We start from the raw sequence: 144,179 nt of genomic DNA on the forward strand, positions 1-144,179 counted from the left end.
GCTGTTAAGGAGGTGTTTTGACAACAAAACAGAGCAGCTATGATTAGCTTGATAAAAGGGACGGCTATTGATGGTATGTATGTCTAGGATCTAGTTACAAAATGGGCTTTTAACAACATTCTCTCATGAATTCAGGCTGTGAGAGGCCAACGTTCCTCAAGCCTTGCTGGGGGAGGGGGTTGGTTGGTGTTGTTGCTATTGCTTGAGTAACTCTTTATATGTATGAAAAATGAGACATTAATAACCCTGACTAGAGCCAACCATTGTGTGTGGAGTCATTGTGTAAGCTTCCTTACTTATGCAGCCAATGGTTTTGAATCTTGTCACTGAAAGCAACACTCAAACTATGCCAAAGCTGAGTGACAGTCTTGGCTGGCTGGTTTTCAGGTTCCAAGGTGGGCTTTAGACTGAGGACCTCAGACCTCTCTTGCATCTCCTCCCAGAACTCATCATTGAATCTAAGCATTTGACGCTGACTTAACAGTGTGTGAAACTATTGCACAGCCTCACCCTTGAGGCAACCCTGATAGACCATTAACAATAGGAATACAAATGTGGAAACAAATGATAAATGGTTTTTGGGTGTAGCTTTGGCCTGCTATCTTTGTTCAGGAGAAGATTGTTGCTGCTAAATAAAGAGGTGGAAAGGCAGTCTCCGCCCCGGGTAGCATCTGGTGAGAATGAATCTATCATATTGGAAAGAAACTGTAGCACATCTGCTTTTTCAAAACAACAAATACCTTCTAGGACAAAGAACTGAAGTACATGGGTGTGCAACTTTCCTCGCTCTGCACATTCTTTCCCTCCCAGGCAGAGGCGTAACTATAGGGGGGGCAGGGGGGGCACGTGCCCCGGGCGCCATCTTTTCTGGTCACGTGGGGGGCGCCGCCATGACCAATTTTTAAAAAATATTTTTTTTGTTAATACAAATGTTTCCTGCTCAGTGCAGCAGCGCTGCAGCAGTCAAGGGAGCGCGTCGGTGCCCCCTTCCCCACGAGCGGTCCCTTCCGTGCCGCCTGCGCCCCCCCCCATTGCTTTGCTGGCGCCTGGCGACCAGTCAGTAGCCTGACTTGGCGGCGGCGGCTGGCGCTTGTGAGGAAAAACCTAAGTATAATGTAGTATGTTGGGGGAGTGGGGGGGGCACAATGGGGGGGGGCGCCATTTCAGTGCTTGCCCCGGGCGCCGTTTTTCCTAGTTACGCCTCTGCTCCCAGGGAAAGAGTCCTCCTTACTGGCAATCAGATCCTCAAAGTGTGGTGTGAGTAAATTCCTCACTATGGTGAAGAAGCGCCATGCAGGAGGCAAGCTCCTTTTGCATCCCAGAGATCAATGGAAGAGTTAAGCAGAGGCCTAAGCACTGTGGTAGAGCACCTGCTTTGCATCCCAACGGCCCAAGGTTCAAGCTCTGGCATCTCTGGGTGGTGGAAACCATGCTACCATTGATGGTGGCTTTACTAGCCTTTTGGTCTACAATGTCATGTAGTGACTCATATCAGTTTGTGATCAATTACTTTTCCTCTCAAAAGCACTGCTGCCCATCCCTGCCCTATATTTAGGCATTTTGTCTTAAATGGATTGTCTGTTTCTGTTTGAAGTATTCATTTTACATTCCCATAGAAGACACTGCTTTCCTTTTAATCCGTCCAGGTAAACTCTTACCTTGGGAAAACAAACATCTGTATATTAATTGGTCCATCTGTATATTAATTATTTTATTTTTCTGATTGCTTAGAACAGGCAATTCAATGTTTAAAAATGTACCAAAAATTGGAGAGAATGGGGGGTTCTGACCATTTAATTAGAGAAAGTGGATCACAATAATCTGTCCATCAACATGCTTTACACAAAGGGCACTTCTATCATTGGTACCCCCACCCCACAGCTTACTGCTGAAGATCTTTAATACCACTAGATGGCGCATTTACAAAGAAAACTAATCTCTCCTAGGTGTCAGAACAAATGCTGAAGTTATCTGCCTACCTGGAGTTTTTTTGTTTGTTTTTAAATGCCAAGTTTACTTAGGTCATACGATGCAGGGGTAGTGCCCTGCCCCAAGCAGTCTGGAAACATATGATGCCTTAGCGGCATATAAAAAGGCTGCTGTTTCTTGTAACCTCAAATACTCCCCGGGAAAAAGAATAAATTAAATTGTGGCGTAGTTACCCCGATGGGGTGAGCATAGACGTTTCCTCTATCACAGAAGGCGCACAGGTGGCTCTTGCCGTGCTCCCCTTTCCCCACCAAACGAGGTCGCTCCTCTAGAGAAGACGGGGTGGCGGGTGGGGTGGGTGGGAGGACGACCTGCCATTTCATAAGAGTGTTGTGGAATGTGGATTTCTACAGTAGTAAACAGCTAGGATTGCCCCCGGGGGATACAGCATCGTGCTCAGGCGTTTTGTCAGAGTGGAATTAAAAGTATTTGCAAATTGCTTTTCAACTCATAACTCTGTCAAACGTGCTAAGTTATATTTGGGATCACCTGTTTATGTGGGATTATATCTCACACACACACAGACACACACACACGTTGCTCCATTTCCAGCAGCACCACCACACCCCTGTTATGATCATTTTAGGAACCCTCCCTTGTGTGAGTGATAAGGGATAATAATAAAACATCACCATAACAGTGTTAAGTCCCACTGTTAGGATCACACAAAAGCCCTCTGTAACAATGCAGGCTTGTGGAGCTTACACGTGGGGCGTGCGCAGGGGCTGGTGAGGAGATGGGCTCGCGGGAGGGAATCTGCCTCTCAGGCATAGTCCCAGGGGGCAGGAAATCAAGAAGGCGATTACTGTGTGGGGCTTGGCACAGGCTGCAAGGCCGCTTGGGCTAACAAGCGGGGTTAAAGAGAGTCAATCGCAAAGAGGATCAAGAGGAGAGAGTTGCATGCCTGCTGGAGGGTTCGGACTGCGGGGGGGGGGCGTCCTCACTCTTCACTTTCTCCCAATTGGGAAGCGCAGAGGCGGGGATTTGACACCCCCCCCCCAAAAAAACCCCAACCCTGTGATACCCGATCTGTGGCAGTCCTCCGGCCTCTGCCTCAAAGACTGCGCCCCCCCCCCGCCCCAGCAGGTACCCGCTTGAGGGTTGGGTGAGCAGCCAGATCTTCCCCCGCCCCCGCGCGCCTCCCCCCCCCTTCTTTTTTGTCCTGAACTAAATCAATCAAAAAGAAGTGGAAGAAGGCAAGCCAGGCATATAGGCAAAAGTGGTGAGGCAACAATGGGCTTTTTCTTCGGGGGCTGCTGTCTGAGAGTCTAGCCTCGCCGTCAATAGCGGCAGATAGGATCTAAATTGTCCGGGGCTCGAGGCTTTCGCTAGCGGTGCTGAACAAAACAGAGATCTATTTCCTAGGCAGCCCCTTGCTGCTGCTGCTGCGGCTGCTGCCCCCACCCTCTTCTCCCCTTGCCCTTTAGCTGAGAGATGCTACTGCTGAGATAGGACTCCTCTCTGGGATCGCTGGCTCGTCCCAATGAGGAAATCGAGGAAACACAATAATTGGGGAGCGGGGAAATCAAACAGGAGAAAGGACAGCAGCATCTGAGGCTGACGGCAACCCCCGGAAAGCACATGATGTGATGTGTGTGTGTGTGTCCTGTGTGCGTGAGACAGGGACACAACAAAGCACACGCGAAACAGGAAAGTTCAGCTCCTCTCTCCCTCCCTGACAGGGCGCGAAACAATCGATCAGCAATTGGGACAGTTAAAAAAAAAAAAAAAAAAGGAGGCACGCCAACCTGAACTGGCAGAGAGAAAAAACAGGATAAAGGGAAGCGGAGCGTCAGAATCAGGAGGAGATAAACCAGAGTAGAGCCTACAAGGCAGCTGGGGAGTCAGGACTGCCAGTGTGGGTCTCTGTAAAAATATCTTCCCAAGCCTACGATGTGGGGATTGATCAGAAATTGATCCTGTGCGTTGGACTGCCATTCAAACCGCTGGAGCTCTGCAAGTCCTTCTTTTTCACAGAAGCACACTTCCAGCAGCTTCTGGCTGGAGGGGTTTCTTTTTCTTTTTCAAGCAGGTGATGTCTTTGTGATCCTTTATTCCACTTCCACCGCCGTATCTCTCCCCCCCCGCCCCAAACACTACAATCATACACTTCTTTTCCTTCCCACCCTCACCCCCGGCTGGACGACTCCCTCCTTTGGAGAAGGAGAACACGCCCAAGTAAGCTGAAGAAGGGAGAAAAGAGATAGATACTCGTCACATTGAACCTGAGGGGAAATCCTCCAGAGCGGCAGCGCGCCGCGAGAGGGAGAGATTATTGGAGCCTATACATTCCCCAGCGCTCTCAAAAGTATTACGTGTGACAGGCATACCAATCCGGAATTGAGAGGGAGTGAAGAGAGAGAGAGACCCAGTGGAAGGCTATGGTGATTGTCTCTTGGGATTTACAAACACACACCGCTCGCTCCGGGTGGCTCGGATCGCAGGAGGGCTGATCTGTTTTGTCTGCACTACTTTGACCTGTCGTTGCACTGTCTGAGGCACCGAGAAATTCGCCAGCGCACAAAGCGTGTGGGAAAGGGATTATTTATTTATTATTTGTATTCTTCTTCTTCTTCTTTTAAAAAGGGGGGGGCATAATTTTGCATGTTGATCTGAAACCCAGAAGCAAACGAGGAATATGAACAGGAAAACTAGGCGCTGGATATTCCACATCTTTCTGAGTCTAGGGATTGTCTATATCAAAATTGGGTAAGTCACCTCTCTCTCTCTCTCCCCCTCCCCCCGCTCTTTAAACAAACAGGCTGTGCCTAACCTGTCCAGACTTGTTAGTATTCAACTTGGGGGAAGTCTGAAAGAGTTTCTTTCTTTCTTTCTTTCTTTCTTTCTTCTTTCTTTCTTTCTTTCTTTCTTTCTTTCAGCATATGATTTCTGTCGCTCTTGTTGCCGTGGCCGGCCTTCCCAATTCCATGCTAAGCCTGTGGCTCTGGGGAAAGTCGCAAGCCCTTTTGCTGTGTGATGCGGAGGAGGCATGACCTGCATGGCAATGGGCTGCGGGGAGAGTTGTGCCACTTGCGGCTGGACCTCTTAGACCCGCTGAAATCAAATCAGGGGCTCTGCTTTCTATTGTGCGCGCGGGCAATATGGAGCGCTTAAATGAGCTCCAGCGAGGTAGGGAGAGAGCTTCCACCTGCTGCCACCACCCTCCCCTCCCTATATCAGGGGCTGGGTTGATCCTCCGCGTAATCCCGGCAGGGCCTGGGTTGATCCTCCGCATAATCCCAAATGTTTGGGATTTGTCTCTGTTACTTGGGGTCGGAAGCACTCTGCACATGCTCGGAGGCACCACATCTCCACAAGTCCCAACAACTGAGTTGCGGCGCTGCAAAGAAGTTCCTCTAGGGCTAAGCTCATGAATTTGAACAGAGACACCCCGAGCGCCTAAACTGGCTGAATCAAGAGGGCGTTCATCGCATCGCATCTCCTGGCATTGCGGCGCACCTGAAGCCGGCCACCTCGTGGGTCGTTCAGCTGGAATCCGAAGACTATATCAGAAGTAGGAAATAATTCCCGCTTGGGTCATTCAGCCCTTGTGCAGTCCCAGCCCTCGGTCACTCCGGCGGGAGTGGGACAAAGGGTCTGGAACACAGCACTTTCCACCGCTGGGGCGGAAGGGCCGCGAAGCGGATCCCGCGCAAACAGCGGCAGCTAAGCTCCTTGACCTGTAAGCAGGCCCCGCCAATTTCAAAGGGACTCCTTTCCCAACTCAGGATGCTAGGGATGCGCGCACAGTCTCAGTCGGCGCATTCAGCACCGCGATGTGACTGAAACTGACCAAGGAGGTTGTACGAAAAGCCGTTCCTAGACCGAACGGATCTGCCCTGGGAAGCTAGTAGTCGCCCCTTTCGGCTGCTCAGGTAGAGGAGGCCCGTCCTGTTGGGATCCTGGTGGGTGTGCGCCTGCGCCCGCGCGCGTGCTTATGTGGGCAGTGAATGGGTGTGCGCGGCCCGCAGATACACATAGGTGTGTTCCAGTACCCATACTCAGCCGCTCAAGTCCCACAGGGGAACATTGCGAGGCATCCCGGAGGGGAAGGAAGGTTGTCACCCGCATGTGCTAAAAGGGAGCCTTTTTACAGATCCGCGGTTCAAATGTGATGGGAGCAGGATTCTGAGCAAAACTGCTGTGCGTGTTTAGGGCAGGTGGCAAATCGCTGCGTGCTCTAAGGTCTGCGTCAGGAAGTGGGGGCCGGCTCGGGCAAAAGCCCACGTGTGCGCCTCCTCCTTATCTCTGTTTTAGTGATCGGCACGCTCTTAGACCAAGGGGGGGGGGGAGCGGTGAGTGATGCAGTGGAGCCCGTCGCTCCCTTCATTCAGCGTGGCTGGCGATCTCCCAGCCTGAGCCCCGCAAGGCTCCCCGAGGGACTGCTGGGGCGGGCAGACAAGTCGAACAGCGTTGGGCTTGTCTTGGCCACAGGCTGGTTGACTACAAAATGATGTTTTTGGTTCTGCTCGAGTATGTGCCGCAACCTGCCAGTTGACTTTAGCAAACAGCACCCAGGAGGGAACGCTACGTGAATGCCTGAGAGGGGAACGGGCTGTGCAGACTTGGGTTCAGCACCCTCTGCCTCCTGATTGTGTGTATGCAGCGTGTGTGGTGGGGGGGGCGTGCGCATGTCAGCGAGCTGCAAGGTCCTCGGCTTGGAGAAAAGTTACACGATACCGAACAAGCGTCTGTCAAATCTTGAGGGCAGATCAGAGGCTTGGAGGACTTAAAACGCTCCCTGTACTTTGAACTGGGGGTGGAGGGAGATAAGCTGCCACTTCCAGCTCATCCAGAAGTGCGTTGAACTCAGAACCGCCTTAAAGGATAGAGGGAGACCGATGCGGCGCTTTTGTTCTTTCCGGAGATGACCGTGTTGGTCTCATCATCAATAACGACTCTGTCTTCTCCTTCTAGGGGTTTTTCCTCCGTGGTGGCTCTGGGGGCCAGCATCATCTGTAACAAGATCCCGGGCTTAGCTCCTAGACAGAGGGCGATCTGTCAGAGCAGACCCGATGCCATCATCGTGATCGGAGAAGGGTCCCAGATGGGAATCAACGAGTGTCAATTTCAGTTTCGCAATGGGCGGTGGAACTGCTCGGCTTTGGGCGAAAGGACGGTCTTTGGCAAAGAGCTGAAAGTGGGTATGTTACCTCTTCTTGCTTATAGCTGGTGTGGCATATTGCCAGGTGGAACTTCAAGTTCACCAAAGAGTTCCCCAAAGAAGAGAGGCGAATAGGCAAGGAATGCGATGGCGTCTGAGTTCGCTTCAATAAAGACAGCCAGACCCACTCCCCTCTATTTTATATTCAATTATCGCTCCTTTGGGAACATCGAAAGTAACAGAGGCCCCTGCTACTCGATATATATACAGTGGTGTAGTGCTGAAGGGAGTAGCAGGATCGCAGCCCTTGGCTTTCTAAATGGAAATAATGTGATGCTCTTGCTGTTCCAATCATTTATCACCATGCTTCCTGTCTTCATGGGAACATAGGAAGCTTCCTTATACTGAGTCAGATCCTTGGTCCAGCTAGCTCAGTATTGGCTAGGCTACACTGACTGACAGCAGCTCGCCATGGTTTCAGGCAGGAGTCTTTCCCAGACCTACTTGGAGATGCCACCAGGGATCGAACCTGGGACCGTCAGCATGCAAGTCCTATGGTGGACTAGTGTCAGGACATCCTAAAACAAATAACAGGGAATACCCACTGAAATATGGGTATTCCATATTTCAGATGGAAGTTTTGGGCAGTATAAAAATAAATGCATGCATGCATGCATGCTCTGGTCCATTGGCCTTTTGGAAATCCAATGCATTCCATGATCATTTGGAAGGAATCAGAGCATTTCATTGGGTATTCCCTGTCTTTCATTCTAGTACATTCCTTTAAGTCTACATGATCCATGACTTCTTGTAGCAGAATCCCTTGAATTATTGCATCTATCTAAATGAGGGGGGTGGCAATTGGCATGGGTGTGACCATGGAGCGTGGCTGTTTGGGTGGCTCAGTGGCTATTGGGCTGTCATGGAAAGTGCCTGCACTTCTGCATTTGTGACTACATCACTGGGTATAGAGGTGATACTCCACTCATACTGTTCAATATTTGTTTAATCACCAGCTGTCCAAGGCACAGCTGTTTCTCTACAGCACTGCTAGTGTAAATGTCCTTTTAAAATTTCCTTTTGAAATCAATGCTTTCTAAGGGGCTTTCTAAGTAAGCATGTCCTATACGCAGTTACAAGGGAGTAAGTCCCCATGAACTCAGTGGGACTTAGTAAACATGTTTAGGCTCATACTGTTGGAGCATTGCACACACCACACTAAAAACTGGCAGTGAGCCTCTTCCATGCTGTTTTGTGCAGCATGGGAATACTGTGGAAAAGAAACATTGAAAACAAACAAACAAACAAACAAACCTGAATACAGATTCTGATCAGGGTAGGTTTTTACAACCCCTATTTTACACAAAAATAGACCATTTATGGGGATGGGGAGATTAAGAGAGGCCTATATGCAAAAACTCTGTAAGAAAGTTCTTTCACAAGACAATCAAGAGTCTTTCACCTACTGTTTGTGCAAAAGTTGATTAAACATTGAGGAGAGCCATTCTAAATAAAATGCTCCTTCTAGTCGATGTAAGATAAATCCTGTTATGCTCAAAATCAAGAGGGACAAAGTGTGGTGAGAAGTGGATTTACTTGCTACTACCTATTTTGGATTAATTAGCATATTGTACAACGGTGTGATATTTAGTACATGAGATAAGAAAAGATTTACACATCTGAAAGGTTCAATTAGGTTCTTAATTATCCCACTGTGGGGAGCTTATAAGTGAATGTCTCATTCATTCGGATAGGATTCTATTCTTTCTTGGTAAAGTTGGTTGGTGTGTCCTGGTGACCCCTGTGGTTGTCTTTGGTAGAATACAGGAGGGGTTTGGTGCGGGAGGAAATGGCTTGCCTAGCAAGCATGAGGTTGCTGGTTCGAATCCCCACTGTGAAACACCTATATCGGGCAGCAGTGATATAGGAAGATGTTGAAAGGCATCATCTCATATTGCGCAGGAAATGGCAATGGTAAACCCCTCCTGTATTCTACCAAAGAAAAACCACAGGGGGGGCTCTGTGGTTGCTAAGAGTGGACACCGACTTGAGGCCACACTTTACCTTTTACCATTGCCATCCCCCTCACAGTATGAGATCATGCCTTTCAGCATCTTCCTATATTGGTGTTGCCCGATATAGGTGTTTCCCATGTAGCAAGCATGATTTTCCCTCTTTGCTAAGTAGGGTCCACCCTGGTTTTCATTTGAATGGGAAAATACATGTGAGCACTCTAAGATATTGCCCTTAGGAGGTGGGGCCACTCTGGGAAAAGCACTGGCATGCTTGAATGCAGAAGGTTCCAAATTCCCTCCCTGGCATCTCCAAAACAGGGCTGAGAAAGACTCTTGCCTGCAACCTTGGAGAAGCCACTGCCAGTCTGGGAAGACAGTACTGAACTAGATGGACTAACGATCTGATTTGGTAGAAGGCAGCTTCCTATATTCCGTGTTCCTGCCTGATAAGTTTTTGGAATTGTCATTGGAATTGATGGTATCTTTTGCCTTGTGACAAAGCACTTTGTGTAGTATGGCACTGATTCCTAAACCATGTCAGCAGTCTGGGCCCACCAATGGGCTGTAAGACGTGTGTGTGTGTGTGTGTGTGTGTGTGTGTGTGTGTGTGATATGTGTACAGGATGCCAGAAAGGATTTGAGCTTCAGTGTAGCACAAGGGATTATGGGAGCTTCAATTTCAAATTTGGAGGAACATCAGGACGATGTCATAATCAGACAAAATAGCAGATTGGAAGTAATAGTTTGTGGCATAAAGATGACGGAGTCATTATGCTTGTTTTTCATCAATGCATATCAATAATATGACATTATTAATTATTTACTTGTATCGATTTCCTGCAATTTTGGTCTGTTTACTCAGTGTCAAAGGTTGTTCCAGAGATTGCACTGATTTTGGCACATCAGTGTGAACTATAGAAGCAATTACCGTATTTTATGGACTATAAGACTCACTTTTTTCCTCGAAAAATATCCGCCAAAATTCAGGAGCGTCTTATATGTTTTAACAGTTTAATATGTTAAAACTCTGAAAAACTGGATTAAAATTAAGGTGCGTCTTATAGTCCGTAGCGTCTTATAGTCCGTAAAATACGGTAAGAGGATTTCATTTTAGGCATTAGATGTGATTTATCTGGATATTTTTTTTTATTATAACATAAGACACAGTTGAACTCAGATATCTGCCATAAAGTCAATGGGCAACATCCAGACTGGTTAGTCATGACTAACTATTGTTTAAATCAATGAAACAAGTTACTCATGAACTTGCCCATTCATTTCAGCTTAGTCTGAATATTACACAATGACCACAGTCCAACATAGAGCCCTTAAAACCATTGACTACATTGAAAGTGTCACATGATTTTTGAGTTACATTGATTTGACATGCTGTCATTTCATTTATGGTTACAGTTTATATACTCAAAAGAAGCACTAGTAATTTACTTATAAAATACAAAGGTAGATACATACTATGGTGCTTCCTTGGGCTCATTATGTTTGGAACAATGTAGTCTTAAAATCAAATACCCAAACATCACAATCTTCCACAGCACTTGCATTACAAGACAGATAGATAGACAGACAGATAGACAGACAGAAAACATTAACATAACTAATATGTTATTTTTTGTGCTTGTATAACAAAGCTCCCTTGGGAGTACATCAGAGGTAAGGAGTCACTTGTTAGTAGCTGTATTGTTTTCTTTCCAGATGTGCAAAAATGTATTAACCTTACCCACCATGGTTTCAGTCATTTTTTCCTCTAATGTCAGGAGGGTATATGCCTAATGAAACTGACTAGAAATCGCTTTAACAATCAAGCAACAGGTATTGAATTTCATCTTCTCTGTAGTCCTTGCTATTTGGGCAAAGAAGCCCATTTTATAGTGGTGACTTTCTCATGTTTAGCATGGGGAAAGAAATTGTCCCTATTTAGGCCCAGCCCAGCATTTCCCCAGTGGCTGTTGGTGGTGTCTACCTGGGTTTCTTTTTAGAGACTGTGGTCCTTTTTGGGACAGGGAACCATCTTATTCCTTTTTCTATGTAAATCGCTTTGAGAACTTCTCTGTTTGTTTGTTTGAAAAGCGGTATAATACACAAGAACAACAACATTTAGCCATCTCTCAGTTGTAACAGTTGATTTAAGCTGTGAATGTGAATTCATGATGGCTTCTTTCTGAATGAAATGAAATGCTAATCTGCATTCATTGCACAGGTTCAAGTACCGTATTTCTGCCTATATTTTTTGTAATTTCCAAACACAGAGAGACATTTGGGCAGGCATGTGACAATATGGTACTTTTAATTCACAATCAACACTCTCATGTATAACACCATGAATTCCACTTTGAGAACTGGAATGCATGCATCTGACTCCAGACCAGAAGATTGTTGGAAGAGAGCCAGCCAAAGTTCAAAGGCTCTTGAGAGAAGGAGCACGGAGAGACTCTGGGTGTAGCCTAAGGGTCATGCAGTGAGAAGGCAATACAAAGAAGCAGGAGTGCCCAAGGCAGTGGCACATCATCTGGGCAAGTCTCTTTGATTTGTTGGGAGTGGTTACTGGGCCCATTTAAGTCTTAATCCACCAGCGCTTAGTGGTTATGAATCAAAGTCAGTCAATGGTCTAAATTATGGACTGAAGGCTGTCAAGAGCAGTTTCTTGAACATAGCACTGATGATGTTTGGAAGCTTGTTCATGTTGGCAGGTTTAAAATGAAATATTTTTATTTATTCCTTCCTAAATATAGTCAAATCAGCAATGAAAGGTTGGACTCTTTCTGCTCCTCAGGCGCCATCTTTCCAGCTATGTATCTATCAATAGTGACATACAATCTAAAGGAGGGTCTTTGCGTGGAGTGGCTGTCACCTCTGTCTCTATGGACCTGCTGCAGCCATCCATTCATGGTTTCAGTAGACATTATTTCAAAGTGTTAACCCCATGGAGGGATGTCATTGCCCCCCTGTGTGTTGGAAGGGAACCAGTTAAAGTTCAAAGACTGTTGGGAAAAGAAGCACTGGCAGAGCCCTGCAGTAGCCAAAGAGGCAACAGGGTGAGAAGACTAAGCAAAGAGACAGAAGAGTCCCAGGCAATGTGTGTGCACTTAGTAACTGTAATTAGGAATAATTAAAGGAGCCTATACATTGTATCAGCAGCATGCCAAAGGCACAAATCCCTTTACTTCGAAAAGGGGTTGCTTGAAAGAAAAGTGTGTCCTATGTTGACAATATTGCTACAGAGGAGGTATACAAAAAAGAAAATCACCACCACAAAGGCTCTTAAAATGCATGACTCTTTATACTGGGTTGTAAACCGCCCAGAGATGCAAGTTTTGGGTGGTATAAAATATGTTAATAAATAAATAAAAATAAAATAACTTTTGAATGCTTTTGGACTTTGTGGAATCTTGCCCTCCTAATACATCTCCCCCCACCCTGCACATGGAAATCTGAAATGGTGATGTGGTGGAAGGGTTGCTCTGTGACATTATTTTAGCCCATATCTTAGCCCATTATTTTAGCACAGATACACACAGATAATGTATTGTGCCTTACCCCTGCCCACATTTAATTCTTAAATTGCAGACCTATTAAGGTGAAGGTAAAGTGTTCTGTTGAGTCAGTTTTGACTCCTGGCGATCACAGAGCCCTGTGGTTGTCTTTGGTAGAATAGAGGAGGGGTTTACCGTTGCCTCCTCCCACACAGTATGAGATTATGCCTTTCAGCATCTTACTATATCACTGCTGCCTGATATAGGTGTTTCCATACATACTTGCAAGGATTCAAACGGGTAACTTCTGGCTTGATAATCAAGTCATTTCCCCCCTACACCAGTCGGTGGCTGCAGACCTATTACAGGTTACTTAATTAGCTTTGTCATTCTCATCTGTTCCCAATTAATGTTTTTCTCTCAGTGGTTTCATTTAGGTGGGGAAACAACTTGATTAGCAAGCCAGAGGTTATTTATTTATTTAATACATTTTTATACTGCCCAAAACGTAAGTTCTCTGGGTTGCCGGTTTGAATCCCTGCTGGTATGTTTCCCAGACTATGGGAAACACCTATATTGGGCAGCAATGATACAGGTAGATGCTAAAAGGCATCATCTCATACTGCATGGGATGAGGCAATGGTAAACCCCTCCTGTATTCTACCAGAGATAACCACCGGGCTCTGTGGTCGCCAGGAATCGACACCAACTCAACGGCACACTTTACCTTTAGAATACAAATACTACGTTAGTCTCCTCTGGCCTTTAGGAATGATGTCTTATGTAGTACACACAACTGTCCATATCAGTAGCTGTGTGGCCCAGTAAAGTGGTAGACAGCACAGCCTCTGAATGCTTACTTGGAATGAAATCACACTGTCTTGAACAGAGCTCATTTCCAAGAAGGGATAGGATTGCAGCCTCAGGATTGCATAGGATTGCAGCCTCAGACACAGACAAGCAATAGCACTTGTGTACTTGGGCTTTTCCAATAACCCCCTTTTGACTGGTTTTCAATGCTGAACTATTCTCTTTAAAAAACAAAAACAAAAAACGGCCAGGAGAGTTTCGGAAGGGGTTTGGTAGTTCAGAAGGCATGCTAACAAGAAAGTGGCTGGGAAAACTACTCTGTATATGGATCTGTCAAGCCTATGGAATCATCTTGTTTGGAAGCCCATGTAAATTTGATGTGAACACTGTGGTTTGAGTGAAATTGTATCTGGACAAAATGAAAGCAATGCACTGGATACATCCTCTGGTTTGGAAGGATAAGATTCAATGGGGTTGGAAACAAAAATATTTGTAAAATATTTGGAGAAAGTCTTCATTTCTTATTGTTTACATACTTATTTCTTTTAGCCCACTGTCACCTTTGGCCCAACGGGTTTGGCAGGTTTTTGAAATAATACATAAACTTGCAAAACCTGATTACAAAAGGCAAAGCTGAGATGGGCATGTATGCTATGCACACCATAAGAAATATTCCTCTTCTGAACACCTCAGACTTCCTGGGGAAAACAAACAATCTCAGTCAAGTTGTTCATTGAGTTTAAGATCTTCTAGTAATCACTCAAGTCAGAATCCCAGGATGCTCTTGGGATCATGGAAGATCACAGTGGTGTCAGGATCATATTTAATTGGTGGGAGCTTTTTAAGGAGACATTTCTCCCATGTCAGGGTAGCCCCAAAGTGGCCAGAACTATTTGTCAACTTTCTTTTTTGGACTGGTAGCCTTGGTCTCCAGGAACTGGTAGACCTAGCCACTGGCTCGAAGGCGGGTGGGGGGGGGGAGGTGCTCGCATGTGGGGCTGGGCAAAAACCAAATGGATTGCCTTTCCTCAAGGACATACCTCTTTTTCACAGAAGTGAGGACATATCCAGGGGAAATGAGGATGCCCTCTCAGTACATGCATGGAAGTCTTCACCTTACCCTACCTAAAGGGGCAAAATAATTTGTGCCTATTCTGCTGTCAGGTGGGATGGGTGGGAGCACCAGTGAGTAGTGCCTACATTACTCTATTGAGCACAAAACAAAATCCTCTCTTGATTTCAACCAGTAGCTCTCTAGATAGCTTGGAGCCTGCCTACTGTGGGAAGCCACATTCCTCTTATGGCCCATCTTGATCTTAGCAGGTTAGGTCTGGAAAAGATTCTGCATGCATAGGAATGTACCACATCCAGAGACATTCTGGGGATGTCAGGATTTCTCTTTCTTGAGGAATCACATGCTTAACCCTCCAGTGGAATGTTAAAGTACTGAACTTTGGCTGCATCATGCCCTGTGCTGGGAAATCTTTTCCCCTGGAGATTCAGCAAACTCCTATTCGGAATCTCTTCCAAAAGCAATATAAAGCATTTAAATCTGGGCAGGCATTTCACCAAGGAGTTGAGGCATAGAGGGTATTGAGCCAGGAATCCTGACAGCAGGGTTCAGGTGTCTTGCTCCTTGTGCCACCAGAGAATCTCCCAGGCAGGTGGCCATCAGTCTGTTACAGTGGAGCACCAACCATCTCATGGCTAGAGCCAGCTCTTTGGAGCAGGTGACTCTGGGGAACTAATGGGCTCCATAGAACAGTTTTCCAGGCTTGGTTCCTCAGTCTGAGCAATATCATTTTACAGAACAGTGTCAGGACTGAGCCATTGGCAATGGCCATGAGGTGATGCAAGGCTAGAAGCCAGAATTGGGAGAGCCAGGCAACCAATTGGGGCTCAGAGATCAAAACCAGTAGTCACAGATCCGGAACGTGTCTAAGGTCAAGCCGAGCAAGCAGTCAGGAGTCAGGGAGAAGCCGGGAACTGGAGGTCAGGAACATGCCAGAGGTCAATCCAAGCAGGCAAAAAAGGGAAGAACAAACATACCAGCAGCAAGGAGACCTTGAAACTGAGGCAAGGTCTGCTTTAAGCTTCTTCCTCTCTGCAGGGACGTCAATAACAGGCCTCATAGGGAGAAGCCAGAATAGGGCCCGGAGACCTCAAAACTGCTGCAGGATAGCAAGCCACCACAAGGGGCAGTATGGAGCGGAGTCTCAGCTCCAGGGAACTCTGTCAAACAGCACAGGCTTGCTCTGCCTTGCCTTGCCTTGCCTTGCCTCACCCCGCTTCATTGTTTCTTACTCAGTATTCAACCCCAGCCTGGCCCTGATGACAAGGTCTTCTGCCTCTGCCCGTGTTAATCTTCAGCTGCCCCATCTGGCACCTAACTCTGTCTGCTGTCTCTAGTCCCTTTAACTCATCTGCTCTGTGGTTGCCCGCTCACTTCCCCCAGATGCAGCCTTGCCAAGGCCTGACAGGTGGCATTAGGTAGCAAACTTCTTTAAGTAGCTTTGCCTATTCCTCAGCTCTGAAGTGGACAATCTACATTGATACGATGCAGCATGCCTTTTGACATCATCAGCCCTCTTTGCATCTTCAGATGGGCCAGATTCAGTGCCCAGTGAGGTAAACAGAAAGCCCTAATATTGCAAACTGAATGGCCATGAAGGAGATGACAGCACACAAGCAACATGGGAATATTAGTAGAAACATTCCCAGTCTTCCTGCACAGGTCCCATTGTAGTGCATGGGAGTTATACATGAGCACTGGGTGTTTTGAAGCACCCATTTGCTTCAGTATGGCTTCGTATTTGTAACTCCCAGTGGGGAAGTTAGCAAAATCTCTCCTGGATGGTCAATAACTTCTTTATATTAAGGCACAGATTTTGAAACTTGTCATTTCCCCTGTGTGAGCAGTTGCTGAATAACCTTAGTTTCTCTAGCTCCGACCTTATCAGTGCTCCAAAATGCCACTTAATTCTGATTTTAAAAATAAATAAAAAAATCTGTGAACATTACCTAATGTGCACAGATTGATTTTATTTTTCTTAGATGAGCTGTCTTCGGAAGCTACGGGAAACCAGCGGTCTACCACTCCAATCTGCAATAAAGCCATTATGCTACAAATCTGACAAGCACGATCGTCAGTGGTTTTCAATGTGACCCTAACGTGGCTCTGCTATGTCTGTGCTGAAATCAGGACACAACCTAAAAATGACTTCACTCCAACATATCATTGTAATATCACGGCTCCGTGATATGACGGCAGCGTTTGTGTGTAGGTATCCTAATCACTCGGAAGGATATTTTGCTCTTGGTTTGTGAGGATTCATTTACACAACCTGTATGCTAGTGGAAGCTGTGTGTGCATATCCTCCAGGGTAGGTCACCTTGAATACTAATGATACTTGAATGCTAAGCATATTTCCTTGAAAGTAAGTTCCATTGCTTTCAGTGAGATCAGCGTTGAACAGCAGAGAGAGCAAGAGAGTGAGAGACCGAGAGGAAACAAAAAAGTACACAGGAAGCTTCCACCTACTGAGTCAGATCTTTGGTCTATCTGGCCCAGTACTGTCGGCACTGACTGGCAAGATCTCTACTGGGAGATGCCAGGAACTGAACTGGGACCTTCTGCAGGCATTGCTGGTTCTCTGCCACCTAAAATGTCCCTTCTCCCATAAGACTAGAATTTGGGCTCTCTTAATGAAGTTAAAATTGTTATGGTGTTGTCCAATAGCTTCCAAGGCTTTTTAAAAGGACTCGGTGAATTAGTGAAGGATAGGTTTATTAACAGTCATTATACTGCAGGGATGGATTATCCAGAGAACCCTAGCCAGATGCTGGCAACCAAGAGAATGGAATGGCCATCACCTTTATATCCTGTCCTGCTTGTGAGCCTCCAGAAGCATCTGGCTGACTGTTTTTGGACATAGAATGCCAGATTAAATGGGCACTGGTCTGATTCAGGAAGGCTGAATTTGATCTGTGAATGCTTAAAAATTAGTCTTCCAGGTCACCTCATTCCTAGGGCTTGGAATGGCTCCCAATATATAGCACATACATGAAAATCAAGTGAAACCAAACCATGCTAAAGCCACAATTATAAGCTTAGCTATAGGATCAAAGCAGCTGCTGCCTTATGGCAATAATCAAGAAGGTATTACTAGGAGACCCACAAATTCACCATGGGACATAAAGGATGATGGGAATCTCTAATGTATTCAGCGCACAGATAATGTATTCAGGGCACAGATATTTAAAGTTGCACCTTAAATTATGTCTAGAAGACAATTGGGTATAGTACACAGGTGCACTCTGGTGTCATTTGCTTTTGGGGACCCAACCCCTTCCAATGGAGTGTGTTCAGAATCTCAATCATGCTGGACATAATGTAATGATCCTGTAGACCACAATAATGTTCCTTAGTGATTCAAATCCCGTTTAACTGAAGTACTTGAGGTTAAACTGCTATCAGTAAGCTTAAGCTGGCTTTTTTTTGTGTGTGGATGTATCAATGTTCATTTCCTCGAAATGAGATAGCTCTTGTGATATGCAGTCATGATCATCACCAAATGTTGAATATATAATTCACACCATTTTAATTTGTTTTAAAAAGTAATATATTCATCATTTATTATAATGCTAATGATCCATTGTTAACAATGGGTTGTGAGTTGGTGAAGCTACACCACCTGGTGACAACTAAGGATCTGGCCCAATTAACTAAAAGTGATTTTGATGATATTATATATCTTGACATTTACACAGTAAAATCCTTTCAGAAGATCACTTGATGATGACTCTGTTACAATTTGAATAGACCTGAGAAAATAATTTTATTAGAACTTTTGACCAATGGTATGGTCGAATGAGTCATTTATTAAGAAAAACATAATTGTGCTTGTCACTTGTCAAAGCAGGATCAGATACCACTTCAGGATGATTCACCAAGCTGGCTTACCTACTAAAAGCCAATTGATTAGAGTGGGAGTCACTCTCTCCAGTCTAGAAAGTCCTTTCTCAGCCCTGTTCCTGGTGATGCCACGAATTGAACCCGAAACCTTCTATATGCAAATCATGTACTCTAGCACTGAACTAAGGGGCCATCCCCACCACATGAAACCGTCTAATACCGAATCATATCCTTACTCCATCTGCTTTAGTATTTTGGCTACATGACCCTGTCTCCAGGGTTTCAGATAGGATTGTCCCCCAGGTTTACTTGGTGAGACCAGATACTGATCCTGAGACTTGTGGGGCTGCCAGTGAGCTGCAGCCCCAGTCCCATAAATGCTCCCTGTTAGGCTCCCTGGGCACTCCTACTGATGCGGAAAGGCAGGATCTAAGTACATAAACATGGGATCCCCTGGCTGGCATCTTTCTGACAGCATTGCCATCAAAGTGCTAGGCTGAAAGCTCTTCCTATAACCACTGGAAGAAATGCCTTTGGATAGTTTCAGAGGATGCTAGAAGAACCCAACAGCTCTGGATCGCTCAAAGGCAGCTATTATTCCTTTTAACAGGAACAGTAGACTTTTGACCCACGTTGAGGTGTGATTGTGGAAGTTGGATGCTTCAGACATGAGACTGGGTTGTAACATACATGAATCTGTCTGATGTGAACTGAAACACTAATGAGAAGAAGCAGCATAGAACGGAGGTTAGGGTAGCAGAGAAGGAACCTTAGTGGCTCAGGTAGTTTGGACAGGAATTAATGAGGCTGTTCTCATGTGCAGCCTAAACCAGGCTAGGGGAGCCCAGCCTTGGTTAGGCTGCATGTGAAAACCATCAGGATCAGGCCCAATAGCTTTTCAGCCCAGCTGTTAGCTGAGGTTAAGGGAGCGAGCGCTTCCTTAATGTTGGCTTGTTACTTGTGTGTGAGCCGGGCTGCTTCCAGCCCAGCTTCACACAGTGACAGGTGCCTAGAACACCCATTTCCTGGAGGAATCCCCCAAAGCACTGCATCCAGTGCATTGTAGGATTCTTAGAGGCCAGGACGTGTCATCCCAGCCTCCGGAGCTCCGTGATATGGCACATGGTGTGGATAGTCTGCACTCCCAGAAACAACTAGAGCCTGTCTGCGGGGGTGGGGGTGGGGGGGTGAGTATAACCAGCCCTCCTGCCCTCCCACCGCCTGGTCGTGTGAACGGCCTCAATGTCTCCCAGTTCTGTGCTCGCACCACATGTCATGACCTCTTTTCAGAAGCAAACACTGAATCTTATTCATTGGAACAAATTCTTGATGAATTATATCCTCTATGAGTTTGTACAAGATGAAACAATCTTGGAAGGCCAAATGAAACAGAATTAGAGCATATGTATACTGCAGAGTGGCTGGATAGTTATTTTCTCACTCAGGAAACCCTAGAAACTGTTGCTCTGTGTAGCTGGGCTGAGGAGAGGATTTCTAACACAGCATTGCACCATATCACACTTTCTGGGATTCTCTGGGGGAAATGCAGGACAATTAAAGTGGAATGTTGTTGTTGTTACTACTACTACTATTATTATTACTATTGTTATCTTTTTAAACAACAGTAATAGATATATGATATAGTTATATATATATATATATATATATATATATATATATATATATATATACATATACATATATATATATATATATATATATATATATATATATATATAAAGCTTTATTATCATGCTAGTTGTCTGACTTGGATTTCTGATTGGATTATATCCCCTTATGGCTGCTTTGCCGATATGGAGAACTCTGGCCTTTCCATAGGTCTATATAACCTTTTATGGATAGCTGGAAAGAGAAAAGATCCGGAGATACAACAACACACAATTATAAAAAGTCTTTTATATGTTTGGGATAAATATAAAAAAAGAATATACCCACGGCTATCTCCTTTGGCGTCGATCTTGAATGTTGTTGTTTTTTTTAGGAAGAAATGTCCGCTAAATATAAGTTTTGGAGAGAAAATTCATATACCTTACAGAGTTTAACTCAGGATAAGTCCAAAGTGAAATCTATCCAAATGTTATCTGAACAGTCGGCCCAGCAACCGCCATGGTTTCAATATATTCAGATCAGTTTGATAGTGTGGAAAGAGTTACAAATACAAGGAGGGAAACTTAGAGAATTAACTGACTTTGAAAACTTAATTAGCCAGAGAAAGGACCATATGCTGGGTTTGATATACAAGTTATTGAAAGATGAGACAGAATCTGAACAGATTAAAGAATTATGATAAAATAGATACAGAACATTAATAGAATGATAGATATTTCAGATTGGGAACATCAATGGGAAAAGAATATTAAATTTACTTTATGTAATAATTTAAGGGAAAACTGGTACAAGATGTTTTTCAGGTGGTGTATAACTACTTTGGTCATTAATAAGATTGATAATAGTTTTCCGAAGGAATGCTGGAAATGTGATCAACAAGTGGAGACATTTTACCATATGTGGTGGACTTGTAACATGTCAGCATCATCAGAAGAGGGCATAACCTCCCTAAATGCCTGCCTGGAGTCAGTGATGGGCTCGATGAGGGATAACAAACTGAGACTGAATCCAGATAAGACAAAGGTATTCATTGTGTGGGGTCGAAACCTGAGAGACAATTTTGATCTGCCTGTCTGGATGGTGTCACACTTCCCCGGAAGGAAAAGGTATGCAGTCTTGGGGTGCTTCTGGATCCAAGCCTCTCCCTGGTATCCCAGGTTGAGGCAGTGGCCAGAAGGGACTTCTATCAGCTTTGGCTGATACGTCAGCTGCTTCTGTTTCTTGTAGACCTCAAAACAGTGGTACATCTGCTGGTAACCTCCAGACTGGATTACTGCAATGCGCTCTATGTGGGGCTGCCCTTCTATGTAGTCCAGAAACTACAGTTGGTTCAGAATGTGGCAGCCAGGCTGGTCTCTGGGTCATCTAGGAGAGACCATATTACTCCTGTATTGAAGGAGTTACACTGGCTGCCGATATGTTTCTGAGCAAAATACAAGGTGTTAGTTATAACCTATAAAGCCCTAAACAGCTTGGGCCCTCCACATCAGACACTGAAGTAATTGTGAAGATGGTGTCTAAGTCAGCCCTAAAACAAGTGATTTTCCCAAGGAGTCTGATGGGAATGTGGGCAAAATATAAAAAATGGTTGGAGTGTAAAACACCATTATGGGTATCCCTGAAACACTCGTCATTTAAATTTTTTAATTTACAGCCCTTCTCTTCAAAACATAACAAATCCCTATAGATACCCCATTCAGATTGCATATTTGTCTCTTTACATGCCAAAGCCTCAATCAGGAATACCCATAATGGTGTTTTACACTCCAACCATTTTTTATATTTTGCCCACATTCCCATCAGACTCCTTGGGAAAATCTCTTGTTTTGAACCCCACCACCCACTGAGATCTGCTGGAGAGGTCGTCTGCCTTTGCCACCAGCTCGTCTGGTGGCTACTCAGGGAAGGGCCTTCACTGTTGCTTCCCCGAGGCTTTGGAATGCGTTCCCTAGTGAAATAAGAGCTTCCCCATCTCTGACAGCTTTTAAAAAGTCTTTAAAAATGCATCTGCTCACCCAGGGTTTTAATTAATATTGTTTTAATGGTTTTAATTCTGTTCTAAAATATTGTTTTAAAAATCTGTAATTGTTGTAATCTTTTGAACTTTTTGTTTTTGTTTTAACTAATGTTTTACTTTTTCTGTTTTTATTTTGTTGTAAACCACCCAGAGACATAAGTTTTGGGTGGTATAAAATATGTTAAATAAAATAAATAAATAAATATTGATACTATTATTATTGATACTATTAATGATACCATTCTGATGTAATACTGTAGACTCCAGAATACTCACAGTTTCACTACACTGCAAACATATATCCATTACTGTTGTTTAAAAAGATAACAATAGTAATAATAATAGTAGTAGTAGTAACAACAACAACATTCCACTTTAATTGTCCTGCATTTCCCCCAGAGAATCCCAGAAAGTGTGATATGGTGCAATGCTGTGTTAGAAATCCTCTCCTCAGCCCAGCTACACAGAGCAACAGTTTCTAGGGTTTCCTGAGTGAGAAAATAACTATCCAGCCACTCTGCAGTATACATATGCTCTAATTCTGTTTCATTTGGCCTTCCAAGATTGTTTCATCTTGTACAAACTCATAGAGGATATAATTCATCAAGAATTTGTTCCAATGAATAAGATTCAGTGTTTGCTTCTGAAAAGAGGTCATGACATGTGGTGCGAGCACAGAACTGGGAGACATTGAGGCCGTTCACACGACCAGGCGGTGGGAGGGCAGGAGGGCTGGTTATACTCACCCCCCCACCCCCACCCCCGCAGACATGCGCTAGTTGTTTCTGGGAGTGCAGACTATCCACACCATGTGCCATATCACGGAGCTCCGGAGGCTGGGATGTCTGACTGTGTAAGTAAGTAAACAAACAAACAAACAAACAAACAATAATAATATGATATCTATAATAATAACAGCAACAACATTGATAATAAAATTCAGCCATCCCAGGTCCTTGGGAAGGACTCGATGTCTGGATAAAACAAACCAGTCAATAACACCTGTCTGACTGTGTAAACAACAATAAAAATAATAGATAGTGTAATGCATATTGCATTTGGTCTTGTGACTGCATTATTGTGGAGGAACTTCCAAAGGTATAAAGGGAAATTAGTCTCTCAGTGAATACTATTAATATTTATCTCATTGGGCTCTAAACTGCCTTCTGAGTCTTTCATATCTTTGTCAGAGAACATGGTAGATAATTAGAATTTTAATATTCAGTCCCACTGTAGTTTCTATGGCTAGGTCTTATAGTAAACATTTTTAATTACAAAACGCAAGGTATTAGTCATGAAGGAAATCAATCTACTTGTCAGTATCTAATTTGCAGAAGTGAAGTAGGTTAACAAAAATCAAAGTACTCAAATGGGAGCAATCTCCTCTTAGCAACTTCCATTGTTTGCTATTGACCATAGGATGGGATGGGAACCTGGCCCTACCAGTTACTGAGCTGTTAATTAAAAGGAGAGATATTCTGTCCCCAAAGTCCACTTGTGCTAATTTTCTGGTAATGAGTGGGACTACTGAGTAGATTCATATTACTGCTTGTTCTTGTCAACGATGGCCTTTTGCTGTTGTCTGTCAGTGAAGATCCATATGGAAATGGGTTTAAATTGAAATGGGTTTCTCATGCATTCATCTTATTATGTGCGGTATTATTGTTATATGTATGTCCTATATTTCTTTAGCTGAACACTAGATGGTTTAAGGTTGGTCTAGAAATTGAACAAACAAACATACAAACAAACATATGGGATATCTAGGCAATCTGTTGTCCATGCATTGAACAGATCCAGACCTCGTTAATTTTTATACTTACTTCCAAGGAGCCCAGAGTGATGTACATGGTTATACTTATTCCTACAACAACCCTGTAAGATAGATTAGGCTGAATGAAAAATGACTGGCAGAGTCACCCAGTCAGCTTCATGACTGAACTCATGTATCTAGTTCCATGTATCTTCAGATGATCTGCTGCCCTCAGTAACATTCCTGGCTAAGACAAACTATCAATATCACCTAGGAAGTGACCTAGGAGTGACCTATGAGGAGCCCAACATGCCTCTAATCTATCACAAGACTAGGCTCCATCTGACACTGTACTGCAAAGTGACTACAAAATGTTGACATGTGGTGGGAATGTATGGACCCTCTCTTAATATCCTCTCCCAGAGATATGTATCCTCTCACAGCTCTTACATGGATCCTGGCTTGGCAGTAGTACATGTGAAAAGGGACAGCTCTTAGCGGACAACCAGTTGGACATGAACCAGACGTGTGATGCAGCTTCTAAAAAAGTGAATGAAATCCTTGGTTGCATTAAGTAAAGCAGAGGGTTCATATCATGAGAAGTAAGTGTTTCGCTCTATTGTTGGGTCAGACCTCACTTGGATTACCATGTCCAATCCTGGGCCCTACATTTTAAAAGGACATTGATAAACTGGAATGGATTTAGAAGAGGGCAACAAAGATGGTAAGGGGTCTGGAAGCCATCCTGTGAGAAACTGTTGACAAAGCTGGGTATGTTTAGCCTGGAAAAGAGAAGAGTGAGCAGTTACTATAATGTATACACATTATGCACAGGAAGGTAACCCTTCCATGAGGTGAGATGAGGCAGCTGCTTGAGGAAGCAGATTACTGGGGTGCCAGCAAGGTGCAAAGATGCCCTTCTGAGCCCTACTTTTAAAAAGAAAGAAAGAAAGAGGAGGAAGGTGTGCCCAAGGTGGGTGAGGGGTGGCATTTGGTGTCCTGCCTCGAGTGAACAGAGGTCTTAAGCCACCACTCAAGGACTCAGCACATGCAACCTAATGTCTGAATAGGGCCAGAGGGAAAGTGGCAATCTTGTCTGAATTCACTCTTCCAAAGTTATAGGACTTAGGTAAGTGGACCACTCATGTGTCCAATGATTCACCGGGTTAGTAACCTCTCCTCTGGCCCTGAGTCAGTGAAGTTTTGGCTCTTCAGGCAATGACTGATAATTTTGCTTTTGATTTAGTAGGGTTATCATGCATGTAAATAATCTGTGTACATGACATGTTGTAACTGTAAAAACATAGGCACAGAGGGTGTGTTTTGGTGTGTGTGTGTTTTTGTTTGGCAGCCAGGAAAGTGTTCTTGCAAAACAGAAGCCAGGTTGGAAATCTGGCACCAAGTATCTACAAACCAGCATGATTCTCTCTGCCAAAGAGTCAATCTTTCTAGGCAGTGACTGTCATAGTCAGATAAAAACATTGCCCTGAGGTCACTTCTGCAGGAATTCTCATCACAAGGCTTTCATACCTGCCTTCAAATGTATCTTGTGAGTACATGTTTTAGAGAAACAAAAAGATTACATTACAGTATGTTAGAGGGTTCGGATAGCTAACACCTGCTGAAAGTTCTACTTGTAGCTTTCTCTAAATGAAAATGAAACCACATAAAATATATTCTTACACAATGCCATAGAACAGTTGAGGGGTTTGGAAGTTATTTCCCAGAATGGAAAAGAATGGTGATGGCGAATGAAATAATGCATGTTTACTATGCATGTTAGGGGAATGTTGAATGGAGATTGTGTGTGTGTGTGTGTGTGTGTGTGTGTGTGTGTGTGTGTGTGTACAAGTGTAAGTATTTGGCCTACAGTCAAGCACAGTGCTAGGTGCACTTAAACTCAGTGAAATGAATTAACTTAAATGTGCCTCACTCTCTATTGGATGGTGGCCAATATCTTTGGGATTGTACCTTTAAAAAAATATTATTATTATTATTATTATTATTTACATTTTATATCCCACTCTTCCTCCAAGGAGCCCAGAGGGGTGTTTAAGTTTCTCCTCACAACAACCCTGTGAAGTAGGTTAGGCTGAGAGAGAAGTGACTGTCCCAGGGTCACCCAGCTAGTATCATGGCTGAATGGGGATTTGAACTCGGGTCTCTCTGGTTCTAGTCCAGCACTCTTACCACTACACCACGCTTGCATTTTCTCTCAGATGTTGCCTTGTTCCTCTTTCTGTAAAACAATAAAATAGGCAAAATTAATGTATACATTCAAATTAATAAAGCTGGATTAATAGTATTGCATTGTTAACATTGTTAAATGGCAACATGCTACTTGTAGAGTTATTCGAACAACAATTTTTCAGTTTGGTTTCATAAGCCACAGACTAGCCTCCTCCTTCTAAGAACATCAGCAAAATGTGGTGGGTACTCTGTACCTTAAAGGATTTGGCTGTTTATCAGAGCAATCAGCATTATAGTGTATATAACATTCACCACCATTTTTCACTACACAGGCTTTGCTTAATGGTCATGTCTGTACTGGATGATGGAATGGAGGGGGGTGGCTCCAGATAATCAGGGAGAAGAAGATGGGTTCTCTTCTCCAATTTGCTGTCTATGAATTATGACTTCTATAGAGATGTGAAATAATGCAGCTTATGGCACATAATTGGCAAGCTCTGCTGTATTTTCCATCTTTATATTTTCACAATCAACATATAATTCAGCACATGCCACTGCAGATAACTCCCTCTCTGACCTCTTGGGTTTAAACAGCAGAAAATACAACACAAGTTTTCCAGTGAAATAGATACAAATTTATCTTTTTTTATTTTCCAGAATACCTAATTTATGATACAGCTGGTATGGTGGTAAAAAAAGGGTTGAAAAGCACAATGTCCTGATAGGAGTTGTGGCACACACCCCTTTCCCTCAGTTTCTCTTTGTAAATATACAAGGCACAATTGAGGATTAAAACTTGATCCTATTCATGTTTACTCAGAAGTAAGCCTTGGATTTCAATGAAACCTATCCCATCTTAACAGAAGTCAGTGAGACTTACTTCCAAGGACACAGAGATACAGATAGGTTATAACTCTCATTTTCAACCTGACACTAAATATTGTTATGGTGGTGCTTAGAAACTTTCTGAAAATAGCAGAAACTGTGTTTGCAAAAAGATGATGGATTCTTTGAAAGCTTTCTCCCCCCCCCCACCACGCAATACCTTTATAATGTTTCCAAAACAAGTTGTTTATGCGGGCAAAGTTTAGCATGTTTTCTGAGGTAGCATGTATCACTGGTTTTACAGGATGTTAAAAACAACATGTATGGCTCCTGGTCTGAATGGGTGATGACACTTCTCTTCATTTGGCTACTGATCCCAGCTAACTTTAGGTGAAGATAGTGCAGTTTGGGATCGTTTCTCCATTTGTTGTTGCACATATAAAGAGCCTGGACTTGAGACAAAGAGATCCTTTGATGCCAAAAGTTACAAATAGTTGATCTGAAGTACCTTTACTTGATGGTTGGCATAATTTCTAAGCAGCTTATAAAAGGGATACAGGAAGGAGACACTGCCAGGACAAATGACAGTTGATTTTGGACTATAATTTATTTGACTTTTGGAATGACTCCTCCTCCTTCTCCTTCTCCTTCTCCTTCTCCTCCTCCTCCTCCTCCTCCTCCTCCTCCTCCTCCGGGAAGTCAGAGGTGTTTGGGCATCTGAGACAAGGTGCCAATGCTGGCAGCCCCATCTTGTCACTCTGTGCCCCTTTCAAAGCCTGAAGGAGTGGAGTCTGGACTCCACCATAATTTAAAGCAGTGTGGGCTGAGAAAAAGGGGCTCTTGACGGCTTCCCCTCCACTGACACTGCTATAGGGGTTGGTTCCACTCTTCTTTTTTTAGGAGGAGGAGGAGGACGAAGATGACAATGACAAGAGTGGTGCCGGAGGAGCCAGCAGCAGTAGTGGCAGCAGGCAGGCAGCATCTGCCAGCCAGCATGGTGTAGTGGTTAGAGTGCTGGACTAGGACCGGGGAGACCCAAGTTCAAATCGCCATTCAGCCATAAAACTAGCTGGGTGACTCTGGGCCAGTCACTCCTCTCTCAGCCTAACCTACTTCATAGGGTTGTTGTGAAAGAGAAATTCAAGTATGTAGTACACTGCTCCGGGCTCCTTGGAGGAAGAGCAGGATATAAATGTAATAACAACAACAAGAATAGTGCAATTCTGGTGGAAACTGTGGGACAATCCAATAGATTATAATAAAAAAGCAGGCTGGGTGAAAGAGGTCAAAAAATGTAACCAACAAATGCAAGATCTAATAATAATAGCAGAATTAATAAGTGAAAGAGCAAAGAAAATTAAAAATTGGACTGCACCAGGTGACGATGAACTGCATGGCTTTTGGCTTAAACACCTAACAAGCCTTCATAAACAACTATCAAAACAGTTCAATCACATTTTGCAAGGAGGTGATATTGAACAATGGCTAACAACTGGGAAAACTCATCTCATCATGAAAGACCCAGCAAAAGGTGCAGTTCCAAGTAATTATAGACCTATAACCTGCCTGCCAACCATGTTCAAATTATTAACTGGAATAATAGCAGATGAAGTGATGCAACACTTATTAACTAATAATCAGCTTCCATTTGAACAGAAAGGAAATTGCCCGAACACCAGAGGCACAAAAGACCAGCTGCTGATTGACAAAATGATTTTAGAAAACTGCAAGAGAAGAAAAACAAATATAAGTGTTGCATGGAATCGACTACAGGAAGGCCTTCGACTCATTGCCTCACACATGGATACTAAAATGTTTAGAAACAACTGGTGTCAGCAAAAACATTCAGATATTTATTTTAAAAGCAATGAGCATGTGGAGTACACAGTTAACAATCAATGGCGAGACACTTGGACAGGTTAGCATTAGAAGAGGCATTTTCCAAGGGGACACACTATCCCCTCTGTTGTTTGTAATCGCCATGACTCCACTTTCACAAATACCAAACAAAACATCTAAAACAGATACCAAACATCTAAAACAGCAAGTAAAATCAACCATCTGCTGTACATGGACGATCTGAAGTTGTATGGAAAGTCCCAGTCAGAAATCGAATCACTGCTAAACACTGTCCGTATATTCAGTAGCGATATAGCAATGGAGTTTGGACTAGACAAGTGGTCTTCATTAATAATGAACAGGGGGTAAATAAGAAAAACAGAAGGAATAGAACTGCCCAATGGAAGCAACATCAAGAACTTGGAAGAGAAAGAACATTACAAATACTTGGGCATTCTCCAGGCTGATAATATTGCACACACTGAAGTTAAGAGAAAAATTGGAAGTGAATACATCAGGACAGTTAGAAAAATCCTCAAGTCCAAACTCAATGGTGGGAACACCATACAAGCCATAAACACCTGGGCTTTACCTGTTATCAGATACACTGCAGGAATAATAGACTGGAGCCAGGCAGAGCTAGAGACACTAGATCATAAGACCAGGAAAATCATGATCATCAATCATGCTCTGAACCTCCGCAGTGATGTAGATAGGCTATACCTCCCTCACAGCTCAGGCGGAAGAGGAATGCTGCAAGTCCATCAAACAGTAGAGGAGGAGAAAAGAGGCCTTGAAGAATATATCAAGGACAGTGAAGAAGATGCACTTAAAATGGTCAATAACAAGAAACTATTAAACACCAATGAAACAAAGCAAGCCTACAAGAAAGAACAAGTCAAGAACTGAGCAGAAAAATTGGAAAATAAGCCACTGCATGGTCAATATTTGCCCAATATAAGTGGAAAATCAGACATCACCAAGACCTGGCAATGGCTTAAGAATGGCAACTTGAAGAGAGAAACTGAGGGTTTAATACTGGCTGCACAAGAACAGGCACTAAGAACAAATGCAATAAGAGCAAAAGTAGAAAAGTCAACAACAAACAGCAAGTGCCGCCAGTGCTTCTTTGTAAAGAAGCAGATGAAACAGTGGACCACCTAATCAGCTGTTGTAAAAAGATCGTACAGGCTGACTACAAACAAAGGCATGACAAAGTAGCAGGGATGATACACTGGAACATCTGCAAAAAATACAAGCTACCTGTAGCCAAAAATGGGTGGGACCATAAAATTGAAAAAGTTGTAGAAAATGAAGATGTAAAAATATTATGGGACTTCTGACTACAAACAGACAAACATCTGCCACACAGTACATCAGATATCACTGTAGTTGAGAAGAAAGAAAAACAAGTCAAAATAATCGACATAGCAATACCAGGGTATAGCAGAATAGAAGAAAAAGAAATAGAAAAAATCACCAAATACAAAGATCTACAAATTGAAATTGAAAGGCTGTGGCAGAAAAAGACCAAAATCATCCCAGTGGTAATTGGCGCCCTGGGTGCAGTTCCCAAAGACCTTGAAGAGCACCTCAACACCATAGGGACCACAGAAATCACCATCAGCCAATTACAAAAAGCAACTTTACTGGGAACAGTCTATATTCTGCGACGATATCTATAATAATAACAGCAACAACATTGACAATAAAATTTAGCCATCCCAGGTCCTTGGGAAGGACTTGATGTCTGGATAAAACAAACCAGTCAATAACACCTTTCTGACGTTGTACATACATACATACATAATCTGTGTCGAGCATGCCCCACCATGGTGGGGATAGGGAAAGGAGGCACTGCCCAGCAGGGAAGTGGGAAGGGAGGCACAACATAATGCCCTCCCGCTGACCAAATGAAATACCTGCCTCACACCTCATGAAAGGGCTGCCCTCCTTGGGTGCATTACTCCACTAACTCATGGTTTACACTGTGATTTTGATCATCTGTCTCTACTTGTCTGCACTCAATTGATGGGCCTCCTAAATCAAATTCTGTGTCTTAATCCTGCTCTTCCTTCTAGGTTGCCAAGTCCTCAGCTGATAACAGTTCCTAAGATTTGAAATGCTGCAAGGTGCCAAGACAAGATGCCACCACTGGTACTCCCACCGTTTTTCTCCACTACTTGTCTCACTCCTGACCATAGCAGGTGAAAGAAGATGATGGGCAAGGGGATCAGTAGAGGAATAGGGTGGGGAGTCCAGTGGTTCCATCCAGTGCTGGCCATTTCAAGGCATTGCCACCACACTTGGATGCCCATCTGGCAACTACCAAGTCTTGAACCCCTTCAGAGAACAAACAATTGTCCAGTGTCCACAAATCAGGTTTTCATACTCTATTTGTGGCAGGTACAGTACCTATATTCTTACTGATTATTATAACCACTGGAACTGACAAAATCGTTAGCTACTAAATGCAATTTTCCCATTACTGAGTTGCTTTCTCTGACACATGTCAATGCAGCATAGGATGCACCTCTTGTAAAAGAGGAGCCAATGCTCCTTGGAAGGCCCTTTCATTTCCCTTGCAATCCTGTAAGCCCAATGTAAGCATTTTAAACATCCTCAACCCTTGCTCAGACAGGTGCTGGACGCCTCACCCCCTCTTGCAAGAACCGCAGTTTACCTGTAGGCTATTCATTATTCTTACTCAGCTTCCTGGTCTGTGTTCTTCAAGGATTCTTTTCCTTTGCATTGTACAGATGTACATTAAAATGCATGTGCAAGAATTAGTGAGGATTTGTCAAATCATTTCAAATTGCCTTTCAAATAACTATGTTAATAGTTTGGGATTGTTTCTTTGGTTTCATCGGGATTCCCCCACCCCCCTGCAAAGATTTCTGACCGTTTGTAAAGGTGTACTGCAGAATAGTGGGGCTGATCATGGGAAATGTCCAAAATGGCAATTTGTTGCAATACCTTCCCCTTCCTACTCCCTGAAAACTTTCTTTGCTTCACAGCCTTGGCCTCCTGCTATTTTGGTTTTCTGGTCCTTACCTACCATCTTTATGATGTTTAAATGTACATCTGTACAATGCAAAGGAATCTGTACAATGCAAAGGAAAAGGAACATCATCATTAAATGATGTTTAAATGTACATGCATTTTAATGTACATCTGTACAATGCAAAGGAAAACAATCCTTGAAGAAAAGAGCCCCTGGTGGTGCAGTGGTAAAACTGCCGCCCTGTAACCAGAAGGTTACAATTTCGATCCTGCCCAGGGGCTCAAGGTTGACTCAGCCTTCCATCCTTCCGAGGTCGGTAAAATGAGTACCCAGAATGTTGGGGGCAATATGCTAAATCATTGTAAACCGCTTAGAGAGCTCCGGCTATAGAGCGGTATATAACTGTAAGTGCTATTGCTATTGTTATTGCTATTGCTATGTTTCAGTATTTTATCTTTAAGCTGCCTTGGGCTTTCCAGAACACTTTAAGTGTTCTGGAAAATGCAGTGAATCAGAAAGCTAGTTCTTAGAGGAATGTTTGTTTCTTATGTACTAAATTGCCAAATTTCAGGATAAAATTTACTTGTGCATTTTTGCCCCCTCCCATATCATATTTCTATATCAACAATGCAACTTTGAATAAATACATAGACATTTATAACAGAGCACAGTGGCTGACATCCTAACTAAAGCTGTGCATTTTTAGCCAAAAAAGTCATGTGTGCTGCAAGAGCATCCCCAGTTCTAAAGCTTCTCTCTTGGGAACTGTGGTAGGATGAGAGGACTTTAACCCTATGCCCCATGGCCCTGAACTGTTTCCTGCACGTTATTTACCAAGAGAGGGAAATTCCCATTGGCCAACCAGACCTTGGCAAATAGCGCATATGGGCAACCCAATCCTGATGGGGACTGTGGTGGGAAGGCAGGGTTAATGTACCCATGGTGCAGCTCTACCTGCCATTTAACTTTGAAAAACCCAAGCCAGTCGTGTGTAGTTCATCCCTAGAAAAGTCTCTCAATTGCCATCTCTACAGCTAATCAAACAAATCTTTTGGGTATAGGCTTGCTTAGGTATAAGCAGTGAGGGTCAACTAAGAGGTGTTCCTGGCTTCTGATTCTGGGACTCCTGTCCCCTTGAAGTTCAGGGAAGGCATGAGCACAAACGTGTTTAAGAAGTGTTTGGTAAGCATAGATTAAACAGCAGATCTTTCAGCCATATTCTAAAGCATACTGCTAATTCCAATTTAGTATCAAATCTGTAAATTATGCATGGCATACTATGGGGAATAAATGTATACTAATATTAACATTCCTTAATAAAGTAACCATTTAACAATTTTTTTATTTTTTATTTTTACATTTATATCCCGCACTTCCTTCAAGGAGCCCAGAGTGGTATACATGCTTATGTTTATCCTCACAACAACCCTGTGAGGTCGGTTAGGCTGAGAGAGACGTGACTGTCCCAGAGTCACCCAGTGAGTTTCATGGCTGAATGGGGATTTGAACTCAGGTCTCCCCGGTTCTGTTCCAGTGCTCTAACCACTAAACCACACTGGCTCTCACCACAATGGCAATCTCTTGCCATTCTCCATGTAATTTTCCCTCCCACTTGTTTTTTCTTTCCTTCAGCTCTGTCTTCCCTCTGCACACACAGTAGTCTGGATTGCAGTTCTTACTTCAGGGCAAAACAAGTTTTCAAGAGTAAAAATTAATCTGCGGGATACAACAAAGTCTTAAAATAACCCACTTAGAAAGCCAAATTACAAGTACCAATGCCAGACTATTTTCTACTTCATTTACATTCTAAAAAGAACAAACACTATCATGATATAGATCATGAGTCATCAGTGAAAACCACTGTGTTTATAAATTAAATGAGGCAAGAGTATGAGGTCTCATCAATATGGCATCAAGCTTTTTATAACTCTGGAGATTGCAACTTGCATTGGATCATTTTGCTCTCTGCCCTTTGTCCTTCAGTACTGGAGAGATCAAAAGCTGTTTTCATTAAAGGAGGCTTCTGGTATGATTTTTGTTTTGATATACCATCCAACACAATCAGACGTAATTCTGATTTCAAGGAGGGACAGTTTTGACCAAGAGATCCTGAGATTTCTTTGTAGTTTTTCTGCTGTGTAGATTTTTTAAAAACTGTGTGTGTTGCTGACTTGTTGAAGCCTGCCATCACCCACAAGACAAGCCAGCCTTCTACAGTAAGGATTGTTATAGGAAGAAGCTCAAGCAACTAGGCCAGGGAGCTGGGGAAGGTGAAAAAACATAACCAGGTGTAAGGTTGAAAGGGAACCCCAACTGGCAACAGGATCATTCACTATCAGGATGAGAGTATGCTCACTGGTAATGTGGTTTGAACTAAGATATAGACAGGGCATGCCATAGAAGGAATTTGGTGCTGGTGGTGGTGGGAACTCTGGCTTTTCCTAGCATCTCTTACAGCTTTTAAAAAGGCAATCAAGACGCATTTGTTCACCTAGGCTTTTAATTAAACATTGTTTTAACTGTGTTTTAATTTGTTTTAATAGTTTTATCATTTTAAATTTTAATGTGTTAATCTTTTTATTGGTTTTTATTGTCTTGTAAACTGACCAGAGAACTCGCGTTTTGGGTGGTATTAAAATGTGATAAATAAATAAATAAAAAATATGCTCATTTTAACAATAGAGAGGAATTTAATATACATGGTAGACATTTTTATAAAAGGCAGATTTCATAGTACTTACAAGACATGGAAAGAAATCCTGACTATGCATGAGAATTATCTGGAAATTGAGCAATGTGTAAAAGGGGCTTGAGAATCATATCATTGGCCAGATATGTGTGCTTAAATGGAAGATTCGATACTATCATGTTCCAAATATCAAAGCTTCAGAAATAAAACACAAGAACCTATGTTTCTTAATGAAATTCCAAAAAAGACCTTGGTGGAAACTGGGAAAAGATTTAATAATTCCCTCTAAATTCAGATATATTTTTCTGATTTATTACTGTTCAGCATATTGAGACATGTTTGCTTGAGGACATCACAAGTAAGTTAATAATAAAACTCTGCAAATCTATATTTGTGAAGTATGATATACCAGAACAGATTGAGAGTGACAATGCTCCACAGTTTTGCTCAAGAGATGTCAGAATATTTTTAAAAGAATGGAACTTTGTTCACATTATATAAAATCCATTATTTCCTCAGTCCAATGGCATGGCAGAAAGAGGGATTAACACATTAAAGAAGATTGTAAAGAAATCTGATCTAGTTAACCCAGACCTGTGTTTTGTCCTGTTGAATTACATAACCTCACTTATAGGAGATACAGTGGCACTCACAGTTTAAGTTTAAGTTTTATCTTAGCACCATACTTACAACCTCAGATGGTAAGGGTAAACATTCACGTAAATCTAACAAGGAGACAAGAGAAACAGAAATATTGTTACAGCAAAGGTGCAAAGTTACAATCTGTCAAAATGGAAGTGGCTAAGCAACATATGACATCAGGATCAGATTGTTGGTTGGGACAAACAGTGCAACTGGTTAATACTAGTAACAACAATAAATATACACTTTACAACTACAAAAACCTCCAAGATGTTTGTATAACAAAAGGAATGAGGAGGAACAAGGAACATGAGAGACCCCTGCTAATTGTGCTAGAGGCACATTGTAAAGTGGCAGTTCTCATTCTGTTTAGCAGGGGAAGAGCAGTTGTCACTTTCCAACACCAGTACAACCTCCCTCCAGTGGTCATTGTCTACCTTACTCTTATTTTTGGATTGTGAGCCTTTTTGGGACAGGGAAGCATCTGATTTCTTTTTCTATGTAAACTGCTTTGTGAACATTCTGTTGTTGTTGTTTGTTTGTTGTTGGAAAGTGGTATATCAATAGTGGCTGTCATGATTCATAACCTACTGCCTCCATAAGGATCCTCTGTGGGACTCTTGGGGACTTCAGAGGAAGCTCCAACACTGCCCTGAGGCAGTGATTGTAGAAGCTGCGTCTCCACAGGTTTTCCCATTTGGTCCAATGGGGAAACATGCAGAAATGCAGCTTTCACAATTGCTGCCTCAGGGCAGCATCGGAATTACCTTTGAAATCCACAAGGGCCCCACACTAAGAGATGGTAGGCTACACATTATGTCAGCCAATAATAATATGGTAATCATGATAATATCTCCACAGGAGGAACAGCGGAGATCTGCATGATACAAAAAATAGTTAGCAAGGCTGGCATCAGCACAAGGCACCCTTGGGGAATTGCAAAGGGATGGTACTTCGGGGGTCCTGTTGCTGGAATTGACTGGGGCAGCTTAGTCAGCAAGTGACACCCATGGGCTGGAAACAGGGATTCCCAGATGTTGTTGACTACAACTCCCAGAATCCCCAGCTGCAATGGCTTTTGCTAGGAGATTATGGGAGTTGCAGTCAACAACATCTGAGAATCCCTGTTAGAGGGAACACTGGTCTAGAACAACTATTTTGGAGGAGCAAAGGGGTGGCAAATAACATTATTTGGGGACCAAAGATTTTGCTGTAAATTAGGTTATTATTATTATCATTATTGTTGTTGTTGTTGTTGTTGTTGTTGTTATTTAAGATTGCTAACTACCCAGAGACTTGCATGTGGGGTGGTATAGAAATGTGCCAGATAGATAGATAGATAGATAGATAGATAGATAGATAGATAGATAATTGAAAAAATGTGCCAAATAAGTAAGTAAGCTTATTTACGTTATTAATGACGTTTGCTTGACATTGTTACACTCACGGGCGGGAGGGGAGGAGGACACTTCAGTGGGCACCTTGCTGGGGCCCGTCTGCTCAGACCTGGAGCAGACCCCAATCTTAAGCCAGTGATGGTTAAACACAGACATGCCTAGATCAGATATAGACAAGCTAATTTCAAGACAGAAGAAATGAAAGTGTTGCTGAAGGAAGTGCTAGGAAGTGCCAATATCGCAGGTTTTTAGTCATTGAAATGCCTGTGATAAGCTCAGGTCAGAATTATAGGAACACATATTTAGATACACAGAGTAATGCTCTCTCTCTCTCTCTCTCTCTCTCTCTCTCACACACACACACACACACACACACACACACACACACACACACACATATGATGAAAGTAGGAACTCAGGTATTCCATTGTGGCTTCATGCAGCGAGGCACTACTAGAGAACACCTGTAAAATGCGGAAACCTGGGGCAGCATTTTGACTCCAGTAATTATAGTAATAGCTGCACAGTGTTAAGTACAGGTTGTTAGTTCCTCATTTCAGCCTCCTCAGCAGCATTGTGTTAGTTTGCAGCAGGCAAGATAAGTTGTACCTATGGTGAATAATGCACTAAGGTATTCTGTTGTGGAAGTGGCCATGAAGCCTCTGGCAGCAGTTGGCTAACTTGTGACACAGAGGGGTGAGATAGACTAGAAGTTTCTCTGTTTGCCATTGACTGAGCTGTTCTAAACCTAAAGAAAGGCAGGGGAGGCAGAGTGCCCTAGGCAAACAGTGATGGACAAGGCAGTAATCTAGAAAAGAAGGAGGTAAGGGCTTTGGAAGCCAGCAGCAGGAGGAAGCCAGGAAACCAAGGAGCCTAAACAGTGGAACAATGTGGAGAAGACCAGAAGGAGTGGCCTAGAGAGAGAAAGAAAAACTGGCCAGAGAATGGGCAGAGAAGACAGCAACACGTGGCCAGGAGTCTCAGGGGTGAGGCTGTTCACAGATTTATTTGGAATCACCAGCTCTTTGTTAGGGCACAGCCTCTAGTTTACTTTAAAGGAGTACATGAGGCATTCTCAGTAGTTACTCAATGGTTTAGAATACTTATTCTATGGTTAATCTGGTGGAATTGTTTAGCTAGGATTACAAAGAATTTGTCCTTAGAAATCAATCTCAGTGCTATTAAATATTTGTCAATGGTGGCTTGATGTTTGACAATATTTGATATTTGACTATTGAAGCTGTTTAACTTTTCAGTATTTAATTTGATAGGTGGCATTCTATGTTTAATAGCAAATAGCACTGCTTGTCATATGCAGGAATTTCCATTCATTTCAAACCAGTCTGTGAACACATTCTACTGTTTGGCAATTTGCTCTGAACGTGTAAATAGAAGTTACTCTTGACATTATCTCTGGCACTATCAAAAGAATTTCATTTCCCTCTGACTACAGTTTAGTTTCTGGAACTGTTTTCTACAGTTCCACAACAAAACTTGGAGATAGAAACATACAGAGTCATATGTTACAGTTTTGCCCTAGATGCAATGTTTATTGGGTGATATCGCAAGGTCAAATACAAGATCTGGGAGACATGGGATCTAACATAATTATGTCAGTGTTTTGTAGTATGCTGTATTTTATAAAGGATTCAGAAATACTTTTGCATTGATCGTCAGATTCTTTCCTAAATAGTACTTCATCATTGCAGCCAATAGAATTTGGCCATGTACAGGTGAAACTCGGAAAATTAGAATATTGTGCAAAAGTCCATTAATTTCAGTAATGCAAATTAAAAGGTGAAACTGATATATGAGACAGATGCATTACATGCAAAGCGAGATAAGTCAAGCCTTAATTTGTTATAATTGTGATGATCATGGCGTACAGCTCATGAAAACCCCAAATCCACAATCCCAGAAAATTAGAATATTACATGGAACCAAGAAGACAAGGATTGTAGAATAGAACAATATCGGACCTCTGAAAAGTATACAGTGTACTGTGCTTGATTGGCCAGCAAACTCGCCTGACCTGACCCCATAGAGAATCTATAGGGCATTGCCAAGAGAAGGATGAGAGACATGAGACCAAACAATGCAGAATTGCTGAAGGCCGCTAATGAAGCATCCTGGTCTTCCATAATACCTCATCAGTGCCACAGGCTGATAGCATCCATGCCACGCCGCATTGAGGCAGTAATTGCTGCAAAAGGGGCCCAAACCAAGTACTGAATACATATGCATGCTTATACTTTTCAGAGGTCTGATATTGTTCTATTCTTCAATCCTTGTCTTCTTGGTTCCATGTAATATTCTAATTTTCTGAGATTGTGGATTTGGGGTTTTCATGAGCTGTACACCATGATCATCACAATTATAACAAATTAAGGCTTGACTTATCTCGCTTTGCATGTAATGCGTCTGTCTCATATATCAGTTTCACCTTTTAATTTGCATTACTGAAATTAATGGACTTTTGCACGATATTCTAATTTTCCGAGTTTCACCTGTAAATGTACTAAAACTAAAAAGTGATTGGTCAGTTCACTTCTAAGATATTAATAGATCTAACCCAAAGTTTCATCATTTGATGCCACCATTTTGTAGTGTTTGGAGATAGTTTAGAGAGCACAATGGAAGTGCAATTCTTTTCTCGGCAGCTGGTAGTTAGCTGAGAAGGTGGCTTAATCTTTTGTAGTGGCATGTGGAAAGAACAGAAGATAATGAACAGAATTCACTAAATAACAAATGTTGACTTTTGTCTTTGGTGCTGACTATCAATGTGAAGGTCTTAGCCCATGCAAATAGTAAGATCTTCACCTTCTCTTAAATCATATTTTACAAAGTCTGTGAGACATCCTGCTTTATGCCAATACAGCATTTCTTACATTTAGTTCAATGCTGTTTTGATCATTTTAATTTAAATCATATCTATCATAAAGGAATTCCTTAGAAAGTGCAATATTACTAGACTATTTATAAACACTGAAAGCATAAGATTATGTGCACATGTAGTGCTATCTAAACATTAAAAAAGAGAGAATATATAGGTCTTTATACACATCCTGCAGCTAAGTGACCATGGAAGTATCTATTAACTGATTTTGTTGATGTCATCTTTGTGTCCATTATGCTTCTAGCTATTTGTGGTGAATGATAAAGGAAGTATTATTTTTAAGTAGAAGAACCCACTAGATGGTGAGCATTAGTATATAGATTGCATCTGAAGAGTGATACATACTGCTGATAATAAAGTGCCTGATACTTTCTCTTCTGTTTGTTGTTTCTTACAGTATCAGAAATGTGCTTATCCTACAAATCATGAAGCACAACTCCTGCTAAGTAACTAATCAAAGGCACCTTATAAAGTGGTGGCTTTCTTATATTTATTTCAGGGAAAGCAACTGTTCCAGTTCAAATGCTGGTGACTCCTTTGTGTTCCTTTTTAGATTGTGAACCCCATCTGGGACCAGGAACCATCTTCTTATTCCTTTTGCTTTATAAACTGTTTTGTGAATGTTTTTTTTCCTCCATGAAAAGTGGTGTTATAATAATAACAGCAACCACTTTCACCACCGCCGCCGGCGGTTTGGGATAGTCTAGTGAAGTAGCTATGAGCATTTCAGAGTTTGAAAATAATGTTTTAATTTAAACTTTCTTTTCTCTCTTTCTCTCGCCATTTCACCATAGCTGTTTTAGTCCTTAATGATTGTAATAGTTAGCATTAGTCCTAATAAGAGTGTTATTAGAAATGTAGAAGTTTTCCCTCCTCTTTTTCTGTATGCCTTTGAGTGGGGAATACCGCTTACTCACCCATAAGGGCCATGGAGCAGAAATCACCACATGTAAGAGGATGCACTAATCTCCATATCTTGGTTGCATGTAATTAACATGATTTTGTGCCCAGTTGTCTTATTGCTTTAAGTTTAGACTTACTCCCCGGTTTTCTCCTCGAAAGTGTTGTTTTCCAGCCCTAGTTTCCTAGGCCCGCTGTGCTTTCTTCCCAATGCCGCCTTTCTTGCCCTCCATTTCACTACTCCTGCTTTGTCTGCCTCTCCTAAGTTTTTCAGTTTCTCTGCCCCCTCTAGGATCAAAGCAGCTAGCCACTGGCATCCAGAGAATTCTGCATGCTCTCATTTAGGACATTAGGACAAATTAGCCAATCACTGCAGAGGCTTCGTATTTACCACCACCAAATCCTTTAGCATAGTCGATAGGCTGCACAGCTAATCCAGCAGCAAGCCAGTTTACAATCCCCTCATCATTTATGCTTCCCTTTGGATTATTTTCACAGAAATAATTCACATGCAAATTATCCTAGATCTGGCCCAGTGCATATCCTTGTGGCAGAGACTTTATTCGCAGCACAAATACCTGACAAACGGCATCAGGATCATGGCTAAGTATTAATGCTCTCTTTGGATTTCTGTGGGATGAATTTCATCAGTCTGCCCACTATTAATCCGTCATGCTGAATATTTCCTGAGTACATGTAGCACAACACTGACTTGTGTGGCCAAGAGTTGGCCTGATCTGCAGTTGTTTGCTGAGTTTTTTAAAAAAACAACATGTTGAAATAAAGGTTGCCGTTTGATATAGCAGCTTTGCCTGCATCTTTGAGCATTGACTACATTAATTCATGTTTGGTATGATAACTCTATGTTTATGGATATGATAAAATGCACTGTCTTCACTACAGCATGTGTATTGATTATTTTTTGGAGTGCCTGAACATCAGCAAAAGATCAGCACATTGAAATATCGAGAAATGCTTATGCCTGCATATTTACAGCATGTCTAATAATAACTTTGCAGCATTTCCACTGCATGGACTTGCACGTTTTTCTTCCTTCCCACAGTTGTGTCCTTTACTGAGAAATGTGTCTTGATTTCAGGTAGCAGAGAAGCAGCATTCACCTATGCCATCATTGCCGCTGGAGTGGCGCATGCAATCACTGCTGCCTGCACCCAGGGAAACCTGAGCGACTGTGGCTGTGACAAAGAAAAACAGGGACAGTACCACAAAGATGAAGGCTGGAAATGGGGAGGTTGCTCTGCAGACATCCGTTATGGAATCGGATTCGCCAAAGTGTTTGTGGACGCGAGGGAGATTAAACAGAATGCAAGGACACTCATGAACTTGCACAACAACGAAGCAGGGCGAAAGGTAGGCACGTTTGCTCATCACTTCATAAGGCCACCCCAAGTCTATAGTAACATGGCTGTGCCTCTGCTTTGAAGCTCAGGTCCCTTTCATGAGTATGTGCTTTTACATATCAATGGGACTATACTTCTGTCAAATATTTGTTCCAAAGTGACACTTCCCAGTAACAGAACAGGACATGAAAGAAAGCAAATAGAGCACAGTCAAATTGTATTTGAGATCAAAAATACAAGCTTGTATTTCTCTCCTAAAGAAGATATCAAGCAAGGGAACACAGCAAACAAATAACACATAAATAAATAAACCACCCAGAAAACAAGAGGGGAAGGAGAAACTAAGTTTGTTAGGGCTGGTGATTTTCTAGGGTTTGATTTCTGGTTGGGTGGAAGTGTTTGTGTCTTTGACAGAAGAGTAACCTGAGTAGGGGATTCACTCCAGGTGAGTGCCTCAGCCTATGGGAGGGGTCACATTCCTGAGCAGAGTCAGTTTGCTTGCTGGTCTTGAATACAATGGTGAAGGCCTGAGAGGTTAGCGAATAGGGATAGCAAACAGGGCATTGGAGTTTTGCAGGAGTTTAGTGGAAAGTGTGCGGGGGATCCTGAAAAGAGTCCCCTTGATCACAAGGAGCCCAGTGGGAAGAGAAGGTAAGTACTACTCCCTCCTTCATATTCTTGATAAAGGAAATTTGAACAATTAAATAGCACCAATACAGCTAAGACCAAACTTTCTAACAGGGGCGTAACAAGGCTGGCATGGGCCCAGAGACAAAAATTTAAAATGGGCCCCTCGTTGATACACACACACACACTTCGCATGTGACTTGCCTCTGGGGGGCCCCTCGAGGCGTGGGGCCCCCCAGGCAGCCGCCTCCCTTTGCCTAATAGTAGTTACGCCCCTGCTTTCTAATAAACTATCTTTGAATACTGTAAACAGCCAACAAAACCAGTTATGAAGATAGAAAGCCAGCAGGAGAGGGGGCACTTCCCAGTGTATTGCACAGAGTGTCACATGTATGACTATTTGCTCCATGGGCAGAAGTCATGGGTGTGTGCTTGGTGCAAGGAGCTCCTGGAACTCAGGGAACAAGTTTCTTCCCTCGTGACCAAGATGGTACATCTGGAGAAGCTCAGAGAGACAGAGAGACATGTGGACGAGATCTTCAGGGATGTGGTTGAGGCATCCCAGCCAAGGCTGAAAGCTCCTCTGCTGTCAGGAGCTATCAGCCTTGCAGAATGAAGGTCTCGGAGAAGGAGGACATGCTCACAAAGAAGGGATCCCTTCCATGGATGATGAGCCCATATTCTCTTGCACAGGGGGTACTCCTCTGCAGGGCCGGATTAAGCTAGTGTGGGGCCTGTAGCATATGTTATGAAGGGGCCCCAAATTTAAAAAAAAATGCACAAAAATATTAAAACATAAATTATTTACTTGCATAGTAAAGTAATTCAATTTTTTAATTTGCCTAGTGCCCCCCCCACCAACCACCCCATGCCTCCACTCAGCTGAGCCAGCCAGTTAACAAACTTTACAACACACACACACACACACACACACACACACACACACACACACACACACACTTTTGTGACTCCTGACCGTGGGTTCTCCTTTGGAGTTATTTTCACAAAGAGAAAGGGGGTGGGGAACACAACTCTGAATGTTTAAATTAAAAGGTTCTCAGGAATTCTGTACTTTGAGAAATCTGAACCTATTAGCAATTTTGGCACACAGCAGTGGATGTTTGATTCCAATGTGTGCAGAACATATTGGATCCCAGCAGCCATCACATTAAAAGGGTCATTTGACAATATTAGGAATATATGTTTAACCTCTTGTGCAAGCCTGACAGGAAAGCAGATGTATATTTAAAATAGTTGATGTATTGCAAATGAATGTGATTATGATGAGGTGCATTAGCAACTTCCATGAAAACAGAAGTATCCAAAAGACAATCTTTTGGCAGGAGGCACAGCCTCTTTCAATCTAAATTACACTAACATGCTTAATATTAAAAGGAGGAAATGCACAAATTATTCAGTGCAACCCTAAGCATGTTTACTCAGAAGTAAGTCCCACTGAACTCAATGAGCCTTACTCTCTAGTAAGTGTGTTTAGGTTTGCAGCCTCCGTTTATCTTTGGACAATTTCAATGGGCATCCCAATGTAAAGCTAATGAAGTTGGCAACGCAGCAGTAGTTATTTCAGTTCTAGAGGAGAGGAAAGGAGCTCACCTTAAATTTGGCAGTTCCTTGAAAAGCAATGATCACAAATTCCCTCCCAACAGCACTAGATACTAAAGGAGGATATAAGTGACCTTACTCAACAAGACCGTGATATAAGTTCCCCTCAATTGATCCACTAAACTTTGAGACTCTCTTGCCGTGCATCTGAGTTACTTCCGGCTTTCTTTTTCCTCTTAAAGGTACACGTTCTCATTGTTTATCTTTACCCTCTCCCAGTCAGTCGGAAAATGCTGGCAACATTCAACTAGCATCTTCTTTAGCTTCCTTTCTTCTGCCCGGCATTAATAGTTAGTTGTTTTTTAATCTAAACTGCTTTTATTTCTTTTACTCTCTGTGTGTATGTTTTTTAAAACTTTTACAGTTTAAACAAATAAAGACCAACTCCCTGGCGATTAAGTTATCTTTGAGACCCCTTTGCAAGCTATCTGTTCCTATTGTTGTTCTTACTGTTCCCTCCTTAACATAATAGATAACCCAATCAACACCATGGTGCCAGGAAGACCTTGCTTAAATGCCCTTTAAGCAAGGCGAGAGAATGGGCAGCAGCAGGCAATGAGGAGAGTCAGCAGAGAGCACCAAACAGAGAGCAAAAGAAGGGGCAGACGTTCAAGCCAGGCATGCGGGGCCCTAGAAAACGAGGGGCCCGTAGCAAATGCTACATTTGCTACTATGTTAATCCGGCCCTGCTCCTCTGGAGGGTGGGGGCTTGCTTGTAGTGGGTGATTCAATCATTAGAGGTATAGAGAGATGGGTTTGTGACCTGTGTGTTGACTGCACAGTGACTTGCCTGCCTGCTGCAAAGTTTACGGACATCACACAGCATCTGTATAGGCTGTTAGGCAGTGCTGGGGAGGAGACAGCTGTTGTGGTGCACGTGCACATGGAGAAATGTAGTTGGGAGGTCCTGGAGGTGAAATTTAGGCTGATAGGTAGTATATTGAAATCCAGGACCCCCAAGGTAGCATTCTCAGAAATGCTACCTGTTCCATGCACAGGTACAGTGAGACAGGCAGAGCTGAGGCGTCTCAATGCGTGGATGAGACATTGGTGCCGGAAGGAGGGGTTTAGATTTGTTAGGCACTGGGGTACATTTTGGGGCAAGCAAGGCCTGTACAAAAGGGATGGGCTGCACGTGAACCAAGATGGAACCAGACTGCTTGTGCTTAAAATCAAAAAGGTTGCAAAGCAGCTTTTAAAATGATGCCTGGAGAATAGCCGACAGGAGCTGAACAGTAACTGGTTCGGCAAAAGCCACCCATGAAGGTGCGAGAGATTCAGATAAAACAGAAAGGGATAGAGCAGAACCACATAAAGAGCAGACAGAAGGATGTGCTAGCTCTCAAAGAGCCAAAAGAAAGATAGCATACATCAGGTGCTTATATGCCAATGTCAGAAGCCCCCAAGCCAAGATGGGTGAGCTGGAGTGCTTGGTGGCTAACACAGAAATAGATATAGTAGGCATAACAGAAACATGGTGGAACAGTGAGAACCAGTGGGACACTGTTATCCCTGGATATAAACTCTATAGAAAGGACAGGGAGGGGTGCCTTGGAGGTGGAGTAGCACTGTATGTTAAAGAAGGGATAGAATCTAACAAGCTAGAAAACCTAAGTGGACTGGAGTCCTCCACAGAAACCCTGTGGATGACAATACAAGGCCGGAAAGGAAATGCGCTACTGGGGACGTGCTATCGCCCTCTGGATCAAAACGCTGACAGTGACTGGGAGTTGCAGAAGGAAATTGGGGAGGCGTCAAGGAGAGGCAGGGCAGTAATAATGGATGATTTCAATTAACCACACATAGACTGGGTAAATTAACAGTCAGTTAATGACAAAGAGGTCAAATTTCTTGATATGTTGAGTGATTGTGCCCCAGAACAGTTGGTCTTGGAACCAGCCAGAGAAAAGGTGGCCTTGGATTTAATCCTGAGTGGCACCCAGGACCTGGTGCATGATGTCAGTATCATGGACCCCTTAGGGAAGAGTGACCATAGTGCAATCAAATTCAGCATACATGGGAGAGAATCACCAAGGAAGTCAAGCACAGACACTTTGAATTTCAGAAGAGGAAACTTCTCTAGAATGAGGAGTATGATGAAAAGAAAACTGAAGTTGAAAACTAGGAGAGTCACTTCTCTCCAGAACGCAAGGAAGCCATAAAGGAGAAGAAATCTTCCTTCTGAAATTGGAAGGCCTGCCCATATGAAGAGAACAGAAAGAATCACAAACTCTGGCCAAAGAAATGCAAGGTGACAATAAGGGAGGCAAAAAGAGAGTTTGAGGAACATTTAGCTAAAAGCTTCAAAGGGAATAACAAAAACTTCTTTAAATACATCAGAAGCAGGAAACCTGTCAGGGAGGCGGTTGGACCATTAGACAATGAGGGAGTGAAAGAGATTATTAAGAGATTATTATAGAGGTTGCAGATAAGCTAAATGGGTTCTTTGCATCTGTCTTCACGGCAGAGGATACTGAGCACATACCTGTTCCTAAACAAGGCTTTTTGGGGATGGAGACTAAAGAACCGAGTCAGACAGAAGTGACAAGAGATGATGTTCTGAACTGTCTGGAAAAATTGAAAGAACTCAAATGTTAAATAGCCAACTTCCTTGCAAAAATATATAACTTATCTTTGCAATCAGGCTCTGTACCAGAGGACTGGAAAGTAGCAAATGTAACATTGATTTTCAAAAAGGGATCCAGGGGTGATCTGGGAAATTACAGGCTGGTTAGCTTAATATCTGTTCCAGGCAAATTGATGGAAATTGATCCTTCCATCCTACAATGGAAGGATAAAATTGTTAAGCACATAGAAGAACAGGCCCTGCTGGGAAAGAACCAGCATGGCTTCTGCAAAGGGAAATCTTGCCTCACAAACCTTTTGGAGTTCTTTGAGAGTGTCAGCAAGTATGTGGAAAAAAGTGATCCAGTTGACCTAGTATACCTGGACTTCCAAAAAGCTTTTGACAAAGTTCCTCATCAAAGACTCTTGAGAAAACTTAGCAGTCATGGGATAAGGGGACAAGTGCCTGTGTGGATTGCTAACTGGTTGAAAGACAGGAAACAGAGGGTAGGTATAAATGGAGAGCTTTCACAATGGAGGGAAGTAAGAAGTGGGGTCCCCCAGGATCTGTATTGGAACTGGTCCTTTTTGATTTGTTCATACATGATCTAAAAGTTGGGGTAAGCAGCGATGTGGCCAGATTTTCAGATGATACCAAACTCTTCTGGGTAGTGAAATCCAAAACGGATTGTGAGCAGCTCCAAAAGGATCTCTCCAAACTGGGTGAGTGGGTGACAAAATGGCAAATGTGGTTCAGTGTTGGCAAGTGTAAAGTGATGCACTTTGGGATGAAAAACTGCAATTTCAAGTATACGCTGATAGGATCTGGGCTGTTGGTGACTGAGCAGGAGAGGGATCTTGGGGTCATGGTGGACAGCTCATTAAAAGTGCCAACTCAATGTGCGGCTGTTGTTGGAAAAGGCCAGTTCCATGCTAGGGATCATTAGGAAGGAGACTGAAAATAAAACGGCTAATATTATAATGCCATTATACAAAACTATGGTGTGGCCACACCTGGAGTACTGCATACAATTCTGGTTACCACATATAAAGAAGGACATTGTAGAACTGGAAAACGTGCAGCCGAGGGCAACCAAGATGATCAAGGGCCTAGAGGACAGAGGAGAGCTGGTCTTGTGGTAGCAAGCATGACTTGTCCCCATAGCTAAGCAGGGTCTGCCCTGGTTGCATCTGAATGGGAGACTTGATGTGTGAGCACTGCAAGATATTCCCCTCAGGGGATGGAGCAGCTCTGGGAAGAGCAGAAGGTTTCAAGTTCCTTCCCTGGCTTCTCCAAGATAGGGCTGAGAGAGATTCCTGCCTGCAACCTTGGAGAAGCTGCTGCCAGTCTGTGAAGATAGACCAATGGTCTGACTCAGTATATGGCAGTTTCCTATGTTCCTAGAGCACCTTCCTTATGAGGCAAGGCTACAACACCCGGGGCTTTTTAGTTTGGAAGAAAGATGACTGCAGGGAGACATGATAGAGGTCTATAAAATCATGCATGGTGTGGGGAAAGTGGATAGAGAGATGTTTTCCTCCCTCTCACCTAACTCTAGAACTAGGTGTCATCCCATGAAATTGATTGCCAGGAAATCTAGGACCAACAAAGGGAAGTAGCTTTTCACACAATGCACAATCAACTTGTGGAATACTTTGCCACAATATATGGTGACAGTCAACAACCTGGATAGCTTTAAGAGGATTTTGGATAATTTCATGGACGAGAGATCTATCTACGGCTACTAGAAGGAGGGCTATAGGTCACCTCAGGCTTCAGGATGCCTCTGAGTACCAGTTGCAGGGGAGTAACAGCAGAAGAGAGGGCATGCCCTCAACTCATGCCTGTAGGCTCCTAGTGGCATCTGGTAGGCCACTGTGTGAAACAGGATGTTGGACTAGATGGGCCTTGGGTCTGATCAGGAAGGGCTGTTCTTATGTTCTTAAACATTTCCTGGTTTATGTGTAGCTCAGTGATCAGACTTGCTTCTGGTTTGCATGTGAACAACTGATACTTCACATGAAAAGAATAGATTTCCTCTTTTCTTTACAGGACACATGTTGTTAGAGGGAGTTAACCTGGAGGCTGATTTAAACTACATTGCAAAGCAACGCCCCCATCTCATAGGAAGCACTTGTAGCAGTCTTAACATTACAAGGAGAGTGTAGTTGATTCCCATATACTTGTAGTCTGATTACATGGTCCCTTTCTTAAAGTTTAGCCACGCTTCTCCTATTTTGCCTGCTCCTGGAGAGGGGTTGGACAGCACTCTGTAGGAAGTTGTTTCAACAGTTGTTTCCTGGATTCAGAACTTACCAGAGCAGTTTGACCTGTGTCAACTTACACAATGAGGCGATTCTCACGATCGCCAAAAAGCGGGCTAAGGTACCCGACAGGTGACCCCGGTGTCCTCAAAGTGGGAAACCTGCTTACGGAGCCCTCCCATTAGACAACGTTAGCGGGGTGAGCACTCTGCTAACCCTGTCTATTTGCTCGTGTATTGCTGCGGCACGGCTCCGCGGTGCGCCAATATATGAGGAGACCCCCTGCCAGGAGGCTGAAACCAGCCTCCTGGCCCTGGGGTCTCTCTAGGATGCCCCGTGCACTCACGCAGGGCATCCTGGAATTTCCAGGGGCTGCACGGCCCCCGATCCCTGCAGCCCCCGCTGGCTCCGTGACAGAGCTGGCAGTCGTGTGGGCAGCCGATCCGGCAGTCATGTGGGCAGCTGATCCAGCCGCCCAGGGCTTCCTGCCTGATAATCTGCGGGGAGAGCGGGCTAAGCCCGTTCTCCCCACAGACCTCACTTGCCTCATAGCATGGCAGTCAAACTGCTTTAAAATTATCAGACTTTCTTTGCCCCAAGTAAAGTAGCAAAGGGCAAATTTCCCTAATCAGGGTTGGAATAGGACTTTAAAAAACAAACCAACCTGCTGCAACTACCAGGAGGAGGAGAGAGCGAGAGCGTGCGTAAATTCTTCTCCAGCTCTGATTAAAAATCTGAGCTGGAGAAGAACATTTGGCCTGTAATGTTTATCTCCCATTGTACCTGCCATATTCTATTTTTGAGCTGTTCTTGGATAGCTTTTGGTGGCATCGCTAGCCACAAGTCTTTGATGCGGTATCCTTAAAGAACAAGATGAATACTTTTGCTAGCCATTGTGATGCAATACGCTTTCAAGGAGGGCTTTTACATGTAAGTAAGTAAATAAGAAGGTTGCTTTGGTGCATTGGGGTTGAAAGTTGTGTGTGTGTGTGTGTTTCATTCAGCAATATTATTAGGGTGTCCTGAGAAATAGAATGCTCCAGGTTAACTTGACATTTCACCAGGATGGTACTCCAAAATACTTCACTTTGTCAGATGACCACCTAGGTGGAAATAAGTGCCAGTCTTTCCAGCATCAGTTTGGGCTATGATGCGGTAAATGTTGCAGCCTATTGGCATTAGCATTCAGTAAAGAACTATACTGATAATAGATATAGTTGCTTAGCAGGGTTCGAATACTGCAGCTTTGATATATCTGAAGAAGCAATTTCCCCCCTTTTTTTTAGTTTCAGGAAAATCTGCACCCTTTTTGGCTCTTTGTCTCACTTTTTTGCTTACAGTATTTTGCTAGCGTTTTCTTTCTTTGGTCTTCATCTTGGAGTGATTCAAAACTGAACACAGGAGGCGTGCAATGGAAGTAGCTTTAAAACACCAATGTCTCTGATGTGGTGACAAGAACTTAACTTCCAACAGCAACACTTCAAACAAAGCACCTGGGCAATGGGAAAACATACTTTTAATCCCAGAGTTATTGCAGATGAAATGACACATCTTATTTTTCTCAGCCCATATTCCCTGGTCTGGCATTTGTATACAGAGAAGATCTCTCTAACAGCTGGTTCTAAATGCAAAATAGTAGTGTCTTGTGAGCATCTCTTGTGGTTTGGCTTAAAGATTATTTTTAATCATTGCTATCTTGCTCCTAAACATTGAATCAGAAACCCAACTTTAGAGTATTTGCGGTATTAGAAGTATTTGAAGTATTAGAGTACTAGAGTATTTGAAGAACATTTGAAATGTTCTTCAGTTTCCTTCAACAGTGGCTCCTAGGCCCTCCAGGAAGGAACTATTTCTAGTAAGAAATTTATTAATTAATTATAGTTTTATCCTGCTTTCCCTCCAAGGAGTCCAGACCAGTGTAATGATTATGTTTATCCTCAAAACAACCCTATGAAGTAGGTTAGGCTGAGAGGTAAGAAACTAACCCAGTCACCCAATGAGTTTAATTGATGAGTGGGGATTTGAACTCAGGTCTCCCTGATCCTAGTCCAACACTAGGACTGGGGAGACCTGATCCTACACCACACTGACTCTCATATGATTTGAGGGAATATAATGCATGAACAGTGAACATCAATGTCAAGCCCTTAGTTCATTTTTCAGACCTTCATTTCTCAGCACTTTTTTTTAATTCCTTGAGTTGAACCAATTACAGATTGTATTCATTTACTGGTCTCACTTGTATCTGTGTCCATGAAGGAGATTAGGGCACAGGGTAATTCCCTTTTTTACCTCAAAGAAAGTTACCATGTTGATTTTGGTTGTGAGCCACACTGAGACTCCCATTGGGGAACAGAAAGATGGGATATACTTTTTTCATAAATAAAACAAACGTGTGAGATAGGTTCGGCTGGGAATGTGTAAGGCTGTTCTCATAAGCAGCCAAACCCAGTCTTAGGCAGACAAGCCTGGGTTTGGCTGCCCATGAGAACCTCCGGGATCCACGTGGATCCCAGCAGTGCTGCTGTGCCAAACCCAGGGCCGAAGCCGGCATGCCCTTAAGCTGGCTCCCTGGATCGTGTGTTATAGTCGGCTACTTGTAGCTCGTGCTCACACATATAGGCGCCTAGAGCGCAGCGCCCATCCCCTGTGGGAATCCCCAGTACACTGTGCTTGCTGCATGGTGCACTGTGGGATAATGAGTCCTGGCCTCAGAGCGATCCGCCCTGCTCTGCACTACAAAGAGCAGCTGGGACCATTTGAGAGTGTGGAGAGCACTCTCACCAATCTCAGAATGCTCGTCTGGGCAGAGGAGTATCTAGGAAAAATAGGGCCTAGGGCAAGCACTGAAATGGCGCCCCCTGTCCAAACATCTGACACCCATCTTTCAGATAACTTTACCTTAATGTCAGCTGAAAAATACAAGTCAAGCTTGTTAATCTTTTAATATTTCAAAAGCAATTTAGCAGTGGACTTAGCCAGATCAAAAAATGCTGGAAAACTACAAATTTCAGTATGCTGGGGCTCATGAAATACCCAAATACTATGTGGAGGTGTACTTGGAAAAACTAAATAGAAGTGCCTGTCTAATTCTCTGCTATGCAGTGTAGCATCATGAATACATAAGTTTTAAAAATAAATGGAGAATTTGACTTTTCCCAGATACTCTGAAAATAATTAAATGATATGCAGAGTAAACGGTGTCACTGTTTGGAATATATTCTAGTATTTCAGAAAGACAGTTAAAATGAGAGAAAGAGCAATAAACTCCCAGTGGGCCTTAATACTAAGGATTTCACATTGATTCAAAGACAAACTCACCATTAATAGCCATATTATTAAGACATCACATTTAACTCACTTATCACAAGAAGCAAAGTAAGAGCAAATGGATACAATCTTAGCTCATAAACTTCAGCTCAGTATTCACAAGCCCTGATTCTCTGTTCATAGTGCCAACCTGAATATGTGTACAGTGACTTATATTAATTTTTTTTTAAAAAAAAAATTACCTGTAGCCCCTTTGGGGGACTTCCTAAAGGCTGTGGGCGGTCTGCAAAGTTTCCCACTGGCCTCTAGGGCCTCACAGGCACCATTTGAGCATGTGCAGTGGTCATTTTTTAAAATATATTTTTTTTAAAAAAAATGGCTGCTGAAAACAAAATGGCTGCTGTGCATGCTCAAATGGCCTCTATGAGGCCTGGCATGCCCTAGGGCCTCACAGAGGCCATTTTAGCATGCTCAGTGGCCATTTTGTTTTTGGTGGCCATTTCTTTAAAAAAAAATAATTTTAAGAAATTGCGCCCCTTTCAAGTGGCACCCGGGGCACTTGCCCTGCCTGCCCTACCCTAGATACGCCCCTGTGTCTGGGGGAAAGGCAAGTTTTCCAAAGCCTTTCCCCTGCCTGCTTGCCTGGTAGGTCGTGTGAATGACCCCTGTGATTTGCACAAGGCACATCTAGGTAGGTCATTCCACCTGCTCCGTGGGGGGATGAGAACTCACTCAGCAGATTATCTATTCCTCCTTACTTTCCCTAAACATAGATGAGCCTTCTCAAGGGCCTGTATGAATGCCTTCCCTTTGGAACTTTTGGCTGGCAGATATAGTAGAATTCCAATTGAGCAGAGATATTTTACATAATCTGCCAGGTCGATTGGGCGAATTCTACATCAGATATTTGCTAATAGACATGAATTCATCTATTACACACACAGTTGCAAAATTCTGTTCTGCAATATGACTTTGCATTCCCATTTCATGGCTGCTTCCAGTGTACAGTTATGTTATTAATATGGCTATGTTTAAAATTTTATGTTGTTTTAGATGTTGTGATATTGGTCAAAGACTGACTGACTGACTTGCACAAGGCTACTGAATGAGCTTCATGACTGAGCAGGGATTTGAGTCAGAGTCTGCTTAGTCTCAGGCTGGCTTGCTGTATGCCATACCAGACTGTCTTTCCCCTCCTCAGCACCATATTTTCTCTATTCTCTGATAACATATTTTTTTGAAATTCTTGTTGACATTATCAAAAAGTTAATTCAGAGAGATAATGTATAAGGAGTAGCCCAGGAAAAAATGGAAAGAGTCTTGATAGCCTTTGCTCTATTTTTCATTGGCAGCAATACACATCCACAATTTGGGGCAACTGCATGTTCAGCCCTATTGGCCAGTTCACATTTCTGCTTACCAATTGGCAACCTTTGGACAATTCTATGTGGAATTCTTTTGGCACACGGACTGCTGTGCCAATGATGCAGCAAAATATGTGATGAACTGGTTTCAGCTGAGATTTTTGCTACAAGGTGGCTGATTGAAATGCACCCTGTGGTTGAGAAATACTCAGGAACTGGCTTTTAGCAAGTCCAGCTTGCTTTCTATAAAGCCCTTGGTTATGTTAGAGCAAACAAAAATAAAGAGCTGAAACCTTTCAAGGAACATTTTTTATTCTGAGTGGAAAGCAAACTGTTGAATTGTGCTTCTCGCTCCCATTTGCTTGTGACATTGAAATTCACTGAATGGCATTTTGCATCAGCATTACATCATATTAAATATAATGCCACATTATGAGTCATTGTTATAAATCATGACATAGGCTGCATTAGAAGGCTCCTGCAACCAAGGGCGCATCAAGGTGGATTTTTATTTGATGTTTCCCTTCACAGGGGGACATAGGTATGCTGACTTAGTAATCCTATCATGTCCCACATTGGTAGCACTTTGCTTTTCCTTCAGCACTTGAGTTGAAATCGGCTTTTGTGATATAAAGCAGTTGCGAGCAAATCTAACAAAGTCTTCTGTAGCTACCGGTGATGAGGTCATGGCTTTACAAAACAAATACACTGAAATATCTCCTGATTCTAAAAAGAGATGGAAAATGTAAGATCAATGGAGGTATCTGGAATTTCAAAACTGTTGTGTGGTGATGAGAATGAAGGAAGCCCATTCCCATTTCATGGCTGCTTCTCTTTTGCTATTTTTGCTAGTGAAGAAATGAATCTCAGAAATAAGATTTATTTCACCATAAGCGCTTATTTCTGGGAGCATCCCTTCTTCCATGAGATCCCTCCAGAATAATAACTACCTACATACAGTTGATTAAGGCCTTCAGATTCAATCAGAGCATGATTTGTGGTCTATCTATGCTGGGGAGGATACACTGCTCTAGTCTGTTTGCCTCTGGACAGTAGCATAGCCAAGGGAGCGGGGGCCTGTGTTGCCCCCCCCGGGGGCCCTGCAGGTTTTTGTTTGTTGGTGTGTGTATAGTGCGCCATTGACATCCCTGGCATGTGATATCATATGCAAGGGGGTATGTCCAGAACCCAGAAGGGCCACTTAGCCAGGTAGCGCTTTGTTGCAGGGTGCCACCAGTATCTTTCCTTTCTCTCCCTCGCCCTTTGTGTGTGACTCTCCGGAACGAATTCCCCAGCCATGCTCGTGGCTGGATGCCTGATTTGTTCATTTTCTTCCCTTGCTCCAAGTGAGGGAGGGAACAGACAAAACATGTGCTGTTGGCAACCAACACAACTGGGAAACACGGGCTGGCTGGGTGGGGTGTGTCAGGCAGCCCTCAGGCGCTGGGTGGCTTGGATTCTTTGAACCTATCCACACGATTGTAGCGCTCTTATAGCTATACTTATGTGACTGGACTTCTTGGTAGCTGCAGAAGAAATCAATGATGAGGAAAAAAAGGATGCTGAAAATAGTCCTAAAGATTAGGTCAGACAGTCAAATAATTTCCAAATGGTTCTACAAGTGGAGCAATTCTGCTCCAGTTTCCACTCCTAGAACTCTAAATACCTGTGTGGGCTTCAAGTGAGGAAGGAATGGAACTACTTTTGGCCTACACAGGACACCTATTGCTTCTGTACCCTAGAACAGACACACAAGACATATGCAGTAGTGTAGCTGCAAATTCAGAAGTGCAGGTGCTCTCCACGACAGCCCCCATAGCCACATCCACACCAATGGCCAACCCTCCACACTTAGATAGATGCAGTAATTTGGGGGGTTCTTTACAAGACGTCTAGAATAGTTTCCTGATCTTACAGAACTTGAACTTTATGTAGTTATTCACTCAGAAGATCAGTCTGGATTGTCAACCACAAGGGCTGGCGGATATTCCTTATAACAAGACAGGAAGAATGGTAATAAAATCAATTGTAGTCTGATAATTCAGTTACATAGCAAACTGTTGGAATAGCAAGAGCAACGTATTATTTCCATTTAGAAAGCAAAGGGTTTTGTTTCCCTGCTGAGACCTTGCAGGAAAAAAGGACCAAGAGTGTGTCCCTGCCCATCCCTTCAGCACCAGGCCTCTGTACACACGTGGAGATGAAAGAAAGGCCACAACTTTATTAATAATTGATCTACCATGTAACACCTTTCTTATCTGCAAGTGTCCCAGAGTGAATTAAGATTGTTTAAGGCGAGGCTTTAAGGAACTATTGGTTTCTGCTGTCTCCCTGTTTAGGATGACAACACTCTGGTTTAAAGTAAAGGTCCGGCTCAAGTGCTGTCCTTAGTTTTTCCTTGCCCTCATAGGTTAAAAGAGGGAACTCTGGAATTTTTAATCCCTCCCCTCCACAAGCCGCTACATGTGGCAGATTAGTGAGACATCCTGGCTCCAATGTATTTCCAGCCCCAAGTTCCCTCTGGCTAGTGAGTAAGAGTCCAATTTCTGACAATGCAGAGTAGGCCGGGGTGGCGGGGAGGGAGGGGAAGAGCTGCTCCCACAGTCAGTCTGGAAGTTGGTTGGTTGGTTGTGCCATCGAGTCGATTTTGACTCCTGGCAACCACAGAGCCATGTAGTTTCTTGGTAGAATACAGGAGAGGTTTACCATTGCCATCTCCCGCGAAGTATGAGATGATGCCTTTCAGCACCTTCCTATATCGCTGCAGCCTGATACAGGAGTTTCCCATATTCTGGGAAACACACCGGCAGGGATTCGAACCAACAGCCTCCTGCTCTCTAGGCAGGTCACTTCCCCCGCTGTGCTTAAGTAGCCCCTCAAAATTCCTCTCAAGATCAAGAACGGTGGCAGCAACACCTGCATTTCTGTTAAGATTAGGAGGAAGGGCAGGATGCCGTGCTGCGGGAACTTCCTGAAGAGGGGAATTGGAGTTAGTTTTTAATCACACATGACTACTTTCTTCTAAAGAGCCCGGAAGCACAAGGCTTGAGGTGCTTTCTTTTCTCTGCCCTCCTCGTAATTTTTTCCTGAGGAGGAAGCAAGTACAAGTCTGCCCTGACAAATTCGGTACACATTCAGTGGGGAAGCACTTGGTCCTTTATGTGTTAGATAGTGGGAGTGACCTCTACTAGATTGGTGGTTATGGATATTGTGCTTTCCAACTATTCTTCTTGGAGGACAGTAGGAGAACTATTTGCAAACAGGAAATCTTCCTTTGTCTCCTAAGGAGTGGCTGTAAAAAACCCAAAAAAACAAACAAATGGCTAACAACAAGAGGTCTCTGTGCTGATGTGGAATGTATTTGTGCAGATGGCACCACAAGAGGAAAGATCCTTTTCTACACGTGCCAGCCTTAGTCTGGCCTTTAAGACAGGAAGCTTTAAACAGAGAAAAGCTGGTGTACATGTATGGTAACCAAAGGTATGTGCTACAGCATTCAGCTATCTCAAGTCATGCCAGCAAAAAAAGCTTTAAATGCCCTCACGTGTCTGGAACTTTTGAAAATTATCATAGACTCCAGGAAGTCTAGAAGAACATCCTACTGCTGAATAATTAAAAACTGACTGAGGCTGATCTGATACCTTTGGAATCAAGTGATATTATGGTATCAGCAGCAAAGCCACCTAGGCCTTGAAGCTCAGGTGTTAATCATCCCATTTAAAATGCTTTCTGACTTTGCTGTTGCTTGATTAACATTGCTGATCTTTGCTTTCAAGCCTCCTAGTTTTTGGCCATAGTTCAGTGAAGCTGTGTGCATGTGCAGGGGAGTACTGCTTGCATAACCAGAGATTTATTTGGCGTCTCTCATATAGCTACTTACATTGCTGAAGAGACAAGCCAAACATCAATGACCCTTCTAGGCTGTGTGTACAGTTATCCCACATACAGCTTTGGGACCTTTGTCTTTTTGAGGATGCTACATTAAAAATGCCATTAGGATGCTATTACTATTCTGCAGTTGCATATGGAATTTTAAGAAGAATCAAAGCAATTAAAGTTTCTTGAATTAACATTGCTTAATTTTGGAGCTTACAACTTGCTCCCAACCATGTTTATTCAGAAGTTAGTCCCATTGATTTAAACAGATTTTCTTGCAAATCCTTGAACAGACATCCTTGCAAATATTTTGCTAGCCTTGGACAAACCTCCACAAATTCCCTCTGGTTTATTCTATTGGTTGGAAAAGAGATCTCTTCTCTCTCTCTTGGTAGTCACAGAGAAGCAGCCATGTTCAATTCTTCACCTCATTCTTCATCCTGTTTCTAGCAGTTATTTACATAGTTGAACATCATTGAGAATATGTGAGGCTTCCAAAAATAGCTACAAGAATCAGTGTGATTGGCAGGAGATGGCTTGATATAGAAAATATCAAAGAAGTAGTGGCTGACATCCCAACTAGGTGGGGTGCAGAGTCCTTAGCTTTACTGTGCAGCATTGGTTGGGTGCAGAGGAGGACCAAATTTTGCCAAACTCCCTTTCTCCTGGAAGTGCCGTGTGTGTGTGTGTGTGTGTGTGAGAGAGAGAGAGAGAGAGAGAGAGAGAGAGAGAGAGAGAGAAATATCCCTGAGGCTTGTGCAGGGCACTTCCAGGGGAAGGAAGACTGTCAAAATTTGTCCCACCACACAAGTGTCTTCACTATGGTAGTTGGGATGTTAAATGCTGCGCAGGTGTTTTTCTCTGGAGCACCACTGCATCCTTAGTCAGCCAGTGTTTGGCTTTAGAAATCAGCTTAAAGGCAAATCAAGTATAAGCAACGATAAGAATAGATCTTGTGAACTGACCAATGAATCTACTGGTCCTTTCCTATTAAAGGTTATTAATTAATTAATTACATTTACATACTGCCCAAAACGCAAGTTCTCTCGGCAGTTTACAAACAATAAAAACAGCCAATAAAAGATTAAAACATTTCAACAATTAAAATTAACAATTAAAAGCTAAACTTTCAATTCCAATTCATACTTTATCTGTAAATGTAATATAATATCCCTTAATTTGCTTTCTTTTGCTGCAAAAATAGCCTAGAATGACAGACAAAGAATGATGGCTGACATAATGAAAATGATTACTCAAAATAGTCCCATTGAAATCAAAATTTAAATGGGATTAATTGCAGTATTTTCCACCTGTCAGCCAAAGGTGGCAGGTGGGGGGGAGGTTTCTTGCATTGAATTGTTTCATATCCCCAGTGGCAGTGGTTCCAGTCCAGTTATAAACTGTGTCACAACTAAGTCCAAGAGAAAGCCATAAATTATTTTTGACAAAACTTAGCGTGATTGGAGCCAGTGCATCAAAGGTGCATTCCCACCCTGAGATACAATGATTGATGGCCAGTTCCTACCAACTGGATCTAATTCCTGGGCAAACTGGTTGCAGGTGCCAAGTGTGACATTTGGAAGGATGCATGGGGATACATTCAGACATTCATATTTGACATATTTATGCAGTCGATATCATGTTTACTTCTCAAGAAATGAACAAAACATCAATAAGAGTATATGTATTATGTCATAACTATCCCTGAGCAGAACTGAAGATATTTTTCCAACAGAGCAGCACTCTGCAAGTGAGCCAAGCAATTGTTGTGGCCACAACAACTTCATGAAGCCATCAGGGACTTTTGACGTAACCACCCACATCATACATTTACTCCGTCTTTCAGGCACCACACATGTTCTGTGGACACATTTGTGGCCAGACTAAAGACGAGTGTTGAGAACCCTGTTCTCATTAGTCTGATTGGTGACAGACAGTATGAGGAAGATGACTGAGTGTTCTTTAAAAAGGTACAGAACATTTTTGTTGGAATTAGTGTTTGCATGATATCCTAGTATCTGTCTATTAAAATACAATCATTTTAGCCAAGCTCTTGTTAATTTCCCCAACACCCTGCCCTGCTTTTTAGGTTGGAAATTCAACTTCTTTCATTGTTAGTTAATCTCTGCTCCCACCTAAGCAATATTGAAATTTTAATTGACTTGAATGGGAAGAAGTTATTGACTATCTATCTTTCTTATCTGTCTATTTTATCTATTCGTTTTTATACCATCAAAGAAAAAATATCTCTTGACAATTTACAATTAAAAACAATCAAAACGATTAAAAACCACCAAACACCTGGATCAAAATTCTTAAGGCCTTCAGGCTCAACATCTAAGTGATACGCTTCTTCTCCTTTGCTCTCCTACTGTGTATATTTTTATACACAGTAGGAGAGCAGTCGCATCGGCGACTTCTGGTCATATCTGGAAGACGTGGGCAACAGGGCGGCAGGGCAACGCTGCCGCCCCGATGGGCTTTGAAACACGTGGACGCTGGTGGAGGGGGGAAGCAGTGGGAGGGGTACGTGCACCCTCCCCCACTCTTAAAGATAGACCCCCGCTGCCTTCGAGCCTCTCCACCTTGGTTCTGTGCACATCCCTAGCCCCCAGGGCCACCTATGAAGCACCATATCAACTAGTAAGGGTGTCAAAGAGGGCTACATATTGCTCCACTCCTATGTAACTTCTACATAAACTCTATGGTGAATCACCTAAATAACCTGCATTTTTACCCTCCCAAGCTCGCAGAGAAACATATCTCGATCCTACTGTTTGCAGATAATGCAGCAGTTTTCTCAAGGACCCCTACAGGTCTCAGAAGAGCTTTGAGCACCCTCGCTCAATATTGTAGGAAGGATCTACTGGAAATTAACTATCACAAAATCAAAATTATGGTCCTTGCCAAGAGACCAAAGACACACACATACATGGCACATAAATGCAAACACAATCGAGCAAGACACATGCTTCAAATATCAGGGGGTGGTCTTCCACACTTTTGGCACTAGGAAGACTCATGGCAACAATGGGCACTGAATGCCCAGAGGAGCACTGCAGCCATCCTAAACTTCTTATGTACTAGAGAAGGACAATACATGCCCATAGCCCTCAAATTATTTGAAGCGATGTCACTAGCCCAAATTCTCCATGGCGCTCAGCTGGGTCCCTTATCCCACTTCACCCCTCTGGAGCTTGTCCAGTTCAAATTCTTAAGAGCAGTGTTCCAAGTACCCTGATGTGTCCCCACTGCTGGCCTACAATGGAGGCAGGCCTGGTGAAAGTGGAGGCCAGAGTATGGTGACCTTCCAATGGGTCTAGCCCCCCTAACACTACAGGATGACTACGAATCCACATGGAGATGAACTCTGGTGGTGAAAATTACATCACTTGGACTCTCCCTAGCCCACCTCCTCTCCATGGGCAATGAGTAGGCCAGAACATTCTTCAAACAGCGCATAATGGATATAGAGCACCAAATGAACTTAGACAAGGTCCGAACTGCCTCATCACTGAAAGTTGAAGATATATAGCAGCACCTGCTGTATATCTTAAGCAGCTAGAGGTCCCAAATCACAGAAGGACCTTCAACTTGGCCTACGTAGGTGCCCTCCCTTCAGCTAGTTAGGTGGAATATACAGGAAGAACCCCTTCTTGGAACGTCTATGCCCATGAGACTCTGGGCATGTCCTCCTCGATTGCCTATTCTATAGAGACACCCACAAAACCCTTATTCTTTCACATCTCACTAGGTTGCCTGTCTGCATAGGCAATTCAATGCCTCCCTACTACTCTCCGACTGCAATCTTTCCGCATCATATGATGTTGCCAAGTTTTGTGCAGCTGCATGCAAAATTTGTTAGGATTTGACTGGCAGCAAATGTTAACCAAGCCTGATAAAGCACTTAGCCTTATTTTTAAACTTTTAGACTAACTCCATAGCTCCCTATTGCTTTGTCCATATAGGTTTTAGTTCTATAGCAACTTTTACAATCCTACAGCTTTTATCTCTATAGCTTTAAGTTATTTTAATAGTTTTAACTTTTTTAAACTATAAAACCATTTATTTATTTATTTAATATATTTATATACCACCCCAAACCAAGGTCTCGGGGCAGTTCACAAATATAAAACAATACAAAAAACAACAACATTAAAATCAATTAAAACTTCAAAAAGCTGCTTAAAACAAAATCAATTTACAATATTTAAAATTACAAAAGTTTAAAGGCCTGGTTAAAAAGATGAGTCTTCAAAGATGTTTTTAAAAACGCTAGAGATGGGGATGGTATCCTATAGCTTACTTCCTATAGTCATCAGTAAATATTATAGTTTTAATGTCCTTTAACTATACAACTTTTTAGTTTTACATACTTTTATGCTGTAATAGCTGATTTATAGTGCTCTGCTCTGGTTACCTTATTATTATTATTTATTATTATTATTTATTCTGTTTCTATACTGCCCTTCCAAAAATGGCTCAGGGTGGCTTATTATTTATTTATTTATTTGACTGATTGATTTGTATACCGCCCTTCCAAAATGGCTCAGGGAAGTTTACAGAATAATAAAAATAATTTTAAAAATTAACGATTAAAATCAAACTATTAAAACACAATAAAACCAATGAAACAGCTAAAAACCCTGGAAATCAGGGCAACGCTTTAAAACAATTTAAAACAGTTGATCATTTAAAACCCTGGAAGGCCAGGCCAAATAGATAGGTTTTAAGGGCTCTCTTGAAGGACAGCAGTGATCTCAAATTATGAATTTCTGCCGGGAGTGCATTCCACAGTCCAGGAGCAGATACAGAAAAGGCCCGCCTCTGCGTCGCCACCAGACGAACTGGTGGCAACTGGAGATGGACCTCCTCAGATGACCTTAACGTGCAGTGGTGATCATGTAGAAGAAGGTGCTCTCTTAGATAACACAGAGAAATAATAAATAAATAAGATGGCTCCCTGTCCCCAAAGGGCTCACAATCTAAAAAGAAACATGAGATAGACAGCCATTGGAGGGAAGCTGTGCTGGGGATGGATAGGGCCAGTTACTCTCCACCTGCTAATTAAAGAGAATCACCATGTTAAAAGGTGCCTCTTTGCCAAGTTAGCGGGGTTATGCTGGTCAAAGACCAAAATAAACATTGATTTGATTTGATTCTGACAAACCTTTAAAAATGTCTTAAAGGTAACCACAGATACTCACTGTGAACCTGGAAGAAAAGTAAGATAGCACCATATAGTTGCTTGCAGGGGAAGTGATGTAACATTAGAGAATCACAGGATAAACCCAGAAATCACTCAGATTAGCCACCTGTGAATAAGAAATGGGCTAAAAACCTTTATTCCCCCCCCCAAGGGTTTATGCACATAGGCAAACAAAAAGATGACAGGAAATGGGTTTCCCCCCCAGCTACAATGACCAAGAAGAAGAAGAAGAAGAAGAAGAAGAAGAAGAAGAAGAAGAAGAAGACTCTTGCCTCCATTTGGAGCTCCAGAAAGTTCTGATTTTTTTCTGAATGTGATTTTTCTGACTGGGAAAAGTCCAATCCAAACATGGCTGTGTGAGTTCGGGTTCTGACTCTCCCCAAAGCCATCCGATTTGGGTAAAATTGGACCATGCCCAATTTTACCAATCCGATTTTGCACAGGCCTATCCTAATCTGCCTCCCATTGAGACCAGTACAAAAGTATCATTGATTACAATGAATAAAGGTTGCAACCGATCCTGTAAAACCATGCATAAGGGTTCACTCCTTTGCCTTCTTCAAGTGCCTTATTGGAGATCCCCACATTTGTCTGCTTGCACCTCTGCATGCAATGTAATTTTTCCCCAGTCAACCAATCAGTCAGGGAGCCATTCATTTAATAACTGCATATCCCACCTTTCTAAAATCCATCAAGGCAGCTTACAGTAACAAAATGATGGAAAACTGAATAAACAATAAAGAAAAAGAAGATAAAAGAGCAACAACAGCACAGCAGCAGATAGAACAATCCAGGTAAAATCTCAGATCTCAAAGAAACAGCAATAACAGAACACCGTGAATGAAATGCCCTTTAATGTTAAATGAGGAGAGGGAGAGAACAGTCAGACTGACTGATCAACAAGTACCACCAGTTCAGTTCAGGGGCCTAGAGAAAATGCGGGCAAGGTTAACAAGACCTCCTTTGTCAATATTTAGAACAGACAAGATCATTTGTATTCAAGCTTCACGTTTGTTTTCTGCCTAAATAAATAAATGGTGGTGATCATCAGGGGGCATGCAATCTTCTACCCATCGGAATGACAAGTAGAAGACAAAACCATTTGCTATGATGTTAACATCTTGGTACAATTTTAACCGCATGGTGTGTTTCCCCCCCTATGGTAAGCTTGTTAAGGTGGAACTACGCTGGGTATTAAATCTTAAAATCTCTGCTAGTTATGAAGCTCATTCTTTGGCCTTCGGCAAATCACTAAGGCTATTCACACAAGCAGCCCAGCCTGGGTTAGGCTGCTCATGTGCAGTACCAGGATCCACTGCTCATGGGCAGCACTAGGATCCAGCGCTGCCCACCCACCTAACCCTACTTTTAACCAGACCTTTAGCCTGGGTTAAGGGCACAAGTGAGCCCTTAATCACGATGCTGGGGTTCATTGTGGGATCTCCAGAGGCCAGGATGCATTGTCCTGGCCTCTGGAGATCTGTGCTGTTCCAAGCCCAAATCGCATGGGAGCATGAGACGCATGTCCCGCCAGTGATGAAGGATTGTCTGGGGGAAAGGTCAGTTTGGCATAGCTTTCCCTCTGCCCTGCCCACTCACCTGCCCTGCAGTTGTGTGCCTAGTCTTACTGCCTCTTATAGCCAAACTAGATGTGACCTTAGAGATACAGAGATGCATCTTCTGATGACTTTTAGGGTGCTAAAAGCAGACATAGGGGGCTGAATCTGGATCCAGGCTGTGCGGGTGGGAGGATGGTTAACCTCACTCCCCACCCCCACCCACCCCATGTTATAGCTTTAATCTAAATCACACACATCTCCTGTGTGGGGAGCACAATTTGGATCAGGGCCACAGTTCAGGCAAAAGGATTAAAGTCCTCTTCCCCTACACTGGCCTTGATCCATATTCCACTCCCTTCAGCTACTTTTATCTCCCACCATAAAAGTCAGGACATGCACTCATGAATCTCTAGTATCAATGTCTAGCTTGGCCCTAAGCCTATTTATAGGGTTGCTGTAAAGCATTTTCCCCTAATGGAAAAGTATGTCAGAAATGCTTAATAATAATACATAGGTTGTACTTTCAGACACTGTGGGTATGTTTGCTCATTGCTAACTGTGAAAGGGAGTTGTCTAGAAGCCAGCAATATAAATGTATTCCTTTTCTAAAGAATGTCACATCGCCAAGGCTCGGGGGGGGAAAAAAAGGATGATAGGAATGTTTTCTCCAAGGAGATTGGGGCTTCCAGGTTGCAGGGGTAGATGAAAAGGGCAGGAAGTAGTAAAAAGGGAATTGTACTTGTGCAGTTACAGGAGGTTATGAGAATGTAGTGAGGTTAGAGATTAGAAGTGGCATTTACTAGGTTCCACCAATACTGGTGCTAGATCTTCAGGGTCTCATCAGGCCCACCTCTCTCTCTCCGTCCTGCTAACCTGAGATCGTTTAACTGGAAACTGAATTTGGGCCCTCCTAGCTGCTACTGAGCTACAGCCCTCCCCCATGAGAGACCTGCACTTTGATCAGCAAGACCGGACACAGTAAGAGACACAAAAACAAACTGCTCAGGAAGAATGAAATAATCCATATATCTGTTTAGGTCTTTTCCAGTCCCCTTTGCCTCTCACGCTTGTGCCCAGCCCCGACTTAGACAAGGAAAGTCGCTAAACTGGTTCCAGCTGGCATCAAGATATATCACAGAGAACAGCAAGCTCAACACATGTCATGAGTCCTTTCAGCTGTTGATCCATTGCAGCAGCTTACTCAGCTCTTTCCAATGGAGCTGTTTATTCCCTCTGTAGTCACTGTCTGTACATGGGTTGAATTGGAACCTGGGCACTGTAAAAGTGTGAACGGCTCTAAACAAAGTCACTGGGATAGCTAGAGGACAAAACCACCATGCAAGTTTGCATTTTGATTTCAAGTGAATTTATGCCATCCTAAATGGAGATTTTGAATGACTGTATATAGCAGGTGGTTGGCTCACCCTCCCCCACTTTTTTGGTGCTTGTTGGGCCTATCAAGCTATGGTTTTATGCAACTTTGTGACTGTTGGATTTTTTGGTGGGGTTGCTATTTAACAAAGCAACCTTTGGACTGCAGAAAGAGACCTCTGAGAAGTTTGATTAAGGCATTTCTAATAATATGAAATGATAGAATGACATGTTTTAAAATAAACCAGTTTGGTTAAAATAATATATACCATAGATAAGAAAACACATAATTTGTACAGCACCAGCAGAAAAATGTTCATAAACTGATTCAGAATAAAAAACCTTTGCTATTTCTTATAGAAGAGTCTAAAAATTTCAGTAACCTGTACTGGTTTTTTTTTTTTTTTAAATAGCATGTTTCCCAGTTCAGAGTCCTGCATACACCAGCTACAATGTTGCTGGTCTTCCAGTTTAAGTCAAGAGAGCGGAGGGTAGTTCATCATATAGAAAGGGATACTCATTTAACTCTGCCAATTCCATTGGACTGACTATGGAAGTCTACACACTGAAATACTCTGTTAAATGGACAAAGAGGCACATTTTTAACATGGTGATTTTCTTTATTTAGCCGGGGGAGATTAACTGGCCCTCTCCACCCCCAGCACAGTACCTTCAGTTACTGCTGGTGGTGTCTGTCTTGTGTTTATTTTTAGATTGTGAGCCTTTGGGGAGAGGGAGCCATCTTATTTGTTTATTATTTCTCTGTGTAAACCGCTTTGGGAACTTTTGTTGAAAAGTAGTATATCAATATTTGTTGGTTGATTGGTTGGTTAGGTCCACAGAGTTGATTAACTGAACTGATGTGCTCCACTCTCCCCAGGGAACCCACTTGAGAGTGGGAAAGGAGGTGGGAGTGTGGCCAGTGAGGAGGCAGTGCTGACAAGGGAGAAAAATTAAAGGATGGGTGGTGGCAGTGAAGGTAAGGTAGAGTGGCTGTGGCAAGCAGGTGCGGTGACGCCCACAGTGGGGCTGAGGTGCCTGCACCCTGTAGTGCCCTGTAGCACATTCACCACCTGAGGCATCACTTCTTGTCTCATGGCAGAGCTGTCTCTGGTCATTATACCAAATTGTAACTGGCATTGTCATCTGTGTACCTACAAGGAATCTCTGGATCCTAATCTGGAGTAACTGTGGTTTATTAGTTGGATATGTGTTTCTGTCCATATATGAGAAAAAGGTGGATCAAATTTCCAATATCAAACTTTTTTTTAATTCTGAAGATATTTCAATGAGGTAAAAAACAGGTGAAAATCAGAATGGTTTCTTAGAAATATTGTTAGATTGCCAAAGAGCTTTTCCAAAACCAGTTTCTTTAGCTGGACCACAAATGGCACAATGCTAGACAAAAAGGGACAAAGAAACTTATTAAATGTTACCCTTAACATCATTGGCAAGGGATGGCATCCAGGTCTTTGACAGAGCGTTGCACAATTGACCGATGATCTATCCATGAGTGGAAGGAGAGTTTGTTCATGCAAGGAGTCCTTGCATGAGCAGAAGGTGTCCCTGCGCAAGCAGAACTCTCCTTCTGTTTGCCAAAGGCATTTTGCCAATGGCTTGCCATTGGGCCAAAGTCAGGTCATCCATCTTCAAGATTTCTCTAATCTGATAGTAATACCGGCTTACTATGCAAATAATTTTCAAGACATAACCATTTTTTTAAAAATGAGACTTGTAAACAATATATGATCAACAAAATAATCATTTTCAGAATACAGAACTCTACATCAATGTGTGTTTAGGACTTGGACCGGAGTTTTATCATTTGTCTTTTGTCACAATTAACCTCAGTCACACACAGCATTTGCAAATGAAGCTTAGTACAATTATATGGGACTACAAACTTTTTAAATGTTTTAAGCACAACTTCACTTCTTCTTCACTCTCTTGTTTTAAATGTAACCTAACACTTTCTCTCCCTTTTAACCTAGATCCTTGAAGAGAACATGAAGCTGGAATGCAAGTGCCATGGTGTGTCAGGATCATGTACTACTAAAACATGTTGGACAACTCTTCCAAAATTCAGGGAGCTGGGCTACATCCTTAAGGACAAATACAATGAAGCTGTTCAGGTTGAACCAGTGAGGGCAAGTCGTAATAAACGCCCAACTTTTCTTAAGATAAAGAAACCTCTATCCTACCGTAAACCCATGGATACAGATTTAGTGTACATAGAGAAATCGCCTAACTACTGTGAAGAGGACCCTGTCACTGGCAGCGTGGGAACGCAGGGCAGAATGTGCAACAAAACAGCCCAGCAGACCAATGGCTGTGATCTGATGTGCTGTGGACGAGGTTATAATACTCACCAGTATTCAAGAGTGTGGCAATGCAACTGTAAATTTCATTGGTGCTGTTATGTTAAATGTAATACATGCAGTGAACGAACAGAAGTGTACACCTGTAAATGAAAGTGTGGCTTGGGAGGGGGAATCTACAGACCTGGAATGAACATTTTTTTGCACATCAGCTCAGTGTACCTACACAAGACTGTAGCAAAGACCAATGCAGTTTCCAAGCAAAAAGCTAGCAAATGGAGCCTATCTTTCCCACGTATATATCAGAGCTTATGCGGATACCCGTCAAAGACCCATTAAGTAATCCAAAAAGCAGACTTTCTAAAAAGGAAACAGAAAGAAACTAAACACCTGATAACAATAATAAGCAGGATAAAATGCTCGTGAATAATCTGCATCTTCAAAACATAATTTATTGACTGCATTAAGGGGGTGGGAGGAGAATGCTTGTCAGGACCTTGGCGATAGGTTCTTCGGGACTCAATGAGAGAGATGTTGAAATACACAAGCTACCAGGCATAAAGAGAGAGCTGGGGAAACAAAACAATACTTTAACATGGTCTTTGCACAGAATGGGGTGACAATGCGCCAGTGTGAATTTCAACTTAAAGTGTGTGGATTATGCAGATGTAGGGATTTCTACACTTGTGAAAAGCTTCTGCTGGTCGTTTGTGTCTTTCCATTTTTTCAGACAATGTGCTACTGCAAGTAGAATTGTTGATGTTTTCCATATAAACACTGGTTTATCTGCCTTTTGTCGTGCTGCAGATTTTAGCACAGGGATTTGGGACATCTGGGCATCATAATAATAGCAATATTTAACAATTTATGCAGATAAAACTAATATTAATTTATTTAATTAAAAAAAAAAAACCTCTACCAACATTTTTGGAACCATTCTGCAATTTAAAGTAGATAGCCTGCTTTTCTTTTGTGGAATAATTTTGTAGATATGGCAAGGGGGGGAACCCCTCTTGAGCTGTATATATTATTCTTTACTCAGATATTTCTACTAGTTGGAATTGCAGGATATTTTTTCTGCAGTAATAGATATTAAGTATAAAAGCAGGCATCTTTTATAATTTTTTTGGCTGTTTGCTGCTAGTTGTCTGGAATCTCAAACTGATAGTCCTTTCACATAGTTACCAATACATAACCGTTCCAATTTTAAAAAGAAAATAAGGAGCATCACAAAAATCCGTTGGGAAAAATGCATCACATATGAATGCAAAACTCCAGACAAGTTTCCATCTTTGGAAAATGAAACATAGGGTAAGAGAGTATATTTTGTAAGAGACTATTTTTATATGAATATTTTATTTATACTATGTCTGCTTGTATAATTCTATAACCTGTACTTTTTCTCAAAACAGGCACACGGTTTGTAATTTTTAGGCTATTTAACAGATAAAGGCTGATTACTTTGTTGACATGAAAGTAGGAACTGGATACTACTGGTGTATGTATAAAATACAGAATGACTTTTCTCTCCAGATGTATGTACAAAGTTGCTCTTTTCCTGCAGTTCAATTTGCAGAATTTGCAGAACAAGAACAGGGTATGTAGCATCAGTTGTGTCACATGGCTTGAATTCATGGTTGGTATTAACTGGATGCTCCTTTATCCCATTCAGAAAAAAATCTGAATTAGCTTCCCAGATGCATCAGTCATTAAACTGTGGCGTTATGACTAGCAAATGTGCTGTGTGTGCTGTCAGTTAAACCTCTATATTGTGCTACTGTCAAAATTGATTTTATCAGTGGAAGACTGTAGACTATGACTGTAAAAACTAGCATGACACGCATAGTCTGATTCTCATAGATAAGATTCAAAGCTTACGGGTTTTGTCCAACTGGTTTTTGGCATTCGCCTTACTTGTTCTCTCCCCAAATGTTCTTAGCTAAAAAGATCAAGTAACATTTGAATACGCTTTCAATTATCTACCCCCCCACCGCCCTAGCTTTTTTGGTGCCATTCCTCTCCTACACATTGGCATTTCCTTTCTTATCCCTATGATTTTCTACTGCAATTATGTTAAATTAAATAGTTTGCTTCTGTGGAATCATTGTGATCATTCTGCCAGGATCATTTAGGATTTGATTCCCAAGTCTATGTGCAAGCATTTCGACCTGCCTTGCACTCTGGTGTCAAGCTGAAATCAGTGGCACTTCCTTCCAAATTATGGCCACAATCCAGAGAATCCGTTCCCCATGGAGCACACCTATATTCCTTCACCAGCAATTTATACAAGGATGCTGAGAAAGCATCTAGAGAATTTGTTCCATGTTTGTAAGCTGTTTTACATAGCTATATTGCTTGTGCAAGGTCTTGCACATCCATGCACAGAGAAGAAAGAGTCTTGTTGGTCTTGGGCATGCAGCCCTCTGTAATGTGAGAAATGGTCAGGAGGGTTCCAAAGAAATTGGCTGAAAATTGATTCAACTGTTTAGGTAACACTTAAAAGAATAGAAGGAACACCATAGTGCCAAATGGGATCTGTGGAAGCATTGCTTGTACAACTGCCCTGTTGCGTAGCCCCAACACTGCCTTTGAAGGGCACAGGAGCCCCACAGTGCAGCATTATGACACATAACACTGCACTAGATACTGGTCAGAATCTCTAAAGGAGAGACCCTTTGCTAAGCAGGGTCTGCCCTGGTTGCATATGAATATATTCCCCTTGGGGGATGGAGCTGCTCTGGGAAGAGCAGAAGGTTCCAAGTTCCCTCCCTGGCTTCTCCAAGATAGGGCTGACAGAGATTCCTGCCTGCAACCTTGGAGAAGCCGCTGCCAGTCTGTGTAGACAATACTGAGCTAGATGGACCTATGGTCTGACTCAGTATATGCCAGCTTCCTATGTTCCTATTTTCCTAACAGAGCTTTAGGCCCTTTAAGAACTCTAACAAAGACAGAAGCTCCCCAGGGGCTTTTATGCACAGCAGGTTTTACCTCGGGTTTAGGGAAGGCTTTACTGTAAACTTGAAGTTGTCCCCCAAAATCAACACAAATAGTGGATTTTTTTACCCTGGATATAAATTGGGTTACATTCTTATGAAAAACCCAAATTGTGTGTGAACTGCTCCCCGATAACTCGCAGGGACTTCAGGGTAAACCTAGCTGATATGTGAACACCCCCACCCTCCATTCTGGAGGAGATGCAAGTTAAAGGGCTTCAAAAGCCCTGTGTGAAAAGCTTCCAGGGGAAGTTTATCTTATAATCATGTTGCAATGTCAGGGAAAATGGCCTCTCCTGAATCTCAGAGCTTTGAAAAGACAGTCTCAGAGCTTTGAAAAGAAGTCTTGTATCCTTTGGAATATGTTCAGCTGCAACACAGAAGACAGAAAGGGTTTTTTAGAAATACAACAGGGGCAACTTTCCTAGCATGGATAAACAAAGATACGTTGGGCCAATAGTTGAACCATTTCACATATACCATTTACTATATTATTTACAGGTTTTCAAGGTGAAGGTCTACAAAGCAGTGTGGTAGAACATTTGGATGAACCACATCTTCAGATAGCAACTTATGGCTTAATACACATCAGATCAATTGACAGAGCAGATTTCCCCATATATGACTCCTCCACAAACTACAACTATGTGAGGAATGTACAACTCTTAGACTTCTGAACTTGGTGTATTAATAATGAAAAACTGATGATCAAATTTTACTGAAAATTAGACATGTCCTTTGCATTACCATTAGATAAACATCTACTGTGGAGTGAATAATATCTGGTTCACGCAGACATTTTATTTTATTATTTATCTGTTTTATTTAACATATTTCTATACTGCCCAAAATTTGCATCTTTGGGCAGTTTACAATTAAAATCATTTAAACATTAAATCATTTAAACAATAAAAATCATTTAAACATTAAAATCATTAACATTAAAATCATTTAAAACCCAAAATTGAAAATATTAAAACTATATATCTAATTAAAAGCCTGGGTGAATAAATGTGTCTTCAGTGCCTTTTAAAAAGTTTGATTAACAGTGGGTCGGTTATATATAGAATGCAATGGATTTCACAAAAGGGATACATCCCATTAAGAATGTTGCTGCTGTTCAAGGACTACAGATAGTTCCAACTAAGTGTTATGTTTGCAGTCTGTTTTTATTCTAGAAAAGCATTCTGTAAATTGCTGTTTTCAGTATATCTTGGTGATTCACAGTGTACAGCTAGCACAATAACTCCTAAAGGTTTGGTTTTCTTAAATAGTTTTATTTACAATAACAAAGTGAATGTACAAAGAAAACCACTGGGGTGGCGGTGGGGGGGTTGGTATCACAGTGACCTAGGGAGAATGGAAGATTGCTATATAAATATATTGCACCAAATTTCCTTTTGGAAAGTATCTTTAGAAGACTGGCCCTTGTATTGACCCTAAATTTGTAATGCTCATATCTCCTTTCTTGCTTAGAAGCTGTGCTTTAAGTCAGAAATACTGTTTTACAAGCAGTGACGAACGTGTAGTCAGCCTATACAGCATCTTCTTTTATAAAGACCAACCTGGTCCATCAACTGTGAACTGAGAATTAATTGGTCATTTGAAATGTGTCTGGAAGGCATGGAGAACAAACAACTCGAAGAATGAGTATTATGGTTTTGTGGGTTCAACCACCTCACTCAACACCCCAGTTCTTCTTTGACTCTCTGGGCTTCCTTCATTAAGATCAACCAAATAGAAATGATATGCAGATAGTTACAGTGTCATAGGAAAATACTCCCCCCGCCGCCATTTTGCTAGATGAATGAATTGCTTGGTGAATGATGTGCTAGTAAGGCTAGAGATATTCTGAAAACAAACATGCATCAGTGATAACAAACAGGGAAAAGGAATACGGAAACAAATTGGTAGACCCAACCCTAAAGATATGTGTGGGTCAGGGGCATAACTACAAGTGAATGAGGGTGGGGACAAATGCTCTTGGGCCCTTGAGGAAGTGGGATCCCACTGGCTGGATGAGAACTTGCCTTTGCTCTCTGCCTCACACCTCTCTGAAGAAGAATGTTTTGTGTGGAGAGACCCATCTTTTACTTTTTGTCCCAGGGAACACTCTAACCTTGCTACGCCCGTGGTGTGGTTGTAATAGCACACTGAGTGGCTTGTAGCAGCATAGCTACGGTTCTTTTATGTGTGAATTTGTCTTGCTACTATAGTAACTGCCAAGGGCAACCCCATTAAGATTTTTCTATGTACTGAGGTTTAAAATCCACAGGGCACTGTGTTCCAGTGAAGATATGGATCATAACTGAGATGTCCACATGTTGCAAAGACAGCTGTAAGCTTTTGTGGGTCTGTCTCCCACCTAAGATTGGATTCACTGCTATTGACTATCAGGTGACGTGCATGTAAGTGAGTTTTGTCTGGAGCAACTTAATTCAGGGTATTGGGGAAGTACATAAATATTTCAAATAATTAAAAAAATAAAAAATTAAATTAAATTAAATTAAATTCTGCTTCTTCTGGATAGAAGATGGGGAAGAGAGTGGATGGAATAGAATCAAGTCTCTACTTCATCGCCCCACATAATTCCTATTCACACATTATTTTTTGTGCATAGTGTATGCATGTATGGATTTGTACAAATGTACAGTTATTCACATATTATGTTCAATGCACATACAATAGTACATTTCCTAACTGTACCCTGCATTCAAAGAGGCCTGAATCCAGGTCCATTTTTTAAAATGAATACATGAAGAGTCATTTACACAGAAATGTACAAACAAAAACATGCATTCACACTGTACACTTGTACAATGTAATGTCTGAATAGGGCTCAACCTAATAGGTGACTGAGGTCAAAGATGACAGTATTGATTAGAAGATATATGGGTGGAGTGGCATAGGAACTCAATGTGGACAACCTTGGCTATCAGATTGGAGAGTATTTTTGTCCCTTTTACAACCTTTTGGTGTGCATGTGCAAACGTATGGAAACATATAGAATTGTTTCTTGGGACCAGAGGGGTGGAGTGTTCATGTGAACAAAACAATCTACTGCTGAAGGACACAAACATTCAATTGGATGACAATGTTATTAGTGGTGCCAATGAAACAGTGTATCGTTGCTTCTCAGGCTCTCCTGCAATGTGCATAGAATACTGGAGCTGAACTCTCAGATCACATGATCTCAGTTATACCTAATATTATCTGAAACATTGCAAAGATCCTGGGATGCACCTCTGAGGGTATACACAGCTTCCCTGCACCGCTGAGGCGAATGCAGCAGACCATACATATGCAGAGGGTCCATGTTTTCATAGGAGCACACATCTACACAAGAAACAACCCAATTAAGGCATAGGTATGGAGGACTGCATCAACACAGATGTTGCCATAAGGATGTGTAAAGGTGACTAGTCCCACTCCACCCTGCTCTCACCTTTCCACCCATTTCTGTGTGACATGATGTCACTGCATTTTATCTTGTGATTAGTGATGGAGGTCAAATTTGAATTTTTTTTAACCCTTTTACAACTTTAGTGATGGAGTTTAGTGACAACTTTAGTGATGGGGAAATATGGCATATGAACTATCCCAGTTTGTGCCATTTTCCTCCAATCCAAGATGAACCCAGTTCCTTCCAATTTGAACATGGGCTTATATTGCCTCAGGTTCTTCCATAATCAGCACTGCTGCCAACTTGCCCTCTGTCCCTTCTCTGATGCCCTTTTCTTTTGCCTTCTGCCATCATCATGGTCAGTTGTTTGTACAGTGGCCCAGTGATCAGATATTTTCTTATTTGGGGGATTCACCTGATTGCGGAATAATGAAAAGTTGATTGAGATATGCTAGCCAAGAAAATGGTTTAATTCACATAAGCAATGTAAGCCATTTTTTTAAAAAATTGCATGTGAAATAAAACAAAGAGGCTGTTCACACAAGCAGCCAAGAGTCGGCTAAGGCCGCCAGTCCCACTCTTGGCTGCATATGTGTACCACTGGGAGCCAGACAGCTCCCAGTGGTGGCATGGTGGCAAACTCGCCAAAGCGGCCTGCTGCTTAGTCACTCCATGACAACATGGCTCAGCTGGCGCAAGAGAAGGCCTAGGAGAAGGGCGCAAGCATGCCCTTAACCTGAACTAAATAATAATGTGTTGGTGCTGCATGGTGCTGCATGGCTCCCCCAACACAGTAGCAGCCTCCTGGCCAGTGCTGGAGGAATCCCCATAATGTACTGCGCACTCATGCATTGCATTATGGGAGTTCTGAGGGCCAGGGAGACACATCTCAGCCCCCTACATCCGTGCTGACAGAGGAGGCAGCTGCACTTCTGGGCACACAATCTCCAGACGCAGACCAGGGATCATCTGCAGGGGAGGTAAGCTTTTTCAGGCTCCCTCCCCTCATGCCCCCACACTCTTTCTCACCGATTGTGAGAAAGGGTTCAAAATATGACAAATGAAAACTGCCAATAATTGGTTTTGAAAGAAATAATCATACAAGACAAGGATCCAGCAATGATATTTCAAGGTAATTCCCGCCCCCCCCCATGTTTGCATGAAATTAACAGAGATGTATCATTCAGCAAAGATAATTTGGTGGAATCTTCCAAACTACACTCTTAATTGGCCCATCTGGTGTTCTCAGATTGGGGCTTATAGCACAGAAGTAATAATATTGTATAATCCACTGAGACATTTGAAAAACCATATAAACTCCTATGGCTAAATTCAGTTCAAAGATACTAACTTGATGTTTAATTTTAGAGATACAGTCACTGTTGTTGGGTTGCAAATATTCAGGAAAAAGTCACTGTATTTTAGATAACAGTTATAATCAACAGAGAAAGCGAGGGTGGATATTTGGGATCCCTCCAGCTTTTAATAAATGCTACTGAAACACCCAGTTTTGCTCTTCTTCCTCTGCAGTTCATCAGCTACTCATATTCCAACAGAGTGGTTCTACTCTCAATAGTTATACAGAGTGATACAGGTGAAAGTTGAAAGGGAACAAAAGGCCTCTATCCACCTCTTTCTCACCGCAAGGCAAGACTGTGCACATGCACATTCCAGTTCCAAACAGATCAATCAATGCAATCCAGACTACAATGTACCACAAGCAAAGAGAAAGTGCTTTTTGCTAAAGCAGAGATGTCACCGAGTTTAGTAATTCCTTGACTCAGAATAGAAACTTTAGCAACATAATGCTCACCTTAAAAATGAGATGAACATTATGATCCACAAATTCTTCACCAGCTTGGATTTTAACCTAAACTGCAGAAGAAATATCTTATCCCTTCCTACCCATTTATCTGAGGCATGGACAACAGAGTAAGAGAGGATGGCAGTAACCAAGCGGTTTCTCTCTCTCTTTTCTCCTCCTCCTCCTCTTCTTCATTTTTCTTTGTCCTTCCTTTTATCTTTTTCTTGCATTTAGAATTCTGAGAAATATATGTTTCACGGGGCACCTGATCTCATTTAAAAAAAAAAAAACTACATTTCCCAGCATTGTGAGTACCAGGAAGGAAGAAGGGAGGGATAGAATGAGCACACAGAGAGAGGAATAAGGGGAAGAAAGTGGGGGAGAGAAGAGACAGAAGAGAGAGAGAGAGAGAGACTCCTTTCCCCCTCCCTGTTCCACAGTCACAGCATGGAGAACGGAGAGACAAGTGATCTCTCTTTCTGCCATTTCTGGAGCAGCAGCCAGCACAGCAGCAGGCACCAGAGCAGCCAGCACGTAAAGGGAAGGCTGTGTGCTCTAATGGAAAATTGGTTGGGGTCTCATAGAGAGATAATTACAAACAAGTTTAGAACGCTCAGGAAGAAAAGCCACTATTATTGAAGCATTCTCCACTTTTGTTCATAATTGTTGCTGGTCCCGAGAAGTCACCCACCTCTGTATGAAGGTACCAAGATACAGTATATATGGATTGCAGCTCAGGGGCATAGCAAGGTTGGAGTGGGCCCAGAGACAAGATTTTGAAATGCCCTGCCCCACCCCCCGCCACTGAAGCTCAGCTCATGAAGTAAAGAAATCTTAAATGCGGCTGAATAGTGATAACAAAAAGCATAGGAAATTTTATATATCTATCCTATGTGCCACAATAGAACATCATCCTATATTATTTTTTAAAAGGTTTTGTAAATTGTGGACGATGCAAGTCATTTAATGGAGAAGGACATGCTGTTCTGGTAGCTCCAGGTCTTAACACTCACATCAATTTTGGAGGATGAATACAACTGAAGGCAGCCCGGGTGGGTGCGCGGCTGGGGGAGTCAGTCATGTGACTTGCCTCTGGGGGGGCCCCCCAAAGCAGTGGGCCCCCAGAAACTGTCTCCCTTTGCTCTGTTATAGTTATGCCCCTGTTGTAGCTGCTTCTGTAAAAGACAATGGGAATTAAAGAACACTTGTCCTATCACAAACTACTACTACCACCACCACGGCGTCATAAGGCTCCATCTCATCCCTTCTTTTAGCATTCATTCAGGGCTGCTCTGCACATTGCATTCATCCTGCAGAAGCTGCTGAAAATAGTTATCATGGGATTGTTTTCCATTTCTGCTTTGCCATAATATGAAGCTCATGAGGACACAGTCCTACGGACACCCAAAGCTTGTGAAGCCTCTGGTCCTCCTCAGTGGACTGGCCCTCCCATGAGAGGGCTAATCCTCGGCTGGCAAGCCGACATGGGGGCAGGAGTGTGTTGTGGGTTCCTGGATTGCTTTGCCTGGCTCTGGCATCACAAGAGCATCCTTGGTCATAGTGGAACAGACCCCAGGATCCTTTGCCCACCCTCATATACATATTCCTTCCTAGAAAGTTATCACAGCCCCAATACAAAAAGAGTGCCCCTCCCCTCCCCCCTTTCCAGTAATCATGCTTGTGTGAGACTATTTTGGCCATGAGGCTCTTGTGAAGGCAGTAGCACAAGTGTTGTGAGGAAAGCACTTTAAATACCCTTACACTGCCAAGAGCAGGTGGTCTGTGCTGAAAAGGCACAGTGAAAAGGCACAGTCTTCAACCCTTGAAGATTGTGGTCAATGGCTGACATCCTGATGATGCCCTGATGCCTTGCCAGCAGTCTGGCAACACAAATTCTACAGAACATGCTGGGATGTGGCCTCGGTGGACCAGGGAGAGGGAAGGGCTTCCCTGCCCTGAAACCGGAGGTTGCGCATCCCAGGTTGGGAGATGATCTGCGGGGTGATTCCCAGTTTCAGGATTTAACCTCTGGTTCATCGGCCGGTGGCTTGGTGTTATGTGCGAAGGCAACCAGAGAGAGAGAGGGAGAGAGGGAGGGACGGAGAGAGAGATTAAAAATGGCACAGCCATGCTCTCATTCAGCCAGCCAATCAGTTTTGCAGCATTAGCTGGAAGAGAAGAGAAGGAGGAGCAAATCTAACCACCTGGAGAAATATTTCAGGTAAGCCTGGGAGCTACCAGTAGCTCCCAAGTTTCTTTTGCTGTACAAGATACACTGGTACTCTCATCTATCTATTCATTCTGCTCTGCCTCCTCAAAAGGACAGAAGTGGCTAAAATGCCAGGGGATTAAAAACAAAAAACAATAAACAAACAAACAAACAAAATCAAAACATCACAATAAAATTTATGCTCCAGAGAGCAGAGATGAAAATCATTCAAAACAATCCAAGGTAATTTATTTTAATTATTTATTGCCCACCCATCCCATTCTTCTTCCAAAGTCCTTGGGCAAAGGTATGCATAGTCCCTGCTTTTATCCTCATGATACCCCTGTGAGGTAGACTGGCTGAGACAGTGACTGGCCAAAGGTTACCCAGTGTGCTTCCTGGCTGAATTGAAACTTGGGTTTTCTTGCTCCTAATCCAACAGTCAAATTATTGCATTACACTGGCTCTTAAACCCTATCCTTCTGCCACTGAGACTATTAATGTAGACCTGTTTAATAGTTAAGAAAGACTATTCACCCAACAAATGTGTTCCAGTTAAAACCAGCTGTATCCACAACACTTGGAAACTGGACCAAAAACAAATAATTAATTTAGCAACTTGAATTAGAATAATTGTTTACTGAGATGAAAGCAGAATTTTGAATTTGCAGTACTATATGTGAAGATTTTTTAAATCAAATTTCAAAGTCAGCTGTGAATATTCATTTCAGCCGTATTAAAAACCTACTCCTATTTGGCAAAGAGCTAATCTGAACAATGTATGCACATAAACATACCAGGAGTAAGGAAGACAAATTCTATCCTGTATGCCTTTTGCTGGCCACAGGTTGCCAGGAAGCATTTATATGCAGTGCATGCCAACATGTAGCTCACAGTATTTAACCCAGTACTTGGGTTTTATCAAACATTATGACCCTCTTGGCACTGAGTCAGCAGAAAGGATTCTCTCTCTCTCTCTCTCTCTCTCTCTCTCTCTCTCTCACACAATTTTCACAACAGGGGTCCCTAATTGGCTCTTAAGGGATGTTTTTTTTAATTCAAGACCAAGTATGGGAATGAATATAATATTCAAGCAGAAAAAAGCAGAACATTCTAGAAACAAAGGTTAATGGTTTGCAGCAAATTAGCTTTAGTGTAACTCAGGCATGGTTTTGTTTGCTACAAGAGGGGCCCTGTGTTTTCTAGCAAAGTTGCCAAAGCCACACAGCTTGCCAATTCTCTCACCCTTATCATTCCAGAGACAATTCTTTTATACCAGAAAGTGTATGCCTGGTGATGAAACCTGCAGTTTTGTGAAAACAGAAGTTTCTGTACTCTGTGTGCTCCTGGAAGTAGCCCAAGATAAAAATGCTGTGAGGCAAAAGCTGTGAGGAAAAATAAGGCCCCATAACTACTGTAGCCATAGCCAAACTATTCAGTGGTACCTTCCCAAAAGGACCCCATGGCATTGGTTTGGAAATGAGAGCACTTATGGCTGACATTTTCTTGTTCCCCACCTGCCAAAGGTAGGCTGATATAACACCCCTCATTATCCATCTAATACCAAAGTTACTATGGGGACAAAAGCTCATGGATGAGGATGAGCCAGCATACGTGGGGCAATCTTTGTCTATTGCTAAAAAGGTGGGGCAGGGGAGAAGGAAGGAACAGACAGCACAGTCCAAACACCCACATGTTTTTGTTTGTTTGTTTATTTGTTTGTATTTGTATGCACATAGTGAACAAGTTTGTCTGGATCACTTCTCATGAGCACAAATCATTATTTGTATACATATACCATTGTCCAACCCACATTAGGATGGTTTGGAATTTGCATTCAGAACTGCAGTTCAATATTCCAGGAGAAACTCCAGGCTGAGGAAGTAGTCAACTACATTCAGAATGGTCACAGGAATTGAAACACGTATTCTTAAATGATCACAGTCATATTGAGGTCCCCCCTCTTCTAAATTACTCATCTCTTTTACACCATTTAAACTGTATATCTTATACAACTCTTTGTAGCTTCTACAATGTTCTTTTTTTGCCAATCTGTATTCAAAGCCACAAAAAGCCAAGTCTCCTTCAGTAGCAGAAGTAGCACCCTCAGTGCTACCCACAATTCTGATGCATATCTTTCTCAATTGTAAACTTCTGAAAACCTTCCTTCCTTCCTTCCTTCCTTCCTTCCAGCAGAAGCAATCAAGCTAGCTGGCATTCCTAGTTTCTGAATTATATGCTAACACTGCCATTTTGTGTGGTCCAGGTAAATGTTTGCACATGAGCATTGGCACAGTTTACCCAAGATTTTCAGGTCATTTGTTCCCTTTCTTTGAAGACTAAAGATTTCTTAGCACTTACAACTTGCCATAAACAGAAAAGGGAGATGTGTCTACAGATGACACTAAACTTCCTAGAATTTATAATTTGAGGCAAAATCCTCAACATTAGACCAGAAACAGAAGCAACTCGTAAAATGTCATCATTTTCAATTTCATTATTTTGATTAACTATAAGATTGTTCTCACAACCATTTTCAGCTGGAGGGGAGGGCACAGAGGGAAGGCAAGATCAAGCTTACCTCCCACCCAGATGATTCTGATCCATGTATGGGATGTATGCCTTGTGTGCCCACATGATCCATACTGCTCTGGGCAGTGTGGAGTTCTGGATGCCAGAAAAATGCAGCCCGCCCTCCAGATATCCCTACATGTGAGGAGCGCGGTGCATTGAAGGATTCCCTCTGAAACTGGGTGCTCTAGGTGCTTGGTTCTGTGACTGCTCAGGCTGCTTGCAGCCCAACTATGGAAATATATATTGAAGACAATGAACCAATAGTAAAATAATCTCTAATTACTGATACTCATGAACCAAAAAATCACAGAATTGGGCAATAATAATAATGTGTACAATAATATTCAAACCATCACATAATACAAAAGAGAAGAATATAAACATATGCAATAACAGTCCAACATTTCCAGAGGAGGTGTGACCAGCAAGACAAAATAGGGCTGCTGAATAAATGGGCAAAGTTCAATGTCATCCATACAGTAATGAAAGTTCCAAACTGCAGAAAAGCCACATCAAACGTAGTCTCAATGAGGTGTGGAAGTCAGCATTCACTTGACTTAACCCTCACGCCCATTCAAGAGAATACACACTAAACGTGTAGAGATGTAGTTGAGGGCAAAAGAAAGATGTGTGCTGGCTTGTAAGAGAATCCTCGGTGTCATCCACACAGGAGTGAAAATTCCCAATAGCAAATACGCAAATTGTAGAGAACCAGTTGAGCATGGCTTCAAAAGATTTTGTAAATCAAAGATAAAGCCCACTGCATGCCCTGTGGAGGAATGTAAACTAAACAAGTCAAAGTAGAATGGCTATTCTGGATACTCGCCATTTCACGGGCAAAGCTTCATCAGCAAACCTCCTTCATACCAGTACCTCATTCCACCCCTGCTAACTGGGCAAAGAGGCACCTTTTACAGTGGTGATTCTCTTTATTTAGCAGCGAAAGAGTAACTGGCCCTATCCACCCCCAGCACAGTACTTCCCGTGACTGTTGCTGGTGTGTGTCTTATGTTTCTTTTTAGAATGTGAACCCTTTGGGGACAGGGAGCCATCTTATTTGTTTGTTATCTCTCTTTGTAAACCGCCCTGAGCCATTTTTGGAAGGGCGGTATAGAAATCAAATTAATAATAATAATAATAATAATAATAGTAGTAGTAGTAGTAGTAGTAGTAAATAATGCCTTACAGTATTAGCTGGTATCCCAGCGTTTCACATGAGCAGCCTTACCCAGATAGGACAGCCCAATCCTGGGTAGAGCTGCTCATGTAAACAGGCTCATTGTCATCTAAGTGATCCCACCTGCATAATTTCCTCCTATTGATTGATTGATTGATTAAGTGCTGTCAAGTTGGTGTCGACTCTTAGCAATCACATAGATAGAATCTCTCCAGGGTGATCTGTCTTCAGCTTGGCCTTTAAAGGCCTCAGGGGCATATCTAGGGTGGGGCAGGCATGGCACATGCCCTGGGTGCCACTTGAAGTGGGGTGCCATTTTCAAAAATTAAAAAAATAGCAGCCAAAAACAAAATGGATGCTCAAATGGCCATTCCAGGCCTCGCAGAGGCCATTTGAGCATGCACGGTGGCCATTTTGTTTTCAGTGGCCATTTTTTAATTTTTTTTTTTTTAAAAATGGCCACTGCACATGCTCAAATGGTCCCTGCAAGGCTCCAGAGGCCAGCGGGGGGAGGGGAACCTTTGAAGACCCCCCACGGCCTTTAGGAAGCCCCCCCAAAGGGGCTACAGGTAATTTTTTTTAAAAAAAATAATATAAGTCACTGTAATATTTAGTTTGGCACTATGTACAGAGAATTAGGCCTTGGGAATACTGATCTGAAGCTTATAAGGTAGGATTGTATTCATTTGCTCTTACTTTGCTTCTTGTGATAAGTGAGTTAAATGTGATGTCTTAATAATATGGCTATTAATGGTGAGTTTGTCTTTGAATCAGTGTGAAATCCTTAGTATTAAGGCCCACTGGGAGTTTCTTACTCTCTTTCTTTATCTCATTTTAACTGTCTTTCTGAAATACTAGAATATATTCCAAGCAGTGACACAGTTTACTCTGCATATCCTTTACTTATTTTCAGAGTGTCTGGGAAAAGTCAAATTCTCCATTTATTTTTTAAACTTATATAATAGTGATGCTGCAATGCATAGTAGAGAATTAGACAGGCACTTCTGTTTCGTTTCCCAAGTACACCTCCACATAGTATTTGGGTATTTCATGAGCCTCAGCATACTGAAATTTGTAGTTTTCCAGCATTTTTTGGTCTGGCTACGTCCACTGCCATATAGTTTTTGAAATATTAAAAGATTAAGGAGCTTGACTTGTATTTTTCAGCTGATATTATGGTAAAGTTATCAGAAAGATGGGTGTCAGATGCTTGGACAGGGGGCACAATTTCAGTGCTTGCCCTAGGCGCTATTTTCCCTAGATATGCCTCTGAAAGGCCTCCTATGCACCCTGTGTATTTGTTAGATTCCTCATAGTAGGCTAGCTGTGGGCTGAAGTGACCAATGGAAAAGAATACTTGTGTGAATTATCTTTATAAACTTATTAACTGCTTGTATTTGGAGGGAAACAGAACTGGAGGCAGCAACGAAGAGATAACGTATGTAATGAAGTCACAACACTCAACAGCAGACCATAATCTATTTTTAGAATTCAATTTACTATTTATTTTAATTTGGTATGGGAGGAATAATTAATTTGTAGTCCTCCCCCCGTACAACCACCAAGAGCATAGCTTCCTGCTATAATTTTGCTTCTGGGTGGCTAAATAGTAGGTTAAAAATATGGAAAATATTAACTGGATGCAGGAGTAAATAGGGGGCCAAAGCACGCACCGGTTGCTGCCTCTATCCAATATGAAGACATTAGTTTTCACTTTAATCTTAATTAAATAATTCTAATTTTCACTCTGTCTTCATTAGAGTGAAGGCATTAGAATTATTTTTGTAATGGACGTAATGTCCAGAGGAAGTTAGGCACGCCTGTGTTTTAGCACTTAAACCCTTGACTCAACTGGATGCTGCAGATCTTTTGATTTCAGTGGGATGGAGGATGCACCCAATTTCCCCTAGATCTGTTCAATCTTATCATCAAATATTGTTGTAAAATAAGTGGAGAATGGCCTAAGGAAGTCAGAAATAGTTTGCCTGGTCATATCTCATAGCTAGTCATTATGACCTAAGATTCACTGACTGAGTGACATCCTGACTAAATGTATTCGAGAGAATGGAAAGACAATGTACACAATGCTACAAATTTATATGTACAAAATACCAGAGTGCCATTTTTGTATTCCTTTATAGGGATGTTGTGAAAATGCTTGGGAAGTGGTTCTCAAGTCTCCATGTAGGAAGTGTGCTGTGCAAGTACTGAATGCTTTTCTGTATCGCACTATTGGAGTATGAGAATGGCCAAAACTTTCAAAAAGGAAAATGGGGTAATTCAGTCAGGGTGATCAGTTATGGCCACTCTAAGGACAAGTGGCGAGACTTTAAGAACAAGAGAATGCCCAAATAGATGGAGCCCTTTTCTGAAAAGCTAGAAAGGCAATTTATCTGATTCTTTCCCTGCTTTTGTACTAAGTATGGGTACCAGTCAGATTATTTCAATGCTTGCCCATGTCTAATTGCATGTTTAATGAACTGGATTCAGATTTAATGCTGGAGAGGAAAACTTCTTAGAATATATATTGTGTTTATTTAGGCCAGAACCATTTGGATGAAAATACAAAATCAATCAAAGCCTAAAGGAAGCTGGCAAGGAGTCAGTGCCTTCGCAAGGTCTCTGCCTCCTCCTTGGGAAAGCCACTGGCAGAGGGCTGAGGCATTCTTAGCATTAGTAGCATAACACCAATTTTTTTTCCATAACGAGGAGCGTAAAGGTGATGCACAGACCCTAATTGATAGCTGTGGCACCAACGTTGTCATTTTGATGACTTGTTTGGGCAGGAGGAGTGGCAGTATCTGGGTGATAGATTGTTCTCTCTTTATCCTGCCACAATGACATCTGCTTTATTCACAGATCAGCCACCAGTTGCTACAACAACGCCAGTGTGCTTTAGAAAATGTTGTTGAGCTGCTGAGAGAATCTTGGCTTCCCATTAGCAAAATGTTAACTATGCATAACCAAAGAGCATTTGGTTTTGTTGTCAAAAAGGAGTCAAAGCTGGGCAATAAGTAAGAATGTCAAAAAAGAATTTACATTCAAAAAGTAAAAGATGGTGTGTTGGGGGGGGGGGGGGCGGTTGTGGTTAACCCATGATATCACCATGATTCAAAAATACCCCCCCCCACACACACACTGAATTCATTAGGAAGGTCAGAAGAGAAAAGAAACGATAGGAGGAGATTAAAACAGAAAGAACAAATCAACCATCCAGTGAGCATCTTGTTGTCTGCAGCATGAGGCCATGTACGCTGCCCTCCATTTTCATTGAGAGCTTGTTTTGCAGTCTTTTGCTAGCAGTTCCTCCCCCGCCCGAACAGTTAACAATTTTTGGATTTGTAACTTGGCAAAGGCCATGTGGACAACAATGTGTGGGTCCTACAGAACAACTCAGGCCATTTTCTAACAGGGAAGGTATGCAATTCCTATAGAATCCACGTCATTCGATGCAATGGCCAAGTACAGTGCATTCCCAGAATCCAGAAACCTTGAGAAACTCGGGGCTGATTCACACCCTACACCCCATGTTTGTAGGCTTTTCAGGAAGTGGGCTGAATAGATCTATGTTGTCGTTAAGCTTGTGGTGAACTGTCATGTGTTCTTAACAGAGGCGGAAGAGCTGGGGCAGTTGCCCGGGGGGGGGCATTTATCTAAAGGGGGCACGGAGCTGAACTTGCACAAGCCACACAACTTGGCAACACTGATAAACCACCCATGAGGAAGGGTGCTGAAGGGACTCCTCCTCACCCAGTGCACTACATCACTGGGCTGGCCTCATTCTCAACACACTCCTCACCACATCTTTTTAAGTGACTGAAAGTGGTTTTAAGCAAGGCATGCTGCCCCGTGACCCAAGGATGTCATAGAATTGTTCACAGGGAACTCATGTTGTACAAGTGAACAAAAAGTGTCAGAAATTTATCATCTTGAAGAGTACTCCTTCCAAACAGTCAGAAGCCCTTCTGCTTCTGAGCAGGAAATATACCTGAAACACATTTGTTTTCTTACCAGCCATTCCACAGCCTTGTGGTTCTGAGGGGGAAGGGCTTGAAAAGGAGCTGAGACTCCGTGCCAGTCGCCCCTGCCACAAAACAGTCAGAAAACAGATTTTTTTTTAAAAAAAAAAAGCTTATGAAGTAAGACTCAGGTTAGAGCAGGCACTCCTGCCTTTGTGGCTAACTTTTGTTTTTTCACCATCCTTGGCCACAGGCTCAGGTAACACATGCACACCTGGGAGATACTGCAACGTTTTGTTGTGGGTCTATACTTGTACTCTCCTATTAGCCACACTCATAGTGATTCCCAATGTCATTGAGTCTTCACATGGATCTTTTTCCCCCCTGAGATGCTCTCTAGCCATGTTTTTAATGTATAATCATTAAGTATTAATTATCATACAACGAAAATATATTTTTCCAGCCCTTCATTGGTTAATGCCATTGTTGTTTCTTATTGCCAGCAAATCTGTCACTGTGATACATTGAATGAAAGACCCAAGACCTCAGTGCACTAAGCCAGGGTGCCAGCTGCTGTCCAAAAACTCAGTGAAGAACTGCTTTGATGATAGTGAGCAACAGAGAAAGGCAGTGAGGTGGTGTGGATATCTTGTCACGCTACTGGTGTTCCTATTAATTGGTTGCTTATTGCCTTATCACACCTCATGGAAGGACCACCCTGCTGTGGCTGCTGCCACCACTGCCGTGTTTCCTGCCCTCCCTCCACATTTCTTCTCTTCCCTCTTTCTTCCCCACCGCCCTGAAGACATGCACTGCCTGGAATAGCTAGCAGGGTCAGAAGCTGATGTCTGCTGGCCAGCTTCTTTTGCTTGGCCCAGACCCACCACTGCCATGCATGCCGACTCTGAGGACGAAGCCTGGCTGGCTGGTTGGCTGGAGGGAGGGAGGGAGGGAGGGAGTGTTCAACCTGGCTAGTGTGTGAGTTGTGCTGGGGCACTCAGCTGCCTGGCATGGTGTGGGTGGGCCACAGTGGCCCAGTATGCTCCAGACAACACACGAAGCAGAATTTGGGGGCCTCCAAGGACTGCAGGGACCGGACTTCCACCCAGAAGTCCGGTCCAAAGGGCACCCCAGGGAACTATGTGCAAAGTATCCTTTTGTGGAACCTGCTTTCATGTACGAGGGCATCTGTTACTAAGGCTGTAATCCTATGTACATGTGGCTGGATGTAAGTTCCACTGACCACAGTGTGACATGGTTACAAGCAAAGATGCATAGAATCTGCTGTACAAAGCTTACATTTGCCCCATTTCTTGACAATCCAAATGCAACTCTTAATTTCCTGACTCCTTTAATACAAGTGAAGCTATGTTGTGATGGCCCATAAGAGTGGCTTACATGAGCTTTGTTCCAGAGGCAATTTTTGCTTTGTGGGTCATGTATATTGGGGAGGGGAATCCAGCTTATCCTATTATGCTGCTTGTCACTAGCTCAGTGGCTGACAACCAGAGCAGTATTTGGAGGATGCAGCAAGATGTTGCTCTCTTATAGCCAGAACCTTCCAAAGCTGTTGGGGGTGGGGTGATTTTTGCTGCCTCTATAAGCTCTCTGTCTTCCAGAAATATGTCCTTGAGGGCTGCACAACCTGCAGTGACATATTTCTGGAAGGCAAAGAGTACTTACAGAGACAGGGGAGAGCAGCAAAAATTGACTCCCCTTCCTGCTGCACATGCTCTGCTGTTTGGGAAGACTCTGGCTAAGTTAAGAGCTGCCTCTCCTTGCAAGGACAACTCTGCTGCATCCTCCCAATGTTGCTCTGGATGTCGGCCTGTATTTTTTATGCCTGCTGGAAGACAGTGAATGCAAAAAAAGTAGAATCTGACCAAGCAGCTGATGAAACATGACTAGTTTTTGTGATCTTGCAAACAGCTAAAGAAGGAAAAAATCTCAAGAAAACACAAGTAAAAGAGAAAATAAATGAAACAAATAAAAATAATTTAATGCTAATACTGCCCAGAGTCTTTGGATAGGGTGGTATACAAATGTGATACAAGCTGAGTATTCCTTATCTGAACTGCTTGGGATCAGAAGTGTTCCGGATTTCGGAACTTTCTGTCTTTTGGAATATTTGCATATTTGTAATGAGATATCTTGGGCATAGGATCCATGTCTAAACACGGAAGGTTACTATATACTGTATATTATTTTTTTAAGGTTTTATTTAAAGTATAAAAATGAATAAGCTTTGAATTTACGATAACTACAGGTAGCTGTAAATGTAATGAAAACTAAGCTGCAATGAGTCGGTGCTGTGGGTGCACGCCGTGATGGTTTCCGGATTTTGGAGCATTCTGGATTTTGGATGTTCGGATTAGGGATACTCAACCTGTGAATGAATGAATGAATGAATGAATGAATGAAATGGCTTAACAAGATAGCCTTAATTTTAATGTTACAATGATTGGGGGAAATCTATCTTCTTATTGTATTTAAATAGGATACCTGATTATTTGAATTGAATGTGTGATCCCCATATAGTCACATAGCAATGGAACTTTATTTATTTATTTGTTTATTTATTTAATTGTTAAATGTTTATCCTGCCTTTCATTAAAACAATCTCAAGATGGTTTACAAGACATAATATAAAACCATAAAACACGATATAAAACCATAGAAACTACACATTAAGAATTAAAATGAAATATCAAAATACAAATCTAATTAAAAGTTTAAAAAACATGTACAATATAATCATAAGATACAAAGCAGCAGCAAACAAAACACACATTTAAAAGCCTGAGTAAAAAGCTAAGATTTTACTTGCTTTCTAAAAACTGTGAGGGAGACTGGGAAGTGGAGGCCCACAGGAAGAGCATTCTAAAGTCTGGGGTCAAGGCCCTGTCCTGCATACATGGCAGGTGAGCCTCCCTCATTATTGGCACATGGAGCAGGGCCCCCTCTGATGACCTTGTCAAGTGGGTAGGAACCCTTGGAACCAGGTGGTCCCTCAGGTATCCAGGGCCCAAACCATTGAGGGCTTTAAAGGTCAAAACCAGCAGCTTGAATTGGACCCAGAAGCAGACTGGCAGCCACTGTAGTTCTTTCAAAATGGGGGTAATATGGTCTTGGTCAGAGGCGTATCTAGGGAAAATAGCGCCTAGGACAAGCACTGAAATTGTGCCCCCTGTCCAAGCATCTGACACCCATCTTTCTGATAACTTTACCATAATATCAGCTGAAAAATACAAGTCAAGCTCCTTAATCTTTTAATATTTCAAAAACTATATGGCAGTGGACGTAGCCAGACCAAAAAATGCTGGAAAACTACAAATTTTAGTATGCTGGGGCTCATGAAATACCCAAATACTATGTGGAGGTGTACTTGGGAAACGAAACAGAAGTGCCTGTCTAATTCTCTACTATGCATTGTAGCATCACTATTACATAAGTTTAAAAAATAAATGGAGAATTGGACTTTTCCCAGGTACTCTGAAAATAAGTAAAGGATATGCAGAGTAAATTGTGTCACTGCTTGGAATATATTCTAGTATTTCAGAAAGACAGTTAAAATGAGAGAAAGAGAGCAAGAAACTCCTAGTGTGCTTTAATACTAAGGATTTCACACTGATTCAAAGACAAACTCACCATTAATAGCCATATTGTTAAGACATCACATTTAACTCACTTATCACAAGAAGCAAAGTAAGAGCAAATGAATACAATCCTAGCTCCTAAGGTTCAGCTCAGTATTCACAAACTCTGATTCTCTGTACATAGTGCCAAACTAAATATGTGTACAGTGACTTATATTATATTAAAAAAATATTTTTTTTACCTGTAGCCCCTTTGGGGGGCTTCCTAAAGGCCATGTGGGGTCTGCAAAGGTTCCCCCTCCCCCTGCTGGCCTCTAGGGCCTCACAGGGACCATCTGAGCATGTGCAGTGGCCATTTTTAAAAATATATATTTTTTAAAAAAATGGCCACTGAAAACAAAATGGCCACTGTGCATGCTCAGATGGCCTCTGCGAGGCCTGGCATGGCCTAGGGCCTCACAGAGGCCATTTGAGCATGCGCGGTGGCCATTTTGTTTTCAGCGGCCATAAAAAAAAATTGTTAATTTTAAAAAATTTCGCCCCTCTTCAAGTGGCGCCTGGGGCACGTGCCCTGCCTGCTGTACTCTAGATATGCCCCTGGTCTTAGTGTGCAGTTCCAGATAACATCCTAGCTGCCGCATATCTAAACTTTATGATATAGATATATACTTGGATTTAAATTTAGGAGTGGTTTCCATGTGTGTACTGAGGCTTTCTTGCCTTCTTCCCAATGTAGCCTCTCATGGTCATAAGGGTTAGGGACTCTCAGAATCACGAGCACTGTGACTAGTGTTCTCTCTAATTTTTTCATCTGTGTGCAGAATAAGCTTTGTTCTGGGAGGCAGTATCAAGGCAGTTTGTGTGCACACATGCATTTAAAAGTGAAACTGGGTGATACATGCATGGTACAGATAGGAAGTGTACTGTTGTACTGTGTTCAACATAATGTTTAAATAACTATACTTGTCTACACTATTCACTGATTGTACAACTATTGAATTTTAAAATTATTATTATTATGCTATTTACACACAGTCTGATAGACGTTATTGACTGGATTTGGCACATTAATTATCGGGACTTTTCCAAGGGTCTAAGATAACTAAAGAAAAATGAAAGATATTGTAGTAGTATTTGTGGTGTTCCGAGTAGTGTGGCCTTCTGTAGATGATGTGTTGTAATTTTATTGATGCCCAAGGTGCTGAGATGATGTTCAAGTTGTTTTGGTACTGCACCAATGGCACCAATAACTATTGGCACCACTATTGTTTTCTTTTTCCAGAGCTGCTCAATTTCAATCGGAAGGTCCTTGTATTTGGTTATTTTCTACAAATTATCATCATCATCATCATCATCATCATCATCATCATCATCATCATCGCTGCAATGATCCACTGGAACTTTTGCAAGAATTACAAATTGCCAGCAAGCAAGAATTGGTGGAATCATCTGATTGAGAAGGTCACATAAAATGAAGAGGCAAAAATCCTTTGGGATTTTTGAATACAAACTGATAGGCATTTAGTGCACAATACACCTGATCTGGCAGTCATCGAGAAGGATTGGGTTCTGATAACTGATATTGCAATCCCAGGGGATAGATGAGTCAATGAAAAACAATTGGAGAAAATAACTAAATACAAGGAACTTCAGATTGAAATCTTCAGGTCCTTCTTAAAACCGTTCAGAGAAGGGGAAACTCTAATTTCTTTAGGAAGCGCATTCCAGAGTCCTGGGGTAACTCTAGAAAAGGCCTGTTTTCGCATTGCCACCAACCACAACTTGATCTCCTCAGATGAATTTAATAGGCGGTGTGGTTGATGAAGAAGAAGGCGTTCTATTTAATATCTGAATAAAAATGTGAATAGGACTAATATGGTAAGATCACTAACATTTGATACAAGACACAAGATTAAGGGTTGGAGGAAAAGTATTGGAGTTGGTGGAGTTTCTGGTGCCTTCCTGGAAGCTGGAATCCTACCAAATCCTACTCTTTCATTATCTGCCTGACCTCCAGCAACACTGATTTCTTCTGTTATTTGTTTGACTGGAGGATGTCAATTACAATGAACCCCATATTCTGCAACTTTGCCACTTAAACTAATTACATAGTTGGTGCATTATTTCCTGAAAATATATGTATTCCCTTACCAACAGAGCATGGATAACATCTTAATCTGCAGTAACAAGATTAGTTTTGACAGAGTCGTATTTACAAACATAAATTTTATCACCCAGTACCTGTGTACACCTGGAAAGAGACAGTAGTCAATGATTTATGTTTGACACAGATGATGGTTGTTTTTGCCGGAGTTATGCCATAAGTTAGCGTCTGCTACTATGCCCTGCTGGGTCAAGACAACACATCAGTCAAGTGAACCACTTAAGTACATTACTTAGCACTTAAACTTATTTCCCCCACATAATATGTAATTACTTCCTTGAGTCAACATGCCATTACATCACTAGTTTTGATGTTTTTGAGTTTGTTATTGAAGAATTAATAGTGACTGGAATCAAATGGCAGTTGTAATATAGTATCAGTCTCAAATTCAAGCACACAGGGTGTGCCAGTATAGGTGGCTCTTGTTATCCATGGACTCTATATCCATGGTTTTAAGTATCCATGACTGGGTTGTGGAGACCCAGTTTCATTATGTGTGGGTAGAAAAATAGGTGAAATTCAACTATATGCAGTTTTGAGTGACCAGAAATGACTCAGAAATTAATTCATTTCAGCCACCATTTTCCAGGACAGAGCCATTTTGGTGGCTCTCAAAAATTCTTATTTATTTATTTATTTATTTATTTATTTATTTATTTATTTATTTAACATATTTGTATACCACCCAAAACTTGTGTCTCTGACTGGTTTACAATTAAAATCATTTAACACATTAAAACAATTAAAATCATTGAAATATTAAAATCAATATTTTAAAAAACCATGGATCTAATTAAAAGCCTGGGTGAATAAATGTGTCTTCAGTGCTTTTTAAAAAGTTGCCAAAGATGAGGAAGCTCTTATTTCAAGAGGGAGTGCATTCCAAAGTCCGGGGCAGCAACTGAGAAGGCCCGTTCCTGAGTAGCCACCAAACGAGTTGGCGGAAACTGCGGATGAGCCTCTCCAGATGATTTTAACAGGTGGTGGGGATCATGGTGAAGAAGATGTTCTCTTAAATACCCAGGGCCTAAGCTGTTTAGATCTTTATAGATAATAACCTGCACCTTGTATTTTGCTTGGAAACATATTGTCAGCCAGTGTAGTTCTTTCAATACAGAAGTAATATGATTCTTTCAGATGACCCAGAGACCAAACTGGCCACTGCATTCTGTTCCAACTGCAGTTTCTGGACTATGTACAAAGGCAGCTCCACATAGAGTGCATTGCAGTAATCCAGCCTAGGGGTTACCAGCATATGTACCACCGTTCTGAGGTTGTTCATCTCAAGAAACAGACGCAGCTGGCATATCAGCTGAAGCTGATAAAAAGCACCTCTGGCCACCGCCTCAACCCAGGACACCAGGGAAAGGTTCGGATCCAAGTGAACCCCAGACTGCATACCTGTTTCTTATGGGGGAGCATGACCCCATGCAGAACTGGCAGATCAAAATCATCTCCCAAGTTCTGACCCCACACAATAAGTGTCTCTGTCTTTTCTGGATTCAGCCTCAGTTTATTATACCTCAGTCAGCCCATTACTTTCTCCAGGCAGGCATTTAGGGAAGTTATGCCTTCTCCCGATGATATTGACATGGAGAAATAGATTTGGGTGTCATCAGCATACTGATGACACCAAATCTCCTGATGATCTCTCCCAGCGGTTTCATGTAGATGTTAAGCAACACTGGAGACAATATGGGGCCCTGAGGCACACTATACAAAAGTTCAGATTTGGAAGAACAACAGTCTCCAGGAGACACCATCTGGAATCTGCCCATGAGGTAGGAGCAGAACCACTGTAAAGCAGCACCTCCTATCCCCCAATCCCTTCAGACATTCCAGAAGGATACTATGGTCAATAATATCAAAAGCCACCGAGAGACCCAAAACGACCAACAGAGTCACACTCTGTCAATTCCCAGTTAGAGATCATCCATCAGGCTGACCAAGGTAGCCTTCACCCCATAGCCTGCCCAAAAGTCAGTTTGAAATGCGTCTAGATAATCAGTTTCCTCCAAGACTGCCTGGAGCTGGGAGGCCACCACCTTCTCAATCAATCACCTTGCCCAGCCATGGAAGGTTGGAGACAGGCCTGTAGTTGCTTGACTCTGAGGAATCCAAGGCAGGCTTCCTCAGAAGTGGTCTAATGAAAGAAAGGAGGCATCCTGTCCTCCCTCAGAGAAGCATTTATAATCTCTACCAGGCTCTCTACAACAGCCTCCCTGCCAGATAGTATAAGCCATGTTGGGCAAGGATCAAGAGGGCAGGTGGTAGGCCATACCATTCCAAGGAACTTATCCACATTCTCAGGAGTCATGAACTGAAATTGATCCAGAGTCATCATATAAGAAGAGCTGCTGGACACCTGAGCATCAGATTCTGTAACAATTGTGGAGTTTGAATCCAAGTTGGCCCGAATACAAGAAATTTTGTCCAAAAAAATCTAATTTAAAAAAAATCACAGTGAATAACTGTTGGTTCCAAGTACTGATTCAAGTGGGAAGGGGCGCACATTAGCACCTTCATGACCCTGAACATCTTAGCCAGACGCCAACTTGCAGATGTGATACAGGAGGAAAAGAATTGCTTCTTTGCTGCACGTATCGCTTGAGCACATCTTCAAATGTGCTCTATGTAGTAATCTGTTGGATTTGAGTCGAGTCTTTCTCCACTTGCTTCACGTCTACCTCACTGCTTCAGCCCCTGGAGTTCTTCTGTATACCAAGGTGCAAAGTTTGGTGAATATTCAACCATTTTGAGGGTTTGGCCGGCAATGCTGGAGAGCTGGAGAACAAGGTACTGTCCTTTTCTTCTCTTAATTCTGCCCCCTTGCATTTTTGGCCTTTGTGTGTGTGTGTGAGGAACCTAACCCCTCAATTCCCATTGACTCAAGGTTTCATTATTTGTGGTTTCTGTAGTTGCACCTATAGGTGAGAACGGAACCCCTGCAAATAATGAGGGCCATCTGTATTATTAAGGTTGCTTACTATTCTTTGCCACTCACCCATTTAAAACAGTTAACATTGGGTTGTGTGTATACTATACTATGCCCATTAACTATTTGATGCAAAGTCTGCCCCAGTGTCAATCTCCTGTGAGGGCACATGAGATTGTTGTGCCTAAACTCAGTACATCCCCACATTGCTCTTTGACATCACAGCTTCATTTAATTCTTTAATTTATGTAATTAATTCTATCCCACTGCTCTACTTATAATGTGCTCAAAGTGTACAAAGACAAATATTGTTAAAAAGACTTAACGGTGATAACTATTGTGTTAAGAGCACAACTATTGTGTTCTTATGTTCCACAGTTGATCATAACACTCAAGCCTGTTCAGCTTTTGAGGTAGCCTGATCCAAGACCAGTCAGGGCTTTAAAAGTCAATACCAGTACTATAAATTAAGATCATAAATGAATAATTAATCAGTGCAATGGATAACACTGACAGGTTGTGCTGTGATCATTGAAGTATTACTATTAATATCCCACCTTTCTGCAACAGAAAAGGCAACTGAATTGTACTCAAGGCTACTAAAAATTCAAAGCAGTATTCTACTCTGGATGTAACTAGGCCATTGGTAATTGATGCCAGATCAGTTTTCTCCAAGTAAGACAATGCTAGTGAACCTAGACAAAGATGGGGAGCGTGTTCCACCACCTAGGGGCAATAACTGAGAAGGCCTGACCCCAGGTTGCCACCAGATGAACTGGTGATACCTGAAGATGGACCCCTCCTGATGAACTTAATGAGTAGTGGGGATCTTGTATGGAAAGGCGTTCTCTCAAGTAACCTAGACCTAAGCTATTCATTCAGGGCTTTAAAGGTATTAGCCAGCACTTTGTTCTTTGCCTGGAAATATATTGGCAGCTGGTGCAACTGTTTTAAAACAGGCATAATGTGGTCTTTCTGGAATACACCAGAGACCAATCTGGCTGCTGTGTTTTCAACTAACTGAAGTTTCTGAACTACATACAAAGGCAGTCCTACATAGAGCACTTTGCCGTAGTCCAACCTGGAGGTTACTAGCTGGTGTACCAGTGTTTTCATGTCATTCTCCTCAAGGAATGGGTGGAGTTGTCGAATCAATCACAACTGGTAAAAAGCACTCCTGGCCACAGCCTCCACTGGAGGCACCAGGCTGAGACCTGGGTCCAAGAGTACTCCCAAGCTATGAACCTGTTCTTTCTGGGGAAGTGTAATATCGTACAGAACAGGAAGTTCCATCCCATCTTGCAACATATTACGACTCCCAACACTGTGCACCACCATCTTGCTTGGATTCAGCTTCATTTTATTATCCCTCATCCAGCCCATTACTGTCTGCGGGCAGGCATTTAAGGGGCTAGTGTCATTTCCTGATAATGCCTACCGCATACTATCTTTTAGTTAGTGAGGTCCCTTCCCTGGTTGCAATGGTAGATACAGCATGGGAATGAGCTTTAAAATACTTAATTGTTGAGCACGTCAAGGCACAAACTTTGTGTAAGGAGGAGCCTTTAGTCTGTCCCTAGAAGCTGTGTGGCTCAGTTTGTACTGGCTGAGGTTTCTCTAGATTGCAGGAGCATTGCCAACTTTAAAGGCTGTGTGTCTTTGGGAGGTGATGCTCCCTACAAGTGCTCTAACCCTTTGGTCGGCTAAGAAGAGCAGCAATAAGATCTAGGCAGTCACACTGATTTGAGCTGTGGTATAATTGTCCAAAGTATTTAGGTTAGGAACTTATGCCTTGTGCAGAAAATTGTTAGTACAGTACCTGCACTGTAAGCAGGGTGGGGAGCCAATCCCCATGTTGCTTGCTTGGATTGGATTAAATAAAATTGTGGGCCTCTATCTCGAATTAAGCCTTGTGTCTTCATTGGTATAGGCGAAAGGATGACTGGGAAACTAAGGCAGGAAATACAAATGAGTTGCCAAATTCAATGATTTGCCCAGGGTAAATTAGAAAAATGTGTCCCATTTACAAATATTCTTCTAATTTACTATATTATAAAAATTAAATCTATATATTTATACTGAACTGTGGGGCCACAACGTTCAGTTATTCACCAGTCACGCAAACTCAATTTAAGTCTTAAATGAACTACAGTCCACACAGATGTAGAAGAAGAAGGAGCTGTCCAAAGTTCCCCAGTGCAGGCAACAACTTCTCCTTCTTGATCTTCACTTTTGTCAAATACAAGTTCTGTTATATTGAAGCAGCAAAGTGGGAACATTCAAGGGTGAAAGAGAAGGCTGAATGCTGGGACTGACAGTTGGGAGACAGAAGCTGGCTATCTAGTGAAAAGAAAACCACGAGGAAGGGTAAAACAAACTGGATTAACCCTTATGTCAGTTATGAGGGGAAAGCAGTTCATTGACAGGTACTAGTCATCACACAGATGTCGGAAAAAGCTGGAAGGAAGGAAATAGTCAGGGCACAAAGAAAACAGAAGCAAGGGTGACTAGTAAACCAGTGTGTCTGTTCCTGCCAAATACAACCATCTTTCATCAACTCATTCACTGAGCTATTAAATCAACCATGCATTATAGGTAGATTTTCAAATATTTCCTTATACAAAACAACTACTAACTGTCCAACTGAGAATGTAGAGAACATATCAACGGATGGTAATGATACACATTTTATAGTGCTGAAAAAGACAGAATCATCTGTGGAATCTAGTTCACTAAGGACAAAATTTTGTTTCTGCATAAAGCATTGGTCTCTGGGTGGCTTTCAGCAGTGAACAGATTTCATGCTAGCATTAAATGATACAAATATTTAGTGCTTGAGCTGGTGCAAAAAAAGGACGTGGGAAGGTTTTATTTCAAATAAGGCCAGGTTCAATATTTTCAGGCTCCACTGAAAATGTGGGAAGGTTTTAGATCACACTGAAAAGAGGTAGGACGGTATCTCATCCTTCCCCCTCCACTTCAAGCACTGCAAATAAGTTCTTATGTGACACAAAGGTTGTTCACACAACCTTAGCTGTGGGTCTGGGGAGGCTGGAGAGAAAGCAGGAATTAACCTACCTTCTCCCCACATGTGTGATGGCTCCCTTGAACTATGCCCTGCTGGGTGCCCAAACAATCAGTGCAGTGGTGGAGGAGTCCTGAGGTGCAATTGTTAGGAGGAAGTCCTCCCACATTCCACAGAGCATCGCATGAGGAGTGGAGCAGCTGCTCTCAGTGTTGCAGCCACTCCACTCTGCATGGCTGCTCCTTCCCCCTGGTTAGCTGCCAAAAATGGCAGCAGGTCACTGGGGAGCCCAGCTACCCGGGCCAATCACACACACGATTGCTTACCTTGATGATTGAACTAATTACCTTGGTAAAGAGGTGGATAGAAATGTTAGGCTGCTCAGGCCTGGAGCAGCTGGGACCAGAGGGTTCCTGGTGCTCCAGATGACACAAGCTGCCTGGGTTATCCCAAGCAGCTTGTGTTGTATGAAAAGCCGTACCACTTTTCCTACCCTCAGGGAAAAGGTTGAGCAGCACTAAGAAAACAGCTCATATATAGTCAAGGCTAATAGTATATCAAGGAGAGGACAAGAGACAGGATTAATGTGTGCTTTGGCTGTGGACTGGTGTGTGTTAAGGGCTATGTAGGATGTGTTATTATGGCGGTGCATATGTTGTATGCAGGGTGTATAAATATGGGGAGTGGGATGTTGGTATGGAGTGTGTGCTGCATTTTGTTGACAGGGTAAAATTTTTACTCCCAGTTCGAAAGGTATGTGCCATTACTGTGATAAATGCTAGTCACAATTCTGCATGAAAATTCAGTATACTGAAAAGCACTTAAATAAATCATCCCATAACTTTTGAATGGTCATGGACAATCATTCATATGTAGTCACACTTGTGTTCACATCACCAACTCTCACTATGATTATTGAATTTGGATTAAATGTAGGACAAAGAAGAACTTAACATTGTGGTTCTTAATCAGCTTATGTCATTTTATCATAAGAAAATGTGAGAAAAATCTCAGAAGGAAACACAACTGTACACAACTCCTGTACACAACTCCAGAATAAAATTCAGTACTCATAAATCTTTTCTTTGAATCAGAAATACAGAGATGAATAGAGATTAATTACATTTGGATACTGATAGCTTTTTCAGTGTGCTCATTGATTCTTTGTCCTTCCAGTCTTATAGAAACCTTTGAACTTGTTGGGCCTATTTTTGTAAAACAGAGAAGAATCCTAATATGATCTAACCATGGTGAGCTCGATGATAGTGACCATGTTCATTTTAGGTCTTGCTGGCTTTCATACTCTCTGTGGGTTTTTGTTTCTAAATAGCTAGCATGGCCAGGTTTTGTTTCTCAGGTTTGCTTTTCACTGTAAACGCAATGTTTTGAGGCAACAGCAAGTTGCAAATATGGAGCCAGAATGTTCTAATACCATGTAAATGACAGTAAGACCCCAAGTGACAGCAGGCTTGTTCATCTGCCTAAGGTTCTGAAATATTTTTCAGAGGCTTTAGTTGCTTGTCCTTCTCAATATGGCAGGTATGGACCTCCAAATATGCTGGCATTCTGATGGTCAAACAATAGATTATATTACTGTACCTTCTTTAGTTACCAATGACACAAACTACACTTAGTTTTAAATGGTGCATTGCTTATCTAAGGCTTGCAAAGCTTTCTATATTATCATTGATAAAGTGTTATGTTACAAAGATATTTTAAGTCTAGTTTTCAGTGAATTAGACTCAAAATACCTCTGTAACATAACACTTTATCAGTGATGATATAGAGAGCATTGCAAGCCTGCAGAGTAATCTCTCTGTTCTCATTTATGTTTTGAAAGCCAAAGTTCCCTGATTTTTTTCAGTTTAATGGGCTTGCTTCAGTTTAATAGGCTTGTTTTTGAATATTTTCAAAAGAAACTATGGAGAATGGATCTGACTATTGGAAAATGTATGCTAATATTTCAATATTGTGGATATGTTTTATAGGGATTCATAACTCTTCTACTCTCCAAGTTGGTTCCTAGGTACTTGGCTTAAGTCATTTATCAAAAGCTTAATTAGCAGGTCCAGATTTCTATAATATTTTCCAAGATGAGGCCAACAGCTTTATTATAGCTGAGTATTGCACACTGAAATTGATTGATTGACTGATTGATTAAGTGCCGTCAAGTCGGTGTCAATTCTTAGCGACCACATAGATAGATTCTCTCCAGGATGATCTGTATTCAGCTTGGCCTTTAAGGTCTCTCAGTGGTGCATTCATTGCTGTCGTAATAGAGTCCACCCACCTTGCTGCTGGTCATCCTCTTCTTCTCTTTCCTTCAACTTTCCCCAGCATTATGGGCTTCTCAAGGGAGCTGGATCTTCGCATAATGTGTCTGAAGTATGATAGTTTGAGCCTGGTCATTTGTGCCTCAAGTGAAAGCACACTGAAATAGGGATGTGCAAAACATTTTGATGTTGAAACATTTTGACTCAAAATGAGCCATTTTGAGTGTTTCAAGCTAGAAACAAAACACTCTATAAATAAAGGGCCTGTTTCGAGCACAGAACAAAACAACTCAATTTTGATCACAATGTTTTGATGTTGTGAGTGCCATTTTGGAGGCCTGTTTTCCCCTTGCTGGTTGGTTTTTTGGCACTGGCGTCTGGTTGGATTGCAATCTCCTTGCTTCTTGGTTGGCTTCTTATCATACAAATCGAGTGTTGTCATGGGCAACTGTACCCCCATTGGCTGGAGAGGAGAAGGAGGGAAGGGGGAGCCAAATGGGAGTTTAAACATGGATTTAAGGAGACATGGAGACAGAAAAAGCCCTTATAGTGTGCCTCTCTTGAAGAGGATACATCAGGAGAGGAGGAAGGATCAGAGACTGCAGCAGCAGAGAGCAGATTGGTGGTGGTGGTTTCAGTGAGAAAAGAGAGAGAAAGTGCCTGCTGGCTTCTCTCTTTCTCTCTTTTTCTTTTTGCAGTGTCAGCCAGCTGCTCCCTCCATTTTTAAAATTGTACCAGCAGCCCTGGTAAAGTGGCTTAAACTGGGTGCTGCTGTGGATTTCTTCTTCTGTGGATTTCTTCTTCTTCTTGTAGCCTGCCCCCAGTAGTTTTAATAACTGGGGTGCTGTGCTGACTGTTTTCTCTTCTTCTTCTTCAGCCCAAAGCTGCACCTTTGATGCTGCTGCTGTGTATCTGGATTGGAGTTCATTTTTTGTTTTTGTAGGCTGGTGTGTTCTGTGATTTCCATCTGGTACCTAGCCAGCGAGGCTCTCTTAGTCTCCCTGGTGTCTGTTTGGGTCCCCATTGTTACCTATGGTCGAAACACTTGGAACATTTCAAATTTTTCCTTTCCTTTCCTTTCCGTTTTGTTCCATTGAAACAACCAGTCCAACCTCTGTTTTGTCAAAATGTTTCTGCCATCTGCATTTTGTTTTGAACTTTAAACAAAACACAAGATCTGCTTTGTGCACATCCCTACACTGAAATGGTTAATAACCATTCTGAACTAATTATCACCATCTGATTAACTAACCTGGTTATACCTCATTATACCTGGTTATACTCCAAAGTATAACCAGGTTAGTAATATGTGTGTGGCTTTGGTCTGTGTTTCAGTGGGGATTTGAGTTTTTAATGTTGTGGTGTGAAAGGAGTTTTATGAATTGTGTTTTTTAAATGATATTTTAAAATTTTGAATTTTGGAGATTGGTAAATATCTAAAGAAGAGTATAAATAATTGGGTCAAACAGCTGGTGCACATGATGGAAGGAATTTTGGGTAAATGTTAGATCCCAGATTTACATGGCACATAAGCTCCCAATTTCCGGTCATGTGAACTCAGGAAAAATCATCAGTGTCAGGTTGGCAGCACACGAACCCAATATCTACCTGAGATCATGATTCTTCGATCTAAACACTGGCTGTAGATGCCTGGTATCACACGACTGGAAATGGGAAGTGTGCACACTGTGTGAATACAAGATTTAACATTTTCTCATCATGTGAGCCAGCTCTAAATGGCTTTACAGAAAGGATCTATAAATGTCATAGTGAAATTGAATAACCTCTAGTCTGGATATTTTTTGAAGGAAGAGGGTCCATTATTTCTTTTCCCTAGTAATCTTTGGTGCAACTTTAGATCTGTTTTGATTCTAGCATGAACTGACTTCATTAAGCCTGCACAAGATCTCAGCTACCATTTACAATAGGGATGTGCATGAACCAAAGTTTGTGCACAAGTTTGGTGCTGCTGCAGGGAAAGGAGCGGCAAGTGGTGAGCAGTGAACGATGAGCAGCGAGCGGCGAGCGGGATCTTTAAAAAAGAGGAGAGCAGGTCTGCTCTCCGCTGCCGCATGCAGCTTCCTGCTGCGATGGCGCTGCCCTAGAAAACCCACATGTGGCACCGGCACACACATGGTGTCCGCATGTGCATGCACAGATGCCATGTCTATGCTGTCACTATGTGTTGGTTCTTGGGGGCAGCGCCATATTAGCAGGAAGCTGCATGTGGTGGCGGAGAGCAGGTAAGGACCTGCTCTCCTCTTTTTAAAAGATCCCGCTTGCTGCTACCCTCCCTGTGGTGCAAAACCAGTTCAGACCTCTGTTCGTGCACATCCCTAACTCGTGACATGCAGCTTGGGTGTTCTTATGTCCAGAGTCATATTGTGACACCCCCCCCCCCCGCCTTTTTAAAACACCCAGCCAAAAGAAGAGTTCTGAGAAACTCAGTTCACTACTTTGTGACATATTAGTTGTTCCTATGGTTACAGTGGTGGACTAGAACCAGGAGACCCAGGTCAAATCCCCATTCAGCCGTGAAACTCATGACTCTGGGACAGTCACTTCTCTCTCAGCCTAATCAACCTTACAGAGTTGTTGTAAGGATAAACATAACCATGTACACTACTCTGGATTCCTTGGACAAAGAGAGGGATATAAATGTAAATAAATGAAGTGTTGCCCTACTGTTTCTTCAGGCATATACCATATTGAAGGCATATACCACGAGGTACATTCAAGCAACCGAAAACTGTGTCCTACCCAGGTTTGGGAGCTGTGTGTGCCAGCTTTTCCTCCTACCTTGACTCTGCACAATCACTTCTCCCTCCTCCTACCTATTTGTTTGCACCCACCCAACTGAAAATTGGGAGCACACACAACTTCCAAAAACTGTGTCCTATCCAAGTTTGGTTTTGTGAATGACCATACAGTATAAAAGAGAGCCTATATAATGCCCTAAATACCCTACAGAACAACTCAGAGCTGCTGTATTTTAAAAGAGCCTCTGGTAAGGGCTTGCTTGCTGATGGGCAGACATTTAAAAACAGGAAACTTCATTATATATCAATAAATTGCTCAAGATCACAATGCAACACAGTTAGGCAGGTTTACGCCTTTTGAAATCAAAGAGTATAAGTCTGCTTAATTCTTTCTTGGATCATGGCCACTGTATTTAACTCTGGCTGTTGAAAGCCAGCCTAGATAAAAGAAAGTATCCCATGACTTAGCTAGGTTGCCACTGCAAATACTGCAGTAAGCTCAGCAGTCCACAGTACTGTCAAGCCAGACCACTTTAACAGATTTAAACTTCATCCATAATCACATATTCACGGGGAAAAGACTTACTGAAATCAACAGGATTGGAAAGTAAAAATGCAAAGGATTAGAGATTAATCCATGGAATTGGCTGGTTTAAAGAAGGTATCTATGGCAAGAGTGTCCTTCAGAAGAATATGGGACATGGCCAGCCACTTTGGCAATCATTATGTTGGCTAGTGCAGCTTGGTATATTGCTTCAATAAACCAGAATTCAAATAGAAGTGCCTGTTGTACTAAAAGCCAATCACCACCACCACCACTACCATCATCTGCAAAAAATACAAGCTACCTGTAGCCAAAAATTGGTGGGACCATAAAATTGAAAAAGTTGTCAGAAATGAAGATGCAAAAATATTCTGGGACTTCCGACTACAAACAGACAAACATCTGCCACACAATACACCAGATATAACTGTAGTCAAGAAGAAAGAAAAAGAAGTTAAAATAATTGACATAGCAATACCAGATGATAGAAGAATAGAAGAAAAATAAATAGAAAAAATCACAAAATACGAAGATCTACAAATTGAAATTGAAAGGCTGTGGCAGAAAAAGACCAAAATAATCCCAGTAGTAATTGGTGCCCTAGGTGCAATTCCAAAACACCTTGAAGAGCACCTCAACACCATAGGGGCCACAGAAATCACCATCAGCCAGTTACAAAAAGCAGCTTTACTGGGAACAGCCTATATTCTGCGACGATATCTATAATAATAACAGCAACAACATTGATAATAAAATTCAGCCATCCCAGGTCCTTGGGAAGGACTCGATGTCTGGATAAAACAAACCAGTCAATAACACCTGTCTGACTGTGTAAACAACAACAACAATAAAAATAAAAGCAGTGTTAGCTCCAGAACCATGGTAATATGCAATGGGCCCTCTTTTGCCCTGGCATTGTGCAGAGTTAAAGCCCATCCTGCTATCTCCAAGAAGATAGGAGAGGCTGAGTTTCTGGTGGGCAACTGAGTGGGTAGTAGCAATCCATTTGCCACAGCAATGGGTGGATTCTCATGTTACAGAAAAGAAGGAGAGGCAATGTGGTGGAATGCAAAACAGTGGCTTCATTTCTGCAGAGATGGGGGGCACATTCCTTTGCTGCCTCTGCTGCAAGGATTGCCAAGAGGAGTGGCCATGGCAAAGCCAAGGGGAAACTCTCAGTCTGGCTACCAAGTCAACAGGTCAGGAACAAACACCTGAAAAAGCTGGAACAGATTGCGGGATTCATGAGGCAGGCATGGGAAGGAGAGGGTTTGAGGATGAGGAGAAAGCCATGCTATCCATTATGCCCAGGCAGTGATGGGCCCTCTGTCATTCTGGGCCCTAGCAGATGTGCAGCCACTGGATAAAGGCCACTAGCACCTAGCTTAAAGCCAGCCATTTGAGATTAACTGGGATGGGAGTAAAGCCCTCTTCAGACTCTCCAAAAAAGGGCACAGTATCCCAAGGTAGAGGGGGAGTTGCTGCTCTAATCTGCAGTGCAGATAACTGACAGAACTTAGACTTGAGATGATACAGTTCCATTGACTTCAATGATACTTCTTTAGAGTATGGTAAACACAAGTACTTTTGTGCACACAGTTGAAGAGCAGACTATAAGAATGGGAAATGCTAACCTTGAAAGCTAGCAGTCCATACATAACAATGTAAACAGCCACAGTTAGCGCTGAGCTGAACCAGGAGGCATGTTTCCATGAATATTTTTGTTGTCCATGGAAGTCTCTTGTGTGTGGCGCTTGAAATGGGAAAAAACGTTTACCCATTTTGTTGTGGGTGAGTGTTGGGAGAAGATGAAACATTCTCCTATTGCCTGTGTAATGGGTGTTTCTTTCTCCCTACACCTTAAAAGTGAGGGCAGCAAGAGATCTAAGCTTGTTCTCAGTGATGCTGTCATGGAATAAAAACTAATTGGCTCCATTATGTCAGGATGCCGTTGCATTCACAGCATGGTCCTCAGTTGGTTGGATTATGCTGTGAGGAAGAAGCAACCTCTGTTCTAAAAAATGACAATGAAGAAGCAGTAGAAAAAGCAGAACACAATGACTGTGAATAGCCACAAATAAACACAAAAAGGGTATATTGAAGGCATGTTGCCCCACAACTCTTCCTTTGCCCCCAACATTGGAGAAAACTTAACACAGCTTTGCGAAGTTTAATGGGTACACTCCGGAAAATGTCTACCATGACTGTTAACAACAATAATAATCAGACAAACCTCATACTATTTATTGGCCCAAATGAGACAGCCACGTTTTAATGACATTGACCGTCACAAAAACCTCACGATGCAGACGATCACGTCTTAAAGGTTTAATTACTAAACAGGAAGTGGGCTTTATTGTTGTCTTTTTGTTGGCAGGGAGCAATGCTGCAGGCTGAATCATTGCTACTAATGACGTGGAGATTCACAAATTTACCAACAAAATAAAAATGAGATCAGAGTTTGAAAGGTTGCCTGGCAAAGTAATTGATGTGAATGTTAAAACGCCTACCCAAGTGATCTGAATGAGAAGATAAATTCATAGCAATTAGATGAGCTGTTCCTAGCCTTTTAGGACCATTCTGCTGTGTCTGTCTAAAACCAAGGTGGCATAACGAACTCTTCATTCTTTCCTCAGTTGCTGTCAAATATGAGTTGCGCAGGTTTCCAACACATTGGCACCATTTGCATGTAATGGCAAACCATGGGTAGACGAACCTAAAATTAATTTTTGTAACCGTGAATCACATTACAGACATTTGTCCAACTGTAGCCTGGCAGCCTCGGGTTTCAGTGCCAGGGAGCCACTCCCACCGAAGCTGCCTCCCAGCAAGCTCCAGAGCACTCATGTTGCCAGATGTGAGCAAAGTGTCAGAATGTCTTCAGGGCGGCAGCCACTGGCCACAGTCTTCAAGGGGGCATGCTGAGTGTGATCGTGCCTTTTTGGAATGGACTGCCCACCTTCGGCAGGGAAAGGGAGTTTAAATGGCATTTAAGCCCTTCTCCTGACAGCTATTGCACTGCTGCCCTCATAACTGGCCCTATCCACCCCCAGCACAGTACTTCCAGTGACTGTTGCTGGTGTATGTCTTATGTTTCTTTTTAGAATGTAAGCCCTTTGGGGACAGGGAGCCATCTTATTTGTTATTTCTCTTTGTAAACCGCCCTGAGCCATTTTTGGAAGGGTGGTATAGAAATTGAATTATTATTACTATTACTATTATTATTATTATTATTATTATTATTATTATTATTAATTGTAAACCGCTCAGAGACGTAAGTTTTGGGTGGTATAAAAATATGTTAAACAAACAAACAAATAAATAAGAACCCCGGACCAAACAGACTAGCATAAGCACAATTATTGGCAGGAGTGAGAGAATGTAGAAGGGCACTATTATTCTGTTACTCTGGGAAGGGATCATTATGACTTCCTAGAAGGGAATATGTATATGAGGGAGGGCAAAAGATCCTGGAGTCTGGTCCACGGTGACCAAAGATGCTCTTGCTATTGCAGACCCCAGGAAAGCAGTCCAGGAACACCCAAGCACACTCCTGCTACTGTGTCGTCTTGCTGACTGGGGATTTGCCCTTTCATGAGAGGGCCAGTCCACTAGGGAGGATCAGAGGATCAGTAAGCTTTGGTCCTCCGACAGACTGTGCTCTCATGAATTAGGCCATCCGAGTCAAGGGAGCCCCACTTGTGTTGGGCCCTGTTTTCTCTGGTAAATAATATAACTTGTATACCATGACCCCCTCCTCTCCAGGCAACCCTTTCATACTCCCAAGGAGAGGTTGCTGCTCTATGTGTCTGGGCAGTACTGGATGGGTTGACTAGGGAAACACAAGCACCCAAGATAGAGCTTTACTCTCATTCAAATGTCCCTGGTTTGGTCCAGTGTTGTGGCATATGCAGATCGGCCACCACAGGGAATCATGGGAGAGGAGAGCCCCAATTACCAGCGATCCTATGAAAGTGGGGTAGAAACAAACATGGATATGTGACAATGGATGGCCAGACTGGAAGAGGGACTGCTTGGACTACTTCATCTTGGCAGTTGCCATGACAGGGAAAGGTGTTGCTGGGTACCCGTTTGCTTGTGTCAAGCAACCAGGCTGGGCGGCCTCTGCCGTCCTGCCTGCAGGCATGTCTCCATTGCCTTTCACTCCCATGAGAGAGTGGTCCTTGGGAGAAGGGGCATCGTCACACATTATTAATCATTCTGCCCAATCCCTGTGTACCCCAGGATGGTTCTTCTCATGAGTAAATCCAGAGACTGCATGTTTTTACTTAAGGAGCTACCCCCTCCCCCTTCCCCAACTTTTAGAGCAGACACATTCCAGAATTCCTGGGTGGGGCTGCCTTTTAGAGCCAATCCCAGGTATCACTGCCCTACCTTATGTTATCTTTGCAGTGATCTAATCGGGTTGCTTGGTTTATGGTGTCACCACAACTGCATGTGCTTGTGAACATACTTCTTTATCAATTCATTTTTGTTGACCAAAACACATAGTGCCCATCTTGCCATCCGGTCTGCTTTTTCTTCTGGTTGCTGGGTTGGGTGGGTAAGAGACACAGTGGAAAGTGGGCATCCCCTAATGTGGTTTTTCCCTTTGACAGGCTTAGAAGATTGGGATAGGACAAGGTGGCATTCCTGTGGCTGGGCAACAGCTTGATGAGCATGGAGACAGGGCAAGTGCTGGCAGAGGTGGCCAGTGAAAAGCGCAGCAGGCATGGAGCACGCACGTTCCTGGGCAGGTCTGGGCCTCCCTCTCCACAACAACCACAATTTATATACTGTTTTTCAACAAAAGTTTCCAAAGCAGTTTACATAGAGAATTAATTAATTAATATGGGTCCCTGTCCCCAAAGGATTCACAAGCTAAAAAGAAACATAGGATAGACACCAGCAACAGTCACTCTCTATGATTTTGGTTCCAGAAACAGTATGAAAACCTGGTTATGGCGGTGTCTATGTTCAGACATAACGCAGCCACCTTCAAACCTCAGGCTGAAGCAGCGAAACTCTTTACAAACTGAAGCTTGAAATTGGAATTTGGTGAGGGAAACCACAGGTTGCTTTTGCTGTGAAACCACAGTTTCACGCATTCAAATGTACATGGATTCCAACCTCTGCCCCATTCAACTCCAGTTTGGCATTACGTGTGAATGGAGCCTTAAGAACATGAACCATATCCTTTCTTGTTCTTCCTTATCTTCACTGGAAAATGAATACAATTCTATCAAAACGTGTATGCCAAGAACAGCTAGGATAGGGCCACTTTCAGCCTAAGGAAGTGGCCACAGATCTGAATTTGCTGTCATGGGTCAAAAGAACTTTGAAACTCCTCATTCAACAGTCTCGGCTGTTGCCAAATCATAAAGTGCTGCTGTGCTTGTGTACTGTCTGTAGCAATTTTGATGTACAGTATGCTCATAAACATGATCATAAAACAAAGACTGCTCTCTTAGGGGAAGTTCACACATGAATGGTGAACTTCACACATGCAAGTCATGCAATGACTTGCATGTGTAAAACAGCTTTCAAAGTCATAGATCAATTATCACAGAACATTCATTTCACTTGGTGTGACCTCGTGAGTGATATATTTCAGTGGAGACTGTTCGCATATTCAGCCTTATAGAGTGATGACATATTAAGTATGCAAACTGGCTTGTACAATGGAGACTAGGCTGGGGAGGCTAGTGGTTTGAGTCCAGCTGCTCCCGGGTGAGCAGGTGAGGGGAAGTAGGTGGTGACATACATAGGAATAACATCCTTCTTATCAGGATCCTGGTGAGAGAGTGGTCTCATAATGTGTGTGTATATCTTGGTCTGGGTACCAGGGACAGACTGGGAATTCTTTTGGTGTACTGAGCACCAAAGTATCTTACTGAGCTGATGGAGCTGGTCGTGGAGTAGTGTCGGAGAGCTCATGACAACTATGGGCCTATCCCAATTGTCTTGGCATCAATGCATGTTTCTGGCCACACATGCAATCTGGTCTTTTGCATTGATCAGGGAGGTATTCCACAGGTGGAGACTCCTTTGGCTTCCCCAGTGTCAGGGACCAGTTACATTTGGAGTTACAGCCACAGCATAACTCTGCAGGACTTATTAGGAAGGTCTACCTGAAAAAGTTATTGGATCCAATATAGGATTCAAATAAACCTTGAAATGTTTTAAAATTGGTTCTGCCAGTGATTCTGCCCTGGTGGAGGCCTAGAACAGGGAACTCACTAGGACAGTAGACATGATTGCTCTTAAGAGTCCTATCCAGCCTGCTTCAAAATTAACCCTGTAGTATACAGAAAAGCTACAGCAGCTGAAGTGGTTAGGAAGACAACTAGAGTGCAAGTGGAGGAGGAGTTGACTTGAATCCTACAAAATACAACAGAGCCCATTCGAAAGCTTTTGTGGTGGTGATATGTACAGCAAAGAAGCAGTTCACTTCTGCATGGATTGCATCTACGAGCTCACTCCCAGCTGAATGGTTAGGGGACTGAGTCAGGTTCCCTCCTTCCTGAACTTGAATTGGAACTTTCAGTATCCTGCTGTGACACTTTTAATGAGCCTCTTTGTGGACAAAATCTCTCATATCCAGGCTGACTTGGATACCACTACTGTCACAGAGCCATTGTACCTAGAGCCCAATGAAAGACAAGACACATGTAATAGAGTAAACAAGTGCCAAACTTTATTAACAATTTACAGAACATGCAACAGGGCAATATTTCTAACTTCCTTAACCTGAGTGTGGGCAACTCGTTCCCTTGTGGGATTTAGCCTCCTAAAGATGGCTATTTTCCCCACTGCTGGGCAAATCAACTGGGCTTGGTGGTTGCCAGCAGTCATCTGACCTCTGGCTTCCTCCTTACCACACAGTATTCTGTGTCGAGGGAGGGTTGCCAGCATCACCAATCCCTAAGCTACAAAGCTCTGATTGGGCAAGATGAGCAGCTTCCCAACGGGGCCCCATTCCCAGCAACCCAGGCCACAAAACACTGAGACTGTTCCATGGAAACCCTCTTCACCATATAAATGCCTCTGGTTGAAGGCCCAAAGGGTCCTCAGCCCACACTCACCTGCCACAAAAGGGGGCAAACCTCAGTTTTGCTCCCTTTCCCCCAACCAACGAATAACTCAAATAAACCCAACTGCAAGGACATCAGAAACAAATTGTTCCCTGAGCCTAAAGGTGGACCCCGCCTGCCCTATAGGGTTGGAACAGTGATGCATTTTATGGGGCAGCATGACTCTGCTGTCACAAGGCAATAATGCCTTGACAATTTCCTGGTTTACTTTTACTATCCCTCTTGCTACATCTAGGGATCTCTTCACCTCACCAATATTGATGAGACATCAGCACTTACATTTAGCACTTACATTTATATACCGCTCATCAGGTTAGACAATAACATAAAATCTAGCCCCATGGGTCAGCAAAACATGAAACTCAGAAATGGCTGGCTGCAAGAGCAATGCCTGGCTTTTCATCAGGCCCAAATGGTTGCCACCATAGTGCACAACCACACACATGAGGGAATGAAAGGGATCTGGAATAGTTGTTCCACACAGGAGGCACCACCACCCAATTATGTGCCAAAGCCGGTAAAGTGTGCCTCTTAAATGGTCCAGAAAAGGCTGCCACAAATGTGCACAAATACCAAGCAGGATGTTCACAAAGCATCTGTAAAAAAAGGAAACAGTCAGCCTGACCAGCAAACAATGAATCCTGCTTAGATTCTGGGCCGAATTCACACACGTGTGTCAACAAGCTGCATAGCACAATCTGCTAATGCTCCTACACAATCCTTGGCCATACTGTGGCTGCTGAATACTGCGGCTGCAACCAGCTACTGGTCTAGAAGAATGAGTGTTACAATTTCCTGAGGTTGAAGGCCTTCTTGTGGAATGCAATGAGTGCCCAAAGTTAAAATTAGATGAGAGGCAATGCGTTGGAGTGGTGAACAAAGGACCTGCATCGTCACCTTGGGCATAAATATATAACCATAAATGAATGGGCAGGACAGAAAAGAGTGGGTGGACAACCTGCTAATTCTACATGGGAGTTCTCCTACTCTGAGTGGTTTTGGAACTCCTAATTCAAAGAACAACCCTGCAAAGAACAACACCGCATAGCTGGCCAGAACCTTTCACAAGGCTCGGCCCCAGGAGTCAAAACCTGTAAAACACAGGCAGTAACTGGCTTCTCCATAAAGCCCCACAGAATGCCACCAGGGTGTCCATTTGTAACACAATGAGGCGAGTCTCACGATCAGTGAGACTCGCCAGATGGGGTTAGGCAGAGAGAGCGGGCTTAGCCCACTCTCCCCACAGATGAGCAAGCCTGCAGCCATGGGCAGCCAGATCGGCCACCCACATGACTGCCGGATCTGTCACGGAACTGGCGGGGGCTGTGGGGATTTGGGTCCATGCGGCCCCCCAGAAGTTCCAAGATGCCCCGTACGAGTATTCAGGGCATCCTGGAGAGACCCCCGAGCCCGGGAGGCTGTCGGGTGTCTACTTGTGTGTTGCTGCACTGTGTGGCGACACACAAGTATGCGGAGGTTAACGGAGCACTTGCTCCGTTAACCTCGGCTGAGGGGAGGGGTAGTTTTGGTGGTTTGCTGCCGAGAGCCGTGTGGTTCCCGTGGCAGCAAACAATTGCCAAAAAGTGGGCTGGGCTCCCTTAGCCCGCTTTTTGGCGATTGTGAGAATTGCCTCAATATCTCAAAACAGAGATTAAATTAAATAGAATATGGCTAGGCAACTGTGTGAAAGAGGGGAACCCAAACTGGTGATGAGAGGGCGGGCGGGCATGGGACCCACCTCCAGCATTTTACAGATTTTACAATCAGTGGTAGTGTCATGAAAAGCCATCTAAATTGGGCAGAATGGCTGAATACTGATAAGTGCCACCAATAGCTCTGGTAGCCAGTCCTGCATGATAAAGCTTTGGGCAAACCTGGGCAGTGCTCTTCTGGTATAGCCCAACTCCCTGCAAGGGAAACTGATAACCTGAATTGGCCAAATCCATGCACAAATGCAGCTTAATGGAATCTGATGCTGGAGTAAGTAAATGATGAATAGACTGCTCAGCCCCAAGGCTGCCAGCTTCTGCCAGTTAGCTAGCAGGTGTTCAGCCCAAGCTACTGCAGCCAATGATCAAAGTGCTCTGCCTGCCACCAAAATAGTGCATCCACTGCGCTGTTAATCAAGACTAGGGAAACTGCCCACTCAAGACTGGAAATGTTTTGCGATTAACACCCTTAGCAACTCCCTTGGCTGCCCATGATATGAAGCACCAATGAACCTGGAAAAACAACCCAATTTATACGTTCTGGGGCATCGGAGTAGACTTGCAGCTTGGCTTTCAAGGAAGCTTGACTCTCCAAATGGAAATGTCATTGAAACCAGTCAAAAAACCCTCCACACACTTCAGTGGGGACCTACCTCAAAGGGTCATAGTGAGGACAAACATAACCAATGCACACCGCTCTGGACTCCCCGAAGGAAGAGTGGAATGCAAAAGTAATAAACACACACGACTAACCTACCTCACAGGGTTGCTGTGAGAACAAACATAACCATATATTATGGGCTCCTTGGAGGAAGGATGAAACAAACAAACAAACAAACAGACAGACAGACAAACAAACAAACGTGATGGTGCAGTTCTCTCCCCACCCCACTCTAGAGCAGCTCCTATAGGCGTGGGGGAATGAGGGCCCCTGTCTATGGAACACATGCAGAGAAAGTAGCATTGGCTACATTCTCCAGAGCAGGTTCCAGGGAAACCAAAAATTCAGCATAATAGGCAGGGTGGAATTCTCCTGCCGGTCACCCACCTAAATAGCCAACTAGGCAACTGGACCAGTTTCAGTACACAGGATTACATTTAATTCTGTCCTGCTCCATACTATAGCCATCTTCCCCATCTTTACTTGAGTTTATGGAATAAGAAGGAAAATTGTCCACCTATTCTCTACTTTTTTGTGGAAGAAATGGGTAACCCGATGGCATGGAAAGAATGCCATAAAGGTAATTCACAATACTTCCCTAAGATGAAGCAGAGGCAGAAGACTCATTAGACTCTGCAGGATAGGTGGAAGAGTATTGGCCTGTCATCTCTGTTTACACACCAATAACTGTTGGATTTTTACTGTGTAACTAAGCATTGTCTTTCTGCTTGCCTAAGGCATACTTACCTCTGTATGTATGTGTCTGTGTTGGGTCCTTGGGGTGGAGTTAGTCTTCAGTTCTGCTGATTGGTTGTTTTATCAGTTCTGTTGATTTTGCTCTCCCCTCTTACAGAAATGACTGTTAGCTTGTTAGCTAGTGTTAAGAAATTAAAAAAAAATTGTTTATGCAACTGAAGTTAAGCCTCTTGTTTAAATCCTTATAAATCAAAGAACAACTCTGCAACAATGACTGGAATGAGGCAGCCTGCACCACAGCCACCATGGCCAGACTCTTGTATGGTTGGATTGGATCATTTTCAAATGGCCTTACTGAGGGAAAACAGGATGCCTCCATATTTAAAAGGGGCAATTATCAGACATGCACTAGAACCCTCAGAGATGGCCTTAGTTGGCCAAGTTCACTGAAATGACGGCAACTTCCTAGCTCCAGCCAGTCTGGAAGAAAACAGATGATCTTGCCCGATTTCCAACTTGCTTTTGGGTGGGCGTGTCAAGCTCACCATTCCAGGCAGTCAGAAGGGGCCAAGGGAGCACTCCCACCACTCTTCAGGGATGTAGGCAGTTGGCAGAGCATGAAGAGATGCCATAGGCAGCCAGGCACTGGGAGGCACAGCAGGATCAGGATTCAGAGAGAGTCCCAAGGAGATACAGGCCAGGGAGATGGGAGACGGGGTCCAGGACTGGTCTGTCAGTCAGCAGGCAGAAAGCAAGCTCGTATTACCAGCAAGTGCTCATCACAGGAAGAGGGCAGTTTATATAGACCTTATCAGAGCCCTGTCTCCTTCAGTTCCAACTGATATATCAACTACATCCATTTCTAGAAGAGAATGATCTTAAAGCAGTATTAAAACATGTTGGTAATCTCTAGGCTTTAATACTGCAATGCTCTCTGCATAGGGCTGCCTTTTAAGTAGTCCAGAAACTCCAGTTATAAAATTCAGCAGCTGGATTGGTCCCAGGGGTAGCTCAGAGATACCATATTACTCCTGTTTTAAACTAATTGCATATATTGCTGACTGGTTTCTGGGCCACATACAAAGTGCTGTAAATGGCCTGGGCCCAGGTTATATAAGAAAACACAATTTTTGTACAATCACCACTGCTCATCGAGGTATTTTGATCTGCTAGTTCTGGATGAGGTCACACTTCCCTAGAAAGAACAGGTATTCAGTCTGGGAGTGTTTTTTGATCCAAACCTTTCCCTGGTGTCTCAGGTTGAGGCAATGGTCAGAGGTGCTTTCTATCAGCATTGGTTAGTACACCAGCTGTGTCCCTTTCCTGAGATAAATGACCTCAGAACAGTAGTACACATGCTGGTAATCTCCAGACTTGACTACTGCAATGCACTCTATGTGGGGCTGCCTTTGTATGTAGTCTGGAAACTGTAGTTGGTACAGAATGGCCAGGTTGGTCTCCGGGTCATCTTGAAGATATCTTCTTAGTCCTGTATTAAAAGCACTACACGGACTACCAATTAGTTTCCGAGCAAAACACAAGGTGCTGGTTATAGCCTACAAAGTTCTAAACAAATTAGACCCAGAGGCTCTCCCCATGATCAGCCGAAATCGGGCTAGGAGAGGGTTTTTAAATCATGAGTAGCTGCAGTGCGGCTCTGCGCCATGGCTACTCATGAGTAGACCCCCAGAGGGGAGGCGAAAAGCCGCCTCCCGGCTCTGGGGGTCTCTCCAGTATGCCCTGCATGCTTGCGCAGGGCATACAGGAGCTTCTAGGGGCTGCGTGGCCCCTGAACTTCCCTGCCCCCGCTGGCTCCTTCATGGAGCCGGCAGTTGTGTGGGTGGCCGATCCGGCCGCCCAGGGCTCCTGCCCTGTTTGTGTCTTGCAAACCTTGCAAAAGTGGATCTCACTGATCATGAGACCCGCCTCCCTAAGTATTAAAGAGAATGGCTTCTTCACTATGAACCCCATTGCCCACTGAGATCATCTGGCGAGGTTCATCTGCAGTTGCCAGAGCTTGTCTGGTGGCTGCATGGGGACACACCTTCTCTGATGCTGCCCCAAGATTCTGGAATGTGTTCCCTACTGAAATAAGAGCCTCCACATCTTTGACAACTTTTAAAAAGTATTTTAAGACATATTTTTTCACCCAGGTTTTTTAACTAGACTTGTGGTTTTAAATTGTTTTAAGATTTTAAATTTTTTTTATTTTGCTGTAAACCGCCCAGAGATGGAAATTTGTGGTGGTGTACAAATATAATAAACAACGTAAAGATGGTAAGGTCTTATATTGAAAATAAGTATTATTCTGTAATGCATCTGGGAAGCTTGGAACCCTGAAATGATATGTAGAACATTCAAATCACCATTCTTCATTCTTTTTTTCAGTCTATCTGGAAATACACCAATAAGAAGCTTTTGCAAAGGTTTATTAGACAACAGGTAATATTTTCTACTGCTTTCATGTTGGCCCTTTGAAATTCAATTTTACAAGCCATGAAAGAAATCAATCATACAATCTGTAAGCAGTCATTTTATTTATTGTAGAGATTTAATGCTTTGCTAGAAGATTTAGGCTGCCGTCCACCAGGAACTTATCTTGTACAAGAAGAGTTACTGAAATGAATGACTGGGAATGGTAAAAGAGAACAAATGAGACCTACAAAGAATTCTTCAAATGGCAGTGGAATAGACATTTTTAACAACAACAAAAAAGATGCATATTGTGTTAATACTGATCAAGGATTGTAAAAAAGGAATTGAGTGATTGATTTAGTGATTGATTGACTGAATGAACATAACTAAATTTTTGAGCATGTGAAGTGAAGGAATGGAATATTACTCCTGAAGTTCTCTTCGAGATGATCCGTCCGTCCGTCTGTCCGTCCATCCATCCATCCATTGGGGTGTGCAAACTGATTCGCTGTTGAATCAATTTGGGTCAGATCGGGGGTGATTAGCAGATTCCTCAGTTGAATCACCCTCAAAATTCTGGGTCAAGGACAATCATCCCAAAATTCGACCCAAATAAATCTGGGCAATTTGAATGCGACTTTGAGTTGGTACAGAACATTTCCAGTTTTTCTGGAAAAAGGGGCCTCAAAATGGCACTTCTTTTGAGGGAGAGCTCTCCCTGCAAAAACAGGAGAGCTGGTCTACCATTTGGGATTGGCGGGTAGACCACCCCTCCACTTTAGAGTGTTAACCCATTTTGGAGGATAGGTCTACCTGGTCTTACACAGGTCTTAGGGCTGATGCTCTAAGTCCAGTGTGGAAGGTTGGTCTACCCACCAATCCCAATCGGTAGACCAGCTCTCCCTAGAAAATGCCCCACTTTGAGGCCTGTTTTCCCACTAAAACAGGCCTCAAAATGGCATGCAAATCACCCAGATCAATTTGGATGATTCAGGGCTGATTTGTTGAGGCAGCTGGCCAAGCCAGCTGCTTTCAATGAATCAATTTGGGGGGGTCTGCAATACGATTCAACCTCGAATTGAATAACAGATTTTTATTTGTGCATCCATCTATCCATCCATTCCCTGCAAACATCCATCTTATTTTGATGTGCATGAATGATATTGCCAATTGTTGCTTTTGCTCAGTTTTAGGGGTCATGGTAAGACATTAGGAAAAACACAGTTCCTTTGGCATGCTTGAGAATAACCATCAAAATCTCTTTGTATTAGGTTCTGGACAGTTGAATAAAATGCAAAGTGAATGAAGTGTCACCCCAAATTAGGACGTGCTATAACTGTACTATAAACTGGCATTTGCTTCAGCAGTGTGAATACATTTTTAAAAACCAACCTGGAAAAATTCTGGACTACCTGCACAATTATAATTAAAATAATCTTTAAGAGTTAGCTGAACAGAAATATTACTGCTGGCTGATAAATATTCACCATGCTTAGCTCCCTGCCTTCAAAACTTTGTGAATCAACAGAAGTATTGAATAAAAATAGTGAGTGCAATAATTTATTGCCAGATGTGGAAAAGAGGATGTGTTAATATATGCAACAGGAATTGAAGAAGGGAAAGAAAATCACCCAGACAAATATCTTGAGCGCATCCTGTCCTAGTGTCTCATTGCACCTGGCAAATCTGCAAACTAAAGCAAACAAATCTGGGATCTAAGTTCATATTTCTGGAGTAAAGAAAATAAGACAATTTCCCTCACCTCCCATTCCAAGTTTGCAGTATTATACTTTCCCAGGGATATTCCATTTTAGCTTTTACTAAAATTCACACTCATTGTTTAGACAGCTTGCAGAGCAATGGTATTTATGCATTCAAAACCGTGGCATAAAAATGCATCTTATGTCTATTGATTTTCAAGTATACAGAACTTAAAAAAAGAAAAGAAAGAGCTTCTGTAAAAGTAACATTCAGTTCTACACGTTCACCATAGCTTCTGTGTCACTAAAGTACTTGGGCAATATGATACTTTAATAGTTTAAAAATATTTTAAGAGCATGTAGTATTAAGTAATGTCATAATGTTATTGCAGGCACATAATAGAATCTCAGCCATGCATTTGTTTGTGTGGCTTACATGCACATAGGTTGGACACTGTTTCTGCATTCTGCATTAACTCAGCCCATGTGCCTGCAGGGGGCGGGGGGCGGTGGCACGCCTCCACTGATTTTTCACTGATTCACCAGCACCCAGAGGGATTCAGTGCAACCTGGAAGTTGGCTTGCACAGCCCTCGGAGATCTACTTCCAGGTCACAGGGAGTGCTTCCAACGATAAGGGAGACTGGCTACTAGGGGTGTGCATGGAAACGGCTGGCCCGGTTCAGTTAGACTCTGAACCGGACTTAAAACAGACCAAGCCAGTTTGGTCTGGCACCCCTTCGAACCCTCCTGATCTGGTCCGGGGGAGGGGTGTTCGTGGACCTTATCTATCTATCTATCTATCTATCTATCTATCTATCTATCTATCTATCTATCTATCTATCTATCTATTTTTAACCTTACCCCCTTTGGGGGAGTTGTTGGAGGCAGTGGGGGGAGGGTCCACGGAGGTTCCCCCTCGCCCTGCTGGCCTTCCTTGCAGCCCAAACTGGCCAGTTCGGCTAGCTCTTCAGCCTGTTTGGGCCTTCCCCCTCCGGTGTGGTGGCAATTTTGGAGGCTGCCGCGCCTGTGCAATTGGCCTCTGTGTGGCCCAGTTGGAGATGGTTCAGTTCGACCCTGAACCTTCGAACCAAACAGGTGTCGTAAATCTGTTAGCTCGGCTCACCCAACAGGATTTACAACCCCCTTCAGCACTCCCCCTGTGAGTTAACAGAAAGCAGCAGCGAAGCTACACGAAGGAAAATAAAAGGCTCACAAAGAAAATAGTAAATGAATTAAGTCCCCCTGAACTGAACTAGGTACCCCCCCTCTAACAATAACTGAGTAATAACTGAAAAGAAAACACAGAGCGAAGAATGAAAGAGCGAAGGACACCAGAAACAAGGAATTAGTGGAACAAAGCAGGAAAGCCTAAACAAGGGCAAACTGGAATTTGGAAAAGTCAGGAATTCAGAATAGCACATGGACTGCGGTCAGCGACATTGCTAATAGCATCTGAGCAACTGACAGACTGCTAAATATATATGGTTCAAGAGAACCAGCAGCCAATCAGGCTTCCCTGAGTCAGCATTCTGCTTCCTCTCCTGTTATCTCCTGAGCCTGCGTGACTACCACTGAGCCTGCCTCTTGAGATGTCTTCTCAAGACAGGTGAAATCCCAGGCTCCCCCTCATCAGAAATCATGTCTGGCAGCTGTTCCAATTCCTCAGCTCCAGAGTCTGGTCTCCCTGTCAAATCCTGTTGCTGTGCCTCTGAGCCCTCACTAGCAGGTGAATCCTTCTGCTTTGACTCTTCTGAGTCAGAACTCTGAGCCATGACAACAGGGTTGACATCAAATGTGAACGTCAAACCTGTTCGCACATCCCTACTGGCACCCCCCCCCCCGCATGCATACAGCAGAGCTATGCTAGTTAGGGATGCCAATATTCCCGCATTATGTGGGATGTCCCGCATTTTCGGGGGAAAGTGCTTGTCCAGTCCAGGACACTCTTTCCCTCGCGTTTTGGTGGCTGGAATGGAAGGTGGGCAACAGCTGCCAGCGTGAGCTCCAAGGAGTTCTTTCCCTGCTGGCTTGCAAACTTTTGCTGCTGTTGAACTGCTCCGAGCCTCCCGTCACTTCCCTCCAGCAATCAGCTGTTTGGCAGATGGGCGGGGCTAGCACAGGAGCCTCATTTGGAGGCAGGCAGGGCCGAGGAAGGGACTCTTTCCCCCTCCTACCCTCCTCCTGCAGTTACATTACAGTCACGGATGTCAGCGAGTCGTCAGCCGGCGGCTGCAGCAGTAAATGTTCGCCTCTCCTTTCCTTCTCTCCAAGCTTTCTTTTAGCAGCAGCACACTGCCTGCCCCAGCCAGCCTGCCCCTAGCCCCTGCCAGCCCAGATCAGCCATTCCTTTCATTGGAATGGAGAGCTCTCGCTGCTGTCCTGCTTCACTGCTGCTCTCAGTGGCAGCTTTAAAAGTTTTTTTTTTAAAAAAATGGCCCCACCCCTAGGTGGCCATGTCCCCCCTCCCCCGGCATGCTCGGAGTCCCTGTCCCAATTTTTGCCACTGAAGTGTTGGCAAGCCTAATGCTAGTCTGCAGCACAGCAGTATCTGCACCTTTTGTCCTTAACCAGCACCTTAGCAATTCTCCATAGTGAATCAATGGGACCTGCTTCTAAGTAAACATATTTAGGATTTGAAACATAATTGTAGTGTCCCATTGATGTACTTGGATGTTACAAGTTGGCATATTTTATAATGATCTATTACATCACATTGATCTAAATATAACTATTTAGTTCATCTGCAACTTTATAGTTGTAGAGTGTTTTGGATAAAAATGTACCCTAAAACCTTTTCAGTGGTTTATTCATTTAACATTGTCTTCTTCTTATCCCACAAGATAACTGAGTATAGGATCTTTTGCATGGCTCATGGGCCACAGCAGCCAAAAACAGTTCTGTCTCAGAAGGAAAGACTGGAACCTGATCTTTGTCTCCTGAGAACTGATGGTAAAACTGCCAGTGGCACTAGATGCGGGCCAAGCATATCTCCCATTTCCTTTCTGGCCATTTTAAGAACTGCACCACAGGGCTGTGGATGAAGCATAGTGCAGACTAACTGCACGGAGAATAATAAGAGCCAAAGAATTCAGAGAGGAAAAACATTTTCAGTGCAAGTATATTCAGGAATACACACACACACTTCCACTCAACATCTGAAGAACATTATTCTGCAAGTCTTGCTTTGTTTGATTAAAATTTTCTGAATAAAATCTTTTGGAGTTGCTCCATCATTTATTTTACTTTCCAGTAAGCCTTAGGAAGACCCTACTGGGTCAAGAATAATGGTAATCAAGGCTAGCACCCAATTTCAGACTATGGCCAATATTATGGGAGAAACAAACAGCAGCAGCAGCAGCACCCCCCCACCACCACCACCGGGAACTAATATAAAAGTCCAACCCTTTGTTACTAGACTCACTCGCTACGGCATTTGGGGTACTTCAATTCCCCCCTCCCAAACCAGAGAAACGTAGCCATTTTCCTACAGCTTGGAAGAAAAGCTATAGCTGGCTGCATTCCAGGTAAAAGGCCATTCTGATAAGCAGGGGCGTAGCAAGGTTGGAGTGGGCCCAGAGACAAGATTTTAAAATGCCCCCCCCCCCAAGTCCAGGGCCTCCGCACACCCCAGGCCCGCAAGGATTTAAGTCTGATATTCCAAAATAAGTATGCTGCCTGCAAATACATTTCACTGAATACACACACACACACACGTCACAATATATAGTGATATACATTGAGTACTATACATTTGTATTACTTTTAATGCCTAGAACACACTAGAAAGATGAATTATTAAAATGGGCCCCTCGCTGCAGATTAGCAAAGGAGACTTTCAACCATGCAGGGTGAACCTATGTTTGTTTTCTCAGAATTCTGAACAAATTCAGTCAAGTTTGATTGCAGGAGGTTTTTCACAGGAGGCTTTTAAAGCCCTTTAAGACACATCTCCTCTGGAATGGAGGTGCTGCATTCACATGTTGGCCAGATTTACCCTGAAGTCCCTGCAAGTTATTGGGGAGCAGTTCACACACAAGAAAAATAAAATAAAAGCACCACACATGCTTCACAGTTCTCACTCAGACCTTCTGGGTTGCAAAACAACTTGAACATAAGTGCATTTATAAATGAATGAATGAATAAATAAAATTAATAAAATACTGTTCCAGAAGTTTTTGCAATTTTCTGCCATGAAACAAGCCACTTATAGGACTTTTTAGATAGTTTTTTTTAAGTCAGCAAATTTTCCAAGCTGTTTCAAAATAAATATTCAGAGACTTCTCGGTCCCTCCCCCCCCCCCCATATCCAAGCCCTATGGCAAGCAGATCCCTATATATGGCTGGAAAGGTAACCACAAAAAGGAGTTCACACTCTACCTGGCAAATGCTGGTCTGGGTTAAGCAGGGCAGCAAGGGGTCTTCTGCTGCAGAGAACACTCTGGCTGCCTCCTCCTTCCTGGCTTGCTTGGGCCCTACTCGAGTTCAGGCTTCACTGCGGCCTACACGGAGGCCTCCGTGGAAGCCCCGCCCACCCGCCGATCAGCTGAGAGGCGGGAGAAAAGGAGCTCTTTGCAGCTTGCCTGCTGCTTCGATTGCGGCCAGCAGAACAAGCAGGAGAGACGGCGAAGAGGGCAAGTGGCTGAGAGGCTATGGGGCTGGGCAGGGGGCAATGGGGAGTCACATGAGGTGCCTCTGGGTGCCCCTCCAGGCAGTGGGGCCCCCAGACAACTGTCTCCCCTTGCCCTATCATTGTTACGCGCCTGCTGATAAGGCACTTTCCAAGGTGCCTTCAGGTCATTGCAAAAGGCTGTAGTGACTAAAGGAAATACTCCTCTGATTGCATCTGAGCATACACAGAGAGAGATGCAGGGCAGACCCAAATTAGAGTAAAATAGAGACAAAAGGAAAGGAGTGCAAGATCTCTTCCTTTCATATACCGGAAGAGAGCTCACATTCCCAGGTTGTGAAGAGTTTAGTTTCTGCTCCTTCTACTTCAAATCAATCCCCGGGGTCATTCTGCTGTGACACTTTTAATGGGTTCTGTGTGAACATGATCTCCTGTATTCGGGTGGACTTGGACTCCACTATTTCTACAAGGTCTATGGAGGAGGTGTCCAGCAATCCTTCTTGCAGTATTAGGTTGGATTAGTTTCAATCTGTGACAAGCTGCTTGGGGTGGTGCGGCCTACCACTTGTTCTCTGGAGCCTTGTCCAAATTGGCTGCTTCTGTCTAGCAGGGAGATTGTTGGAAGTGGCCTAGTTAATATCATAAATGCATTGCTGAGGGAGGGTAGCATGCCTCCTTGTCTGAAGGAGGCAATGGTTAGATCGCTCCTTAAGAAGCCTTCCCTTAGCGATGGATAGTTACAGGCCAATCTCCCTTGGTTGGGCAAGGTGATTGAGAGGGTGGTGGCGAACCAGCTCCAGGCAGTTTTGGAGGAAACTGGTTATCTAGACCTATTTCAAACTGGCTTTAGAGCTGGCTATGGAGTTGAGACAGCCTTGGTCGGCCTGATGGATGACCTTTACTGGGGAACTGACAGAGGAAGTGTGACTCTGCTGGTTCTTCTGGATCTCTCGGCAGCGTTCGATACCATCGACTATGTTATCCTTCTGGATTGCCTGGGGGAGTTGGGGATAGGGGGCACTGCTTTGCAGTGGTTCCGCTCCTATCTCTCAGGTAGATTCCAGATGGTGGATCTTGGTGACAGTTGCTCCTCAAAACAGGAGCTGTTATATGGAGTCACTCAGGGCTCCAATGCTTTTCAATATTTACATGAAACTGCTGGGTGAAGTCATTAGGAGGTTGGGTGCTGGGTGTTATCGGTATGCTGAAGACACCCAAATCTACTTCTTCTTTTCATCTTCAGGAAATGGCACTCATTCTCTAAATGCCTGCCTACAGGCAGTAATGGGCTGGATGAGGGAGAACAAATTGAAGCTGAATCCAAGCAAGACGGAGGTGCTCATTGTGGGGGCTCAGTATCTGAGGGGTGAGTTAGATCTTCCTGTGCTGGATGGGGTCACACCACCCCAGAAGGAGCAGGTGCGCAGCTTGGGAGTACTCTTGGACCCAGGCCTCACCCTGGTGTATCAGGTGGAGGTCATGGCCAGGAGTGCTTTCTATCAGCTCCGGCTGATTCGACAGCTGCGCCCATTCCTCAAAGAGGATGACCTCAAAACAGTGGAACATCAGCTGGTAACCTCCAAGCTTGACTATTGCAATGTGCTCTACTTGGGGCTGCCTTTGTACGTAGTTCAGAAAGTTCAGTTAGTTTAGAATGCAGCAGCCAGATTGGTATCTGGGGCAATCCGGAGAGACAATATTATCCTGTCTTGAAACAGTTATGCTCACTGCTGATATATTTCCGGGCAAAATACAAAGTGCTGGTTATTACCTTTAAAGCCCTGAATGGCTTTGGTCCAAGTTATCTTAGAGAGCGCCTTCTTCTGCATGATCCCCACCACACGTTAAGGTTATCAGAGGAGGTCTGTCTCCAGTTACCACCAGTTCATCTGGTGGCGAATTAGAGTTCTCTGTAGCTGCTCCTGGGTTATGGAATGCACTCCCAGCAGAAATCCGTAATTTGAGTTCATTACTGTCTTTCAGGAGAGCCCTTAAAACCTATCTGTTTGGCCTGGCCTTCCAGGGTTTTAAAATTGTTGTTAACTGTTTTAAATAGTTTTAAATGTTTGCCCTGGTTTTCCAGGGTTTTTAACTGTTTGAATGTTTAATTGGTTTTATACTGTTTTTATAGTTTTGATTTTAAGTGTTAACTGGTTTTAATTGTTTTTATTCTGTTCTAAACCACCCTGAGCCATTTTGGAAGGGCGGTATATAAATCGAATAAACAAACAAACAAACAAACAAAAAATATACGTCAACAAGAAGTTTCAAGGCTAAGCAAAACTTCTCACTTCATTCTCTCCCCACTCTTATCAAGATATATGACTAATGTCAGAATGTGTGATCTCATCTCTCATCTCTATTCAGCCATTTCAGCAATCTCTTTTGTGAAACATTTCTTTTTTAAAAGGAGCATATAAGGGAAGACACCCCAAACATAACCTAATCAATACTTGATATCCACGCCTTATTCAGAGCAAGAATTCCAAAACAGTAGGTTTCCTAAAGAAACACCTTATTAGTCTCTTCCATCAAAACTTCTCAATCATGCCTCAGCGTATTTTGCCTACCAACCCCCCTCAAAGGTGGACTCAATCTCTTGGCTCATGTGCTCTTGCCTGCACCCTTGCATTTAGACCCCACCAACAGACTCTGCACCCCATGCTGCTCATGTGCAACTCATTGCTCAACTAGTGCAGGAGCCAACCTAAGAGGTCTCCAGACAGAGCAGGTAGCTATGAAAAAATGTCTTTCCCCTTTTCTTTCTTTCACCCTCAAGCCTCTTTCCCTTCCCAGCACTATGAGCTTTAAAGCTACACACTTTTCACTTCCTGTACCCCTATTACCCCTCAATAAAGCAACTCTCTTTAATTAATTAATTAATTAATTAATTAATTATATTTTTATATCGCCCCATCCAAAGGCTCTGGATGGTGCTTTTTGTCCTTTCCGATGTGTCCACACCGCAGCCAACTTTCCCAAAGTACTTTAAAGTTAATATAGTTGTTGGCTGGTCTGCACCCATTTGATGCTAATTTCCCCCACTTAAAGAAAAGCATAGCCATGGATGGTAGTAAATATCACACGTCCACACAGACCTGTTTACACTTTTAGTTTGGTTTACTTTTATGGAAATCTAGGGGAAAATAGGCAAAATTAACAGCAAAATTCTGCAAGTATTCATATATGCAAACTATTTGCACAATGAGTAGTATACAAATGTCACTCAAATGATACCAAAATTAGGCATATACATACATAGGCCTATGCAAGTGTAACATATTACATAGAGTTGCAGGTTAATTATCAGTCTGTACTTTGTATGAATCATATTGCTGTTTGCCATCTATTTTCCTAGTCCTTTTTGAACCCAGCTATTATATTATTATTATTATTATTATTATTATTATTATTATTATTATTATTATTATTATTTTACACAGTCAGACAGGTGTTATTGACTGGTTTGTTTTATCCAGACATCGAGTCCTTCCCAAGGACCTGGGATGCCAGAATTTTATTGTCAATGTTGTTGCTGTTGTTATAGATATCGTCCCAGAATATAGGCTGTTCCCAGTAAAGCTGCTTTTTGTAGTTGGCTGATGGTAATTTCTGTGGCCCCTATGGTGTTGAGGTGCTCTTCAAGGTCTTTTGGAACTGCACCCAGGGCACCAGTTACCACTGGGATGATTTTGGTCTTCTTCTGCCACAGCCTTTCAATTTCAATTTGTAGATCTTTGTATTTGGTGATTTTTTCTATTTATTTTTCTTCTATTCTGCTATCCCCTGGTATTGCTATGTTGATTATTTTGACTTGGTTTTCTTTCTTCTCGACTACAGTTATATCTGGTGTATTGTGTGGCAGATGTTTGTCTGTTTCTAGTCGGAAGTCCCATAATATCTTTACATCTTCATTTTCTACCACTTTTTCAGTTTTATGGTCCCACCAATTCTTGGCTACAGGTAGCTTGTATTTTTTGCAGATGTTCCAATGTATCATCCCTGCTACCTTGTCATGCCTTTGTTTGTAGTCAGTCTGTGTGATCTTTTTACAACAGCTGATTAGGTGGTCCACGGTTTCATCTGCTTCTTTACAAAGGCGGCACTTGCTGTTTGTGGTGGATTTTTTGACTTTTACTCTTATTGCATTTGTTCTTAGTGCCTGTTCTTGTGCAGCCAGTATTAAACCCTCTGTTTCTTTCTTCAACTTGTCATTCTTAAGCCATTGCCAGGTCTTGGTGATGTCTGATTTTCCACTTATATTGTGCAAATATTGACCATGCAGTGGCTTATTTTTCCATTTTTATGCTCGGTTCTTGACTTGTTCTTTCTTGTAGGCCTGCTTTCTTTCATTGGTGTTGAATAGTTTCGCATTCTTGACCATTTTAAGTGCATCTTTTTCACTGTCCTTGATATATTCTTCAAGGCCTCTTTTCTTCTCCTCTACTGTTTGATGGACTTGTAGCATTCCTCTTCCACCTGAGCTGCGAGGGAGGTATAGCCTATCGACATCACTGCGGGGGTGCAGAGCATGATTGATGGTCATGATTTTCCTGGTCTTACGATCTAGTATCTCTAGCTCTGCCTGGGTCCAGTCTATTATTCCTGCAGTGTATCTGATAACAGGTATAGCCCAGGTGTTTATGGCTTGTATGGTGTTCCCGCCATTGAGTTTGGACTTGAGGATTTTTCTAACTCTCCTGATGTATTCATTTCCCATTTTTCTTTTAACTTCAGTGTGTGCTATGTTATCAGCCTGGAGAATGCCCAAGTATTTGTAATGTTCTTTCTCTTCCAGGTTCTTGATGTTGCTTCTATTGGGCAGTTCTATTCCTTCTGCTTTTGTTATTTTTTCCTCAGTTCATTATTAATGCAGCACACTTGTCTAGTCCAAACTCCATTGCTATATCGCTACAGAATATACGGACAGTGTTTAGCAGTGATTCGATTTCTGACTGGGACTTTCCATACAACTTCAGATCGTCCATGTACAGCAGATGGTTGATTTTACTGGATGTTTTAGATGTTTGGTATCCGAGGCCTATTTTGTTTAGTATTTGTGAAAGTGGGGTCATGGCGATTACAAACAACAGAGTGTGTCCCCTTGGAAAATGCCTCTTCTAATGCTAACCTGTCCAAGTGTCTCGCCATTGATTGTTAACTGTGTACTCCACATGCTCATTGCTTTTTAAAATAAATATCTGAATGTTTTTGCTGACACCAGTTGTTTCTAAACATTTTAGTATCCATGTGTGAGGCAATGAATCGAAGGCTTTCTTGTAGTCAATCCATGCAACACTTAGATTTGTTTTTCTTCTCTTGCAGTTTTCTAAAATCATTTTGTCAATCAGCAGCTGGTCTTTTGTGCCTCTGGTGTTCAGGCAATTTCCTTTCTGTTCAACTGGAAGCTGTTTGTTAGTTAATAAGTGTTGCATCACTTCATCTGCTATTATTCCAGTTAATAATTTGAACATGGTTGGCTGGCAGGTTATCGGTCTATAATTACTTGGAACTGCACCTTTTGCTGGGTCTTTCATGATGAGATGAGTTTTCCCAGTTGTTAGCCATTGTTCAATATCACCTCCTTGCAAAATGTGATTGAACTGTTTTGATAGTTGTTTATGAAGGCTTGTTAGGTGTTTAAGCCAAAAGCCATGCAGTTCATCGTCACCTGGTGCAGTCCAATTTTTAATTTTCTTTGCTCTTTCACTTATTAATTCTGGTGTTATTATTAGATCTTGCATTTGTTTGTTACGTTTTTTGACCTCTTTCATCCAGCCTGCTTTTTTATTATAATCTATTGGATTGTTCCATCATTTCCCCCAGAATTGCACCTTTTCTTCTTTATTTGGTATTTCTATGTTTCTTGCAGTTTCTCCTTCTCTGCTTTGGTAGAAACATCTCTGATTTGACTGGAATTGGAGATTCTGCCTGTGTTGTGTAATTCTGGCTTCATACCTGCTAATCTTCTTTGACACTGCTGTTATTTGCTGCTTTATTATTTCCAGGACTTCTCTAATTTTCCTTGAATCGAGGTGGTATTTTTGGATCAGATACTGTTTGGTGTTTTCATTCTTCAGCTTCTTGTCTTTCATATCTTTCAATTGACTAGCATCTGATCTAAGCCTGGCGATTTTATTTTCTAATCTAATCTTCCATTTAGGTGATGTACTGCTTTCTTTTTTTACAGGTCCACTGATCTTATATCCGAGCTCCTGTGTTGTTATTGTTGCTGCACTGTACATTAGTTGGTTTGTTTCTTGCAAATTCTTGGTTGTTATTTCTGCAAGTGCAGCATTGACATCTTTTAATGCCTGAGCGAGTTGTTTTTTGGCAACTGTTTTTAGAGCTGGAAGTCGAACCCTGGTGGTTGTTTGGTTCATGTGCTCAGTTATTTTTTGCTTTAGTTCTTGTTGCTTTTCTGTTAAACGGCATTTGGGTTTTTGAGGTGAAGGCAAAGGGGCAGTTGCCTGGTTTTGATTTTGAAACAGTTCAGTAACAGTGGCATCCTCGATTTCCAACACCTCCTCCCCCTGCGCCTGAGCAACTTCTTCAATTGGTGGTAATTCTTCTTCCATATCTTGAGCCTGTGTTGCTCTTTGCAGTTCTTCCAGCGCAACTCTTGTGAATACTTTATTTCTTATTATGTATCTTCTCTAGTCTGCTAGCCTTTGTTCTGTTATTTCTTCTATCTGGATGCTTCTCTTTCCAAATTTGGTACATTCTTTTTAAATAACCTCTTCTAGTTGGACTAGACTTGTAATAGCAGATCATTATTTCCTTGTTGGCATTTTTCGTATTATTATTTTTGGTTAAGCGACGTTTCTTCCAGTAACCTTGCAGTCTCCAGCCCTGGTTGCTCAACTGAAGATCCTGAGTCCTGTTGTCCACTTGCCACCAGTTGTCCAGGGACTATAGCACCTGGCGCGGTCCTTGTTGACCCGGGCGATGACCGATCCGGTATAGATTTATTAAAGTTACGTCTCACCATATTGTTGATGGGAGAGGCACTTTTTGTCTGGCTCCTCTGGTGAGACCTGTCCAGTATGGTTGGACCTCTGGCATAGCTCTCACCTTCCTCAGAGCACACAAGCCCCACAACCACGCCAAGGTAGTGCCTCACTGGGGGTTGTTGTTATTATTATTATTATTATTATTATTATTATTATTATTATTATTATTATTATTACTATTATTAATTCGATTTCTATACCGCCTTTCCAAAAATGGCTCAGGGCAGTTTACACCGAGAAATAGTAAATGAATAAGATGGATCCCTGTCCACAAAGGACTCATAATCTAAAAGAAACAAGATAGACACCAGCAACAGTCACTGAAGGTACTGTGCTGGGGTTGGATAGGGCCAGTTACTCTCCCCCTGCTAAATAAAGAGAATCACCATGTTAAAAGGTGCCTCTTTGCCCAGTTAGCAGGGGTTTTATTTATTTATTGCATTTTTATACCACTAGTCATAAACTCTCATAGTGGTTTACAAACAATAATGAAATAATATTTATATTTATATTTACATCTTGGGGTGGTTTACAGCAAAAAACAGAAAAGTTAAAACATTAATTAATACACATAAATGGCAACAGGGAAATTAAAAAATTAAAATAAATGACAACAAAAAATTAAAATATTACAATTTAAAACCTTAAAACAGTATTTTAAAGCAATGTTAAAATTATAAAAATGGTATTTAATTAAAAGCCTGGGTGAACAAATGTCTTTAAAGATTTTTTTAAAATTGTCAGAGATGGGGAAGCTCTTATTTCAGCATGGAGCATGTTCCAAAGCATCAGGGCAGCAACTGAGAAGGCCCAACCCCGAGTAGCCACCAGACAAGCTGGTGGCAACTGCACTCGGACCTCTCCTGATGATCTCAGTAGGTGGTGGGGGTCATGATGAATAAGATGTTCTCTTAAATACTCAAGGACCAAACTGTTTAGGGCTTTATAGGTTATATCCAGCCCCTTGTATTTTGCCCGGAAACTTATCGGCAGCAAGTGTAGGTCTTTCAATACAGGAGTAATGTGGTCTCTCCGAGATGACCCGGAGACCAACCTGGCTGCTGCATTCTGAACCAGCTGTAGTTTCCAGACTACATACAAAGGCAACAAATATAAGAATATTTGCTTATATTTGTATAAGCAAATATAAGAATAAGCAGTAAATAAATAAAACCAAACTAACAGCTAAAAGCATTTCAAACATTAACAGCTAAAAACATTTCAAATGCCTGGCACGTCATCAAAACATCCCTTAGCAATGTGCTCCAAGTTGTCTTTGACAAGAACTAGAGCAGAAACTCTGTTATATTATACAGTGGTCCCTCGACTTACCAAGTTAATCTGTTCCGAACGCACGTTCGTAGGTCGAAATTTTCGTAAGTCGAAAAGCGCACCACGGAGGTCTGGAAACATTTGTAAGTTGAGGAAACTGCATCTAAAAATTCGTAAGTCGAGGAAGCCGCATCTAAACCGGCAACGACTTCCGGTCATTTTTGTCGTTCGTAAGTCGAAAACTTCAGATGTCGAGTAGTTCGTAAGTCGAGGGACCACTGTAAGGCTATTCATACAAGCAAACTAACCCAGACTAGGGCAGCCTAGCCAGGGTTAGGCTGCTCATGTGCACTGCTGGCATTGGGGTGGATCCTGGCACTGCCTGCCTGCATAACATTATCTTAAACTCCAGCCTTTAGCCAGGGTTAAGGGGGCAAGTGGGGTGCACTGGTTTCATGTGGGTGCCTAGAGTGCCTGATGGGTGGGGGCACTGGGGTTGTGTGGGTGCCTAGAGTGCCTGATTCCTGGGAGACTCCCTCAATGCACTGCACTCATCATGCGGTGCATTTTGGGATATCTGGAGGCCGATCCACAAGTCCCACCAATGGGAAAAGATCGTCTAGGAGGAAGCCTGCCTACATAATAATTCTGTTTTTGTTTGAGGTGCATTCATTGCTTCTAGCTGCTGCTTTCTACTCTGCTATACTGTATAACCTGAATGCAAGCGGTGGTTAAGATAGGCAAGCTTTCTTACCTCTACCTGTGTCAAGCAGAAGATGGAAAAGCTAACTGATTGCTCCTAGCCTTGAAGCATGTAAAGATATAGATGCATGGGCCCAGCTGTCAGGATGCCATGCTACCTGCTTGCCTGTGTGCAGGGCTGTCCTTAGGGCATGGAAGCAGGGTGACCACCCCAGGCCCCACTCTTTTAACCCCCCATTAGAAGTAACTGGAAGGGGCCCCCTGTACGGGCTGATTTGCCCCAGCCCCGCACCCCGTCTCTAAAGACAGCCTTGCCTGTGTGGCCCTGTGGGGTCTGGAGAAAGGTGTGGCAACCCTCTGGTAGGGCTTCTGTTCCCTTCAGGGGGCCACAGGGGTGAGAAGGGTCCAGGCTGGTTGGGTCCCAGTGGGGATGAGGGTAAGGCAGGGAGAGCTTCAGGGAACAGCTCCCAGGGAGACAGCTAGGTTGGGCAGGACAGGAAACAGGAAGCAAGGTCAGGAAGGGGGCGGGGCTGGAAGTAGGCTTTAAGACCTCACAGCTCTGTACTGTGGCATTAAAAGACAAGGCAGCCCATGAGGGGCTATTTCTGAGTACAGAAGCTGGGAGTTATCCAGCAGAGGGAACCAGCTGAATGCAGCAAGCCAGGAGGGTGACTCAGGTGACAAACTAAACTCCTTCCCTGGCTGTTCTTGAGAATGACCTTTTCTGTGCCAACCCAGACATTCTGGAGTTCAAGAAGGGCCAGGAGCCCACCTCATCCCCTGGGAGTCTGACCCCAGCTTTTAAATCATGCAATCATAGAATGAATACAGATTTGAGTTCCGACAGGTCTGCAGCATTTCCAACAAAGGATTCTGGACTGTGCATATATTGGGATAAAGGAACCGCTCTGAGAAGTAGAGCACAGCTATTTCAGAATTAGCATAAATCCTTTGCATATTGATGACTGTAGCTTCCTACAAACATATGTATTGTCACACAAGTTTTCTATAAAATAATCACCTATCTGATGTGTTCATATAGATGCATCTTGAATCTCATTATTGTATAACATGGAAACTGTTATCTATAAATGAGTGTAAATAACTTAACCCTCTGCTGTTGTTTCTTAACATATCCATATGTGACAATATTGAAACTGGAAATAGGTGTTCAGTCAGTTTGAATGTCCATTATTTTATCCACCAAGGGCTGATAAGTGCAGCCCTAGACCTGAATGACTCCTTTGTTTGAAAGCAATTGAAATGATAAGATTGGAAATCCTTGCAGAGATGTGTGGCCAAGCTACATTACTTACTGGACACAGTGAAAAATGGACTAAAATGGCAAATTACTTACTTGGCAAATACAGAAACATAACCCAAGTCTCTGCCAGCTCCGAGTCCCAGTTTTACTAAAGCAATTGAACAAAGGCCTTTCATAGGCAGTGTAATTTAGGCTACCTGAGTTAGCAAGAATGGTCAGGTGTATAAAGAGGCCTCATGGAACACTAAACAGAGAGAAATTCACATAGAGTAAGTGAAGCACTTTGCTGGCATGTGGACATAGGTTCCGGGGGCTATTCCCAATACAGAAGACAATCACTGGCAGGTAATAAAGGAGGCATTTATATGATATGTCAGCGGTTAGTGCAAAGCTTAAAAGAAATGAGATCATGTGGCAAGATATCATTCTCTGCCTTTCCCTGAGGGAAAGGAGCATTACTGTTATTACTATAAGCCATTGTTAATGCTGCTACTTTGAAATAAAATGTGACACAGTATTGTCAGCTGATACTTGTGCGATCCTTGCTATCATAAATTGTGGTTTTCCAGAATATTAATCTCTGGTTACACTATGCAGCTACCATACAAACACCAAGGGCAAATGTCAAGGTTTCGGCGGGGGGGGGGGGTGGGGGGAGATTGGGAAATGCAGCAAATAGTGTATTTTTCAATATATATATGAGAGCGAGAGAGTGCGCAGAAAAACATGTTTTAATTATTAGGTAATTCATTTGCAACTGCATCTTAAAATTGACAAAATTAACATCAAAGTCAGGAAAAGGATGGTTAAAATAAGGCAAAAAATTTTTGGCAAGGGTCACAATCCAACAAAATGAAAGTTCTTTTAGCGCTTTTTAAGTTCAGTGAGAGAAGTCATAATTTGCTCATCTTAATCAATGGATCTTAAAAATGCTTAACTGTGGTTGGATCACTGGCAAGATTTAAGACATATTATGTAAGTTACATAACATACATTGTCATCTCAGTAAAAAGTTTACAGTCTAGCATCTTGTTTGTTTCAAACTTCCTAAGCATCTTTAATGACTTCTTACTAAATGCTACAGTACAAATGTAACAGCCACCACAACACCAATCTCATATCACTTTACATTTCCATGACACTTGCTGTAATAGATGCAAAAGTGCAAGTAGTGAATTGCAGCTTTACAGGTACTGCAGCACACTAGCCCTGGGAAGGAGGAGAGGGTGAAGGGGGATAGAGTTACTCTCTAATTCTGTCTCTATGCATCAAAAAACACCGGAATCCCTTCTATGACCCTGTAAGTTGAGGTAAAGACTCTGTAAAAGGGATGTGTACTCTGTTGTGATGCAACCTTAAGTGGCACAGGGGAAAATGCTTGACTAACAAGCAGAAGGTTACCGGTTTGAATCCTCACTGGTACTATATCAGGCAGCAGCTTTATAGGAAGATGCTCAAAGGCATCATCTCATACTGTGTGGGAGGAGGCAATGGTAAACCCCTCCTGTATTCTACCAAAGAAAATTACAGGGCTCTATGGGTACCAGGAGTTGAAACTGACTTGACGGTACACTTTACTTTACTTTACTCTATTGTACCAATTGTAAAATAAAATATTTTGTAAAACAAAATAGTCCCATTCACCTGAATGGGAAAATTGGAACATGTTGGCAGAAAATTGGAATATGTTCCCATGATCAGTGGGAGCCGCCTGGGGATGGTGAGCGGGGAGAGCGGGCTTAGCCTGCTCTCCCCACACATGAGCAGACAGTCTGCTCTGGGTGGCTGAAATGGCCACACACATGACTGCCGGCTCCGCGTGGCCTCTAGAAGCCCCAGCATGCTGGAGAGACCCCCCGAGCCGGAAGGGTGCTTTTCAGCCTCGCAGTTGGGGGTCTACTCATGAGTTGCCGTGATGCGGAGCCACGCTGCAGCAGCTCACGATTGCAAAAACCAGGCTTGTGGAGCGCTCACTCTGCAAACCCGGTTTAAGCCCTGGGCTACTTAAGCGGGTGACCTGCTTAAGAACCACCAGGCTCGCAGCCAAGCCCAGTTTTCACAATGGTAGAAAATTGGGCTAGCAGAGGCTAGCTCGATTTTCTGCCATCGTGTGAATAGCCTCATATTCTAATATACTGTATAGAACAGTTTATAACTTTTCAGTACTTAGGGTAAACTCACACGACCACTCCTAGCAGCATACCACATTTACCTGAATAGAAGACAACCCTGAATTTAAGATGATCCTCCATAAAAACTGAGGTTAAATAAAAATTATCCCTGTATTTACCCAAAAGGAACATTACTCTGAATTTAAGATGACCTCTCAATTTCTAACATCAAATAACTTGGAAAAAACCTAGTCTTGGATTCAGATAAATACAGTACTAACCACCACCACCAGTTCAATTTAAAAAAAAACAAAACACATTTGGTTTACAGGGTTAGTTATGGGTGTGGCAGCTTCCACTGAACTGCAAAAAGCAGGGAAATTTGATGGCCCGTGATGTTCACACTGTGGGGATATGAGACCTGATATCTACTCTGTTGTATTGACCTACAAAATCATAACTGGTGATTAGTGTTACAGCAATGTTTAAGAAGAATTTGATAACATGTCCCTCTGAGCAATGCTGTTACCTCTGTAAGCAACAACCAGAATCAGAACAATTAGTACAAGAGGTAACAGCACTCATCATATGCTCAGAAGCACATGCTACCAAATGCCCCCAGCTTTTACTGCAGCCATCAGCTTATGCAAGAAGTGGATTGGATCATGGAACAAATTGTGTTTCCTTGGTTATGATTTTGTAGGCCAATACAATATCTCAGACTGAACATCAGGTCTCGTACTCCCATGGCATGAATATAATGGGCTATCAAATTTCCTCATTTTTTGTAGTTCATTTGGAGCAGTCCCACCCATAACTATTAGGGATGTGCCAAAATGTGATTCAGCTGTCTGAATTGTGGGCACCTTCCTGAAAACGCCAGGTATTTGCCAGCACTGCGCAGGGGCAGCTGGGAGATGCCCCACCAACACACAGGCATAGCTGGGATGGTGGTAATGGTGGTACGGACCTCCTCGCCTCCATTTTAAAAGGGCTGTGTAAGCCCTCAGATTTAAAGGGAGGTCCCCACAGTTCGGACAGTCGAATCATGTTTCAGCACATTCCTAATAGCTATCCCTGTAAATCAAAGCTGTTTTTGCTTTAATTGAATTTCCTTGCTTTTTAAAAAGGAGGATCCCATATGTGCCACACTGAATATGAATGTGTTCATATGAATGTGTTCAGTGAACGGAAAGTAAAACAACACAGAAAAAATATTGTAGCTTGGGTTTAAAACAAGCTTCAGCTACTGTATATTTTGACAAACATCAAGTAAAGTTGTGGCTTTTAAAAAATGGGGTGCACAAGTACATTAATTATTGTTCTGTGCTTCATTATGTAACAGGAATGGCATACGTCTCTCTCAGATCTGTCCTCCAGGTTTCCAGATCGTGCAACAGCCCCACCTCGAGGGTTGGGGAGGGGACGTCGCAGTCATCTATCGAGAGATGCTCCCCGTTTTCAGATGCTTGGACAGGCATTCTCAGAATTTTGAGTGTTTGTCCTTGAGGGTGGGCCTCCGAGATAGGCTGTGGATTCTGCTGGTGTACCGACCACCCCGCTGCACTTCAGTCTCCCTACCTGAGCTGGTGGGGGTGGTCTCGGAGGTGGCCTTGGGTTCCCCCAAGCTCATTGTTTTGGGGGATTTCAATGTCCACATTGAGGCCCCCCTAGTGGGTGTGGCTCAGGATTTCATGGCCTCCATGGGCCTGTCTCAGTTGGTATCGGGCCCTACCCTCGTGGCGGGACATACTCTGGATCTGGTTTTTGCCGACCGGGAAATAAATGATCTGGAGGTGGGGGGATTTGAGATGACTCCCTTGTCATGGACAGATCATCATCTGGTGGGGTTTAGTTTGACTGCTCCATCTGCCCTCTGCAGGGGTGGTGGACCGATTAGGATGGTCCGCCCCGGAGGTTTATGGATCCACTTGGATTCCAGACGGCCCTCAGGGAGTTTCCAGTGTCCATTGCTGGTGACCCTGTTGAGGCCCTGGTTGATCTCTGGAATGGAGAGACAGCCCAGGCTATTGACACGGTTGCTCCTAAATGCCCTCTCCGGCTTGGTGGAGCCCAATCTGCTCCTTGGTTTTCCTTGGAGCTTAGGGCAATGAAGCAACCCGGGCGATGCCTGGAATGATGCTGGAGGAAGAGTCGTGACGAATCCAACCGAACACAGACCCATTTTAGAGCCCATTTTAGGGACTACCCCGTGGCGGTGGGGGTGGCAAAGAAATGTTTTTTCTCCGCCTCCATTGCATCTGCTCAGTGCAGACAAACAGAGCTGTTTTGTGTGGTAAAAACATTGCTCCACACATTCCCCCAGGTAATGGGGGAGGAGTCATCTACAGCTCACTGTGATCAGTTTGCCTGCCACTTTGCAGATGAAGTTGCTCGTATCCGTGCTGACCTGGACTCCAGAGTTTTGGCAGTTCCAGCAGACGTGCCTTTGGTACCATCTGGTCCTCTTGTATTGGATTCTTTTCAGTTGGTGCGGCCTGAGGATGTGGACAAGATCCTGGGCAGTGTGCGGGTGACATCGTGCGCTCTTGACCCTTGCCCTTCATGGCTAATAAAAGCTGCCAGGCAGATGGTTGGAGGTGATCATTAATGCTTCATTAAGCAGGATGCCATTGTGCCTCAAGGAGGTGGTGGTAAGACCACTATTAAAAATGCCCTCCCTTGATCCCTCCAACCTGGACAACTATAGACCTGTATCTAACCTTCCCTTTTTGGGCAAGGTGATAGTGCACGTGGTGGCGTCCCAGCTGCAGAGGGTTTTGGATTATATGGATTATCTGGAGCCTTTTCAGTCTGGCTTCCACCCCGGATATGGGACTGAGACTGCCTTGGTTGCTCTAGTGGATGACCTACTCCAGGAACTTGACATGGAGATTGCGTTCCTGTTAGTTCTGCTGGACCTCTCGGTGGCGTTCGATACCATTGACCATGGCATCCTTCTGGGCCGACTCTCAAGTATGGGAATCGGAGGCACTGCGTTGCAGTGGTTCCGGTCCTTTCTTGGAGGGAAGGTCCAGAAGGTGGTGCTGGGGGACTACTGCTCGGCTCCGTGGCCATTGGCCTGTGGGGTCCTACAGGGTTCGGTCTTGTCCCCCATGTTGTTTAACACCTACATGAAGCCGCTGGGAGAGGTCATCTGGGGACTTGGACTGAGTTGTCAGCAATATGCGGATGACACTCAGCTCTATCTCTCCTTGTCATCTGATCCTAGGGAGGTGGTGGATGTCCTGAATTGGGAGCTGGAGGCTGTGATGGGTTAGATGTGGGCTAATAAACTGAAATTAAATCCGGATAAGACAGAGGTACTGTTGGTCAGTAGGAGAGCCAATTGGGATGAGGAGATTTTACCGGTTCTGGATGGGGTTGCACTCCCCTTGAAGGAGCAAGTATGCAGCTTGGGGGTACTACTGGACAGGGCTCTGCTTTTGGAAGCTCAGGTGGAGGCAGTGGCCAGGGGTGCCTTTGCACAGCTTTGGCTAGTGCACCAGCTGCGTCCCTTTCTCAAGAAGGCAGATCTGGCCACGGTTACCCATGCCTTAGTCACGTCGCGGTTGGATTACTGTAACGCGCTCTACGTGGGGATGCCTTTGAAGAATATCCGGAAACTGCAGCTAGTGCAAAATGCGGCAGTGAGGGTTTTATCTGGAGCTGCCTGTTGGGAGCACATCACACCCATTCTGAAAGAGTTGCACTGGCTGCCAGTTCGTTTCCGTGTCCAATTCAATGTGCTGGTTTTGACCTTTAAAGCCGTTAACGGTTTGGGCCCGGGGTACCTGAGGGAACACCTGCTCCCAAGGTGTGACAAGGACATCTGAGGGGGCCCTGCTTGACAAGGACATCTGAGGGGGCCCTGCTCCGGGTGCCGACAATGAGGGAAGCCTGGCTGTCGTACACTTGGGACAGGGCCTTCTCTGTTGCTGCCCCCAGATTTTGGAATGCTCTCCCAGTGGCCATTCACTCCTCAGACTCCATCACAGCTTTTAGAAAGCTTGTTAAATCTTGGCTTTTTATCCGGGCTTTTACACTATTGTTTTTATTGCTGCTTCTATGTGTTTTTACCTGTTATATCATTTTTATGCTTGTATTTTATAGATTTTAAATTTGGTTTGTTTATATATTTTTTGCTTAATATTTTTATTGTCATTTTATTGTATGTTTTTTAACTTTTGTTAATCGCCTTGTGATTGTTTTTATTGAAAGGCAGTATATAAATGCAACAATAAATAAAAATAAATAAAATAAATATGCTTATTCTATGGAGGGTGTCCATTTACTGCTTTCTGTGGTGGCTATGTTCTGGTTGTATTCTTTTTAATTTTTTAAAATAACTACATATTTCTGTGATAACACTATAATGATCTTTGGCAAATATTGAATTTCTCCCCTGCCCCTGCTCCCGTGCTTCCTCTCTTTCTGACACACAAACACACACCTACACACACACACTAACAGGGCAGGCAACTACTAGCATGCACTTGGGTTAGCAAAAGAAACCAAACTATGACTTATCCCCAACAACAACCCTGAGGCTATTCCCATGGTCAACAGAAAGTGGGCTAAGGGAGCTAAGCCTGCTTTCTGTGGTGGCTAGCCCACCTAAAACATCCTCCCCTTAAATGGGGTTAATGGACTGAGTGCTCCATTAACTTCATTTTGTTGCTTGTGTGTCTCCGCAGCGCAAGCAGTCTCTCGGCCTCGGGGGTCTCTCCAGGATGCCCCACACGCTTGCACGGGGCATCCTGGAACTTCCGGGGGCCAGCCGACCCCGATCCCCGCCACCCCTACCGGCTCCATGACAGAGCCAGCAATCGTGTGGGTGGCTGATCATAGACTATAGAGGGGAAGAGAAAGTCAATTGCTGTTGCTTTTGTTGTTGCTTCTGCTGTTTACCTCCCACTTTGAAGAAAATGTTTTTCTGGAAAGTGGAGTTTTTTTCTGATGCTGCAGGCATGACTGCACTGTCAGAAAAAAACCTACCAATCCCTGAAAATAACTATCAACTCCACTCACATGATCTAAACAGAAATTTAAAGGGGGGGCCGCCTTTTAAATCCCAAGCTGTGGAAGGCAGCTTCCTCCATGTATGTGTTCCTTCCAAGCAAAGGTGAAGCAATGCAGCCTGCTCCCTGCCTTGACTCAGTCAGGAGGAGAAGGCAGGAGAAGGAGGTGGTGGCAGTGAAGGGTTTTGGGGGAAACATACATTTATTTATTTATTTATTTATTTATTTATTTTTCACATTTATAACCCTCTTCTCCTCTGAGGAACTCAGAGCGGTGTACATGTTTATTTTTATCCTCACAACAACCCTGTGAGGTAGGCCAGGCTGAGAGATACATGACTGGCCCAGAGTCACCCAGTGAGTTTCATGGTTGAATGGGGATTCGAACTTGGGTCTTCCCAGTCCTAGTCCAACACTCTAACCAGAGTATTACACAGCAGAGTATTTCAGGAGCTCTCCCATTACAGCAGAAGTTAACAGTGCCTCAAGGGCAACAGCTTGTAAATGATAAGCATGGAGATTCATGTAAGGTTAAACTAATTACTTTATTCAGAAGTCCATGATGATAGGAAAATATCTATATCTAACTTCTGGCTACATGTTGGTCAGAGAGAGACCTATAGAAGCACAGTGCTCAGACAGAGCAAGCTAGAGGCATTCTGGGAAGAAGAAGAAGGATATCACTCCCAGGAAGTTCATGAGCCTTTTGGAAGGGCAGTAGAAAAGTTTTAATAATAAATAAACAAATAATAAATGAGTACATTCTATCAATAGGGGGGTCATAGAGGCAGAGATAAATAGGAAAAGAGAAAGAGACCCTAACTATCTATCTCTACTCCCAATGACCCTAGTGGCAATTAGGGTTACTGCTACAAAAGGTCAATGCCATCTGGAGCTGGATCTCCAACAAAGGGAACAAGTCAGACAAGACTGTTGGATCTAAAACCTGACCTGAACCAACCTGGCATGACTGTTCAGAGAAACTGACACAGCCATTCTCAACTGTACAATTGCCAGATTGGGTCAGAATCCAACATTTTTCATGGTGGAAAAATGGCTTATGAAATACAGTATGGCTAATCCTGACCCACCCCAGCTTTAAGAGACAACTCTACCTTAAGGGATCTGTGAGTTCTGTATAAGTTTTTTTTTAAGTGGAATGCAGTTACAGTCCAAATAAAATGTCAATAGTAATCACCTCTCTAACAGGGCCCCCCTTCAGATGTCATGGGGAATCTGAGACGAGCTCACCTCATGTTCTCCAACCCTTCCGTGACATCCGAGTTATTGGTACTGCAGTTCCTAGACCCAACTGTGGTTCTATTTTCGCCCCTGAACCTTGAAATGAACCCTCAGTCTCTACTGAGTTATATTAACCCAACTAAGGTTCCACTCCCTCCACCATGACATCCAGATTGGATAGTGAATTAACTACAAACCAGAGTTAAGAGAGGAAGCTTCTTCTGCAGGCTGTTGTCCTATTGGCAGATGCAGGCTGTCCTTCTAGGGTTGGAGGAAGCAACCTGACCAGTGGGGGGGTGGGGTGGGAGATGGAGACATACTGTGGATCCTTTGGACTTGCAGTTTGCCATTCTGTCCAAAGGGGATGGACAGGGTATGACTTTGTTTATGTACATTTACTTGGTGGTAGTGCATTCCATGACAATCAGGGGAACTTTCTCAACATAAATTAGCCCATAAATTAACTTTCTCAACATAAATCTTGTGATCTTCATCAAGTAAAAGTTACGAAAGACCCGAAGGGATATATTTTTTATCAAAGGCAATCATAATGATACAACTTATACCATAATATCACTTTATTGTCCTAATAAAAAACATCAGTTTTTAGTTAAAACATTCTCCAGATTGGAAAAATTTAGTGAAGGTAATGTAATGGTGGTGACTTTAATTGGGTTGCTGATCATGGACTAGACAGAAGTTCACTAGGAGGGCCTTTATGTAAACAACAGTTCAATTTAGGTAAATTATTTAGACAGTTCTCACTTATAGATGTCTGGAGGGAAGTTAATTCATCTGTTAGGAATTATACTTATTATTCCCCTAGGTTTAAATCCTATTCAAGGATCGATTATATTTTAATTTCTGATTTTTTAAAGTCATGAGTTATTACAGTAGATATTGGATCAATCTGTTTATCAGATCATGCCCCAGTGGTTGCCTCTCTCCAGATTTTGAACAGTCATTTATATTTGCCAATTTGGCAGTTTAACCCTGTGTTATTGGACAAACTGGATAGTTATGAGAAGCTTTATAATGTGTTGTTGGATTATTTTGAACAAAATGAGTCTGTAAATACGTCTAAAGCAATTATTTGGGATGCAATGAAAGCTACATTAAGAGGTGAATGTATTAGAGAATTTTTGAATTTTAAAAGGAAAAATGCTGAACAAATTAATATTCTTACTACCACAATAAGAGAACTGGAGACAACCCATAAAGCCATCGGCTCTATTAAAATTTATAGGAAACTTCTGCAGATAAGGAAATAGCTGGAGGCTTTAGAATGCCAGAATGTTGCCTCAGCAATGGCCTACACTAACCAGAAGTTTTATGAATTTGGTGATAAAAGTTCTAAGCTATTGGCGAATAGGTTAAAAGGAAAGGTAAAATGAAGTCTGATACACTCTATTAAAGATGCTACTGGCATGAAAGTTAATGACTCCACTGAGATTTGTGATGCATTTGTAAAATTTTATTCTAATCTATATAGTTCAGATGCTTCCGATAGCAGCAATATAGAACTATACTTAAACAACATAGGAATGTCCCCTTTATGTGCTATAAAATACAACATATCATAGTATGGTTTTAAAAGCACCTTTTACAATAGAAGAGTTGCAAGAGGTTATTAAAGGGTTAAAATCTCAGAAATCTCCTGGCCCTGATGCCTTTACATACTTAATATATAAGAGGTTTGGGGATATTTTGATTCCTCAACTTGTGACTCTTTTTAATTCTATTTTAAATGGTCACTCTATCCCTGAGTTGTGGAAATTTTCCAGACTAGTAATGATTCTGAAAGCTAATAAGGATAAAGAACTTGTAGAATCTTATAGAACCATTGCTTTACTTAACCAACACCTTAAGATATTTACAGCCTGTTTGGTGAAAAGGTTGAATAACTTTATAGCTCAGTATATAAACCCTGATCACTGGCTTTATTAAGGGATGTCAGATTGTGGACCCTATATGTTGTATTTTAAACTGTATGAATTACTGTAGGGGGGAAATGTCTCCACTGGCTATTCTCACTTTAGATATCTTTACAGCCTTTGACTATCTACAATGGACTTACTTAATTAAATTAGTTGAGAAATTACAAATGGGTACAGGATTTGTCAACATCATCAAACAACTTTATTGTAAATCTTCCGCAATAATTCGCGTGAATTCTTGCAATTTAAAACCCTTTAGCATATTAAGAGGCACAAAACAAAGTTGTCCCCTTTCCCCTTTATTATTTATACTCTCTATTGGGCCTTTGGCTCAAGCCTTCAGACATAACTAGATAATTAAGGGCTTTATTATAAAAGATGTAGAGCATAAAATTAATCTATATGCAGATGATATCGCATTAATTTTGAGGGACCCTTTGAGGTCTATCTCTGCCATACAAGAAGAGTTGGAAAGATCTGAACAAATTGCTGGTTTGAAAATAAATTTGACTAAGTCGGAGCTTTTGTGTTCTGGATCTCAAGATTGGCAAAATCTTTAGGGGTTTCTAAAATTTCTAAAGTTATTCTATATTTAGGGTATTTATATCAATAGATTTACCACAGCTTGAAAGATTGAATTATTATCCAGTTATCAGTCAAATAAAAAGGAAAATTAGGAAATGGGAAGGTGCTAGGCTGTCTTTGATGGGTTGGATAGCTGCCACAAAGATGCATTTATTTCCAAGATTATTATTTTTATTTCAGGTGCTGCCAATTAAACTTTCAAATCTACTATAGATAGATGGCAAAAGATTTTAAACCTTTTTATTTTTGCCAGGAAAAGATCTAGATTTCGTAACAATGCATTATATAGGAAAGTACAACTGGGTGGTATCGGAGTTCCAAATTTAATGGCTTACTATCAAGCATCGTATATTAGGGATATTCTGTGGTTAATAGGAGACCCGGAAGCTAAATACTGGGTGAAGATGGAGGATCCTGAAGAACATCTTGGTAATATTAACAACTTAGTATTGATATTTGAATTTATTAAGAGTTCTAAATCTGTTATAAATCCATTTTTAAGAACCACTTTTAAGATCTGGGGGAAATGACATAACATCCCCCCCAATATCTCCCCTTGTTATCCATTTGTAGTCAACCGAAATTTTCAGCTTTAGACTCACCCTCCCGATTACTTGGTGTCTTTGGAGGTGTTGCAAATAGATTAAAAGATATTTATTATTTGGATAAGCCAATTGATTTAGAACCAATTCGGGAGAAATTTATGAATTAGCATTACTCTTGGTTAAATTTTCTTCAGTTTCAGTACTTCATTTTACATCCTGATATAGCTAAGCAGGCTAATAGGAATTTGACTATGTTTGAGGAATTAATATTAAAGGCTTCAGAAGTTTCTAAGGGATTTATTTCTAGATTATATGGGATTCTAACAATGCAAACATCTGATCCATTAATTGGCCTTAAGCTGGCCAGGGAAAATGACCTACAAAAAACTATTAGCGACTCACAATGGAATGGAATACTGAAATGGAAGCCGATGTTTTCTACTTCTTCCTGAATCAGAGAGAATTTTGTTAAGCTCTTTCACAGGTGGTATTTGACCCCTTCTAGATTATCTCACATTAATAAGAGTTTGTCCCCACTATGCTGGAATGGCTGTGGAAATTGGGGAACATACTTACATTTATGGTGCTCTTGTCCCAGTATTTTCTGCTTTTGGACAGAGGTATTTTTAGAAATGGGTAAAATTACACAACAGAGGTT

At 42.7% G+C, this 144,179-nt stretch overlaps 1 protein-coding gene and 1 long non-coding RNA gene across 7 annotated transcripts; one reads left to right on the plus strand and one right to left on the minus strand.

Annotated features, from left to right (window-relative positions):
• The first annotated feature begins 3,222 nt into the window (after window positions 1-3,222).
• WNT7A (Wnt family member 7A) lies at window positions 3,223-69,611 on the plus strand. 6 transcript variants are annotated; one of them, XM_053303493.1, is made up of 4 exons: window positions 3,223-4,698; window positions 6,907-7,133; window positions 41,205-41,476; window positions 67,184-69,611. In XM_053303493.1, the coding sequence occupies exons 1-4, from the start codon at window positions 4,628-4,630 to the stop codon at window positions 67,661-67,663; spliced, it is 1,050 nt and encodes a 349-aa protein (XP_053159468.1). In that variant the 5' UTR covers window positions 3,223-4,627; the 3' UTR covers window positions 67,664-69,611. The 6 variants fall into 6 exon arrangements, with proteins under 6 accessions (XP_053159468.1, XP_053159473.1, XP_053159470.1 ...); XM_053303498.1 differs by lacking the exon at window positions 3,223-4,698 and adding an exon at window positions 5,952-5,970; XM_053303495.1 differs by lacking the exon at window positions 3,223-4,698 and adding an exon at window positions 6,025-6,132.
• Window positions 69,612-109,624: 40,013 nt separating this feature from the next.
• On the minus strand, window positions 109,625-121,791 carry LOC128346176 (uncharacterized). The gene is made up of 3 exons (XR_008316822.1): window positions 121,580-121,791; window positions 113,137-113,263; window positions 109,625-110,615 (listed from the first exon to the last, which is right to left on the minus strand). It is a non-coding gene; the product is annotated as an uncharacterized LOC128346176 (long non-coding RNA).
• Window positions 121,792-144,179: the final 22,388 nt, after the last annotated feature.

The sequence above is a fragment of the Hemicordylus capensis genome, chromosome 2, assembly GCF_027244095.1.
Source record: "Hemicordylus capensis ecotype Gifberg chromosome 2, rHemCap1.1.pri, whole genome shotgun sequence".
Taxonomy (NCBI): domain Eukaryota; kingdom Metazoa; phylum Chordata; class Lepidosauria; order Squamata; family Cordylidae; genus Hemicordylus; species Hemicordylus capensis.

Coding starts and splice junctions, on each gene's coding strand:
- WNT7A (XM_053303493.1), top strand. CDS start 4,628: ATGAACAGGAAAACTAGGCGCTGGATATTCCACATCTTTCTGAGTCTA. Junction 4,699..6,906: donor ATTGTCTATATCAAAATTGG/GTAAGTCACCTC, acceptor TTCTCCTTCTAG/GGGTTTTTCCTCCGTGGTGG. Junction 7,134..41,204: donor TGGCAAAGAGCTGAAAGTGG/GTATGTTACCTC, acceptor TCTTGATTTCAG/GTAGCAGAGAAGCAGCATTC.